At 36.4% G+C, this 144,179-nt stretch overlaps 1 protein-coding gene across 8 annotated transcripts; it reads right to left on the reverse strand.

Moving 5' to 3' along the window:
* Positions 1–10,077: 10,077 nt before the first annotated feature.
* Positions 10,078–106,346, reverse strand: LOC140156584 (homeobox protein OTX2-like). Of its 8 annotated transcripts, none has more exons than XM_072179930.1 (4): positions 106,123–106,346; positions 21,804–22,042; positions 15,117–15,268; positions 10,078–11,040 (listed from the first exon to the last, which is right to left on the reverse strand). In XM_072179930.1, exons 1-4 carry the CDS (start codon positions 106,329–106,331, stop codon positions 10,456–10,458), a joined length of 1,185 nt encoding a protein of 394 aa, XP_072036031.1. In that variant the 5' UTR covers positions 106,332–106,346; the 3' UTR covers positions 10,078–10,455. The 8 variants fall into 8 exon arrangements, with proteins under 8 accessions (XP_072036031.1, XP_072035877.1, XP_072035951.1 ...); XM_072179776.1 differs by having other exon boundaries at positions 15,117–15,322; XM_072179850.1 differs by having other exon boundaries at positions 21,792–22,042.
* Between the last annotated feature and the right edge of the window lie 37,833 nt (positions 106,347–144,179).

Here is a 144,179-nt window from a genome sequence, read left to right on the forward strand (position 1 = left end):
ATAGTTCATATTTTGCTGAAATAAACTCGTGTACCTCGTTGCCATACTTCGCAGTAAACTGAAACAGCTCCATTTGTCAATATGTTTTCAACGGCCATATTACAATTACCAATTTAAGTAAGTTTTTTGTTATTTTTGTCAAACGCAGCAACATGAACATCTGTGGGACATACGGGGTCGGTCGCCCACCATACTTCTGATATCAGATAATTTTTGATTTTTTTTAAATTTACGATATAGCCTAATACAAAATTGATGGCAATTATATTTTTGACATTTACCAGTCCTCGAAGTTAACTAGGTAAAAACATAGACTCTGTCTTCAGAGTCTATGGTAAAAATGAGGTCGTAATGTCAAAGTAGTGTCAGATTTGAAATCCTTGTGGTCTATAGTTATCCGAAAAACTGTCTTTCTTCTTCTTCCTATATACGTGCATTGAGTATTGTCGCACGGGCTTAACGTGCACAGTTTTTTACCTATGCACGATCCTGGAACCTAGGATTGATTGCAGATATCAGAACCGGGGATGGTCCCCCTTCTCTTTTCGAATAGCTCTGACACTTAACGTGCACAGGGTTTGACTCTTCCTGTACACGGGACCAACGGTTTTACGTGATTTCCGAATCACGAACGAAGAAAATACACTACCTATATATCTGCACGTGATAAGCAGTATGGGGGCGAGAAGAAATTCTTCATTTAAATTCTGAAATTAAATTTCTGAACTGAATTGAAGGATTCCTGACCATTGTACACGTTTTTAGGTGCTCTGGTTCAAAACTAAATTTTTCAAGATGACGCCGGCGGCCATCTTGGATTCCTGGGTGAAACTGACTCCGTAATGTCAAAATAATGGCAGAATCGGATTCCTTGTGATCGATTTTACCCGAAAAAGTGTCTTTGTTGTACATGATTATAGGTGCTCTGGTTCAAAACGTAATTTTTCAAAATGGCACCGGCGGTGCCCTCTTTGATTTTGGCTTCTAGAAAAAAAATGGCGGGATTTTTGCGAGGGACATTTATAACTAATTTATTCTAAAAGGTCCATAGAAGTCAAATCAATCGTCAAACCTTCCCAGCAAACACAAAACGTTTTCGACATCATTCGCAAAAGGTTATAAAAGGTTGTCAGAAAACGTTTAAATGTCGGGGTATATAAAGGGTATAAAAACGTTTTAATAACATTCCAAAAACATTTTTGAAAACTTGGTGCAAATCATTCTAAACAGAATGTTATTTTGGGGTTGAAAAAATATTTTGCAAAAAATGTTTGCTCAAAATATTGACACTAACGTTTTTAAAATGTTTTCATGACCTTTATATAGCCCGACATTTAAATGTTATTAAAACGTTTTGTAAAAAAACATTTTAAGAACATTTCTGTATTTGCCTGGTGCAAATATTTTAACATAATGTTATTTAAGTGTTGACAAAATATTTGGCCAAAAATGTTTGCAAAATAGTTTACAATGACATTTCAAAACATTTTAAAAATATTGTTGTAGTGTGTTTTAAAACGATTTCATGACCTTTATATAACCCGACATTTTGATGTTATTAAAACGTTTTTACCTAAACCAAAACCCAAAATATAACTTATTTAAAACGTGTTAAAAACGTTTTTGTGTTTGTTGGGTTACTAGCCAGAGAATGGTCACGAAAGTGAAATTTTGGACCCTATTATTAGCAAAGTGAACAAGATACTAGTATCTCATCAAAACGAGTAGTTCGGGAACAACAAAAATGAGTACATTGAGAAGAATGTATAGAGTGTATTAACAGGGGCGTGCCCAGAAACCAGAATTAAAAATTTGTTGAAAGTGAAAGCCCCAATGGAGCCATTTGGTGCAACATTTTTACAATTTTTTTTTTTGTAAGTTATTTTCGGAGCATATATTTTACCAGAATTCCAACTGAGCCGCAAATTTTAGTTTAATATGAACACACATGATCAATAACTCGCAATCAAAGACTCAATGAAGGCATTTATGGTCAAAGGACCACTGTACACTCCACACTCATGGGGGTGTCTGATGTTCCCCCCTCAGAATTAGAAAAAATTTGAAAGTAAAAGCCCCAATGGAGCCATTTGGTGCAACATTTTTACACATTTATGAGTTATTTTCGGAGCATGTCTATTTTATCAGATTTCCAACTGAGCCGCGAATTTTAGTTTTATCTGAACACGCATGCTCAATAACTCGCAATCAAAGCCTCAATGGAGGCATTTGGTGCAACATTTTTATATTATTATTGGTTATTTTGGAGCAGGCCTTTTATATACATCTATTTATAAGATTTTTGACCGAGAATTTGACCGAAAAGGTGACTATAAAATGCGTTCAAATTTCATTCAAAATGTGTGAAATAGGCCTATGGATCTACTTTTGGGTGCTTTTTTCTCCCCTTTTGATTTTAGGAGGTACTACATCCCCCTTCCCCCACTGGCTATGCCACTCTCACTCCCTCTCCCTTCTCTCTCTCTCTCTCTTTCTCCCTTTTTTTCCTTTCTTTTTTTAAGACCGGGGCTGCAGCCCCCAAAGCCCCCCCACGGGCACGCGCCTGTGTAACACCCTACTCTTCTCAAAATTGACTGCGAGCTACTACAGATATGGCTCTTCTGTACTTGTGACCGGTACCCCCGGAAGGACGGAATTCTTAACCAACTCTATAGCCTACCGTTGCATATTCTTCCCGCTTACCGGTGAGTCGATACTGAAGCAGAATTACGAGATCATATTCATATTCGTAACTCGTTTGACAAATTCCAACAATGTGTGAGAACAACGTTACTGCCTAATGGACAAAATGGAGGAACTATAAATATATCTGAATCGTTCCATTGAATTCCAAGTATTCCGAATTATCCTGGCCAAACAGGTAAACCCATTGGTGATCAAAAACCAAAAACTCAACAAGCCTAAATAAATCAAGAACGCTTCTTGAAGTGACGGTCTTGAAATTGTGGAAGACATAATGAACTCCAACGCGCTGGGCCTGCGGTGTAAAGATTTCTCGCAAAATAACCGTCACCTGGAGCTGCACATTACCATCAGTGTTTTGGGGGTGTCTTCTTATCTTACCCGCATGTCAAGGCCTGTTATTTATATTTGTCTTATATTATACTATATTGAAACATATATACAACACGTAATACAATTACTGTGATCAAAGTGCGCTTTCCATTACCTGCAACGCCGCGTACTCTTCAGTGACAATCAGGGTAACGACGATTAGAGACCTATCATAGCGCCCTCTGTCGTAGTTGTAATAATGCTTGTGGCTTTGAATAAACTTATTTCAGATACATGTACAATTTTTTCATACAGGTAATAACGTAGGTAGGTTCGTCGTGGATAATTTCAATCACAGAATAAATGGTCAGGTGAGAATATACTCGGGAAGAAAATGATTGGTTGGGCAAAATAGGAAACTGGTCTTTGGTTGAAACAAAATCTCGGTAGAACTTTCCTAAAAGACCATGAATATAACATTCCAACCATTAAGTACTACCTTGATTATGTTTACCCCTATATAAAAAAAAGTTTTGAAAAGCAATTCAAGGAGCTTAGCCCCTGCATGTGCACCCCGCCAAGGGCCTTAACGGCCTATTTACATGAGGACTTTACTCTTGCCTACATAATAACCATAAATTTGATTTTGATGGATGACTTGCCCTGGCCATGCAATTTACATGGGGACATTTGTTTCCAGCAATATGATCTGAATCAACTATATCTGTGCCCCCCCCCCCTATGTGACCTATAAAACCATAACCAGGTACATACATAACAAAAGTGTGCAAAAGCCATCAACATTCGGGTTCCAGAGAAACTCTCTGGAGAGTCTCTGTCTTGAAAAAATAGCTATTTTGAGGAAACTATGAAAGGTCAGAGGTCCAGGGGTATTGCCTGGCAAAATTACCAATATACACGGGGACTTTCCCTTGCTGGAAATAAATTTCCAGCAATAGAGTCCTCATGTAAACTGTGCATAAGGGACTTCAAGTTCATATGCCACATATTACTTTTATTGCTTGGTTATATATAGGGCAGTTTGGGGGGATGCGACATATTACCTCAGTCATGAAAGAATGCTCACGCCACTGGGATCAAATTTGATGTTTCATATTTTCTATAGACGTATCATCACTGTCATCCCTGTAGTAACATTTTCGGCATCACCATAGAGAGTGGAATATTGGAAGTGAAATTGGGGTCGGAACATTATTAATTGGGCGATTCACTTGACCCCAATAGTCTTAAATAGGACGAAGTTAGTCAAAAATAGTGGTCTTTCTGTGTTTTTTGTCCTGACTGGGGTAAAGAAAAAGTAGGGGGAATGCCCTCCCAGGGTGCCGTCACTGACTGTAGAACTATTTACCATTCGTGTTCGGCTGATCTTTGTCATAAAAGTCAAGTTAAAGAGAAATAAGGATTATGATGCAAAAGCACAATGTTTTAAAGTAATAAAGACATAAACTGGAATGACTCATCTCAGGGACTCATAAATATAGCCTGTAGATAATGACAATGATACGTTTGATAAATCTCGTGAAATAACACACACATGACCACCTCCCACCAAATCCCGGGATAAAATGTGTATGGGAACAACAAAAAAGTGTAAAACATCAGGCCTGCAAAAATGTATAATTCACCCCCTCATCGGTGAAATGATGCCAATGGCAAAAACGACAAAAGTTTCATCTGAACCGGCCTTTTTGGGACCTTCGGACTTTTGTGTACAAATTCGTCAGATTATACGTCAAAATAGTTATACGTCGCATCGTGGTCGATTGGTTTCGTCATCTGCACAATGCCGTTACTGGTTACGGCGTTTTTATATACATCACTCCACTCCGGGCCTTCCTCATTATCGATGCCTATCCAGTAGCGACATCAGATTTTTTTTATCTGGGGGCATGTCATGGGGAGGGGCTAAAATATTGCCTCAAATGGTGATATTTCCAATTTTTTTAAATATTTTTTTTTTGGGGGAACAATAGGGAGTATGAGGGACTCTGTTCCGCCCCATGACACTGTTACGCAGTGGTGTATCTAACGGGAAGCCCCCACCCCCGTGAGAAGTTCTGCCACCCCTCCCCTCCCGGCGGGATACTGGCCGCCCGGATATCTAAGATTTGGAGTCATTTTTGTACTTTTAAGCCAATTTTTGACCAATGTAATCAAAGTTTTCCCATTAAAAGTTCTCAGTCTTACCTGAATAACCTGCAATCAATGCTTATACAGGGCCTGTCCCTTGTTCAAATATCCCCTATCCATTATGTTTGATGGAATGCATACTATCCATTTTATTCTTCGACCCTCTCCCGAAGACGAGCCCCTGGACCCCACTAAAGCACTCGCCACCTCCCCCCTTATGAAATCACGCACATGCCACTGCTGCCCCTGAGCTGTGCCCAGAATGGTTATACGCCCTCTTACGTCAACAATTTGCTATGCATTTAACATGTTTTGGCCCTGAAAGAAAATTTTTGAGGCAATAATTTTACTCTATTTCGATGTCAAAGTCTACAAGGGGGTAGTAATTGGGTTTTAGTGGGTATGCTCCCCGGAATTCTGAGGTGGTGGGTCTTTGGGAGCCGACGGCGTACCGATAAAAGGGGGTCTTTTGGAGTTGCAAGCAAGTAAAATGGGGACTTTTGGAGCTGCGAACAGTCCAAAACAAGAGTCTTTCTTGGCTATCTGGTTGAAAATTGCCTGAATAAAACCTTTCAGGGCTGAAATTATCAAAATCAAGGGTCTTTCGGAGCTCTATTTTGGTCAAATATAGAGGGTCTTTTCGGAGCTGCGAAATCCAAAAAGGGGGTCTCCGGGGGAGCATACCCGTATGGTCATGTGTGTTGAGTGCCCCCCCCGGTGCCGAACAATACCCAGTGGCTCCGGAACCGGGGAGTACCCCAATAACTTGGGTGCTCATGTGCAAGTACCATATAAACTCTTCCGGAGCCTCTGATACCTTTATCAAAATTTGTGCTACTTATATTTATAAAATGTCTATACATTTTCAAGTGCAGCATAAAATCATGAGGTGTCAAATTTGCAAAAGGGGCATATAAATGTACCTCAATATAACTTGTAAGACGAACAGCCCCTCAGGAGTGTACTTCAAAATGGCTTATACGGGTTCTTTATTTAAAAAAAAAAAAAAAGGGGGGTGCGAGGTGCGGACCCTGCTCCAGGCGGCCGTATGCAATTCAATACACTCCGCATACTGCTAATTAGCCCCGCTTTCAACTTTTGCCGATTTGGGGCAGATTTTTCCTCTTTCTTACAATTTCGCATTTCGTTTGGCCTTCTCTTCTTCTTTACATTGGCCTTTAGTTATAGGGTGAGAGTCAAGAAATTGGAATAGGCCTAGTTATAAATGGGGATATATGAATGCATGTATGGTGATATTGAGGGTGGTCTTAACCCTGGAATTATGGAAACTTTTGGACCTCATAACTGCTTAAGGGATGAAATCAAAACTCGACCGGCGGTTGACCACCGGTTCCGTCCGGTTCCGCCCGGTTTCAATTGTTTAGAACAATAACAACCGGACGGAACCGCCCGGAACCGGCGGCTGACCGCCGGTCGAGTTTTGATTTCGTCCCTAAATGTATTTGGGCGAAAATCATGTGTGTTTTTTTATGATTTGGGGGCATTTTTACCAAATTTTGACATCACAGATGAATTCACCAAGTCTTTGTCTTCCAAACATTTATACCCTTATATACTTTAGACCAACAATTAAGCAGTTATGACGAGGCCCAAAAGTTTCCATAATTCCAGGGTTAAGACCAACTTTAATGTTGAAGTATCTCAACTTGGATCATATTAAATAATTCTTCCCCCCGAGATATAGGACATTTTTAGAAAGTCTTAATAGTGAACTATTGAATCACTTGAATGCATGTTCCCCTATCATTATATATAGTTGAAAAATATGTACAATTTATCATGTGCGAGGGGAGGGGGGTCATAAGATTTTTGTTGCCAAAATAGGGGAGTGGGTTGCTATTTTATTGACGTCGGCTTTTGGAAAATTCGGGACCCCCTTCCGAAGACAATGATAGCCCCTTAAGACGTATGTTTTTGACAATTATTGCCTTCCAACAGAGGTATGACATCATTATACTTAGTAGTTCACTAATATTAAGACCCATGAGCTCCTGGCCCCAAAGATGGCTACTGGTGCTATAGTTTGTAGTGTAAAATATTGGACACACCAGGAGCCAAAGCTTGGTAACCATGGGGTAAACAAGCACAGCTTCTGCTTAATGTAGGCCTTGCTTATCAAATATAATATTGTATGCTTCTTTTTTTTTTAATATCCGCTTGAAACAAGTGTCAGCTGAGTTATATTTGGGATACCTGCCTTTTATAAATAATGGTGCAACAACTTGCCGCTTGTCGCTACTTAATCAGTCCATAAACTGATTTTCTCATCCGAATAGTAAGTTAAGTTAGTGAGGTGTCGTTCTTCCCGACGATGGATATAAACCACAGGGCCTACTATTATTAACATAACAAAAATTAAACACATGACTCCTTAAATGTGTTCTTTATGGGTTTCATAGTTTATTTTTTGTTTATAAATAAACAAGGCAAAAATACAATATTTACAAACTTGTGGGATGACATTTCATCAACAAATATTAGATCAACAATAAACATTATAAAGGTTAAAAAGCCACCTTATGCTCGCATTGGTAGGACCCTATACTGCCAAGCGATGGTGAAGTACAATCATACATAATAATATTCTTGGAATTGGTATTTACGTGCATGCCGGATTTGGCATTCATATTACAGACCTGACCTACATGAAGCCATGCGTACTACTGAGGCTCCATGAGATCAAAATACTGATGTAAACGATCGAAAAACCCGGGTACCCGATACGTCGAAATATCGGTCAACCCTAGTATTTTCATTCAAAACAACATTGCGCGTACACTGAGGGAATTCATAAACAACATAAATGTTGATCTTTGATTTTTGTAGTAGGGCCTATAATACTAAATGAGAAAAAATAAATCTTCAAGTAAAACAATGAAATTCTAGTACCATTAAATTGTGATTTTACTTATTCAGTGCACTTGCTGTTTTAAAAAGATGCAAATGACCAAGACCGATAAAAAAAAAAAGACTAGTTTGCGTCTGACGTCAGGGCAAAGGCGCGGCGTGATTGGCTGCTGACCTGCACAGTACAGCATTTTTGGTTTGGTTGACTGAACGTCATACGCAAGCTAGTCTCTTTATTTCGGTCTCTCTCGCGTCGAATACGTGGACTACTTGCTCTTTTTGGCTAAAGAAAAAAATATTTCTGTTGTAAAAATATGAAATTTTCTGAATAGTTCTTGACTTAACCAAACATGAGAATAATGACTGTGAATCTTAATTGAGTACATTTTGGATCGGGAAAAAATCACTTGAGTACTCATTGAGCCTCATATTCAAAACCAAAATGATAATTCGGCTATAGTATGTAAATGTTAAAATTTCATGATATTTGTCCAAATTTGAAAAACAAACTGACATGACAAAAAAATTAAATGCCTGAATCAGAATTTTTTACCAATTACCCTGTTACCTTATCATGAAAGTACAAGATTGTTAACAATAAATAAACTAAAAAAGAATAAAATAATAATGAACAATTTTGCCAGTCAATATTTCACACTTCCATTTTAGGCAGAAAAAATACTAGAGAGTTACATAATAATAGAGTTGGCATTGTGCTTGAACCCTCCTGACAATAAATGAATGTCAATAGTGCTTATAATTCTTTTATTTACACAAATTGTTTCAAATTAAATACACACAGAACTAAAACATAATGGATTTGTGAGTAAACATAAATGCACAAAGTTGTTATTTTGGACTTTTGAGGTATTTTTTTAAAAAAGAAAAGAAAAAAGCAAAAGTTATTAACTAAAATAATTTTTAAGCTACTAAAAAGTAGTCCATCCATCGTGAAGTTCCAATGACAGTATCGCACCAAGCTTGTAGCACTAAACCCCCAGTCGTTGGACCTTCAGGGTGGACTACTAAAATGTGATTTTGATTAGAATTGAAATTAATCAAATGGACAAAGAAAAGGGCAACAGAATTAGCCAAAATAGGCATAAATATGATCATACTTTAATCTTTGGGTGACAATGTTTAGCACTTGCCACAAGATAAAGAATTAATGGGTCGCATGGAGAACTTATTCGCAACTAAACGGGTGTTAAATGAACCTATTACTCCTTAGTTATGCGATCTATGCCAAAATGATGCAATTTTTTCATAAGCATTTTAACATGTTAATTTGTAACAATTGCTTTAACAAAATGCAAATGCCCTTCTTTTAACAGAGTGCAGAATGCACACATGTTAAGGGTGATACATTGCAGAATAGAAACCATGAAGTGGGGAAATTTACAATATCATAGTAAACTAAGTACATCAACTGTCCATTTTCAGTTAGCAAAGCCCAACATAGCATAATAAGGCTGAAAAAGTTTATAATTTAGTCGCTATCAACAAGCGATTGCCGTTTGACCAAGTTGTTGCCTATTAAGCAACAACAAACCATGCATGTCATTGGTCAGATTGTATAATCACTCACTATTGGCGACTTATAAATTCAGACGAAGATGAAGTTGCACCATATTGTAAGATCTCCCCAATAACTTAGTTCACCACTGGTTGACATATCTATGACATTATTTTTTTGCCAAAGTCACCATTTTAGATTTAAAGCATAAATACAACAAAGTAAATCTTTGGTAGAACAAAATTAAATAAAGTGTCCTATTATTCATTAAAGACACAACATTCACTAGTTTGTAACAGACTGGTATGAAGACTACATATAAAAGCACAGCCAGAATCCTTCTTTCATGTGTATACTCTAAGAATGGGCTACCACATTGGTACACCTCTTGATATCACTTGGACAATGGTGCCTATGTAGTTACTCACTGGTACCTACACATACACCATCAAATAGTTTACTGATGTAGACCACAAATACACAGGGGTACTACACAAGTATCCTAAGGTACACAAACGCTGTGTGGACCCTGCTTAGAGTAATACATGGAGAGGGAATCTGGCCCTGTATCAGAAGTAACTTTGTGTGTGTGGCATGAGATGTTGAATACTGCCCTCTATTGGCAGGGATTGAATGATGAGTGGTTTTGTGATTTGGTCTTTTAATACATCCTAATAATTTCAGGTTTCAAAATCTTTACCAGTTGACCATTTGTTGACAGCATGAATAAATAACACATTTCTTTCCTTGGAATCCATCAAACATCTAATTATGTAGGTTCAAAGTTCAGAGTTCATAAAAAAGTCTTCGTTGAGTGCCACTTATGGAGGAAATTTATCAATTCCAACAAAAAGTTTGTGACATATAAAAGTACTTTAACAGACTCTTCAACAGTTGCAGAGGGGTTACAATACTTGGAATTTCCATGATGAGGTGTCTTTACTTTCTACACAGTCTGATGAGTTAGGTAAAGAGGTGGGTGTCATATGGGGCATGGCTGCTGAGCCCATGGATGCCATGCTGGCGTGGTGCGACGGATGGGATGGAATTTGTGAGGGCGCTGATCCCATGTGATGATTGCCATTCATAGGGGGCGGTGTCATCTGCGAGAATTGCGGTACAGGAGGGAGGTAATCCAGGTTGGAAAAATATGATGATTGGTAGCTTTGTGGGTAGCCTGCTGTCTGTGCGTTGTGCATTGGGTACGCTGACGTGTGTTGCATACAGCTACTGTTAGTCATGTTATTCAGTGACTCGCTCATGGTAGGTGGCGCTATTGCAGCAGGACTCCAGATTGTATTGTTGTTGGGCATAGTTGTTGGCGTAGGAGGTGATTTGCTGTTGTAGTTTGGTTCACTAGTTGGTGTTGTGGGCGAGTCCCTTGGAGGGGATTTCCTAGGTTTGACAGGCTTAGGTTTGGAGGGAGTGCCGCCATTTTGTTGTTGCTGCGCTTGCTGTCTACATTTTGCTCTTCTGTTCTTGAACCACACCTGAAATGACACATAAAAATGAAGAGAGAATGTCAAACATTTGTATACAAAAACATCCAAATACATACGGTATACAACCCACAACCCTACTCACCCTACTCCCCCCTCCCTCAACTCAAATCAACAAGTCTCCAACACACATACTACAAAGCCTATCCTATCAACATTATTCTTTTCCTACCACAAATTACAAGTGAACCTATCTTTTCTGTGCATAAGCTCTTGTCATTTCAGAATTTGAATCCCAATTTTTATCACAATACAGTTATCATGGTTATGTCTAAATTTTAAAAAGACTACAAGACTGGTGACGATTCTAGATATTTTTGAACCATTGGAAGTAACTTTATGCCTTCAAACAAGTACGAATTAGTTAATATATGTCAAATAATACGGCATGACCCTTCGAAATGATAATTGCTGTTTTGGTTTTTTTTACTATCAGAGATTCGTGTTGTGTACGGGGTTGTGTATTACCCAAGATAAATCGCGTGATGAAGCGATCTCGTCTGTCAGTAAACGGGCGAAAGACTGCAAATAATTTCCAATACCTTACAACGCTAGCCTATATAGTAAAATTTCAGAAACTAGCGTACAAAATGTTCTGTCATTGAGGTCCGTTTTGGTGCTCTTATAAAACCCAGACCGAGGGAGGCGTGCAAACACTGCAAAGCTAACAATCGTTGTGCAATAGCAAATTCAACGTGGAAAAGAGGAAATAGAGGGGAGTCAAAAACTGAATAATGCTGTGATGACATTGGCAGTGTGTGTTTGTGTAAATATGAACCCAGAGTAAACCAACTTGTTGAAAAAAAAGAGTTGCCCAATGTTGGCATTGTTCAAATGTTGAACCAAGATCGAAATCATGGTGGTTATCTCAACGTTGTTATGTAATTGTAAGTTTAATGATTTGAAGAGAAAATATTTGTGACAAAAAAAGTTGGGTGTATATCGCGTTTGGATAAGGTTCACATGGTTCATGAGAAGTTTGTATTGTATAATGTGTATATCAGAGTAAAGGTCAAAGTACTCCTCGAAATATGAATTTCTTGTATTTAGGTGACAAAATCTCATAAATATTGGTCCCTGCATTTATACCTAAATAATTAATAAAGCATCAATTCAAATTTATTGAAATAACTAAAATAGTAACTGATTCTAAGGTATAGGGTATACATTGATACATTTATGGCCTACATTATTGGCTACTTCTTGAGATGCGGCTTATATCCCGGAATTTACGGTAGTATATGCATTAATGTTATCGTTGGGTCACGCAGCAACGATGACACTTGACGTGAACAACTTGATGATCAAAATCATTCCATTACATGAATATTTATTAAGTTACCAAATTAACATAAAGGTATGAATATGTATGGTTAATTATAGCCAGGTGTGTAGGTAAAAGTCCAATAATATTATGACACTTGAAGTTGAAGGAGCGCTGAAAACGGCTAGTGTTATAAATATGTAGACCCAACATTCTATTTGCAGTTAGAGTCTGAAGCAGCCGAATTGAATTTGATAATTACTAAAACAACACTCATTAATTAGAAAACCAATTAGTGCTTTGGACATCTCAATTTAAGAAGCACGGCAATACTGAAATGGCTATCCAGATTCCAGCATGATATACATTGTATGGCTGCCGGAACTCGACTTGCTCATATTTTTCGTTTCTCTCTTTCTGTATCTTAATGCACGGGTACTTGAACATGCAATTAAAGCACTGCACTTGAGTCGCCATTATTATATTATAAATATTCTTTTTTTTAAAAAGGCATTTGTTTTCATATTAATATGTAAAGCAAGCTACTTATTAGTTATAACAAAATAAATTAGATTGAAACGATAAAACATGCTATAGTGTATTTCGCTTATTTTAAATCAAAGATCTTTGTTTAATGAATCTCGAGAAATTAAGAAATGCACTACAATGTCTAACACATTTACTGATGTAATGAAATTTTTCAATTTTGCTCTCGATTCTGTTTTGATCTTCCAAGCGATGTGCATGCATTTTTCAATTTTAAAAGATCGACACCAACCAAGGTGTCAGTTCGTGTCACACGCGAGAACTCTCCAACGAATGACACCACTCAGAGCACCACTCGTAAAAACTTTTTTCGCCACAAGCAGGACAAAACGTCCAACTCATTGAAGTCACTAGAAACATTCAAAAGGCCCCAAAACACTAAAACAACACGAATTACCATTGCAGTGCGGTGTTTCAGCCCACGGTATCAACCAGAAAAAGTTGGGTCTATAACTGTAAGCCTTGTTTATGATCACTTTATTACCGGGTTTCTTTTGAAAACTTTTCTATAGTACTGTGCACCTGAACGCTCTCGGCGTTTGCCTAACTTCACTTCGCCGAGGTTTGTCCCTAATTTTGCGGTCACTACCCAAGCTCTATCCCATGCACTCCCTTTTAAAAACATCCTCCAAATCAAAATACAATTTACCCGGGTGTACTGATGGAACAATATTCAGTAACAAAAGGGCACAAAAGAATATGACCAAAAGTCATAATTAATGGGCCAATTATTTAGCACATGAGTATAACAATAAATGAATGGCAATAGCAAGAACAAACCAATTTTAGCGTGTATTATACAATAATAACGTCTAATTAATGATTAATGCTGAGAAACTTGAACATTAATATCACCATACATGCCTTACACGCATTCATACATCCCCATTTATAACTATTCCAATTTCTTGAATCTCACCCTAAAGGCCAATGCAAAGAAAAAGAGAAGGCCAAACGAAATGCGAAATTGTAAGAAAGAGGAAAAAATCTGCCCCAAATCGGCAAAAGTTAAAAGCGGGGCTAATTAGCAGTATGCGGAGTGTATTGAATCGCGTACGGCCGCCTGGAGCAGAGTCCGCACCTCGGCTTACACCCCCTTTTATAGAAACCGTAACAGGGCCATTTTTGTTCCGAAGTACACTCCCGAGGGGTTATTCCTCTTACAAACCCAAAAATGAAGGCCTATTATTACTTTTGGGTACCGGTACATTATATGCCCTTTTTAACACCCCAAATACAAGGAGTGATGATCAAACTTCATGTCGCGGTTGCGTTCAAAATTTCTTAAGTGTTAAAACTGCGGTGCAATTAAATTTGTCACGAGTTTAAAACTTTGATTTCATGCCTTTTTTATTCGTCAGATTTGTTGAATGAGAAACTACGTATAATGGTAAAAAATATCTGACATGAAATTGGAATGAATCGATGCCTATTGCTGGCTGGAATATTATGTTATTTTATTTATAGTCCATTTTTAAGATCAAGAGTATATGATCGAATATGATTCGGGATTAAAAGTATTTTGTCAATATCAGTAGGATAGAGTCGAGATCAAAAGAGTTTATAGAGCGAATAAGAATCGCGATTATTTGATCTATTCCAGCTCGAGTGACACCTCATTAATTTCCACGGACCTTTGAATAAAATATTAGTCATTTAGTGCTTTCTTAGAAATATCAATACAACAGGGCTGTTCATGCTTCTCTAGTGAACATAAGCCTTTACCAATGTGCATGAGATGTCACTGGAGTTGCAACAGGTAAGAGCAGGACCTATTTCAAATGATATGGAATGATCAATGGTATGAAAGAATATGGACCTTTGAATATATTGAAATATTAGTCATTCATATCTCGAATGTGCTTTTGAAGTTTTGACTCTGATAAATGTTTGTTTGCTCTTTTAAACGGTCGTTCGGCGCCGAAACATCTTGAGTCCTGATATGGTCAACATCAGTTTATGTTACTTTCCTTGGAAATGCAATTTGACCCATATCAATGCATTCAGTCGTAATTTTGGCATGTCATTTTCTAGAAACAAGTACAAGTTAAACTCGGGCAAAATTCTTTCTTTTCAAAGAAAATCAATTTCTGATACGTAGATTTATAGTTCTAAAAGTGACCTGCCAAAGTTAGCACTGCATGCATGCCAAAGTTACCACATTTAACGGTACAAGCAGACATACAGACATAGACTAAAGATACTCAAAACATTATTGAGTATCTTTGGTCAGACAAAAATCTTCAGCCAAACTCACCTGTACTCTTGACTCTGGCAGGTTGATTTTCAGTGCTACCTCTTCTCTCATGAAGATATCTGGATATCTGGTCTTGCCAAACAGCGCCTCCAAGACATCGAGTTGAGCCCTCGTGAATGTGGTTCTCTCCCGTCTCTGCTTCCTTGGCGGATCTGCGTATGGATTATATGAAAGACCAGCATAGGTCAGATCACGAGGACCTAAGCCTATCCATGTCAAAAATGGACAGGGGGAGGCAAAAGAGAAAGAACTTGGTCGATACCTTGTGCGGATATATACATGTGACTCAATTTTGTGTACTGGGTGAGGACGCTGCATGAATGAATTTGGGCAGGGGGGGTCGGAGGGGACTTTATAATTATGTAAGAGAGCACTTATTGGGAAGCTTTTAAAATAATTATATAGGCCCTGAAGTGTGTGTATATGATTTGTAGGCCTTACTTGTCAAAATGTGTCAGAGAAGATGAGATACATGTGTACATCAGTCTTAAACTATACATTGTATCGGGTTTCAATGTAAAAACGATGTACATATTTACAGTTTTGAGAAACTGGCCCGGGAAACTGAATGCTAACATACAACTTACCCGAGAAGTCTAGCTTCGAATTTGCTCACCGATAGCTTCGCATTCGTAACAAAATTCGTGTGTAAATTCGAAGCCAGGCTACTATAGTATCATAAAACTAGATTGAACTTCCATAAGTAATAATTTATTCTATATAATAATAATTACTACTTGCAATAAAGCCTACATTACATATAACAGAGAACATTTTATGAGCAGTAGACATATTGTTTGAAAAATATACATGCGTGGAAAGAAGAACGATATTTTCTTATTTAAACTTGTTAGAAAGTCGGAACATATGAATTCAGTTTAATTGATCACATGATGATGTATGAATATGTATACAAAGTTTAAGAAACAAAAATAATATGCAAATTGAACAGTGGTTGATAAATCATTATAGCATAATATGCTATAACTCCAACAAACCTAAAACATCACAAAACAAGCCACTAAAAGCAATAACCATCAAAAACCTCACAATAATCATGTAAAACGATGAACAAAATGAACCTCCTCAAGAAACATAATCAGAACCTTACCTCCAAGCTGATGTGAATGTGGATGGGGTCCGGGATGGGGCGCATGATAATGTGGCATCCGAGATGGGACCTGCATCCCCGGGACCTGCATAGGCCCGCGAGGACCGTGATGGGCTTCCATCGGCGGCAAAGCATGCGGGTACTGGAATCCTTGTATGTGATGGTAAAATGGATGAGGAAATGCACCCGCACCACCTCCACCCATCGCTGCCAAAACATCCTGGTGCTGCGATGATGTCACTGGACCGGGGGAAGGCAAAGACTGTGGTGGCACTGTCATCATTGGGCTACCCGGTACGGATGAAGTCGGCGTAGGCGGTAGTTGATGCTGTAAGTCCGTGCAGGGATCCGTGGGTGATTGCAGGGGACTCTCCGGTTCAAGTTTGGTCACAGTTATCGGATGAGGTGGGTCTGATTTTACAAGATTAACAGGATGAGGAGCAGATTCATCTCCATGTCCGTGTTCCATGTTTCCATTAGTAGTAGGGTGATTATCCATAGGGTTCGACACTGTTTCCACAATCGCCGCCATTTTGATCCAAATCACACAACAACTCGCAGTGCTTACGACACAACAACTACAGGAGAACTAAGCTGACACATCAACACGGTAGACTGACTAGTTCAAATATGCCAACGAAATCCAGTTTACAAAAGCCTATAGAAAGCAAACTCAAGTGCTATGACAGTCAAGAGTATCGTCATACCTCATTCACAAGTTTGAAGTGATAATGAGGTTTTACAACTTGGTCAACGCCTATTGTTTTGCTACCCCTCCCGCAGTGCCATTATGTCCACAGGTTCCTTTTGAGGGCTACCGCACCATCACGCTAACAACTTCAACGAAAACCAAGGCGCTAATTGAAATGTATTGTTATGAGACTAGATAGCAAAGACGCTTATCAACGTGACTAAAGAAGCATGACGGTATCCTCTTGTCATGCATCATGTAAATAGCTTCACTCGTCAAGCTTGGGCTAAGCCTCTAAATCGGCCTATTATTGGGCCATAATCGTCCAATCAGGAGTGAGCGATTCACTGATCGGAGCTTGAGGTCACCTACGCCTATTCACTGATGAAAAGGATGGCAATATCATCTGTGATTAAGATTAGGGGCCATGTATTTAATAACTTCACAATTGAACTAGCAAAGTAGATTTTTATAGGCCAAAATTTTTGTTTAAATCAATGATGTAGATTTTAAGATGGGATAAAGAAATCGGGGATTATTCCAAAGAAAATCATGCAAAATTTAAATTATTGACTTTTTAATGAGGCCTATAAACACTGAAGAAGATCGTTGATTTTATTATTTCTTTATTCATTGCATTTGAAACTAGATGGTGCATTTCTGATCCCAGGTAAATTAAATTATAGTTTTGACATATATATGTATTTCAACTTACTATATCAATGTGAAATTTGGGATTTTATTCGACATAAACGATTCAATGAATTTAATTATCTATACACTGCAAAAATGTTGGTCAAAAAAATGACCAACAGTTTGGTCTATATACAACACATGAAACAGTTGGTCAAAATACGTATTTCTACCGCGGTTTCAAATAATTGTATAGTCAACTATACAGCTACCGTTCTATTGCACCAAACTTTTGTGTTGTATACAAATCGTCATTTTAAACTATACTTAAACAATTAAATCCTATAAACCTTTAACAAAACAGTTTGTATGTTTCGGAAGTGGAATTAATAATGCTCCAATCTTTGTTGATCATGTTGATCTAAAGACTAATACCAGCTAAATAACAGAACATCCAAGGACCATTCAACTTTAAACAATCTGCACCATATCATAAGATCTTCCGATTGAAAAAATAAATATATCAGACTATACAATGTATTACTCGTAATGCTGATGATAAACTTGTTGGAATACGTTAAACAAGCACAACAATTTACGCGTTTTAAAGTGGAATTAATACAGATGAAATCGTTGTTGTACTTTAGATATAAAAGATGTGTGCGATGTTCTAAAATCCACCAAGTTAAACTTAAGGATTATACCACTGTTAACTCGTCAACAGTGGTCAAGGTACCATCGCGCTATAAGTATATTTGATACCTAGATCCCGATTTACTTTTCATTTGGAAGTGGAATTAACGAACACTGACGAACAACAATTCAAATCCTATCTCATAAAATCCCATGCATGCAGCTTTATAATACATGTCCTAAACGTTGTTTGGCTAAATTGACGGATAAAACTGTCTTAATATGATTACGGATTTATAAGTTTACAACACAATGTCCTCAGCAATCATTGGCAATGTCAGGGGATTCCCACTCTATACTATTGTGATGATTGTAAATATTGGGAAAACCCCTGGATTATGCCATATCGGATATATTGGATTTAAAAACGCAATCACAGGATTGTATTATAAAATAATCCGGCCACTCGATTCACAAATAAATACAGCCTTACTCTGATAATAATCAGCCTTCAGTTGGACTTTTACAAGATCATGATATTTGACTTGAACCATGTTATATTACGTAAATGCGCATGAACTTGGACCACCCTTAAAGGACGATTTTATCAAACGATTTTTAGACGAATTCCTCAAAAACCGACATTTGTAATGCAAAGACCAAAGCAAGAAATATTGACCAACTACCTCTCGTAGGAAATAACCACATTGAATTTACAATAGCAAAGAAAGAAATCGACAAAAGATGTAATTTCGATCGAGAGAAGTTCCGCTCGATTTTTTCGATTCGGGCGTCATGAATCGGAACTTTGTAACCAGATTTTTTGTTGCTGCCAGTCTGAATCAATACCACATTGCGTATCATTACACTGCTTTTGTAAAGTGCCCCCACTCCTGCACATTCTGTGATGATACATATATTTTGTTTATTTCGTTTTTCCTATGGAGTACTGACTAAACAAGTTTACCGAGGACAATAACTGGTTCCTCCGGGCCCGGATCTAATCGATACATTATCGTCTCTGATTATTGATTAGGCTGTGGTGTCTTTGTGCTCGTATTCACTTTGGTAGAAATGAGAGGTCCCCTACCTCAACATTAAATTAAGCGAGAACAAAGCTTAGAACATATTCACTTGGTTGACATTTTTTTGCCACGTCCAAAACAAGATAACAAGGAAAAATGATTCCAAATCTTGAAGACAAAAATGATAAAATTAGCCAAATATATAGAAGTATCTGTATAGGTGATAGATTGTGGAAATATCTTTTTGGATCTGCAATTCGCTATAAAGTTACACTCAGTCACAAACTTCAAATTAGTTATCATTATAATTACAAATATATATATGTGCCAGAATTGTGACAGAAAGTTCGTTAAAAGTACAATCATGGTACATAATGTGGAGAAACCCCCGCAAAAAAAGCAGATATAGGTGTTAGATTGTCAAGTGATTGTGTTAAAACTTAGGATTGTTTGGGTTTCTTCAGTTTTGATAAAGTGTTCATGCATCCATGAATAAATTGGAATGTATTTTGCGACTTTTGCGTTGACTGCATGCCTGTGTATATATGCCTTAAGAAGTTACCGGTATAAATTGAGCAAATGAAATAACAAGTGGGCCTACATATATACAGGCATGTGATTTTACAATGATTTATAATAATATAGGTGGTAGGCCCGACATCAAGACAAAATTACCGGGACAAATCACCGGAGAGCGTTATCAAGACCAAGTTTCAACTTCAAGTCCGCAATATTATTTAGTAATTTCAACATGCGACCGAGTTTAACGAATGATATCACCTTTTCAACAACTTTTTGAACAAAGTTCCAAGTTGAAAGGCAAGAAATACCAGGCGAAATAAGCCTCATGAACTCCAACATTCAATTATGATTGTGTGATATGCCATGACGCTCTTCAATGAACACATATACCAGTAAGATACAGTCCTTACAATGATAATTATAATTAAATATCATATACTTTCTTAACCCATAGCCGTGCACCTGTCAAAACCAGTTATTAAATATACTTTTGAAATTATTCCAGAAATTCCTGTCACAAAAATTATACCAGTACAAATTCCAGTCACTGCAATACCAGGCCCTAGCTCTATACCACAAAGCCCGTTGCAAAGCTAGGCAAGCAGAATTATACATACATATATTTTTGTATCATATGTATAATTTCATTTATAGTACTGCACCTGCGAATGCTATCTACTATTTCCATGTATATACAAATAGTATGTCATGCTCTGTAACGGTGTGTCATTTTTTTTCGAATTACATGACCAATGTATGTGGATCAAACGTCGTGCACCTTTGGTAATATTTTGGTTAAAATCATTAAGAAATGATACCACCAGTTGGCATGGTTTGTATCACAGTTTTAGAATGTACGTTTTCACATTATATTAGAACATGAATGTCTACTGCTCATTGTGTTCTCTGTTCAATTAACTTAACGATAATGATGAAAATAATTTTATGAAATTTTACAATTTAGTACTATAAAATATAAGTCTACAGGATATGGTGAATGGTGTACCCTATACAGTGGAGAATATATAGTAAATATAACTATATGGGGTGTCAGACATCGGGTACAACATGGGTATTTTGAAGTCGGTCAACACCATTAACATGCAAACACGATGCTATTTCTATTGGCTTGTAAAATGTATGGTGACGATGAGGATGTTTAAACAGTGGACGCCGGTTAATGAAGGGGGATCACAGCTAATCGTCATGTTGACAAGATCAGTAGCATAATCCCCACTTATAGGAATGATTAGAGGAAATAGGATTAAGCAGTGAGGATTAATGTTATCTATATTTTGATCAGATGTTAGTTGAGAGGTACTTGAAGTTGACAACCACAGACAGATCCACCGAGAGCGCAATCAAGACGCATGCTCGTTTTCTAATTGGATGAAATAAATTTTGAATTTGGGCATATATATCTTCCCAGTTTAAAGTTACCGACAGACAAAGTAAAGATGTTGAGAGCACGATTGGTGTAGTCAATTTTAATGCATAGGCATGTATAATAATTTATGTTTTAGCTTCAATTTCAAACACTTTGTAACTTTATAGCATGAGCTCAACAACAAATACGACGGTTTACAACTTCAAAAGAGTTGTTTAAAATGATCCGATATACATTTTTGCTCGTGTTATGTAGGCATATTTTAAAACTTTTAAACGGTTATGAACTGTCGCGGCATGATCATAGACAGTTTAATGGTTATATACTTGCAAGAGAAAGAGGCGAAAAGTTTGATAACGCGCCATTGAAATTGGGTGAAACTTCGTGAAGTTTGCGCTAACTTGAGCCTTGTGATAGAAGCTTACAAAATGTTTAAACAAACTTAATTTCTCAGCATTTTTCAAATAGGCCTACATATGCAATTAAATTAAACGCGAAACTATTTACACACTCTGCCAAACGTTATGTTGCATAACGAGACGAACTGTCAAGTTCAAGCACCACCATCTAAACATGAAACTACGGTTAACTTTAGAACTTTTCTAAACTACCTTAAACTTTTTTAAAAAATGTACAAAAAAAGAGAAAATGTAAGAAATGGGTGGATACATACATGCATACTTACTGGAGTAGTTCATCGCCGGATGAATAGAGTCTACATTAGGAGATGCTAAGCTTATTCCGTTAACAGAGTATGGAGGGCCCCCTTTTGGCCCGGCATGAACCTGGGGAGGTAGAGTGTAGGCCATGACTGCTGCTGTGGCTGTGGCGGTGACGGCTGGGTGACGGTACGGGGCGACTCTTTCGTTGAAGTGATGCTGATGGGCTGGCCAAATTGAAGCGGTGCTTGTATTGCTGGTAAAACTGGATTGAAACATAAAAAAGTAGATCACACTATAATTTCTCTCATGTGATACCACTGGTATAAATCCAAGGTTGATCCAAAAATGGTTAAATTTCGGACTTATGAGTTGTTTATATGGCGATAATTTTTTAGCCGCTCGTGTGTGTGTGCTCGTATGGGCTAGCAATGCCGTAAGTGACTGCCGTATTTGTTGCAACGAATTAAAGTAGCATTCATGCCTGTGTACAAGCAATATACAAGGGCCTGACAAATATTATACCAGTGAATAGAGTCCCATAAAGAAACCACCGCTAAACGCCTGCAGTGCCACCAGCGGTTGACACCATCCAGTCAAGTGATTTCGGGAGTTCATAGTTCGCCTCCATTCAATCACCGGACTTCTATCATATACCAGTTTGTGCTTCGAATCACGTGAGGTACTAAGCAAGCCAATCATTGACGAGTATTTTATGCTATCATTGATATTTTCACGTGATTTTTTATAGATATATATTGAGGTTAAGGTAATACCAATGTGTGTATATTTCTTCTGTGTTGACGTAATTCTTTTTCTTAATGTAATTCAAAGTTTGCTCTGTGTATTCTTGTTATATTATATACTTTAGTTACATGTCGTCCTATTCAAAAAATCCTTTTGTGAGACTGAAACCAGGATTGTGATCATCAGACTGGAAGTTTTAAAGCCCTGCATTGCATCAGTTGTTACGTTTTATTTTCATTTTTTTTTCATATTTTTAAAAGTACTTTTGGGCACAAAAGAAAATCGGTTACTTTGAGTCGATGATCCCGAGGTGACATGCGTATGTTTGAGAAATTGTTTTGAAGAAGGAAAAAGGAAGAGTGTGTTTTGAAATCAAACATAACGTGCAAATAAAATACATAAAATTCATTTCATATTCTGTGCAAAAAAGGAAATAAAAAGTTATGACAAAATAACATTTAATGCTAAGACGTAATGGTATCATAAGCAGACTTTTTCGATGACATGAAGTCATCACAATGCTATAGATCTATCATTATTTATGTCATGTCTTTGAACATTTGGGCATATTTATGTGATGATATTGAAGTTTGAACAAGCATGTAGACATGTATATACTTTCTCAACTTTCATGTATAGATGAAAGTTAATAATGTGCATAATATACCTGCATAATTTAAATGAACTTAAAATATAAGGCACATAGCTGTACAAGTTGGTGGACTATAAAGAAAGACACAAGTTGGAAATCTGGAAATGTACGTGCAATAAGCCTTACATAACAAGTTCGAGTTGGGCCTCAACTTTTCCCGTAACTTTATGGTAATTTGTTATTTGATAGGTTATGTCAGTTTTAACCACTGTGAAATCAAAATTGTTAAAATTGCATTTCTACTGCGGCAGCATCTTGACTTTGCTGCTGCAAATAATAAAGATAATGTGAGATGTATAGACAAAATGTTGGTATACTATACACCAATCTTATTTCCCCCTTTTTTCTTTCCTAACATTTCCAATAATTTTCAGTCACTGCTTTTTACATCAAATGCTTATTTTAAGATTCACAATATTGAAACAAACAGCTTATAAATGATACAAACATGGTTTTAAATGAAACTATTACCGAAAGACGATTTAAAGTCGGTGATGTTTATCTCATCTTTAGAGAGGCAAAAATCCCGCGCTATAAGCACTATATCAAGTTGTGAATAGTTTAGTGCATGCGTCAAAATGCATTTATATATGACTGCGGCTGCATTATAAACTCTTTTAAATGCTAAACAATTTCAAAATTATAAACTGGAACAACTAGTACTAAGGAAATGTAGTACTTCTTTGAATGTAGTGTAGATTTGTTCATAGACATTTTAAAGTAGTAATTTTGGATATAGGTCTATTTCAATGATATATCTAAATTGACAATTTTTCGCACAGTTATTTTCCCTTCGAATGTCGCTAAACAGATATCATGTCGAACATGGCGTGTGACAACGCAATTTCTTAAATCTCTTATCTTAACTCAAGATCTTTCTTGTTGAGTTCCTTCCTACTTTTTTCCCTCTTTCCTCTCTCTGTCGTGGGAACTCAGGCATATGTTGCTATCGGTGATACGGGGTGTTTCCTCATGCACAGATCACGGCGTAAAGTTACTTACTTAGCCGCGGTTCATCAAATTGCACTCGCGTCAAAATGTCATACAAAAATCATTTCACTGCCTTGTAGTTGTACATGCACGAGTTGTTTACTTTTTTCAGATTTTTTTACACAAATTACTTAAAATTCAAAGGATAATCTAAAAAACATGGGATAAATTCTAGAACCTTTTTTTCATTCGAATACATCGTTACAAAAATAGTAAGCCAGAAAACTATATTTTAAAGCAAACAATTTATTTTTTTGCTAGGCACTCCGCATGATGGAGGTTTATAATGGCAATTTCTTTTCTTTGCAGCATTATAACCACTGCCTCGCGCGTATAATACCACAATTCTCATTGTCCCTAAATGTTAATTAATTAAATTCTCAATAGGCGCTAATTGAGGCGCGCAAAATATTTTTAGTTTAAATACCACGGTACTTACATGGGTTTTTAATTAATTTGATACACGGGTAAGCAAGCAGACCATTATTTCTTCTTAGGGCTACCTATATGACTTGAAGGCAAAAATCAAAAGATATCATTTCACGGGCTGTTAAAATCTGGCGCGGCGTACAACTGACGTGTGATCAGATGATGATGCTCCTAAAGGCTCTTTCGATGTTTTTTCTCATGTTTTTGTTTCCGCTCGTATTGTGTTCAGATTGATTGGTTAAATTGTTATCAAATTCATGACTGTTATTGCAGGAATGATACAAAATATAAACAAACGAAAACCCTATGCAATTTTTAACATTCGTATAATGTTAAAAAATAAAAATAAAATAAATAACGCTGATTATTAGACACTTTTGCACCTACCGTCAGGAAAACTACTTTCGATAGGAGTACAGTCTAGCAATATCGTTTTTAATAGTAATATTCGCTTAAATTGCCCGATTGAATATTCAATCAAATATATTGAATTTTCAATCTTTTGCCGTCCAGAATTAGGGACAAATCGTTTTCGACCGTATATTCAGTGGGATGATTCTCAATCTTTTTAACGATTTAATAAAGTTAAGGACAAATATTTGTCGATTGAATTTTTAATAGAAAAGGTTCATTTTCATTGTTTTTCAATCTTTTGCCGAATCCTTTCCAGTATAGCAAATATATTTAGGCAAACATCATGTCTTGGAATAGATCGACGTACATTGGTGTCGTCATTCATTAGATAACAGATGGACGGTGATATTGGCCTATCTACGATTATAGCAGAGTGCTGCACGGCTATCTTCGTTAGACATGCAGCTTCATTATAATTCAGTTGATAACAAATGCACATGCAATGCATAGCATCTTCAGCATGTTCAGTAGATAGTTAACAGGATGCTGCCTGCATACTACTATCTCCACTACTGATAGCTTCAGAAATTTTCAGTAGACGGCAAGTAATATGTAGCTATCTTCAGTAGACAGCACTAGCAGGTGAGGTGCAGAAGGTTTGCATCTACATACATTAGGTTTGCATTCAGTCATCAGTAGATAGCAGATGTAGCAGTAGCTATCTTCATTATAGGCAACATGTGTAGCTATACGAGATGTATCTCGTAGATGGCAGATACAGCTAGCAGATTGGACCCGACTGAGAGTAGCAGGTTAGCAATCTCCTGTAGTAGATAGCAAATATATCTATACAGATATCCCCCTGTGTACATGTACATATCTATGCAGATATCTTCAGTAGTCGGTGCACGTGCATAGCCATACAGCTATCTTGACTTACATAGCTATGCAGCTATTTTCAGTAGATAGCAGATGTACTTACTAATAAGCTATACAGCTATCTCATAGCAGATGTGTTTACTAAAATAAGCTCATGGTGGAGCTATCTTCAGTAGATAGCAGATGCACTTATACTGAGCTATGCAGCTATCTCCAGTGTAGTAGATAGAAGATGCACTTACAAAGCTATGCAGCTATCTTCAGTAGATAGCAGATGCACTTTCTGTGCTATGCAGTTATCTACAGTATATGTAGTATATGCATTTATCGAGATATTCAGCTAATTTTAGCAGATATCAGTTGCACTTACTGAGCAATGCAGCTATCTTCAGTAGATATCAGATGCACTAATCAATACGGAGCTATGCAGCTATCTTCAGTAGATAGCAGATGCACTTATTGAGCTATGCATCTATCTTCAGTAGATAGCAGATGTACTTACTGAGCTATGCAGCTATCTTCAGTAGATAGCAGATGTACTTATTGAGCTATGCAGCTATCTTCAGTAGATAGCAGATATACTTATTGAGCTATGCAGCTATCTTCAGCAGATAACAGATGTATTTATTGAGCTATGCAGCTATCTTCAGTAGATAGCAGATGTACTTATTGAGCTATGCAGCTATCTTCAGTAGATAGCAGATATACTTATTGAGCTATGCAGCTGTCTTCAGTAGATAATAAGATGTACTTATTGAGCTATGCAGCTATCTTTAGTAGATAACAGATGTATTTATTGAGCTATGCAGCTATCTTCAGTAGATAGCAGATGTACTTATTGAGCTATGCACTCTTCAGTAGATAGCAGATGTACTTATTGAGCTATGCAGCTATCTTCAGTAGATAGCAGATGCACTTATTGAGCTATGCAGCTATCTTCAGTAGATAACAGATGAATTTATTGAGCTATGCAGCTATCTGCAGTAGATATAAGATGCCCTTATTGAGCTATGCAACTATCTTCAGTAGATAGCAGATGTACTTATTGAGCTATGCAGCTATCTTCAGTAGATAGCAGATGTACTTATTGAGCTATGCAGCTATCTTCAGTAGATAGCATTTGTACTTATTGAGCTATGCAGCTATCTTCAGTAGATAGCAGATGTACTTATTGAGCTATGCAGCTGTCTTCAGTAGATAGCAGATGTACTTATTGAGCTATGCAGCTATCTTCAGTAGATAGCAGATGTACTTATTGAGCTATGCAGCTATCTTCAGTAGATAGCAGATGTACTTATTGAGCTATGCAGCTATCTTCAGTAGATAGCAGATGTACTTATTGAGCTATGCAGCTATCTTCAGTAGATAGCAGATGTACTTATTGAGCTATGCAGCTATCTTCAGTAGATAGCAGATGTATACTTATTGAGCTATGCAGCTATCTTCAGTAGATATAAGATGCACTTATTGAGCTATGCAACTATCTTTAGTAGATAGCAGCTGCACTTGCAAAGCGATGCGGCTATCTTCAGTAGATAGCAGATGCACTAATTAATACTGAGCTGAGCATTTAGACATGCTTTGACGCCGATTCTAATATCTTCAGTATATGATAATCGTATGCCGCGGGCATATGATGGCCAGCTATCTTCATTAGATAGCAAATTATCAAGTCACACCCATTATACAAAGCAAAAGGATTTCGAATACACAAACAATGACGACAACGATGCTGATGCTGTTGCTGCTAGCTGCTGCTGCTGCTGCTGCTGATGATGATGATAAAGACGATGGTGATGGTGTTGATGATTGCCAATGACCGGTAACTATAACCATAGTATAACTTTGACTGCTTTGATCAGAGTCACTTTTATTGATCTGTGCTAATCCATCAGACATTTGAGCATAATGATTAAGTTTTAAAATGTATCCATGACTATATAGGCTAACCATCAACTTTGCGGCGGCCTTTAAAAACTGCAAATGATACATTTGAAATCATCCATGTATAAATACTAGGCTTCTATTTGCTTCATTTCATCAATTCTAATAAACCTGACTATTACTTCTGCCACTGTTTCGGCTTGTTAGTTTTGAAGTTGCAAGTGTACATGATAATTTCACCTTATAGTCATTCCATGAAGACTATGTGGCCCGAGGGATTATGGTCACTTAGCGCGGATATGTATAGGGTAGGATGGGGGTTTTATCGTCGTACAAAAGGTGACCGAGTCTGATGAAATGTGGTTTATAACTTGATTTTAAAACTACTGAACCGTTAAAGGGCATTCACAGATTTTGAGTTTTAAATTTTATCCACAAATTGATGACCCTTTATACTTTAAAAGGGCATTTCGTGATCCACAGCCTCATCCCCCCACTTTTCTTAAGTTGAGATTTTTATATCACTGGAAACCTCTGGCTACATAATGTTTATATACAAAAAAAATTCTTGCAGATGAATTCGTTTAGCAAAGATATCGTGAAATTTTAATTTCGTTCTGGGCCAGAACGAATTTACAACACATTGTCTATGGAGCAGTGTAATACACATAATCAGACATTACTCGCAAACACAAAATCGGAATCAACTGCAATTTTGGGAATACGCTTTTTTTGAGGATATCTACTGGAAAATGTCATAAAAAGAGGATGCTAGGATCACGAAATACTCCTTTAAACAAGTAAAGTTAGAGGAAATATCGTTGTTGGCATGTTGTATGTATCATGTATCAAATTGCATTCATACCCCCTGTTGGGAATACAACAGTAATTATATAGGCCTATACTTTGTTGGAGTTGTACGCTTATTTATCTATAATACTATATAATAATAGCACCAGTATGACTGAGTTTCCAACAACACAGTGTCATCGCCCCGATATCTTCATGGCAGAAATCGCCATGGTAGGTTGAATCCACCGCCACGCATGGCCATTTTGTATCGACCTGTTTAATAGTTTTGAGTCGCATAATGGGCCGACATCTGACTAAGGCTACTGACAATACCCCCGATTAGGCCGGTGATTGACCTCGCTGTGTGTGAGTCAAGCATTGTACGCCATAGGTCATATATGCTTTTAGACTACCTCCACGATTGGCCTATACACTGCGCTATATAATTCGGCACATATAAATCAGAATTATTGTCAGTTTTTGACTCAAGACGCAAGCTTCTTTCTCAAGACGCAAGCTAACGACTATCATATCTGTTCAAAATATATATTCAAGTGCAAGGAGCCATATCTGGTTTCTTTATACGAAATCATTTACGGGAGATATTCATCATTTCTACCCCGGTATCCAAAGATTTTCGTCTCATATCAAACTCGTGCATAGTACATTCACGTGTATCGATCCCGGGTATTGATTTTAGTATCTCTGCTGACAAAGTAATTATTAGCCAGGCGATGTCGGTGTGCAACACAGTGTTCACACAGAATAGCATAAAGTACAGAACTATACCTACAGGTTAGAGAAGTGCACGTGTAAAATTTGTATGTGTTCAACCAAGATGGTAAAACAACATTAATCTTCATATTTTACGTATTCATATAATGTACGAAATGAGGCAACGGGCATATTTCCTTACACCTGTAAAAAGCTTTACTTTTGAATGACAGTTACCAAAACTACATATTTTTCGCACCTAAGTATTTTACATAATTTGCATAGGTGTGATGTATATCGATACATTACACCAATCATTTTATTTTTATAATCTGTGTTTTTAACGTTGCAAACCAAAAAGCGTCATAATTTTCTCACCTATGTAAACATATTTGAAATCTATTATTGGCACTTTCACATTCATCAAAAGTGTCAATTTGTACCACTTATTTAATCGACTTTATTGACAATTTTGCGTGTGTGTAGCTTGTTTTTCCAAACTTAACATTGAAATAATAAAAATTCCTTCAAAAAAGGAATGGGGCGCCCAATGTGAGTTTGGTCGGACTCAACAGTTTGCACCACAAATCACGCCGTCGCCTGACAGCGAGGATAGTCCGCCTAACAGGACTATATCTCACCAACATTCCTAGGTGTTTAATAAATTATCAATCGATACTTTCACTGTATTATGTTTCGAAATTGCTTTGTTTTTGAACAGTTTACAATAAGCATTATCGGAATTATAAAATTTTCTGTCCTTTGGATTATGAGTTTAAAATAATCAGGTCAAATTAGGTTGTTTATATCGATTTTTTGTTGCACAAATAATTGATTTGTTTTGTTTTTAATGTGTGAAAGGGGAAGGACAAGTTATATTCATGCACAATACACTACCGGTATAGCTTAAACAAAATATTAAAGAAAAAACAACAAATCAAATGGCATGCTATCTTCAGTAGATAGCAAGCATAGAGAATGCTAAGTATACGCATCTTCAGTGTCACATAACATCCTGGACGCAGAGCAGAGACATTCTGTGCTGGTAATATACTGTAGTTTGGGAAGTAGCCATGTAAGGTGTTAAACTCAATGCTTAACTCCTTCAAAAGTAAATAACATCTTCAATTAAACAATATTTTATTCCAATATTTACGTCATGCAGTTCTGAGAATAAAAAAAAATAAACAAATCATCTGGTGATCATAGCATTAAAAATTACCTCCCTTTGTTAACTATTTGATTTCTAAAGCCGCAAAAAGGATTACGACAATTTCAAAATTGCTATAATTATTGTGAATCTCTTCCTAAGATCTGTGTGCTTGCTTTAGCAGTCACGTCTCTACACTGTCAAGGCGTTTCAAGAGATAACCATCATTTTTACTCCTCTCCATCTCGATCCCTCACTCCTTCTCAGTCTGGTACGACGATTCAATGGTACGTTTTGCAACAGCACGATCTGAGATGCACTCCAGTCCATGTAGTTCAGTCGGGCATATACGGTAAAGATGTTATCACAACCCGCCTCGGTCAAGAAACTGCAGGGTCAACTTTTACGATAAGTTGAGACTAGAAAATGAAATTGCATGAACGTCGGGTACTTATAAGCTGAAAAAAGTAGCTAAATAATGACATGGATATTTTGTATTAGAAACAAATCTTGTTTGGGTTGAATAATATAGTCATCAAACGGGATGATGCCGAAGTGGGGTATTTTTTAAATCTTGTTGCACGGATTTAAACGGTGGAGTGTTTGGGTTTTGAGTAGCTCGATTAGGAAAATACCCCCAATTTAAATTTGGCTGGTGGTGTTGATGATAGTCAATGGTAAGAAATAAAATATTGGACGTAGTGGTATAGTGGACATAGCTTATGTTTAAATAGACAATTTGTGAGTTATGTGACAGTTGATTTATTTATTGACGTTTGTCAATTCATTTAAGGGATCTGGAATGAGCGTTTCGACAGTATTTTTTGTGGGACACGAGAGCACATCAGACATATCGAATTGCATTCTGAATACGAAGTATGTCTTTCTGATATCAAATAATTTTCATTTTTTGAAATTCCGGATATAATACAAATTTTATGACAAATTATTAAAATTTGATATTTTTCACATTTCAACAGTCCTCGAAGTATATTTTTTATAAATATAATGTCATATTCTTAAGTTAAAGTGTATGTAGCTGGGAGGAAAAGTCGACTATCAATTGAAAATTTTGACCTTTCATATTGAAGATATGGATTTTTCCCAAAAAGACCTAATTTTGTTGTTGTTTTGGGAAAAAAATCCATATCTTCAATACGAAAGGTCAAAATTTTCAATTGATCGTCGGCTTTTCATTCCACCTACATACACTTTAAGTATAAATCATCAGATTTATAAAGTTTACTTCGAATACTGTTAAATATAAAAAATATAATTAATCATTTGCCATAAAATGTGTATTACATTGCGAATTTCAAAAATCAAAATTATTTGATATCAGAAGGACATTCTTCGTATTCAGAATGCAATTCGATATGTCTGATGTGCTCTAATGTCCCACAATAAATACTGTCCAAACGTTCATACCCCACCCCTTAATTGTCATTAAATTCATTGATGTACGTTTGTCAATTTATATAATGTCAATTGTTTTAAGGACAAGATAATGTCCATGCATGATGGGTACGACAAGAATGACAATTATAATATTTATCACAACTGATATTTTCATTACAGAGCTAACAGTGGAAAGAAAGACGTTGATATCTTCAGTAGACAGCAACGGATAAACCACGTGGACAACAGCACATGTGCAAAACACGTTGCTTTATAAAGACATGGTCAAAAATATGTCAAATTGCTATCTTCAGTGAGGTATACAGCGTCGATCACGTTCATGACATTGCGGTCATGCCGCTGTTATATTCAGTAGATAGCAAATACCACACACATTGCTATCTTCAGAAGATAGCATGGGTCACAGGCGCAATATGTATCTGCATTGGGATGTAAATAATCCATGTAAACAAAAACACATAAACGCGTTGCTATTCACAGTAAATGGGTGTGCATTTAAACGCACTTTCATGCTTTGCTATCTTCAGTATATATAGCATGAACATATGATATAGATTCGGTGAATAGTACAAAGCTGTTATTAGAGCCATACGTTTTCCGTGATACGGACGAAATTCACAAAATCGGAGGTAGAAAACGGATATACCATGCAGAATTTCATGTAGTTGGAAAAAATAATATTGAAATAATTGAAAAAAAAGTGAATAAAATACAAAGAAAACTAAAAAAACAACTGTTGTTGTTTTCAATAAAATACACGTGTAAAAAGTGCGTTAAAGTTTGTATTATATCTTTATTAAATTTCTTGTAAATGGGACAAAACGTGGTAAAGCAGACAAAACAAGGAAGCCACAAGAAAACGAAAAACAAAACCCACAGAAAGTGACATTTTGATAAAAGTGACGGAATTTCAAAAGTAGAACACGGAAAACTCTATGTTAATTATTGTTTTTGTGATATAAGATACATAGTATAAGGCTTCAAATACGAGGCAAAACAGACACACGGGGAAAATGTATTTTTTAAACATACACGTCTTCAGTGGAATACTTTCTGCCAAAACCATGCATACAACGCTAAAATAAACTAAGATAAAATGTCACAGGCATCATGGACATTGAAATAGTGCAAATCAATAATGTCTATAACCATAATAACCAACATCTGTTTTAGTAGGACAATAAAATATTACAATAAATGTTTCATAAACTTGTATAATTGTAAAGAAAGATTATGATACCAAACTCCCGCGAACTGTTGCCAAGATTAAATCAAAGACGCTCTTAGTTCAAACCACGGTGCATTTAATGTCGCTTTTAACCATTCTTTTCCCATTTTTAAGTTCTTAATTTCATCATATAGGGCTCGTTTAATTGTGAGTTAAGTTACCAATCAGACACTAAAATGCTAAACGGGTGAAGTTTTTATTGTTACATATCATGTACCTCAGGCCCATGTGAAGAATAGGATTTTGAACAACACCATCGGGTGATTCGGGGATGGAAATGAAAAGGGGTAATATCCCACAATGCCCGTGTACAACGTGCCTGTTATATATTTTTGTATCACGTGACAAGTCAACATAAAATATTTTTCGACATTATATTTTCCTCCAATTTACACACTTATATTTCTTTTAAAAATTCCCTTCCCGTTAAACATGTGACAATGCAGAGTAATATTATAGACGCAGTGTATATACATGCTATATAGGTATTGTTGGCCTATATCTATAATATCGCTAAGAACTATGGGATTGTGAAATCTTGTATCACCATCGTCTGCTTCCGTTTCGCACTCTTTTCTCCGCCATGTTTTCTCAGAGATTGGACTATGAGATACTGTTTCTAAGCTCCAAGGCAAATTCTTGTTTACATGCTATTTTATACTGCTATGGTAGAAATAAAATAAGAGAATCGAGACCATATCAAAGGTTTCTAGTATACACTTCCGCTGGTAAAATTGACAGGCAATGTGACCCAAAGCTGCACTTTTTCCAATTTTTTTTGTTATATATTGTTCACTTTTTGTTAATTAGCATAGACTTGATGATATACAGCAAAACTATCACCAAAGTATAATAGTAAAACACGTCGACTCCTTATAACCATTTAAAAAACATCCCAACAACTTCATATTGAACATTTCCCCAAAAATGTATGCCTACGCTGTAAATCCAAGTGTTTAGGGCTTCTGTAACACTTTTTAAACATTGCAAGGTGTTTAATTTTTCACTTACACAGTAAAGGTATAGGACACCTAAACACCAAAGTAAACACATAAACACAAAGAGTATTAAAGATATGAGAGTATTTAGATTCTAAACATTCAACATGTTTACTTACAAAATCTTTTTAAAAATTCACAATCTGTTAATTTTCCTTTAACCTTGTTAAATAAATTTTTTTGAATATCAATCCAACTTTTTTCTTCTGGTATAACTACAACCCTCAGATATTTGTTCAAAAATTTGTAAAATATAATAATACATAATGATATAAAAATCTATTAAAGTGTTGACCTAATTTTTTTTAACATCCCCGGCCAGACACGAATGATGGGTATTTCCCTTTTCACCATGCATGTTCACAGGTGTAATGTTTACCATGTTTGGGCGGCAACACGATCACAGCTTCCAGGCGATGGATAATCGATTACTTATTGAGAATATCGATTGATAATCAGCACGGTTTGTTTCAAGTGTGCTAAAATCGTGGCAATTTAACTGTGCCGGGTCATTACTATGTATTGATTAGCTGCGCTGTATAACTGAAATAATCCGTTTAATCACTGAATAATGATGGGATTATCTGGTGTTTTAAAAGAAATCCTATTATAAAGTTAAAATATCACTTAATAACATTTAAAAATGATCATGATGAGAAAAGTCAACAGATATGGTGAATCTAATGTACTTTATTTATACGCTTAATGGTTATAAATAAAGTACATTAAGGTTAATAATTATTTTAAACTGTTGTGATTTGGTAGTTCACAGCATCTTATGAATGGTAGTGAGCTTTGGCAAAAACCTGAGACGAATATCGTAAAACCTCGTCTACAAGCATATATAGGGTTTTTGATGAACGCTTAATTAATAAGAACCAGGCGTAAATATACAAATACAATAGATTGGTCTTACAATAATACTTGTATATGTTTGAATCTGTAATTTATTTGCTCAAACTCCACAATGGCCCCTGAAATAATTTAGCTTTCATCAGAAGCACTCTATATGCTTGTAGACGAGGTTTTACGGTATACCTATATTCGTCTCAGGCAAAAACTGCATTGCTCAATTCATAGCGAGCGTGTAGAAGAATTAAAATATCACAGATACACTTTTATAGGTGCTGCGGTTTTTGAGTTACGTTGTAAAGAGGGCTGAAACAACAACACTTTTGTAAAACGTACATAACTGATCATTAACAACAATAAATTAAGCAAGTTTGCAAAGTATATGATTTGTAGAATGAACTTTTGCAAAACATCAAGGCGTTAATTTTCAATAATATATTGATATAGATAATGAAAATCGATTTTTAGGTTGCTTCGACCAACAATACCTCGTCTACCCTTAAGATTGTGAAATTGCCATACCACACTGCATGTGTACATAGATTTCCCAATTATCATGAATATACTAGTTGTGGTTTTTTTAATGTATTTACTTATTAATGTATATTGTAAACGTCTCAAAGCACTGATACTTTTATAATTTAGAACTCGTCTGGCCGTGAAACCAATCAGTAATCAAGACAACCAGGCTATTCTGTATCAATAACCATATTTACTTGTTTATTTTTCATTTCCGTAAAGCCAGACCATAACACAAAGCTTAAATTGCCCCATATCTGTCAGTTCGTGGTTTTTGCTTCTTTTGCCATCTATTGTTCTCCAACAATAGACACGGTCAAACTGTACATATTACTCCAATACAATACGATACAAAACAATACAAAATACAAACACCAAAAGGTAACTAAACTCATGTATAGGGGACGGACATACTCAAACTGTTACTCATCAAAAAGTGCGGAAATTAGTTTTTCTTTTCAAAATTTTGTTTTTTTATACAACATATAAATTATTCAGTAATTATGTGGTAGCCTAGTCATCCTCATGGTCTAGTCGTGGTCAGCGTTGACGAAACACTTTCAAAAGTGTTTTGATGTTAACCTAAATTTATACAAAACAAAATGAAAGTGGCTGGAGACACCAAAATTTATATCTTAATTTGAACTCTAGTTTGTACTATTCAAACGCTATTATTGCGCAACAAATGCGCGATAGACAATTGGGTATAAAAGTTGGTATTGTGTGATCGCAGAGTAAAAACAGGAAGCGGGATTAACAATTTTAAAACCGAAAAAAGGATAGTATTATTTCATTTGTGTTATGCTTTTTATTGGCCCTAATTGATTTTATGTATTTTGTGTTCTTTATGAACTCAACATGGCTTTCTATAACCGCACTAAAATCGTGACCCTACTTAGGCTCCGTACTCGCTATGCCCTATTGTATAATTAGCTGAAGTTGTGCGCTTTTTTCGTTAATAGGAAATGTGAATGAGACTTATTATTTCCATATTTTTGCCAATTTAACATACATGAGGATTTCAATGAACTGCTCAGTCTGTTCAAAATACAACTTTTCCATGTTTGTATAAATAAATGCCATGAATTTCAAGCGGTCACGAGCAATCAATTTCTTTGTGTTGTTCCCTATTATATCAATCCATGAAAATTTGTCAGTTACTTTTGGCACAAATTGATAAATATGACACGTGACATAAAGGAAATGTATTTGTTGTGTCTGTGTATGGGATTATCTTATTAAATGTCAAAATAAGTGAATATCTTGTTTATTTTGTACAGCACATGTCACCGATAATTTTTAAAAATAGAGTCATTGAAAGGAAATAAATCATAGGCCTAATTTGATATTTCAACAGCTATACTGGTAGTATACAATACATACATCAGTAGCAAAAATACTCAACACACTGTATATCAATGTTATTACATGTTGATAAGCCGATTTATATTATTCAATACATTTTTATATGCATAAGGGATTCCCCAGTCCATATTTTTAGATTTATTTATTTTAAATCCGGAGATACAACGGTGCTCTGTTAAGAGTCACTGAGTAGTAATAATGTACAGTGTAGATGAACTTGACAGAATGAGGTGTAGATAATCCGTTTGATTTTCAATGCACTAATGCTTTAGACAAATCAAAATTTATACCTTAGAGAATTGAATTCGAAACTTCTATGTGGTACCAGCCGAATGTACATGGCATGTGTGTTGCAACTCGATGTATGTACCTATGACCAGTGCCCATGGTACCTATGCATGGTGCCAGAAAGAGTCGACATATTCTGCAAAATATTATTTCAGTTCCGAGTTTCGTCAGTTACCGAATTGATATTGTTGGGTACCAAAATCGAGTAGGAGGACGATACGTAGTACCATTAATTTTCAGAAGTTGTTTGGTCTTGTCATTGGTAATTTTGTTTTGTACAAATGAAACTCCATCCCTTGTTTCCACATTGACCAAAGACAGCATGCATGGGGTATATTTTAAAAGAACTTTCGGGATGTGTGCTATCTACTAAAGATAGCCAAATCCTATATTTATAAGTGGTGCTATCTACTAAAGATAGCAAAATCCTATATTTGTAAGTAGTGCTATCTATTAAAGATAGCAAAATCATGTATTTTATGTAGTGCTGTCTACCGAAGATATAGCGAAGTTCTATGTTTGTATATGTGGTGCTATCTACTGATGATGATAGCAAAATCCTATGTGATGCTATCTACTGAAGCTAGCAAAATCCCATATTTGTCTGTGGTGCAATCTATGGCTCATGGGATAAAGAACTAGCTCAGAAGAAGTTTAAAAAAAACCCAAATCATTCACATAAATATCAGGGCTTTCTAATGCTTAATGTCCTTTTTTGGAAAACTATCTGCATTTGGTCATCATCTGGACAAACTGTGTCAACAGGTTGCCCTTTTTTAATTATAGTAAATCGATTAATTACCGTGTTTGAGTTCCGATTGCCGCGATGCGGCTAGTGGTCAAGCTCAAAAAGAGATGAGAAAATCAACACCGTGGACAACTAAAACTTGTGATGGTCAGATGTGACCAATCAATAATAGTACCAATCACATGGTCATCTTATTTATATTTTTTATCAGAAAAACGGGGTCATTTCAAAAAATCGAAAGATCGGATAACACAGTTTGTACAGTATTTTTTTTTAAATTGGCGATATAAAACACATTTTATGGCAAATTGATATTTTTTTATTTTTCATATTTAACAGTCCTCGAAGTAAAACTTATAAATCTACTGATAGTGTATGCAGCTGGGAGGAAAAGCCAACGATCATTTTGAAAATTGACATTTGTATTGAAGATATATGAAAAGTCAAAATTTTCAAATGATCGACGGCTTTATACACTTACAGTAAATATCATTAGATTTATAAAATTTCAAAATATCTAAATTATTTTGATATCAGAAGGACATTCTTTGTATTTATAGAATGCAATTCGATATCTGATGTTCTCTCATGTCTCACAAAAATAATGTGCAAAAAATAAAGGTGGGTGACGAAGCCCTAAACTATACTAGAACACTTTTATCAAATAACTGGTACATTTTGATGGCAAATTAGGCCACTTGAAGTTTATTTTGGTTCTCGTTCAGAGGATTTTCATGTAATGATGTGAGAGGGAGATGCTGTTGTTGTTTTTTCCCTGTGTAAAATTAGCATTGTTAGGAATCAAATCAAAACTCGACCGTTGACCACCGGTTCCGGGCGGTTGGTGCCGGTTTCTATTGTAACGCGACTTAACCGTCGGTAACCACCGGTCAACTGGCGGTCGAGTTTTGATTTCTTCCCATAGTAGTTTTCGGTCTTTTCCGTCACTTGCCCGAGCCCCGAGGTAAAGGAGGAGACCCATTTTCTTTTTTCCTTTTTTTTCAAGTGTGAGATTCTGCGGGATATTAAAAGAGAAGAAGACCTTGTTCTCCAATAAACTTATTAATTTGTATGAAGTTTTTCTAAATCTAATTAAGACTATTAATAAGTTTTCCAAAATCTAAGACTATCGTTCAAAACAAACATATAAACATGCCTTGCCAAAGACAACCACCCTTGCACCATTCAGCATGTTAGTACGTGCGCATCATGCTTGCTATCTACCGTAGATAGCAGATGATTATTGGCCCGGTTTTTACCAAACCAGGCAGGCCATCGTACTTTTTCAGTGCGTATGTCAAGTATAATAGTATTAATAAATACGGCAAATGATTACATTAAGGCTAATTTGTCTGCCGATCTTTTAAGAAGTCGTCATATTATAACTTGACTATCACTTCATATCCAAAATTTTGCCCTCAAATTATTTACTCCCTGCATATGATATCAAGTTCGGTTTTAGTCGCGCTCATGCAGAAGAATTTCTTGACAAACCTAGCAGAGGAATGTAACAGAAATAAGTGCACAATGTTGGTATCGCCATGCAGCAATACTTGCTACGGGTAACATCAGGAGATATCATTTTTTTATTTTCTGTTTCGTTTTATTTTCCCGTCAGCGATTGAGCTGGGAAATGCAATCAGTATCAGTGGCACTCACCGAAGCAGAAGACGGAAGAAATACCGTCCCGGCATGCATTGCAGTGGGTAGTTATTATGTAAGCATGGTAAGTGACATCGTACGTCTTCGTTGACTGAGGAAGGGGCATATTACTGGGTCAAAAATATTCAACATTTATCATTTTTAGCTTCTTAGATTCCTATTAGGGAGTCATGCTTAATTAAATTAATTTATTGGCCAATTTGTAAGAAAAGAATCGTGCAATTCCGCGCCATATCGCCATCGTGTATCGTATTTATTGGTGCCATTTTGAAATTGTGCTCTTCTTTGAATGTTGGTTCTCGTGTTCATGGTCTTCATAAACGAGAATTAACGATAAATCAGGAAAGAGTCTCCAGAGTAAAAACGACACTAACAATTATATTGTCCTTTTATTTTACAGTAAAACAAATAGTATCGAAGTATAAACGATTTTAAACCGTTACCGTGAAATGGGGTAACTTCGGTCAGCGGGGTAACTTTGGTCGGTCAATGTTAAATGGTCATATTTTCATACAGCAATATTGTTTTTAGTCATATTTGGTGTCAATTTGTTAAGAAATATATTTGGAAAAAATAATAGTCGCTCATGTCCAATTTCCTCGAAATTTACGAAAAAATCAGGAATTTTGACCAAAAATAAGCATTTTTTACATTTTTGTCAGAAAAAAATAAAAACGATATTTATGAGCATGGATGTGTGCTGGATTAATTTCGCAAGGGGTCAAATGTCACAAAAAATAACAACTTGCCCATATACAGCGAAGATCAATTTTTTTGATTTTTTTCCTTTGGGATGTAATACTCTGACCAAAGTTGCCCCAAATGCGGGGTAACTTTGGTCAGGCTATTTTTAACCCCTAGGGCACCCTTACAAAATTATTTTAAAATCTTTTTCAACTTCAAGGTGTAGAAGGGAACCCTAATGTCATAAAAAAGATATAATTAGAAATAGAAGTGGTTTTGTTTGGAAGCAGTGGTTTAAAAACTCTGAAAAGTGCCCAAAGTTACCCCATTTTACGGTAGCTTGTCAAAACGACGCCAATCAGTTACTATGGTTACGCAAATCAACACAGTGACCTGGATTCTGCCTCTAAATAAAATAATGACAAACCAGACCAAGAAACCAAGAAATAAACAAAACACAACATAAAACAAACAAACAAATAACAAAACGTCAGGTTGTTCACAAACCGACATTTTCCATGTCGCAATGCATCATGGGGCGGCGCCAATTTGAGCTCTGATCAGCATCACTCATCGGAGCAGAAGGGGGAAGAAAATTCACTTACTTAAAAGGGATTTTAATACATCTCCGTGTCGTTCAAGTTATACGCTCCAATGACAATCAAATTTATTTGATCTAGGGTTTTTATATTACGCAGCTTGAGCTCTAAATTGGGTGCGATTTTGTCACTCAGTTATGAAATCAGAAGGAAAAAAATGATGAGGACTTTTTAAGTCTCGGGGTTGAGGGAAAACCACCGCATGTTACGATTCTGACTTGCAATTCTCCACATGAAGGCAGACGAGAGCCAATATATCTTAACGGTACAATAAAATTGTAAACTTTCTAAATAACTTGTGTGAAGATCAGAATATTAAAATGAGGCCAAATATGCCTGCTATAAGCATAAGTATTTTATGACATTCATAGAATAATAACTTTATTAATAAGTTTAAATTTATCAAAAATATCCTATCATTAAAGCTCATTAAAGAAACGCGAAATGGAAACTTTTTCTCCTGCCATAAACACCAACTACGGTACTCTTACTATTAATAATAAGCATGGGTAAAAAGCAGAAAAGGCAAAAAGACAGAACAATTTGGAGTGATGAATTGAAGAGTTGACAGAAGTTATAGGGGTTAATGTGTTTGCTGCTTCAGTGCGCATGTTCTCATCATTGATGGTTTGGTGGACTGTCATGTAACATGGATGTAAGCGTGATCCTAAAAATGCCTTTCAAGGTGACCCAAACTAATTACAAGACCTCTTCTACATTGAGACTGGCTGTCCCTTTTAAAGGGAATTTTTATTTCGGATGAGCCAATCATCCTAGAAATATGCAACCATTGCATTGACTCTTTTGTTCCATATATATGATTAGAGGATGAATTTGAGGTATTGCATAGCTTGATCAGACCATTTTTTATTATAATATAACTAGGCCGCCATCTTGGATTTCTCCCTTAACCCCACCCGAAAAAATTACAGAATGGTTCATTTGATTCATTGGTCTGTGTAGATTAGATTTCAGTTCAAAAACCAAAATGAAAATGCAAGTACGGGGGGCGATTTTGTGACGTAAGGCCCTGGACGATTAACAGCAAAATAGAAAATAGTGTTATCTTGCCACATCTTGGTACACCAGGTAATATTAATTACACAATTCCGCGTGCATTGTTTTGTGATGATGATGATGATGATGATGATGATGATGATGATGATGATGATGATGATGATGATGGCAACATGGCAACGACGACGATGACGACAACTGCTGCTGCAGTTGATGACGACTAATGATGATGATGATGAGCATCATAACATAATTACGATGACTATGATGATGATGATGATGATGATGGCGACGACGACGACGACTACGACGGTAACGATGACAAAGATGTCGATAATGATGATAACAAGGAGAACAGTAGTGGGACGAGGTGGAGCTATTGACAAAATGAAAGATAATGATGATAACAAAAAAGGAAACTTTTACTGCATGGTATCATCAGGGTCACCTTTCCCCATTGCGTCACCTTTTCCCATTGTAAACACGTCTCCTTTTACTGATTTTTATGAAGAAAAAAAAAGATTCCACGATAAATTTTGTTTTGAATAAAATAAAGTGTATGACTCGGGTAGGTCATATAAATGTGGGTAGGGGTGGTTATACTCATGATATGACCAAATTATTCAATCGTATCTGTATTTTGAACTGTCGAAGGCGGTTTCGTGTATACAAATGCGGTAAAAATTTGATTTTACGACAAAATAATCTGTATAAAGACTAGTACTCATATCGGCTTTACAATCAAATTGCGCTACCGGTTGAAATCAGATGGCGTTTGGTATCGGGTACATGTAAACAAAATGCTAAAAGTTAAAAGTTCAAAAAATTGAAGTTCTAGTTAAAATGCCAATTTTAAAACATTTTAAAATTTTGAGTTAAAGTGAACGTGTTGCTATTAGGTGCCGGGTGTTTGCAAAAATGTTGAGGCCTAACAATAATCATGAGTCTGGATGTATAATATGTTGAATCTGTTTAAGTGATCATAGTTTATTTAAGCAGTCCCCAATCGTGACTTCTCTCTAGTCCGAAGGGTCGCTAGTCCGAAGGTTCTCTAGTCCGAAGGGTCGCTAGTCCGAAAACCAAATTAAGTTCGCTAATCCGAATGTTCTCTGTAGTCCGAATATAAAATAAGGGTTAGTGTTAGGGTTTAGGTTATGGTTTAGGGTTAGGGTTTAGGGTTATACGGTTAGCGAGCCTTGTTCTATATTCGGCATGTTCGGACTATAGCGAACCTTATTTATTATTCGGACTAGCGAAGCCTCGGATTAGTGAGAACCCGATATTCGGACTGGCGAACCTTTTTCAGAATTTAGACTAGCGAATGGTAAATTACGTGTTCGGACTAGCGAACCATCGGACTAAGGAGCCTTCGGACTTCGGCTCAGGACTAGAGAATTGCCACCGTCACCAATAATATAATTGAAAACACGTCCAGATTTTAAATATATGTTTATAGAAAGAATATTCAGTTAGTAAATTTGTGCTTTAACTTTATTTTATTCATATCATATAGCACATAAGTTTTCTCAAAAGGTATTAAATGTTATATTGGTGCGTACAGATACCACAGCAGTGAGTTTAGCAATGCCATAGTGTTTCAAAGGTAGACGAGGCATTGTTGGTCGATTTTTATTATCTAAATTAATATATTATTGAAAAATAATGCTTTGATGTTTTGCGAAAGTTCATTCTACAAATCATATACTTTGAAAACTTGCTTGATTTATTGTTGTTAATGAGTTGTGTACGTTTTACAAAAGTGTTGTTGTTTCAGGCCTCTTTACAACAACTCAAGAACCACACGACATACAAAAGTATATCTGTGATATTTAAATTCTTCTACACACTTGATATGAAATGATCAATGCAATTTTTGCCAAAGCTCACTACTATTGGCAAGATGCTGTGAACTATACCAAATCACAACAGTTCAAAATAGTTGCTACCCTTAAATATAACATTAAATTAGTTAAAATATCGGAGACATCTTCGTGTTGGAAAAAGTCTACAACATTAATCAATTTCATGAGTTTTTATATGGAACTAGCGGCATCACCAAATTGCTTCTCAAAGCAACACACGCACCTCAGCTGCAATAGCCATCAGCATAGCATGCCACTGTTAACTATATAATAATAGTAAAACATGAATAAGATCGTCACTGAAGCTCAAGTTCATGAACCACGGAATCGATACAATATCAGGCATGTTTGTACCAGCTGGAATATATTTTCATGCTAAGTCTATATCTACATCCTTTTGTTGTATGTAATTTGCCCCCCCCCCCCTCCCCCTCAAAATTACCCGGTTGCGCGCCTCACTCCACCGCCGCATCTAGAAGGTTAAGGAGCAATGCTATGAGGGCTGTATCCTAATTGCACTAGTAGCTTGTAGTGTCAAAACAAAATGAAAATGAAAACCAATCGGCTTGATTAGTCCGGAACCGAGTACTACCAAAACCAAGCAATATTTTCTTACATGCTTGAATCGTACTGGTATATCATACAGCATACATGTAGCTATGCGAAAAACTAATGCAATGCCAAAACTATGACAAGAGTTGTTCAGCTCGTTCGGTCGGTCGCCCGGGTCGCCGTTTTGTACGTGCCTTTCACAGTTTGTGTTTTGTGATTGAAATGCGACAATGCCTGATGCCAATGACAGACAAACAAAATACTGCCCCTTCTATATAACTCGGCATTACTTTGTTCTGCGCAATTTGGCCTACGGGCCTCAACACCTGCATTTGGCGAAGTTAATTCTTTGCGCGCTGTTCAAAACTTTAAGCGCCATACGAATATTACATTATTGATCTAAAAAGCCATCAAGACCTGTAATAAGAACCACTGACCCGATACGGGGCCTGTTTGTACCGGTCTGGATTCATACATCATATAAACATCAGATATGCTCGTGAAAATTGTTTATTTCTTAAAATATTTTTGCCTGTGAAAATGTCTGCCCAAATTCGGCACTCGCATCCGTGCACAATAAGGGTTAAAATTAAAAACTAAAATAGCTCGGCTGAAGGTGTGCATATACGTCAAACCCGGGTAACAACCCGACTCAAAAGTGCTGTAAGTTAAAGGTAAAGAAATTATACACAAAAAAATGGAAATGAATTGAATGAAATAGCGAAATGTATACACTGGTGCTTCGGTCATCACTAGTTGGAATAGATTGACTGAGAGGTAGAGCTTTATAAGATGCGGTGAAATCGCGGAGAAACTTTTTTTTTAGTTTGTGCGGGACAATTCAAAAGCTGTGGAAACAGAATAGGTCATGCATTCGAAAATGAGACAGAACAATGTATTCCTTTTACTATTCTATTATAAAGGGTACACCTACACTTACTCGAGTAGTTCTGCCTAAGGGATCGAGGTATTTTTACTCATTTTTCTAGCCAAAAACTTTGGTTCACCGCTATATATTACTTCGAATTGAGGTACACGCTTAAGAAGTCAGATCAAGTAACGGAATGAAAGAATTATTTTATAATCTGATGCCGCTACAACTTATCTCCTTGTGTTTTACATTGTAAAAATGTAAATTAGGGGATATCTCTAAATATGTTAGACATAGTTTGGGAAGTTAATGCAAAACAGCTCTTGGGGGATTTTTGGCGAGGGGTCTGATGTCGTCGTATATACCGACGGCGTTATGGCAAATGGGCTCTGTAATAATGCTAAATTGGTTCCGGATATATCATAATCAGAACAGATACAAGTGGTCTCTTCGCTGGAGTTGGCTCAATCACATGAGCCCGTCACCCGGCCCGCCACCTTTGTTTTGGGTACAACCTTAAAACAATGAAATAGCAGATTATTTTCAGTTTTGAGGATGCCGTATGCATACAGAGTCCACATTTACATCCATTTGCACCAATCATATTCAAAATTCAAAATATATATCGACTGCTCAGTGCCCGAAGTGGGTAAGTGCACTAACTGAACATTTACACAGCAGCTACTACATATGGCCGCTATTGCACTTACCCACTTCTGGTACTGAGCAGTCAATATGAGCAAGACAATGATTTTATTGTAATTTCGAAAAATATCTATTGAAATCAACTTATAACCATTACAATGAGTTTTCAATTATAGGTCCTATGTTCCCTTCCCGTTAACAGAGGCCTTAACATTTGTTTTCTCTGTTCATATAATAAGGTCGATAGTTGATCAAGTTGATAAGCGAGAGCCTTATAGTCGATGAGGCACGGACTCGTCTTCAGTAGACAGCAGTAGTTTGAGTATATAATCAGCATAATATACCGGAACACGTGCGGTACGCGGTCGATCCTCAGCGCTGCTTCAGCATGCATAATGCTATCTTCAGTAGACAGCACTGAGTAATAATGAAACTGCAGTCTACAGTATAACGCAATAATCATGCAGAATATACAGACAACTATCCATGAACTGATCTTCAGTAAGACAGCACAAAAAATTGAATAGCAGTTTCATGGGACCGTCTTCAGGCAATAGAAAAAAATAGTTTTTGCAGTAACAGTAAATCAGTCTCAATATTGAAAAAAAAACCCGACTGACTGTCTTCAGTAGACAGATAAAGTGGTAATATATGCTGCAATATAAAATAATTAAGTTAGCTAGCTGAAAGCTACTAGCGTTGATCTGACTTTCTTCAGTAGATAGCATTGTTGTCTTCAGTAGAACATTAAAAAGCACATAGAGTCTACAGTTTGAACACATTGCATGCTCTTTAAATTTGAAACATATGTCCGTGGACAGCAGTATTACTACATGATATCTTCGGTAGACAGTAGACATTTTAAATACTGTCTCCAGTACACAGCAGTACATCAGTACTTCAACAATATCAAGATATGTTATCGTCAGTGGAGTATAAAGACACATGTGTAGAGTGAACGTGCAAGAAATTATGGCTATGCAAAACTAGTGACTGGCACGAAACGTCCTTCGGCTATTTCGTCACTCCAATTTATGTAAAAAAAGAGAGTGAAAAAAAAAGACAATCGTTGGTTAAAATCCAAATTAAATGTTCACCGGAACGCATACATTGTCGAGATTTGACCATACACATACAGTTCTATATCTATATATTCTTAACGACACATGTGTATGTTTATTTTTGTCTTTCACAAATTGAATATTTTGACTACCCGGCCTTGGTTTGATTTGTAGTACTGGTTTACATAAATGCTACAAACCTGTGCTTAAATCATATCTAAACACATATCAAGGAAAAAAGTCGAATGGTAAATATAACGAATTGGAATTATCCGATTATCATGTCGGTCATGCAGGAACATATGGATTTATATAGTGTAACGGGGTGTGTATACATAACAGTTACTCGCCACGTTTAATATACATTAGGAAAGGTTTTAATTTCTACTTATGTACCGGGCATCAAACAGTGAAATCTATTACTACATCTCTAAAACCGACTTAACGGGTTTACTCGCGAGTATCTTATCCTATAAACCAGATTTAGTAGTAGTCATGGTAGTTGTAAGTTGCAATGTACACATGTTCTCTCTGTATTCAGATGGTATTTTGATATGATATGGTTATAACAGATTTATCAATCCGCAGGGCCACTTTTTTCTACCGGATTTTGTCAAAATTTGCTTATGATGTCATACTAGTCTAGTCAGGACTGTAAATCCCTGTCATGCCATGCTTGGGGCCATGTAAACAAAAGAGAACAACATATATGGATGTGGTTGAGAGTGCAAAGTTGAATAGACCCAAATCCGTAAGATGCCCTAAAAATGACACCCACAACGTCAAATAACGTTATCACAACGTCGTAAACTTGAAACAACGTTGCTACAACGTTGTACATAGGGTCATGTCGTGAATAAGAGGATTTAACCAAGAAGTGATTTCATAATCAGATTAACTACCATAGCAATAGATGAATACAATTGCACTCACCACCTGTATATGTATGCAATCATAGATTGAATACAACACCGCTCTTTTCAAAGATACTAATTATCTTACAGGTGCGAGTGATCAACATGATATGGTTCAATGCATAAGTAACACGTGAACGTTGTAGTGCAGGATGATGTAGTCAAAAATTGTATTCATCTATTGCTAGCCTTACGTCACTTCTGCCACGAATAGAGCTGCTTGCAATCAAATATCCGAAAGGATCTGTGTTGCAATGGGGTTCTACCAGACTGGTCCTTCCCTCTCAGCCTTTGGCAATGTTGTTAATTTGCTATCAGATGAAGTGCATTACCAAAACATTTTTAAAGGAAAATTTTGTTGAAATTTTAAAATAAATTGTGCAACGTGTATGATCTTTAGTACCAAGTGAAGATTCGCTCATGATATAATTCAAGACCGAATTAAAACGACTAGTTTGCGTATGACGTCCTGTCAACTACATTGAAAATGCCGTACTGCGCAGGTCAGTAACCAATCACGTCGCGCCTTTGCTCTGACGTCAGACGCAAACTAGTCTTTTTAATTCGGTCTTAGCCGTTATCCTCATCTTACTCAAACTGTTTTTGCGCGACACTTGAAATGAACAAACACTTAACAAGTCAATCCAACTAACCACGTCCGAAAGTCATTTTCTGTTGCCCTCAATAGTTGTTTTGACTAACAATTCACTTTTTCCGTCCACTCTTTCTTTTCACAAATATATCGGGGTCTATGTACTTTTCTTTTCATTGGTATATAGCCATTCAACTCAGGGGGTTGAACCCTATTTTGAAATAGTAATGATAAATAATAGCGCATTGCCTCAACGCTATTATTATTGTGGTTGGCTAGTATTTTTATGGGGAAATGACATGGGATGTTTTCCGAGTAATTTGCCAAATTGCTTCATGTATGGGGCATACCACTATGAATGACTTTTGGTTACACATATAATTTGAAATTGGGAGCAGAATCGTACGAGAACATGCAACGGCTCGGTGATCACGAGGATGACAACAGCGTCAGAATAGACGACGATAATGAAGAGGGTCGGATTTACCATGCATAGGGGCCAGATGGGCCCGGACCCAGGGCTCCAAAATATTTTGGGCCCCAAAAACTGCCTTGTGCATCTTCCTTTTAAACCCGAAAAACACCATGTTTTGGGCCAAAAATAGAGTAAAGTGCACATTTTGGCGCGCTTCGCGCGCACTGTCCCATTGTATAGTAAAGTTCATATCCACTTTCGGCTAAAGTAGTTTGAAATTGAAAATTTTCACGCACTTCGTGCGCAAATACCCCAGTAAACTCTTGCACCTAAACAAAAAAACATAGCCACTTGAATACACATGCCTTCCTCACGGTTTGTTTGGGCCTCCAATTTTGGCCTGGCCCAGGGCCCCCCACTTAAAGATAAATCCGACCCTGAATGACGACGACGACGACTCCGATGGTGATGATGATGATGATGATGATGATGATGATGGTGATGATGGTGATGATGACGACAACAACGGGCGGTGACGATGATGATGACAACGATGACGACAGCGGCAAGGACGAAGACGACGATGACGATGATGATGATGACGACTACAGCGGTGAGGACGAAGACGAAGACGATGATGATCAATCACTGATGATTTGTTCAGCGTTATTGTTGTTTTATATTTATGTTCAGTGTATTTTGAACCATTATTTACTATTGTTTACTATATAGTCTCAGATTGTGAGTTAAGGCTTTCTGGTTCCCAACCCTCAACTTGTTGTTTTAACAGTTGTTGTTATTGTTGTTGATGATGGCGTATCTTTGATATCTTGTTTTGGGTCCATGCGATCGATATATAATCTGTACACATATTGCAAGAAGTGGTAAAATAACGTTCTTCTATAATGTTGCTCCGCGTACAGTGCCCGCGATTACGAGCACTATATCGAGGTCCAATGCGTGTATAATCGAGCGCATAAAAACGAATTAAATTATTTGAAACCTCTTTTTTGCACTGAAGTAATCGACCAAACCTTTTATTTTCAAGTAATAAATCATTGTAATTCGTCCCAGTCCAATTTTATTTGAATAGAAAACCAATTACAATCACTATTAATTTCCCACAAATAAATACGAGAAATTATCCCATCAAAGGCTGCAATACGTATGCAAATTTCGAAAGAGACATCAATTTAAGGAGTGATATACGGTTATTTAATAGCAATAATCATTTATTCTGAGATTTTTAGCGACAGATGTGTGAAATTATACCACCGTCATCATTTCTTGAATAGCGCATAGGATGTTGGGGGCGGACGGGTGAATACTGGTAACGTACGTCGGTTGCCTAGCGCCTGGACGGTCTTCTCACGCGCTTGACGATATGCAATGATTGAATGGATCTTTTACCCTAAGTCCCTAAACGAAGTTTATCTTCCACGCCCAATATAGTAACTGCTTCTGACCATTTACCAAATATAAATGCAATATATCGTAGTGAGAACCACTTGCGTAATTTTGTCATTTTGGACACCAGATTGTCCTCGCACCAACTCCTTAAGGAGTCGCGTGTGAACGGCTTGTGTGAATGGAGGTGTAACGCATTTGTTCCCGTCTGATCTGGACATCTAGAAGTTGATATTTGATTTTGCCTTAAATTAAATATGAGGGCAGGTCAGGATATATGGGGCAAACTTTAAATGGTTATCAATAATAAGAATTGCTTCTATAGAATATCAATTTCACAGAACTTTCATTTAAAAAAACGGGATAAAATTGAGAACTATAATATAGGGGAACATTGGTTATTGTAACTTTTATATTATGTATTGCATTACTTATGATCCTTGGCACTGAAGTCGACCATCTTTATCTATTTCAGTCAACATCGAATCAAATACAGAACATTTTTTCAAATGTAACCCGCAGTATCCGTACAACAAAATATGAAATTAAAAAACTATTTTTGTAATCTATAAGTTTGTAACACATTTTCATAAAACTACTGGAAATAAAGTAACTTGAAGAAAAATATATTTCTTTTATAACTCAGTTTGGGCACAGCAACATACGTTAAGGTGTCCCCCGGGTTCCAATCCTGATTGGTCAGAATTGTTTGACTTGTTATAATATTTGTTTATGTTGTATAATGATGTTGGATCAATGTCTCGTCACGTCAACCGTTAACATTGGGCTATTCCATTCGAAGTTCGCATTCCCCTGTGGAAGATTTAAGAAAAGTCTTCAACAGAGGGTGTATGTTTTTCAAATTGAATTGCAAAGAAATATTATTTTGAAATTCATACTCCCTCTGTATGATGGCTTTACCTGTCTTCCGCAACTGGAGTGAGTCCAAATTTAATGATCTATTCTACTTGAAACCCATACTCCCTCTGTGGAAGACTTTTCTTAAATCTTTCACAGGGGGTGTGGATTTCAAGTGGAATAGCCCATTCATAGCATCAAACGTGACGTATCTAATGCCGAATATTGTTTGATTGGAATTAAATTATCCTGATTGCAGAAAACAATTCCCTCCCGACTAGACTACTAATCCATCAAATCACCGTTAATTTCTCCATGGTATTCATATTCAATTAATTGTCAATGAGCACCCTAATGTTTATCATCAAATAACGTATTGATGGTGATTAATTCATTTAGGCTACAAAGCATAGCAAAAATCCCCTCAGTCGATCCGAGTATGAAAATTTTGATAACGTCACCTAACATACGTGGTTTATAACCCCGGGTTTATAACACGACGTCAAATGCCGAAAAGATTGAACAACATTTGAATTTAAACATGCACATCAAAATATTCTAGCAGAAACAGTGGCACAGCCAAGACCTTTTCAGAGGGGGCAAGGAGGATGGGCAAGGAGGTTGGGCAAGGAAACTCTCGAGGGGGAACATTTTACACTTCAAACTATATACGCTGCAGAACAGTGGCATGTAACCAGGATCTTTTCAGAGGGGGCAAGGGCAAGAGGTTGGGCAAGGCAACTCTTGAGATAGTCAACTTGGCTAAAAAGCATAAAAAGCATACAAATCTTAAATATTACGCCGGCGGGTGGGGGAAAGAAGATGTTCTTCTTCTCCTTCTCTTCCCGTCTTTCGTCCCCTTCTCTCTCTATCCCTCTCCCTCTCTTTCTTTCCCTCCCCATCCATCAATCGCATATCTCTCTCTTTAGTGCCCCTCAGTTTGCAGAGAAGATGAGCGATTAGCTTGATATGTGACACTTTTCCTTCAGGAGGAAGAAAGACATGTCCAAGGAAAGAGAGACAAGTTTTTCTTGGGACAAGGTACCTACCTTTTGACAAAATATAGTCTTGTCACCAAACATGAACGAGCCGGGGAACGAGCGCGCCTTTTTAACAAAATAACGCCATGTGGCAGACTTAAACAATCGTTATTTTCTCAAATCAGGTCAAATTAAATGAAAACTATGACAAAGATCTTATTTCCTTGATTAAACAGCCAAAATAATAATTTTGAAACATCATTTCTGATGCAATTGAATTAGAAATTGAAAGAATGACCACAGAAAGGACAATGTTGGCAATCTTCACATGAATGTGGTGGTCGGACACACGCGCCACATGAACATGGTGACTACGGTGGAATTATGGTCCCGATTGAAAATATGCACATGCATGAATTTATAGTAAAAAGAATTAATGTTGTTTTAACTTCTGAAAGAACATTTCGTCAAGTGAGTTTAATGTGTATGCATATGTCCACATTTAAAAATGTGAATACACATTTCGTTGACTTTTGTGGCTTTTACTGAACTTTTATCATCAGAACATCGGAAATGTTATTTTTAGTGCATTGTGATAATTTCTTGACAGTGTACCGTGATTAATTCGAATGAATCTAATCATGATAATGTTACTAGCTTCGTTATACATTCAGTCAATTGAAATATAACTTGATTTGAAAATTAAGTGTGAAGAAAAATATGTGATGTTGATTTTATTTATCAAGTTTGTCTATTAAAAACGACGAATATTTTCTAAAAACGAGCACCTTCACTTGAATTTGTAGTAGAGTTAATTTTCCCGCTAAAGTCACAGCGTTCGATTTGTTAAACCCGGAGGCAATATTCTTGATAGCAAAATGCATCTCTATATCATATCATACTCATCCTTTTAATGCCTTGCAGTTATTTACAAGTTGAGTTAGGCAGACGATGTCATCAAAAGTAGCGGGAAAATTGCCCGCCATCCAGGGCGTCAAGCTTTGCCTAGTTTTTCTACCGCCGTGTTGGTTGCTCGTTCCGTGTCACCTTTTTACTGCACTAACTATACACTATTGAAAATGTTATGTAAAATAATCAAGTTATATTAAGTAAAATGTTTGAATGTTTCAAAAATTTTCTCAATAAAATGATAAAGCTGACACGTAATTTTTGTAGAATACGTGAAATAAATGAGATTGAAATATTACTGTAAAAAAAGCTTCAAATTTTTATGATTTAACGCAGTCAAATTCCGTGCATAAATCCAATTTTTTAACCAAAACAAGAACTCTCTTTAAAAAAGACAACGTCACGAATGAAGATCGTGGTTTCATATTTAACTTTCGGGAATTTACTTTAAAAATGTGTTATAAATATAATACATGTAAATGATCAGAATTGTAACAAAAAGGTGAGACCAACGTTTACTCACAAAATCTAGTTTACGACAAATCAATAATTGGCAACTATATTTTGTAGCCTGGCTCTGTCTGATCAATTTTGACTCGGCATTTTAAGAGTGTATCTATGATGAATTTTGTAGTTATATAGCCTATCGGAGTAGCCAGATTTAATCCAATCAATTAAAAAATTGCTATGTCCTATTCAATCGCCGATGAATTTTACCTAAGCACGGTTTTGATAGCATAAACCATTTCGCTACTATACACCACCGTCCGTCGCCGAAAGACTTCGTTTTTTAGATCCGCCTAAATCATGTAAATAGGGCATATCCCAGCAAACACAAAACGTTTTAAACTGGTTACATTTTGGGTTTGGGTTTTGGTAAAAACCTTTTAATAACATTAAATGTCGGACTATATAATGGTCATAGAAAACGTTTTGTATGAAAACACACTACAACAACATTTTGATCATTTTTTTTTCAATTTGCAAAACATTTCGTCAACACTAAAATGTTATTTAAAAATAACATGTTGTTGAATAGTTTACAATGTCATGAAAACGTTTTATACCCTTCACAGACCCTTTATATAACCCGGCGTTTTAACATTTTCTGGTGATATTTTCCAACATTTTGCGTTTGCTGGGATATTCTTATGACAATTTTGCAAAAAATACATGCATACAAAAATATAAGCAAACAAACAATGGCACACTGTTAAAAAAACCACAATTTTCCTTTATAGTTCTTTAAATTATGAAGATTGGTAGATTTAAATGCGACTTGAAACGTATAAAAGAAAATGTATTTATCTGTCAAATATATCACTTTATTATTATCATCATCATGCTAGATGCCTTGAGTGAGCATGTGATAAAAACATATAAAACTGCAATATCATAACAGAAATTTAACAAAACCGGGTATACGGGCTTCACATTTAAGCCAAAACATATACTTTAGTATACGTCCCGATACATTTTGTAGTAGCCCATACAAATCAAAATAATTATTTAACTAAATGAGTAGTCAATACAATAAAGGCTTAAACCGTGATATAATTAATTCGTATTGTCTTCGATAATATCGAAATCATACGGAGCTTGGCAAGTGCACGACACTCCGCATTCTTATTAATTTACATTTCGGATTAAGCTCTCCGATTCCCATGTCCACATTTTGCTAATAATTGATCACATTATCATCAAGTGGTACATTCAAATGTGTACTTAGGCTATTTACATTTCAGTACATATTACGCAAACATTTTGCATAGTGTGTGTACATAGCATTCTGGTATAGTTTGCCTATCTTTTTGTCAGTTTACAGAGGGAACGGGGTCCGTGCATGTGTAAATGATGAAGCGTTTTGATAAGATGGGTTTGGTTCAAGATTCTGAAAACAAAAATGACCTCTGGACAGCTATACTGACCTTGACTACGATGGCTATATGTTTCCAATCCAGGCTTTGGTCAGTGTTTAATAAATGACATCAGGGTCCCCTCTCCCCCACCAACCCAGCCGTCAGACCTATCCCACGCAAAAACAAGGAAAGCGATGGATTAGGGCGACTAGAAGAAAGTCATACCCTAACCCTAATCCTAACCATGCATAACCCTAACCATGACCTCCTCTAACCCTATAATATCCTAATCATAACCTCCTTCTAATCACCCTGATCCAGCGTTTACCCAAAAACAAAGGGGATGTTGGCATCCCGAATTTAAGTTCTCAACATAATAATATACCGTAAAGATTCGCCTAATGGCGCGCATGAGTTCCTTTTTCTTGGGTAAATTTCATGTGCAAAATTAATAGAGAGTTACCTCCTCTGAAATCACAACTGGAATTAAGGTTATGTTCCCTTATTTACTGGTGGAATATTACGGGAGGGCCCTTTTAGGTTGTGCCCCGGATTGTGCCTAAAATTCCACTTATAATAGCGCCATTAAGCGAACCTTTACGGTATATTGTTTGGCCTAAATTCATAGAGATATTAACCATTTTGGTTTTCATTTCTTTGTTTATCTTGATATAGGCTAACTACAACAAAAGCTGTAGATATACAGGACAATGTGCAGGTTCTAATTAACACAAAATTAAAGCAACACAAATGAAACAAACGCCAAAATCAATTAGTTTGTTTAGTATATTTTCAAATGGTCTACTTGAAGTCCTTAATAAAGACCAGTCCAGCTACGTTAGTTTTTAAAATGAGTACGAAAATTTCATAATTAATGATACATCTACATAATTGAAAATTTAAAGGGCATACGGAATATGTAGCAAATTGGTGCTTGAAACAACTTGAAGTCCTATAATTGTTTTATGTGTGTGTGAGAAACAATTATCGAGTCTATGTAGCTAGGCTCCACCATAATGGTTCAACAAGTACACGAAACGGTGATAATGAGCTGGCAATCATGAACTCAAGTACTGATAACACCGGTTGCCTAATTAACGACTTTCAATATCATGTTTGTTCAGTAATCAGTGACGTTTTCTTTCCTATTCCTTTATTTTCTTATTGAAGACTGCAATGTTTGTTCATTATGAGGTGGGAGGAATATAATCTGTATCTTATAATTCATTTGGTAAAGCTCCCACAATGCACTGCGCTACACGCCGTTGCTAGTATTGTGATTATGGAGCGATCATGCCGCGGCAGCATGGAAGAAGAGATGTCTCTTTCTTCCATGGGCTATAATAGTTAACTCTCTTAAATTCAAATACTTCAATCTTTTAACGATTGATGATAGGAATCAATCTAGATTATTGTGGGGTTTTTTTTTGGGGGGTGAATCTTTCTCTTTTGTAGACTGATTTCACTATCCAATCATGGGTTACTCCTAATGTACTGTCAAAAGACATGTGTTGCATATGTTTGGACTGAGATTTCAAACTTTTTAAGAGTGAATATTTTCAACTGGAAAGGATTTATCCCTAATTCCAACCTTCAAAAGATTGAAAACAATGAAAATCAGCCGTTTCTACTGAAAATTCAATCGAAAAAGATTTGCTACTGACTTTGATCGCTAAACGATTGAGAATCACTCCTTTTGCTTGAAAAAAAAAAGATTGAATGTTATAAGGAATACAAGTCTCAGATGTGTATGGGATGGGTTTTCCCCAAGACGTAAATGCATGACATCGACAGTGCAGTGCTCGTGGTGCTTGGCCTGTATGCTGGCGTTTATTTCAATAACGAAATGCATCATGGGATCAGTTTCATCCACAGTCAATACCGTATTTAAGTTTGCTGCAAACACAAAATGGTCGCCACCTTTAGTTTGTATTCGACTCATTTATCATGGCCAAGAACACGATGCTTGGATGATAGCAGTCCGTGATGGGAGCCGATGATATAATGATGGTGATAACGAAAAGATAATAGACACCATTATGCAGCTGACAAGATTCCAGCTTAAGGTGGTTGTGGCTCAACTTTGTTGCTTTTCCATGACAACAAAACAATGGAAAGGAATGGAAGATGAAAACATTGGACGTTACATTGGACATTAAATTGGGGTTTGGCCTTAACGTACTAACTAAATAGCACGCCAATAGCTTAACAAACCAAAGTAGGCTAAAAACAAGTATTATTTATGTACAAAATCTAATTTTGGCTAAAATTGTGTTCTTTTATCGTGATGAAAGAAAGCTCAAAAGAACACAAATTGCATATATGCCCTGATAAACGTTGATGTCATTGTTTGATGGATTGCCAATTTGATTACCCTATCGATTCGAACATAAATCGATCAGGATTCAGCAATTTAACAGGATCAATCGCTGGCCGAATTCTTTATGCCCGGTCTTTATGCGCAATTCGTGTAGCTTTTCTTAAATTGCATGGTATTGTATATTTCAAGTGTTGAAATTGATGAATATAACCAAATTACAGGTTCGATGTAATTGCACTCACATCACAGCATGCAGATTCAAATTCAAAGACATAATTTGGATGGCATGCAATTATTTTATACCTTATTGTAGCCGATGTATCAGTACACAAAAGAGTTTAGGAAAATTGAAGTGTTCAAACCAAAATCAAACTCGTGTGAAAATTATTAAAGAGGTGTTTTAAAGATGCAATTATACTTTAAAATTTTGAGGTAATAATAATCTTTTTATCGTGATCATAAAAACATCAAAATTGCATGGTCAAACTCAACATTGCAGTAAGTTTTTGAAATCGCAATTATCGTCGTTCAAAACATACTTGATGGCCTATTACGCAATCATTTGTATTATATTTCTGAATCGACCAAACCATAATTGGACGAGGTTTGGAATCGTTAAAGAATTTACTACATTCCGGGTTTTGGAACTCTGATATTTTGTCACACTGTTTGGTTGATCATTTGGCATGTTTGGAAAAACTTAGTAAACTTTTGAGTATTACTATTATAGTATTATAGTTAGTTGTTCCATCTTCTCCATATGAGACCCATACACATTTTTCGAGAGGTTATTACTATTAGTATTCCGGTGGACGTGTTAGGCCTCTAACATTTTGTTTCCACGATTAAGAACAATTTCTGTATAAAATTTGTAGGTGTGAATATAAATTGTAGACATGGTAGACGACGGGGGTATGTATAGTATAGTAGGCCTATATAATATAATTAATAGTAGTATTTCAACACATAATAAGATCAAGAACGTTGCTGGATTGGTTTCTCACCTTTTCTGGTCCGAAACAGTGGTGTAGCCACCGTAGCAAGACCATCGGGGCCTATGGACAGGGAGCAGTGCAGGGCCCTTTTAACATCTCATTTATCAGCCCTAATTTCATTTTCGCTTTTGCTCGGGACCTCTGAACCCGGGCCCATGGACTTCTTCCACCCTGCCCACCTGCTTGCTACGCGTAAAGTACGCCCCTGGTAGCCACAACAACTTTTTCAGAGGATGGGGTGAAAATTTCATGCAAAGGGGTACGAAAATGATCAGAAATGGGCATAATGTACACAAAAATGCATTACAATTTTACACATCAGGGTGGCCATCATCCCAAAGGGGTTTAAAGGGGTTAAGGGGGAGCGGGAATTCGGCAAGTCGCGCAGAAGAGGTTAGCATGATAAGAAACACTCATCTCTGTTAAGGGTTGTGGCGTAATCGCATCAAGAGGTGTGTGACAGACAATAACAGGTACCTGTAGCACACTCGTCTGGCAGGCGCCACTGATATCGATGCGCTCACCACTAACCATTATCCGTCCCATCAATGTCAATGTTATGATAATGATATACCCCTAATCCCTAGATTGTATTGCGTTGAACCTCTTCAGTAAATGGTTTGTTGAAAAAAGTTTGAAAAGACGCGAAGAGGGTTTTGACTTTTGAAGATGAGATTTAGAATGACAATTTAGTTTACATATAATTTAATTCGCAGCATGGTGCCAAGTGGTATCCTCAAAGCATACCCAAAGAAAAGTGAAGTGTTGTAACAAAAAGTTAGAAAATTACACCTTTCGACCCAAAAAAAATCAATCCAATTATTTTCGAAGAGTATTGAATTTGAATTGTGGTCAAACTTCGTAACGCCCAGTTAAGTTTAGCCTCCTATTCTCACATGTTCAAACTTGAAGATTTATTCTAACTCTATGCCAAGTCGTGTAATGCCAAGTAAATTTAAAATAAAAATTCCTTTAAAAAAGGAATGTGGCGCCCAATGTGAACTTGGACGTGATATGGTGAATTCCATGGTGTGTAGATTTGGTATTATAATGATTTTTCTAGGGAAGAGTAGAAGATGATCAAATGCAAGAGAAATGTGTTTGATTGGGGAAGGTGTTCTGACAATCCAAATATAAACTTAGTCCACCTCAAATGACCTGTAACAATTTGTGATTGACATTACTTATTTTCACCTCGGATGACTTTGATCTGACACTCAACATTTTCGCGCTTACACCAATCATATCCATAACAATTTAACTCAATTACAACTTCCTGTCAACTCTCTAATTTAAAACTCTAAATTTCTGTCTGTTTGCCTTTTCTGTCTTGTACCATTTAGTACACTACAGTTTGTTACAATTATTAAGATAAGCAAACATTGCTGGGTAGATAACAGGATTAACGTCAATTTTGGTCTTCAGTGTTTTAAAATACAACAATGTAGAACATGTATAATTAATATGCCGTGTTGTTTGCACACAGTTTGCCGCCCAATTGTGCCACCATATTGCAACTTTGGCAATAACCGCTATATAGATTCTATGGTAATTAGCAAACAAAAACCATCAGTTTAAGAGGCCTCGTTAATTGATCTTATCACTATGGACCACAAGAGTCTCATCCCAATGGCATAGTCAAATAACCTCAATTACATAATCGTAGTGCAAAATTTGACATCAAGTTGCAGAGTATGAGTTTGTGTACCCAAATTGTCAAAGGATGACGGTACAAATGTATTACGGTTTAAGAACTGTTCCCATGATAGATGAGCATGTTGTGGATCCTAGTGTATGGTCAAATGTCACCGTCTATCGGGTTCTAAGGCACACGGTAAACTGGTTGAACGCATACAAAGGTCAGGATTTATTTGGTGTTTTTATAAATCCTAATTTTGTATTTTAAACAAAGAATATACGCTCACCATTTTATCCCGTGCATATCAGAAAACAATAATAAAATAAAATCCAAGCAAATTGTGGTTTTATTTCTGAGCTGGGCATAATTTTAGCAAAACAATTGCGAAGTCAATCTAGCAAGAGTGAAATTAGAAGCTTTTCACAAAATCATGCCTATAGTGTGGCGCCTCCGTAGAGGGCGCCACAAAAACATGTTTCTCGTCCGGGTTTCCGAAAGAGGAAGTTTTTTATTTTTTATCGCAAAATCAGTGTAAATAGTAAATATCCATATTTGGAGCTGTTTTAGTGTATATAGAATAATGCCTGGAAAAAGGATGAGGTCTTTTTTTATTTAGTAGTTCTGCGAGGCAGGTCCCCTTACAAAACCTGTCAATAGTGTTAGGCTATAGAATGCATTTCAACTTCCTACACATATTTTTTGAAAAGTTATAACTGAATTTCAACAAATAAAAAACAAAAAGAAACCTCAAAAAATGAAGCTGGAGGGGATGTGAAACATAATTTTTTTTTATTTGGCCTAATCTAATAAAGAAAAGACCCAAATTTTCCTCCAAATTCTGTTTTTAATGTAGTTTTGAGCTAAAATATCACCGTCCAGGAAAAATAAATAATTTACTTTTCTTTCATGGCTAAAAATGAAAATCGACTATGGAAATTACTAACTATAATATTTATCATTTTGTCAGAAATCTTATATTATTAGTTATATATTCGAATATGCGTTTCTTGTATTGGTTCAGTGTTTCTTGAGATTTGAGAAGGGTTATTGGTTTAATTTTTTTTTTCGTATGATGAAATCTTTCATGTCTCGGCTTGCTAAGTAAACGTAAAGTGAGCAGTGATCTTAGGAATCGCCTAATCCGTCAAGGAAAGGCTTAATCCGCTGTGTAAATGCAAACCCCCTATTACTATGTGTGTTAACCGTTTACATACTGGATTTACGGCATATGATTAAGCTGTATAGTTTGATTAATTAAGGAGTTGGAAGTGATAATAATCATTTAAAGAGCATTTAATTTAATTGTATCGCAATAATATAGGCATTATGATACATGAAAAACATGCATGCAATAACTAAAGCAAAATTGTACGACGGACTGTTAGTTGACATCACCGAGCTATATGCAGCTTGATGATCATAGGAGCATTCCGATTGGCCATTTGGCACCTATAAAATAGGGCCTTTTACGTTTTCTCTGCTGTACACAATGATATAAGAATGCGAAATCTTATCCCTGGATTTAGCTTCATAGGACCAGATTTTTACCTGGATTTAGCTTCATTTAGGACCAAGTTTTTAATCACCTTCGTCTCAATTCACAAAATAATGATAATTGATATGAACAGCGTTCTACAAAATTCTACCATGCAAAACATTGGCGCTGGCTTATGTTATTCTATCAAAGATTTTATAAAAAATAAAATAAAAAAACATATTACATCATCATGAATGACCAATTTTAGCAATTCTTTTTGATACAATCATGGCTTGTTCTTAATGGGCCAGACCTTGAGGAAAAAGTACAGTTAACTTTAATATAAGTATACACCTAGAAATGGTTCACTGCATGGCCGATGGATGAATATCATAATGTTCGACATGCCGGGTCGACATAGGCCTATTAGGCTGTAGAAAACTGAAACATTATGTGATGAAACTGCAAACCAGTCAATATTTAGATGCAATTCAACAGTTTCAACCGAAACAGAATCAAAATCCATGAGTATGATAATCGCGGATTGTTTAATTATAATAATAGTTTTCAGTTGTCACTTACCTATATCACTCACCAGAAAATAAACAAATACAAAATTACAAAATACGGACATAATGATGATTACCCCGGACACCCTGTGTAGTTACGATTCTGAACAGTTTTAAGAACTTTTTAAAATTGTATGTACGACGTTTGGAAGAAATCAAGCAATAACATACAACACTACACATGGTATACCATACAGCCATGATAGCCCGCGCCAGGTGACGTTCATAGCCAACTGTCTCCAACGTATTGTTTTCATCGTTGAACTGCAAGGCGCGTCAAACTACGTCTTCAGTAGATAGCATAATCGGTGTTAAAGCAATTACTCGTTTCAACATTTTCTTAATTATTTCATTATTGTTACTTACCTCTCCCCTTTTAGTCTAGACTTAACATATCTGGGGCAGTTCACAGATCTAGTGAGCTCGAAGTTTGCAGTCTTTATTCGTATTTTACAGTATATTATTATTGAGTTTGTACAACAGTGTGTGCCTATTGCAAATGTATGCACGTCAATGTTTGCAGTGTATTTGTGATTGACTGGGTGAGTGACATAATCGAAGAAAAAGCTAAAAATAATGTTCATTTGAAAAAGAACGAGTAAGCTATATTATGTTAGTTTCTCATTATTTCTAGAGGATGATTTAAGCACTTCCCACCACGCCACTGTGTTGACTTGCGGTTAGCACAGCTGTGTGAGTGAACATGACACCACTGCACGCACATTGCATTGACGGGCATGGTTAAAATTTGAATTTGGACTGATATATTTACAATAAAAACGCATTCACAATGCTGGTCGATTTCACATTTTATGTTACCTACAGAAGGTGTGAATTATCCTTCATGCATACATCACTTTAGATCTGAAATCGACCAAGTAATAATGACACACGCACAATTCTTAAACAACATCTTTTGCACAGAATTCAATGGGATTTGAAAAGTAAAGTGGCAGTTGAAACTCTGGTGATAACACGTTTGCAGTGCATGATGGGGCTTCCTTAAATCATCCTCTGCATTATTTCGTAGTAAGTTTCTTAGTGTTGCCATTGTGCTATTTTGGTGCCATTATTAAGATTTAGAAACAAAATGGTCAATTGGTTATCGTCCGATGGAATGATGTTTCAAATTTGATAGATTCAGGATTCTTCCACAGGGGGAGTATTAATTTCAAATGGAATGGCTACATTAGGCAGCTTCATTTGAATTTCATACACCCTCTGCGAAAGATTCAACCTGAATCTTCTATTGAGGGAGGATGAGTTTCAAATAGAGCTGATAATGTGTTCATTCCATTTGAAATTCATACTCCCCCTGTGTTAGATATTTCCAAAATCTTCCACAGGGGGAGTGTGGATTTTAAATGGAAGGGCCCATTATTAGTTAACATGGTTAAAGGTATATTGGTCGTGGAAATGCGAAAATACTTGTCAAACATTATCATTAATCACATGCATGGCTTGATTTTCCATTTCACAAGAGAGGCGCATTTTGCTATAACATGTGTAATATACACTGGTGGTATATGGAAGTCTGTCAAGTTTGGCGCCATTTTGGTGGATTTAACAGTTGATTTTTCTCACCTTTGTAATGTTGCTGCACTATCGATATTGTCACAAAATATGTATATTATTGTTAAGTAAATACAGTAATTTACAACGACAGACGTCGTCATGTTCACATATCAGAAAAGCTAAAAACACTTGACACTTCTGATGTGTAACTTGCAACAAGTTGGGGTCAAAGACCAGTTCGTATAACTAGATCACTATATATTTTTTTGTATTTTTATTCAAGTGTGTCATAAGTCGCACGGCTGCTGTCAGTCAAGCAACATCCAATTCAACATGTTTCACTGCAATTATTCAAAGTGACACATATTTGGTTTTCCATTGTTGGAAAGGTTCTAAAAAGTTGAAGTAGGCCTAGTTGTGAAATTTTTAAAACTTTAGAACTCTAGAATACTTTGCTTCAATCACGGGTCCGAGGCTTACCATGATATTCAACACTGAACTTATTAGCGAGTAGCAGGATATAGCCAGTGAGGAGATATGTAACCAGTGGCGGCGCCAGGATTTTTTTTCGGGCGGTGGGATTGGGGGACAAATAACGAATTTCAGTGGGGGGGGGGTTGGCGGAATCTACAAATTTTGTGCAAAATTGCCGCAAAAAGTGGGAATTTTTATTGGGGGAAACAGGGACCAGACAGAGTTCTGGCTGAGGGCATTTCCCCCATGCCACCCCCGTGTCGCCGCCACTGTATTTTGTATGGACCTCTTGGTGGAGGGGTATCATTGGCCATAAGAGGCAAAATTGAGCTAGTTAAGACTCTTACGGCCAACGAGAGGGTGCGTCGCACCCCGCACCCCCTGGCTCATGGGCCTGTCAATAAACCGGGAACAAAATCATATTTCTGAGACACTCAAATTTCCATTATGTACATCATGTACACTTTTCTGTGTCTTCATTCCATACTATACACAACCTCGTTATAAAACGCCTCATAATGGGCGTGCCTGAATCGGAAGTAATGGTTTTCTATTCTGGTTTGTTTCTATAAGTCAACTTTCCTTCAAGCATCAGTAGGGAAATGCAAATGGATATGGTGCCTATAATATTGAAATAGTTATGCAATCTCTGTTTCACCGCATACAATGGTGGCTTTGTTTTGTGTGTTGTACTAGTGCCCTTAAAGCAACTTCAAACATCTACAAATGAGGGAATACATACAATGTCACTTCATGACCGCAGGTGCTGGGGTTATAAAATGGACAGAACATGGCACTATTTTGGTTTTTGGGGAAGGTAATGGTATAATCCAAACATCTTAAAAATCTACGATGATAATCTAGTCAACCGCATCTTTAATCATCATGATCACTCAGATCACCAGCCTGCTGCCCACACACACCTGACAAGTCCTCCTCTATCCTCCATCAGTATCATCATCATCATAATTATCGTCACGTCATCATCATCACCACCATCATCATTTAGCCTATCATCATCATCGTCACCATCATCATTATCATCAACATCATCATTGTCGGTATCATCCATCATCAATATCGTCATCATCATAATCCTCGTCGTCGTCGTCGTCGCCATCATCATCATCATCGTCGTCGTCGTTGTCATCATCATCATCGTCATCATCATCATCATCAGTATGATCATTGTCATCGTCATCATCAACATTGTCGTCGTCATCATTATCGTCATCGTCGTCATCATCATCATAGCTATCATCATTATCATCATCATCATCGTCAGCATCATCATCATCATCGTCATCATCATATTCATCATCATCATCATCCATCATCATTATCGTCATCGTCCAACAACGCAACATTATCATTGTCATCATCACTATCATTCACCTTTTCTATGCTATACAAAAATGTGTGCACACGTATTATAGTATCACTATGGCGTGCCAAGATGTGGAAAGACAACACTATTTATTGCTGACTGCATGGTGCAGGTTACCAAATTTTAACCATATATGGTTAAAATTTGGTGAAAGGTTAGGTGATCAAGGTTAGGGTAAAGTATACTTTAGTATAAAGAAATGATATTTAGCATGTATGTTACACCTTGGTTCAAACCAGAGCCAGTGCAAGGTATTTTGGTTAGATAAAAAAAGAAGAAATATCTCGGTATCGCGGTTATAGCTCAACTGAAAAAGCACCCGAAAAAGCGTAGCCACACTCTATACTGACAAATTATCTCAGTCATTGTTATTTTATAGGGCTAGACCTACAGGCTTGGTAGATTTTTGATGCGGTCAGACAATCCTCTTCATTCGAATCGACATTGCTAATTAAGAAAAGTGCAGAAAACCACCTGCATGCACAATGATTTGAGGCGTTTCCATAGTACCACTCAAAACAACAAATCTCTAATTTTCGAAAATATTTCTACTGTCCATGGAATAACAGAAAGAAAAAGAACAGTGCCTTTACCATACCAACTATTTACTTCACATTCCTTTAATTTTATTATGTTTACGCCATTCCGACAGAGTATCATCCGAACCTGTACCTTGTTTTGAAACTCTGGTCCGAAGTGTAAAATTTTCCGCTATTTCTCCACGGGTTATCACTGCCACCTGACACCTTTTGTGTCAAAAATACCAAAAATTACTCTCTGCAAAATTGCCTTATTATTCAACACCGCTTTGTGTTGTTATGACTTTACAATTCAACGTTGAAAAGTTCAAAATAGTCTATCGAATTGTTGTTGAACTTCCAGTGACAAATTATAGAAGGAAGAAAAGTACCGACTATTAGCACACTTATTATTATTTTGTCAAAACGATTTTACACTTGATGAGGCATGGTTTTGGCAGCGAATATTTTTGATTTGTTGACAACAAGAAAGAAATATGCGTGCAAACAAAACATTGTCTGGTTAACCCGAGAGAGTACAAATATTAAAGTTGATATCATAATATGTTTTAATAAATTTGTTAATGGTAGGAACATTTTTATCCTATTATAGCTTTATACTATCTGTCGAACATGGTTGTTGACGTGTAATAGGTGTAAAGCCTTAATAAAATACGGTACTGGCTTAGCTTATAGTCTATGTGTCGGATCATTGAAAATAGTAATTCTATGACCATTTGACACATACACAGAGCTTATCAAGCATCAATCGCAATACGAGGTAGAAGCATGAATATTTTACATATTGTACCATCATGTACCTAACCGGCTAAATGTGGCTAAATATGTTTCACGAACTGCGATGCGTTCGCAGAAATTTACATTTATCATGTAAAAGTGCTACGCCGTGAGATACCTTGCAATTGCGTCCCCTCTTGCCCCCTGGGATGCTGGCCGCCGCGATATTTCAGATTTCTTTTTCAGCCCATATACCCACCTGAAAGTTTCCTTGCCCCCGTTTCACACCCCCTCTGAAAAAAAATTCTGGCTACACTTATACTGCAACGACAAAAAGAACACATCATCCTATCTTCTTCTTCTGTCTTATTAGTCGGGTATCTACCAGGCTTTAATGTGCATCCCCCCAGGACTCTACCAAACCAACTTTTTAGCTTCCTTTTATGGTCCTATAACACATTCAAGATGTTAACAAAAAATATTTACCGGCACTCCGGCCATATTCAAGGTTAAAGGTCAACACAGGGGTCAAATTTCAAAGTTGCTCAAATCTGGTTAACAAGCACACCAAATTATTTCTCTCAATGCAAGGATTCAGAAAAAGTATAGTTTGACCTACCTGCGACATACCGTTCTTGAGTTATAAGCAAAAAGGTCAAATTTTGGGCGGTGGTCAGTTTTTTTGGCCACACAGGGGTCAAAAATTAAAAATGCTCCGATTTCAACGCAAATGGTCTCAAATTGCTCGTCATGCAAAAGCAAGCCAAAAAAGGAATTGTTTGCACTGTCTAAAATGCTTTGTTATTGACAAAATTGGCCATAAAGGTTAATCCCCCATTACAGCCTATATTGACCACAACCTATGTTGTGACGTTTCCTAGGTAACGAAACATCCTACATGGTTACAACTATTCCTTATGTGACTTATTTTTACATAACAAGCAATTTGAGACCAATTTCGTTCAAATTGGAGCATTTTTAATTTTTGGCCCCTGTGTGGCCAAAAAAACTGACCACCGCCCAACATTTCTTTTTTGCTTATAACTCAAGAACGGTATGTCGCAGGTAGGTCAAACTATACTTTTTCTAAATCCTTGCAATGAGAGGAATAATTTGGTGTGCTTGTTAACCAGATTTGAGCAACTTTAAAAGGAAGCTAAAAAAGTTGGTTTGGTAGAGTCCTGGGGGGGATGTACATTAAAGCCTGGTAGATACCCGACTATATCCTTAAACTAAACTCTGTTCACTCACACATCTCTGGGTCGTGATTGAGCCCATTTATTGGTCGAGCTATGAGTTTTAAATTATTAAACGAGACGTACTCGTATAGCGAGACCAATAAGTATTAGGCGTAAAGCATCCAATTTTATCATTATATTTTGATGAATCCAAGTGTGTAAAAATAAAAAATATTGAAGAAAGTCTACAGTGTTAATTACATTAATGCTTAACCTGAGACCATAATGTGCATAACTTATATCTACTGAAATTTAACAAAACAGACAATCTGCCTGATTTGCATTTAAGTTCAGTTTTGATATAAGGATGATGGGTTATAATTCCAAAAAATTACAGACATGCGCATGAGCAGATCGACATTTAAGGTATGAATCTGCGTCACTTCAATTTTTTTTGCATCAGCTTCACTGCTTCAATAACATGGCGGAAGTTTTATCCAGCTTTAAACGATATATACTGGTTTCAAGACAAATTATGGACCAATTTCCCCTCTCTATCTCCCAAGGACCGGTATCTCCACTGTAACCGTCGGAAGGTGGAAAGAAAAATAAATAGTTTAAATGAATACGCTCCAAGGCAAATTATACATGTAAGGAGGCAACGGTTTATCAGCGATGGAACAAAATTGGATTTGTCGTAAATTGTCGGTGACTTTCAATGAAAATAAGAGAAGAGCGTCTTTTAGCGGGTGTTTAAAGTACTGTTTGTAAAGGTTATTTTAAAACGGTCAATTTTGTTATCTTAAGATTATTTAAGATTTAAAATTATGGTATAATTTTGTAACTTAAGGATCTACTTTTAACAGTACTTTTAAAAAACACATCTCATGGTTCTAAATGTATATCATTTCACACAGACGTGGATATGAAAAACAACCTGAAATAGCAGTTTCTCAATACCAATTATATGCTATCCCGAGAAGGGCGCTATATTTTTGAAGAAAAGAAAGAAAACCTTCTATCACATGGGATGCACTCTCTCAAGAAAAGATCTTTAAAAACAAAATATTATTATTATAGTTATTCCCTCACACTGTTGAAAGTCAATGAATCTTTTCTTTTTAAAGAATATCTTTTTTTTTCTGGAATAACCCATAATTTCTGATTTTTAAAACTCACGTCTGTATCAACTTGAATTAGGATTGTTTTTCCACCAAATGATGACCAAAAACGGCAATATTTGATGATATGAAATTATTCATGATAATCATTGCCATGGCATGATGGTATAACTAAATGATTCCTCGACGAAAAAAACACTATAAAATATTCAGTATTTTGATTTGAAGGGCAATACTTAAATCCAATTGATGATACAATCAACATACCATCTTCAGTAGATAGCACAATAAAAGAGCTATCTCACCATGTCCATACGTACAGCATAAGTCACGGTTGACAACAACATGATAAATGTAGCCTTCAAAGAAACAATTAAAAATGAAACGGACCAAGACAAATAATACCAACATTTCTCCTTGATACAAACTATAAACACCCATGACAAATGGAGACATATTGTTTTTGTTTGTCCGTTCTGGCATACTTAAACAAATTAATGCAACAATGACTATTTGTTGCGGCGGAAGGTCATTTTAGACATTTTCATTTTCGAGGTTAATTACAGTGCTTCGGTCATGGTTCGCGATTTTGTATTAAATAACTAATTCTGGCATATTATTTTATATTGCGCACTTAAGTAAAGTAATCATGTCAAAGATTTTAAAAAATCTTTTAAAATTCTATAATTTGACATTTGATTGTATCTTAGAATCTATATCATATCAAAAGGGCATTCAAATGCGTAAAAAATCCCTAAAATAGTTCGAAATTTCTTCCTTTAATTTAATGCTGAATCTAGTCAAACTTTGCAGGCTTACACCCCAGTACGTAAGCGTTAAAACGGTTAAGGGTTGTGTACTTTGTTTAGAACTGGTATTTCAATCAAACTTTGGTTAATAAAGCGTAACTAAACATGTTTTCATAGTAATATGACATGACACACAAGAATGTTAATTACAGGCCTATTTTGTTAATAATCCATCACTTTTGGGTGATTTTTTATTTTTATCAATAACAATCTAAGTTAACCTAGTTTTTATACACACCGGCGCGCGCACCACATACATTTTTACCATAACAAAAAAATGTTTTCTTAATTTAAGTTGTGAGACTTTGTATAAATTATTTTAACAGGGCTAGGTTATGTAATGTTCATTCAAGAATCACTATTATGCGGTCCAACCGTACTTGCAAATTAGCCCCTGAATTCAGTGCACCTGCTATATCTGATGTGGTGTACAGTATAAGCACTCCATCCTTTCCCCTAGTAACATTTTATGTTTGAAAAATATCACTAGAATATATGTAACATTTTTATAGCTACAAAAATATATATCAGCCTAAAATATATACCATCTTCTTTAAGTTGTATTGTGTATTTAGAAAGTTACTGAACACAAGTGTCACGTGCATGGTCCTTAATCCCGTAAAATTCCATTTTTGGGCTCCTCCGGCCCCGAAGTTTTAGCAAATGCGGTCGTCTTCAAAATGCGGTTCAGCCCCCAATCATGCTAATCACAATATATTCGCTGTCGCGGAGCGCACAACATAACCACGACCAACATTACAATAATCCTCAACCTTATCTGTTTCAGAATCGTACAAAAAATGTTATATCTCTAAAAGCTACTGGGCATTACAAGCTTAGCACCCCACTAGTAGTTCCGTAATTGCCTATTTATACCAGATCTCTAACACAGTCGATAAGCAATACTTTAATCATACTAATAATATATTAAACTGTTAAAAGGATAATAGCTATGTTTAAACTTAAACACAACCGGCACGCGTCTTGGCTTATTAAACCAAAAACACCTATAATAAACTTTTCTTTATCTAAATACTTAAATACACGATTAAGCAACTAATCCTCATTACACTCCAAACAACAATTCCATTCAGTAATTGTTGTTCTTTTATATTCCACAAGACCATTTAAAGATATTTGTTATCCGGCTTTTAAGCTATGATCGCGTTATTATCCTATATAACACTAACTTAACAGATTATTATAGAAAACAAGCTTAACTTTCTACCACCCAAGTAATATACCAGTAGTTGTGAAATCAAAAAAAGCAAAATCAAAACAATTCACTCAATAAGTCATTTACTGTATGCATATATGCACCAGGGACAAAGCTCTCGAAATGCCTTTCAAACTGGCAGACTGTTCAACCGGATTTCGATTTACTTAAAATCATCACTTTGCATACGGTACAGATGCAAAATAGATCCCACAAATTCTAATCCTACATTATATTGCAAGAACAACTACAGAACCAATACTAGGCCTATTTGTACTCATTTGAATGCAATTTGCATATCCCCTAATGTGGTCATGATCAAATTTGTTTATTTAGATCATTTTTTTGTTTATATATAAAATTTTAAAAAGTGAATTCGTTATATACTCGACATCGCAGAGAAAGGGTTTACATACTGAATATTGACAATTCAAAATTCTCAAATGAGTTCCACCAACTTGTTTACGCACAGACCCGTTGATGGGAATATTTTAATAGCCCTTTGCTAGACATTTTTGATTACCGTATTTGAATAATGATCAGAAACTGACCGCTTCATGCACAAATTGACCCATCAACACAAGGTTAGAACTCTTAAATGAAATACTAGGCCTATTTTGGCCCAATAGCACATTTTATTGTTATAAACTATCTTTTTGTTCATGTCATGAGTGCGGATACAAATTATGTACGGTACAAATTTGCATGTATTGAATATTATAAATGTCTCTCAAATGAAATAAAATGATTGAAATGAAAGAGTCATGCACCTACAGGGGCATTTTTTTTTAAATCTCAAAGTAGTTTCTTGGTGAGCTTTTGGCAATAGTGGCTTGCATACACGTCGTCTATCATTGGCCATACGAGTCATAACTACCGCAATTTCTCCTTGGAGAAATTCAATTTCTCCTATAGGAGCTGTGATTGGCTATTTAAGTTGCCTAGGAGAAATTAAGATTAAACGAGCACTATTATAGGCGGGAATTTCTCCTATGCGAAATAATTGTGGTAGTTATGACTCGTATGGCCAATGATAGTCGTCACCAATACACGTCTTCACCTGAAGATCAACATACTGTGACAGACTGTCTCATACAAGAAGACAATTGAAGATACACATCCCATGTTCAATGTCACACGTGTTCAATTCAGACATTATATCTTGCTCTCTAACCAGAAGACATGTAATCTAGATGTGACCCGAAACTGTTTTCAAATAAGTCCTACATTTTGGAAGTGTCTTACATGTAGACAAGACTTTGTTGGACATGTCTTACATATAACGACATGACTGGATGGAGTCGTGACGCGCGTGTCTTCTGTAGTCGTGTCACAAATCCGGCTTCAGATTTTGTCTTTAGACTTTAGGCACTTGTTTGTATTTCTTATGTTTTATATTATTGAAAGCACGTCTAAAAATATGCAGGACAATATTGTTACAACTATTGCCTAGGAATGATATATGTTTTTTGGTTGATGTCATTTGCATGAGAGGTCTATTTTTGAAAACCAACCTTAACTCTATAATTAAATTAATTTGAACTTTACATGAATTAGTTTGTCTGTTATAGCTTTAATAATCAAAATGCTACACTCTAAATTACAAGGATCTAAAAATATATATATATCTAAACTTCATTGTGTTATCTTCAGTAGATAGCTCTAATTCATTGTGTTATCTTCAGTAGATATCTGTATTTTCATTGTGCTATCTTCAGTAGATAGCTCTAATTCATTGTGTTATCTTCAGTAGATATCTGTATTTTCATTGTGCTATCTTCAGTAGATAGCTCTACTTCATTGTGTTATCTTCAGTAGATATCTATATTTTCATTGTGCTATCTTCAGTAGATAGCTCTACTTCGTTGTGTTATCTTCAGTAGATATCTGTATTTTCATTGTCCTATCTTCAGTAGATAGCTCTACTTCATCGTGTTATCTTCAGTAGATATCTGTATTTTCATTGTGCTATCTTCAGTAGATAGCTCTACTTCGTTGTGTTATCTTCAGTAGATATCTGTATTTTCATTGTGCTATCTTCAGTAGATAGCTCTAGTTCATTGTGTTATCTTCAGTAGCCTGTATTTTCATTGTGCTATCTTCAGTAGATAGCTCTAATTCATTGTGTTATCTTCAGTAGATATCTGTATTTTCATTGTGCTATCTTCAGTAGATAGCTCTAATTCATTGTGTTATCTTCAGTAGATATCTGTATTTTCATTGTGCTATCTTCAGTAGATAGCTCTACTTCATTGTGTTATCTTCAGTAGATATCTATATTTTCATTGTGCTATCTTCAGTAGATAGCTCTACTTCATTGTGTTATCTTCAGTAGATATCTGTATTTTCATTGTGCTATCTTCAGTAGATAGCTCTACTTCATTGTGTTATCTTCAGTAGATATCTATATTTTCATTGTGCTATCTTCAGTAGATAGCTCTACTTCATTGTGTTATCTTCAGTAGATATCTGTATTTTCATTGTGCTATCTTCAGTAGATAGCTCTAATTCATTGTGTTATCTTCAGTAGATATCTGTATTTTCATTGTGCTATCTTCAGTAGATAGCTCTACTTCATTGTGTTATCTTCAGTAGATATCTGTATTTTCATTGTGCTATCTTCAGTAGATAGCTCTACTTCATTGTGTTATCTTCAGTAGATATCTATATTTTCATTGTGCTATCTTCAGTAGATAGCTCTACTTCATCGTGTTATCTTCAGTAGATATCTATATTTTCATTGTGCTATCTTCAGTAGATATAGGATTGTGTAATTAGGGACCAATCAATTTTAGGTTTAAAATATTATTAATCTTATAGATTTGAATTTTGAATCTTAAAGATTTCATTTTAAATCTGTAAGATTTAATTTTAAATCTAATACTTGATTGGTCCCTAATCACAATCCCTCGGGATTTAAATTCTTGAAATATAAGTGTAGGTCATATAAAGAATCCATTATATTTTGACAACATGCATTATTTTAAATCATAACATTAATGTTGCTTATTATGTTAATCAAAAATTGGACCGTTGAAAGTGAAAAAATAAAATGTTTAAAACCTATGTGTGCTCTACTTTGTGCCCGAAAACAAATCTGACCGTTTTGTTCAAAAGTTCCTTTCATTTTTAAACATAAAAAAAGATTAAAACTTTATACCGCAACCACTTTCTTTATATTAATACCATTATCATTATAATTATTATTCTATAAATGCGGACCACAACATTATAACATAATTCACACTTTAGCATTTATAAAAGCAATATGTTGCTTCTATTTGAACCATGCAACACCACCTGTATATAGCTACAGCCGGCCACAGGGTCCAAACAATAATAAACCAGCTGTCAAAAACACTTTTGTATATACATATATATTTATTTCCGAGACACATATCAGAACTAAACATTGTCTGAAACTTTTCGTTTTCTTCTTTCACCCCCAAAAAACTCATTTGTTAAAAGGCGTGTTCATTGTGATTCGTTCGGTACAAGGCTTGCCGCCGCGCCACAGTTCAGTTTTGTCTCAGGTAAAACTAACGGCGAAGGGGACCCGGGGACTTGTCGTAAACTTCGCTCTGTAAAATGCCCATGGCACTGCACGTGTGCTACCGTTGTACTCACTATAGAATAAAAATTGCCGTAAACATCGTGGAAAATCAAGTTATTCATATTCTTGACCGTTTTTGTGTGAATTTCAAAAGACGAAAAGGAACCGATTTGAAATAGAGTTGAGTACGCGCAGGAAGCGGGCGGAGGAAGAGTAAAGAATTGTGAATAGCGCTAAGTTTGCTCGCTACTGGTTTTGCCCCCAAACCAAAACTGGAGAACAAAACCCGTCAAAAATAGAAAGAGAAAAATCTAATTCAACCCTATATACATATATAGTGTGGTGTATACCCCCCTGCCTTAGAGGGCATACACTAGAAATTAACCAAAAAGACAAATCACCACTTAAAGTCATTTTGATAAGAGCAATTCACAATCAAAATAAAATATGTGCAATGAATATTTTTAGTTAAACGTCATTTGAACAAAAATATGACATATTTTATTGGGTCATAGTTTGTGCTTTCTATATATAGCAATAATAGCATATTTTAATAAATAGCTCAAAATATGAATTGAGACTTCAATTTAAGTACCTCATTTGTTAACCGCTATCAAACCAATTTAAGGTACCTTTTTTAGAAACCAATTCTGTTTGAATATATGGGGTCTATTTCATTTTATCCGTATATTCAAACAACTCTTATACGACGTAAAGTGTACCATTTGACTATTATAGAAATATAGAGGAGTAGCCTTTACGCTAGGTCCCTTCTCTTGGGATCAACAAGTTCACAATAATGACGTTTTGTGTACGCGAGCTTGCCATTCTACTCATTTTTACTCAAACTATCAACTCTTAACTCAAGAACCACTGGACCATGTCATATACAACACACGTTTGAACTCATTTGATTGTTTATTTCACAAATGGTTTAGGTAAAAAAAAGTTAAATTCCCCAAACTTAGATTGTTTTTCAATTTGGGACCTGTTGACAGCACACAGCAGAGAAGGGATAATAATATATATATATAATTTCTACTATAACTTGGTTTCTATTCTGTGGAAGAAATCTATTGTTCCGGAAAGTGCAATGCCGTCAACCCAGCTGGTTTCTCGAGTTTGCGCACTAACTGCTAAACTAGCATGAAGTGTCAAATATGTCATATGCAGTGAAAAGACCGACTGAACTTGAAAGGTCTCCAGAAATGTGCAAAAAAGTTGGTGAACAGTAAATAGCTATATACTTGAAGCATAATACATGCGTAGTCTTTGGTCATGGTTTCTCCCTTCTGTTTAAACCAAAACAAAAGCGGCGTTTCATCTGTTTGGGAACATTTCAATAATGCTCATTAAGCTTCGGTTTCACGTTGAAATATGACTCAAATATCTTTCCCAGTGGCAAAAAGTTGGGGTTATACTTAGACATAGACATGAGCTAGTGAAAGAGACTGTGTGTGTAGATTATAGCGATAGGCATTTGGTTGAAATTTAAGGTGACCGTCGACATAAAATCCTATGTATCAATATCCACTCATTAATTACCAAACACGAAAACATTAAACTTGAACATTCTATCCAAACATGGCCCGTATACACTATACCAAAACATGCACCCCACATCCACCATGTCAACCTCACGAACACACCACTGCCTTGAAAAGTTATATAAAATACCGTACCGTTTATAATTATGTGTTATGAGTTCTCAAATTGATCACTAATGTTATCTTTCCAGACCCCGGATGCCCACTGTGAAGGTATTTTCACTGCTAAGTGGTAAAAGCACATGCAGTATCTGACATGGCAAGGTTTCCGAATTCTGCACTTAAGTGTCGCTGCTTACGCTAACTAAGCGTCCGAGCACAGAGGGCCAAGAAGTAACTTAATCTGCTGGTTCAACCGTGTCAACCGCCTTAAACGAACCCAAAAGTGGACACAACAATTATCCGTGTTTTACACAAAACAAAATGTGGGTTACAGCAAAGGTGACGTTTGCATGGCCGAATTTATAACATTTCGGCCAAACTCAAAGAACCCGACTGGTCATTTTATATTGATACTACACAAATAGAACGGAAAATGATCTAAATGGCCGCGATTATTGCTTACAACTATGACGTTGTTGCTTTCAATGTGTGAGCAGGTTATTGGCCCTACTTTTAATTGTGAAGAATACGAAATTGCACCCTCTGGGCTCACCTACTTTCAAAAAAATAATCATTACTTTCATAGTTTACATGTCATCGATCATAATCATATGTCAGACATAAGTTAACGCTATACGATGGTAATTTCTCCGAATTTAGGGCATGCCAAAAAATCTTAAGGCATTTCATCTGTCCCAAGAACAACTGAACACAAAATTGGAATGTTTGTAGTTGTTTTAAAGAACTTTGATCGTGGGTTTTGAATATATGGTTATGACAATTTTGAAAAAAAAAATGTAAATTTTAATTGTGTTTTAATATTTTCACGCACTTGGTATATTCGCGTTGAAATGGTTGATGGTTGTAGAAAACAATGGTGCATAGCTATTGGCTATTGTTGAATACTGTGAGTTCCATATGATACTTTTATGGTCATGATGAAGAAATGAAAGAAAGATAGATGCATGGTGGGTCATAGATGATCAAATAATTTGTCAAGATAATTATCATTTTGATGAATAGCATATTCTAATAACATCCTCATTAAAGAGATTTACCTTTATCCACCACATATAAACAATGCGTCTATTAATATATAAATAGCAGCGTGTCGATTTTGTATGGGTTTTTATACCACTCTTAGAAAAAAAGGGGTTATCTTTAATGGTTCTTCAAAAAATGTTTCCCAAAGGATTTCCAAAGTGGTCTTTTGAGCCCGTATTGACTATTGAATCTATAAGGAACCTTTTCGGGTTTTTACACATAAAGAGCCCTTGGACATGTTGGAGAACCCTTTTCCCAAGGGTGTTCCCTGCGGGACAAAACTGGTTCTAAGTTGCACCTTTTTTCTCAGATATTGCACATGCAATTACACTATAAAAGGCTACAAGTTCTTACAAATCATCACTTTGTATACAGTATACATGACACCACAGATCAGGGAAAGAAACAGTGTGAACATAAGTATACGCATCATATTCTAAAACTACACATGTTCGCCAACCAGGACAGGACCTGAAACCAATTTAAAAACCATGGAGTAAAATAAAACGTTTGGAGATAATTGGACCGAATAAAGAAAGCAAGCAATAAACATGATAAAAAAACACACAAATACACAAAATCAACTCTACACTGACAAGGTATGCCAAATGATATCATACATCTTTTTGCTCTCAAAAATGTTTTCGAGTCCGGTAAATTTGGAAATTATATACGACCACAAGTTTGCCATGAAGCATTAAGGAAAAATATATCTGCTTTAAAGTACATACCGTAAAAACTCGAACTAAAAATACATAATAATTAAAGGCACATTTCAAATGATTATAATAAAAGCATATGTTTACCTGTCTATGAAACCATGAGCCCGAAACATGAAACGTAGTAGCTGGGGTCACGAACTTCAACCTCTGGATGACCCTATGTCACCTGAACAGTATGCAAATCGTCATAACACTTTCAAACTTCGCCGATTTCGGCATGCAACAGAAAAGTATATGCCATTTTCGTCATATATGTGTGCCTTTAAAATGAATAGCACATTTTACGATATATTCTTTACTTTCCGTGTAACAGCTTAGTGGCCTGATGACCACGCAAGAGCCTTTGAAAATGTTTCATCTTCCTCTTCATTTCGGAAACGATTGACCAAGATCATTATTTTTTTACCCTGCGCAGAGAAAAAAATCAACCGCGTTAAATCGTGACATAAATATATTATACATCACAAGCCAAATTTCTTTCACTATATATGATTCACTGTGTCTTCAACACAAATTAATTCTAATGCACTCGTTGCATAAAAGTGTTATTTTTGCCATAGTGTTTTCCATGAAGGCAATCGCATTAAATATCCACAGCCGTTGCTTGCTCGCGGTCGTATAAGCATACCGCAGACGGGATATCTTCGGCTAGATCTTGCTGAGGAAGGCTGAAGTAGTTGGGCAAATGAAGCAAAAACATCATCCGACGTATATAGCCTGCCTGTAAATGTATACTCTGGCATTTAGATAACAAATTTTTAGATGTCATATTTTCTTCCTCGCGTTTCTTTGTTCTCTTGAAAGTGAAATTTAATGACCAATATAAAATTATAGTAAGACATAGGCACGAACTGTTGATTTGCACAATAACTGTCTACGTTTTTGCCAAAAAAGTCGTTTTAGCTAAAAACAAAAGCAATTTCAGACACTCTGGGGCGAAGAAATAACTGTACCCTCGTCACCATTTCCAAGATTAGGGACAGCGGGCAAATCGAAAACAAAACACATTCGGCATGTAAACATGGTAAAAGATGTTTTGAAGTCACATTTCTGACCAGCAAAAGCAAACTTGGATTACATCATAATTCAGACATTTTTTACCAGAAATGCACTGGTGTGCTTTCATGCGTGACGATTCGAGTTCTAGTATAGCTGTCATACTGCTTGTTGCTGTTCACCCGAACAACTCTCCGCCTTATTAGTATCCTGGGTGCGACTGTTCATTGAAGTATGTTGCCGTGGTCAGCAAATTTTGAAATGTGATGCTCTAAGCTTTAAACATAAATCCACAGCTTTTAAGTGCGATGTTTAGCATGAAGTCAGCATAATAACACAAATCATCAGCAAGTATATTCATGATTATCAGAAGAATCGTGTAGTGGCTTCGTCCGCCGCTATCTATCGACGGGACTACTGGTTTAAACCACGGCTTTAAAACCATATATCAACCTCCCCGTCAATATGTCACAACTGTAAAATTCCTCCAAAAACCGCTTGACATTTCTATTAAGATATCACTTCACTTCAGCTCTTGTCGTGTCTAAAGCCTTTCCAACACGACTTAGTTTTAAATATGTTGCTAAAATCCCCGTTTCTACGTGTCTTAATATGTATATAAAAACATAGGCCGTCCGATAACAGTTAAGTCTTCTGACACGCACACCACACCATGGAACACCAGAAAAACCGCTTAGCAGATTAACCGATTTGAAATGAAAATCTTGCATTTACATTGATAAGTATAGACCCTAAATACGCTTAACCAACTCAAAAAGGGGTTTCCTTAAACCCTTGTGCATGTCTATGTGTATATATTTACCATGTTTACTATCTTGTTGTATTATACGGGACCCGGTCATGGGCAAATTCTTAACTTCACGGATAATCCTGAAATAATCTGGAATTTTACTGTAACGAATATAGGTTTACTATATTATAATCGTATCAATGCTAATTCTTCTTACGTTATAATGATATTATCCGTCAATTTGATTTGCTGCTATAGATTTGACTTATTTTATAATCAAACACTGCTATTAATATTATTATGGACGTTTATAATGTAGGTGGCTTTCCTGAAATTAGTATATTGAGCATGTAAACACACAGTCTTTTCGCATGCTAAAGGTGTGCCGATGTATGGCCGGTTTGCCGGATTTGTCTCAAGACAAACTTCCGTGCTTCTGAGAGTGGATCTTGTATAGATCTCGTATAATTACTGAGAATTACTGAGATAAGCTTTGTATTTCCATGTCTTGCAATTTCAGCATTCAACATAAGTTCGAGGTGTAAGTGAAACCTCGATGCAAAACGACCAGATGCCTTCTCTAGGTGTAACGGCAACGCCCGGCGCAACGCAAGCGGAGAGGTTTTTCCAACAAAAAATGATAAAGTTTGAATAAAGTTATTAGCCAAAACGAACAATACGAACTCCCGGAGATTCTGGGACTTAATATGGGTCCTGGGAAACTTTCAAGTTCGAGCTAAACAAAAACAGTGGTTAAATATGTCTTTTTTCTATCCACTTCCAGAAGTGAATAATCCTTCAAGAAGGACCTATAGGCAGAAGGACCTACAGGCAGCAATAGCGAATGCCTATAGCCTTAACCTCGTCTGAGAGTCTTCTGCAGTTCTTAATGGACTACTAGTCTATACTACAAGTGTGGAACAAGTTCCTGAAGAAACAACTCAAGAACCCGTGTCACGCGACCTCTTATAAAATAAGACCAATGAGTTTCTTGTCACACGTAGGAAGTGTGAAAAAAAGTCCAATAAACTTCCGAAATGACCATTTTTGCATAAGTTCGCCCACAACAAATACGTTCAGATATTTTACCATGATATCGGCATGTATGGACATCAAATGCAACGCGGCATGCACATATACAAAATGTGATGTATCAGTCATGACATCGTGTTTATTTGGCACATTGTTTGCTCATTTATGCGGAAAATTGTTATTTTTTCTAATCAAAAGTTGAAAGCTATTGTTACTTGGTATGGAAGGTGTTGCCAAGTTCACACCAAGGTCGCATATTGGGTATATTAATCATGCATTCATCGTACTTTGGTTCACATTTAACATTTTGAAGTAAAATAGAAAACCATTACCCAAGGTTGTGCACGGTGCTGTGACATTTGCAGTAATACCATAGGGGAATAAAATATGAAAGATTTGGTCGCGATGCTGCTTTATACTACTATGCATATTTTAATATTTAACAATGATCTGAAGTATGTCAATTTGCTGCTATCTTCAGTAGATAGCACAACCGGGACTAGATACCATATTATGTTAGCTTATATAAACAAAGTAAACGAACCAAAAAAAATGTTTTTCATGAGTGGAGATTAGGTTTGGTTATATAATAAAAACAAAACACCCTGCCTGCAATCAATGACTTTGTTAAACAGGACCGCCAATCAATTGCCCGCCAAGAATATTTTGAATGCAAAGAATTTGTTTTGCCTGTCGTGCCAAGATGTGGAAAGATAACAATAGTTTATACTTTATACTTTACGGCTCGCGTATCATCATCATCATCATCATCATCATCATCATCATCATCGTCATCATCGTCATCATCATCATCGTCATCATCATCACCACCACCATCATCATCGTCATCATCATCATCATCGTCATCATCATCATCAAAAGCATGCATGCATCATCATCATAAAAGTAGTCATCGTCGACTTACGGATATAGATTGTTTGGCGTTCAAACTGATGAACTCCTCTGAAAACAGATTGCAGTTTGACAACAACAATTATGAATTGCTTTGTAAAGTTATTGATATACAATGCATCTTCAATTGTTTAAGTTATTTCTAAACATATTTCCCAAAACATTACAACAGTGATTGGTTAGAAGCATGAGCATACCTATCCTTTTTGGCTAGGTAAACAAAAATGACAGCAGTGTCATTTTACCACATCTCGACACGTGAAGTGCAAAGTGATACGTTTTGAAGCACACACTCGAGTTCAAATACGACATATTTACTCCCAACTATCACTCCAAAGTGCCTTTAATGCGATGATTCCTTCATTCTTAACTATACCATGAATAAAACAACACACGAAGGAGGAAAAAAACGTCGCTCGTGACAATTTGACCATGCTGATAGGGGCTGTATCGTGCATTTGTAAATTCATCCGACTCTCACAAGTACGACAGGTTTTTTGTGGCGTGTACCTCGAGCCTCTGTGCACAGATAAAATCAGTGCTCGAATACGTTGGGGACACGGGATGCGAGGAATCCTCGTTGCATGGCTGATCGTGTCTTCGACATTTTATGACAAAAAGGCGTATGTTGCATGGAGTCAATCTGATCCAAATTTTTGAACATATATATTTATTTAATAGCAATATAACACCTACTGAAATCTTTTTAAGAGCGCAATTTTATCAAGCTAGTGCAATGAACATCGTACGCTTTTAACACGCCTAATATCAAGCAGCTAACCGTGCCTGAAAAAGTTCAGTGCAATGATTGTTTAAATAAGAAAGGAAGATAAGAAGAAAGTTTTCATTATCTTTAAAGGTATATAACATCATTTTATTGATAAGAGTATACGTTTCATTTTGACAAGTATAACCATACTGCAATGTCACCCCTTTCGAACAAAATTCACTCGATATGTATGGATTTGTCCGGTGGTTTTATGGGGTTTTATGCAGTGGCAGTGTAGATGTCGAAGGTGCACATTCGCCACATTGTATCAACAATAATACTCATTGTTCTGAAGATATCACTGTAATCAGCGCAGTGCTGTCTACTGAAGATAGCACTAGCACTGTGGAACCAGCATAGTGCTGTCTACTGAAGATAGCACTGTAACATGCATAGTGCTGTCTACTGAAGATAGCACTGTAACAAGCATAGTGCTGTCTACTGAAGATAGCACTGTAACAAGCATTAGTGCTGTCTACTGAAGATATCACTGTAACCAGCATAGTGCTGTCTACTGAAGATAGCACTGTAACCAGCATAGTGCTGTCTACTGAAGATAGCACTGTAACCAGCATAGTGCTGTCTACTGGAGATAGCACTGTAACCGGCATAGTGCTGTCTACTGAAGATAGCACTGCAATCAGCATAGTGCTGTCTACTGAAGATAGCACTGTAACAAGCATAGTGCTGTCTACTGAAGATAGCACTGTAACCAGCATAGTGCTGTCTACTGAAGATAGCACTGTAACCAGCATAGTGCTGTCTACTGAAGATAGCACTGTAACCAGCATAGTGCTGTCTAGTGAAGATAGCACTGTAACCAGCAAGTGAATGAATGTTGATGGGCGAGACCCGCTACGTCTTGGTCCACAAAACTGAAAAAAGGTCACACTTATTTGTATTATTGCATGATTGATATATAGCTCTCCACACAAAAAGCCCGGCAAAAAAAATCTACAACTGCATGTATGGGCACGCCAAAATGACCAAAATTTGTCGGGGGACAATCGCCTCCCTCTCCCACTAACCCCGGCAATATACGCCACTGGTTTTAAGGACAGTCCCTATACGTTATATTTATTTTTTAATTTTGCATTGATTTATCATTACGAGCATTTGCATCACAATATAGCAAGTATATAACGTGGGTAATCTTGAAGAAACCAAATTAATTATACAAATAATCCGTATCTACACTAAATATTACTCAAATCAAGAGAGTTTTTCTTTTGTCAAAACCAATTTGAAGAAAACTTACTAGTTTTTTTTTTGACAGTTTCGTCAGTGAGCCACTGACTTTATTAAAGCTTGGTGTTGTTGCGATGATCCAACAGCTGATGACTGGCAGGAAGTTATTTCACTTCCGGTAGCGATGTTAGTCTTGCTAGCAGTCTTCAGAAGTGGATCGTACACGAGGGGGTCTACAATCTACAATCACATGTCCGATCCACTTCTGAAGACTGCTAGCAAGACTAACATCGCTACCGGAAGTGACATAACTTCCCGCCAGTCATCAGCTGCTGGATCATCACAACAACACCAAGCTTTGATAAAGTCAGTGGCTCACTGACGAAACTGTCAGCAAGAAAAACTAGTAAGTTTTCTTCAAATTGGTTTTGACAAAAGAAAAACTCTCTTGATTCGTTAATTACCAAACCTGATGAATTTGTTTCAAAAAATATTACTGTATTATGGAACGTAGAAGTTAGAAGTACACTTTTCTTCCAAACATCATGTCAACATCATCATTACTCTCTTTTGGCAAAGTTATTCCTCACACCTTTCTATAATTTTATACATTGAAAAACTATTATGCCTAGATACAGATTCAAAAGAAATACTGCCTTTTAGTAATGTATACACGCAACTTACCCAAGTGTCTGACCAGAGCAAAAGAGGCTATGATGTAACACATACGCAAAAGATACATTTATTCTGCATGAATGTGAAGGATGTGAAAAGGGGAGATCGTACACCAAATCAAAAGAGCGCAAGGAGCTGATGATTGAAACAACAGAATACATCCTTTTGTATCGTAGGATGCGTCCTGAAATATTCATCACCAGTCAGACTCTATCTATCTCTTTTAATATACAGAGACACAACCACAGAGAGCACGTGGATTTTACAGCAGGTCACAAGGGAACATCCATCTCGCGTAGTGAACACAGATAGGACGAGATGTTAGATATCCAATATGGCCGGCCCGAGAAAGTCAAGACTGACCTAGGGGCGATACGAGGTGGGGAATATGCATGTTTTTCACTATCTTTAACAATTTCTACTTGTGCTATCAACAGTAAGGAAAAGAACGCCTTGGGAGAGTGATGGTGATCAAAACCCCCAGTGAGTTACGGTGAAAAAGATACAACAAGCAACTTCGCTTTTACCATCATCTATTTTTTGCGCGCTCGCTTCTGCTGCATGATATAACTTCGCTCCGTATCATCATAGCAAGTCAGGCTTTTACCCCCATATAGATGCCAGATTTTACTAAAATGTACCCCCGGGCAGGATTTCTTTTCCTTTCTTATTATTACCTATATGTTTTGCCATTAGCCTTGTCGACTACTGAGAAGTGAGATGAAAATAAAGAGTAGTTTACACGAGTATTGATGCGAAAAGAAAGGAGAGGGAAAAATCGTCGTGTTTCTTTGGTCGTATAAATTTTCGCTTGATTTGACGCTTTACGGAAGAAGTAAAATATACATGTAGCTCAGTTATACGGTATATCATGGATAGCGAGTTAATAGGCAAGGCGTTTTAACCCTTTGTGTGCGAATGGCGGTATGTTCCCCAAGTGTAATTAAAAATGTATATTGCAATTTTATATAATTTTGATATCAGGGTACATATTTGAGATTTATCACAAAAATGCTAATGAACAGGAACAAAAGTTTGCAAATGGTTTAGCGTTTTTTTGACACGACAATCAGCGAATATAATAGTTTTGCGGAGTAAAAATTACTTTATATGTTTTGTACATACTGCTAAGCTAAAAAGGCATAGCGAAGAGCATATCATCCATACAGATCGCTATAGACTGATTTGAAGGCTACTTGGGGGAGACTCGGAAGCATAAGAAATCGGTTCCTCTTTTCTGATATGTTATTGTATAACGTCCATTAGCACGTATTGAGGTTATCTCTTGGGAGCTCACTACATTAATTCAATACGCATGAGACAAGGTTTACAGAAAAGTAAAAAAATCCCGGTAGTAATGTGTGCCTCATTGTCTACGACTCGTTGAACTTAGATCTGGCCCCTTCAGGGGGTATGTAATGCGAAATTTATGGCCGCAGTATTTGGGTGTATTCAATGCCATGGATGCCGTATGAAACGGAGAGTAGAAAATGACAATTTTATTGCCAATGAATTTGTGTGTTATTATTGCTTAGTGTAGTGAACGTGTCGGCTTCTCGTGCATGAGTAGATGTACCAAATCAGGGTTGAAATGTGCGGTGATAAAGTTAACTATCATGCGCATGATATTGGTGCAATAAATGGAGAAAACCAAGGCTTTGTGGCTAATGCTTAAATCAATTGGCGTAATTAGGGAGGGGGATGATCGTGACCTTTTACCCCTGTTTCTTTTAAACGAGCCGGCCATTCAAAGCGGTCTTTGGATACGGTTACAGTTATAATATGTTCCCCTATCACGTTCGGTTGATCTGTGTCACATCACTGCTAACCTATAAGTTTACGACATACCTTTTAGGCTGAGGCCCTACACGTTTTAGAAGCTAAACATAAATTTCAATAAGTGCTATCTACTGAAGATAGCAAAATGCTGCTTTGGTTAGTCCTAAATACCGTAAAATGGGGTAACTTCGGTCAGTCGAATATATTTGTTTAAACGGTCATATTTTTATTGTTTTTAGTCATATTTGGTGTCAATTTGTTAAGAAATATATTTGGAAGAAATAATACTCACTCATGTCCAATTTTTAGCATTTTTTTCAGAAAAAATAAAAATCGATATTTGTGAGCAAGGATGTGTGCTTGATTAATTTTGCAAGGGGTCAAATGTCACAAAAAACAACAACTTGCCCATATACAGCCAAGATCAATTTTTTTAATTTTTTTCCTTCATACGCTGTCCAAAGTTGCCCCAAATGCGGGGTAACTTTGGTCAGGCTATTTTTTAACCCCTAGGACACCCTTAAAAAATTATTACAATTTTTTTTCAACTTCAAGAAGAAGAAGGGAGCCCTAATGTCACAAAAAAGAGATAATTAGAAAAACAATTGGTTTTGTTTGGAAGCAGTGGTTTAAAAACTCTCAAAAGTGCCCAAAGTTACCCCATTTTACGGTACTGGAGATAAAAACAATATTAAATGATGCTATCTACTGAAGATAGCACTGTGGCATACCAGGCTGAAGATGCAACACCTATACATGATCTATAACACACTGTATCCACAAAAATGCTATTTACTGAAGATAACACTGTAACAATCAGAGTGCTGTCTACTGAAGATAGCACTGTAACCAACAGAGTGTCGTCTAATGATGAAGATAACAATATAACCAGCAGAGTACATACATGCTGTCTAATGAAGATAACAATGTAATTAGCAGAATTCTACTGAAAATCGCACCGTGACCGGCATAATGCTGTCTACTGAAGATAGCACTGTAACCGGCATAGTGCTGTCTACTGAAGATAGCACTCTAACCACTTTTTACAAGGACGAACGTTTTCTCCTAATTCTATATAACTTTCACAATGATTACTGGCACTGTGAGTGGATGGTAGATGTTATATATCATAATGATTAATAGCATGATTAATTAGTCGCTAGGTTTTGAATGCTTCCATAAATCAGAACTAATTATTGATAGAATCGCCAAAAACTGGACTTGACACGACCTTGTTTTTCAACAACAACATGATGATAATTCCCCACATCATGTTCACAAAGAGACCGTTTACCGCTAAATAAACGCTCTGCACGTGCTTGTATCAACCATGTTAATAAAGGCTTTCCTGAAGTCACCGAAATATTATGACCGTCAATGAAGAACCAACAAACCAATAAAAGGTGCGTTTTAATCACTTGGACGCACAGTGGTGCAGTGTCATAGGGACACGGGGCACGTATCCCGCCAATCGATTTGAACATAGTTTGTGCCCCCAATCAGACCCGGCCCACCCCGTCATCCCCCCCTCCCCAGGATGACTCACGCTACTCCACTGTGGACGCATACATTATTATTGGAAAAAATGAAAATTATTGCACGAAAACTTTGGTGAACTGTCAACCACTGTCAATGCACTTGACATTATGTGGTGTGGATATTGATATCGTACCGCACCGGAACACCTGGGAGGAAGTCATGGACTTTTGCCCTCAATACACCGGACCCGACATACATGGTTGAGCGTGTAATTGGCTAATAAAAATATAAATGTATCATACAAATCATATTCGTACGCTCTGTATATCATAAGTTATTGTATACGTGGCTCTATTGTAACCAAAAAAGTTCAACTATCAGTTATTGACTTTTCGCACGTGAGCTTGCAGCTTGAAATCAGGCTTGAAATAAGCCGCTCAATTTTAGCGGTGGTTTTTAACAAGCGCGGGGAAAAACTGAAAATTTTGTTTTAATGAGGTTGTAGCGGAAAAGAGAAGAAGAAGGGTAAAATAATAAAATGTGCCGTCAAATGGTAAAGATGAGATTAATTTAGATGAATTGGTATCATGTTTGTGTCGATGTTTCATCGATCTGAATTTCAAAACGATAATTCTGACTGAGGCGTTTGAATAGGTTGTGTATATATACAAGTATATTTATGATATAACTTGGCTTTTGAATCTTTGAGAGACCCCGTGCTGGGTTTGAGAAGCACTATTGAAGTCATGATTTTACGCGAATATGCTTCCATTAGCAGCTAAGAATGAAAACACGAAATATGCCAAAATCATTAAGTACGGTTTGGCAATTTCAATTGAGATTTCGCGCGCCTGTTGATTGTATGATGCAGCCTTTCATTGTTATATATTATTATTCAACATTAATTGCAACTCTATTATCTAGAACAAAGGGGACACTATTTTTATTACAGAGATAAACTATCACTTTATCTTTGTCTGCAGAGATAGTTGATTGTTGAATGGATATCTTCGCAATGGGATACTTCTAAGCAAGTCATGTTGCTATCTTCAGTAGATAGCATTAATCAACATGATCAAGTCAGCATATCTTCAGTAGATAGCATTAATCAAGACATATTGCTATCTTCAGTAGATAGCATTAATAAATGCATATTGCTATCTTCAGTAGACAGCATTAATCAAGGCATATTGCTATCTTCAGTAGATAGCATTAATTAAGTCATATTGCTATCTTCAGTAGATAGCATTAATCAAGTCATATTGCTATCTTCAGTAGACAGCATTAATCAAGGCATATTGCTATCTTCAGCAGACAGCATTAATCCAATCATATTGCTATCTTCAGTAGATAGCATTAATCAGCATGATCAAGTCAGCATATCTTCAGTAGATAGCATTAATCAGGGTATATTGCTATCTTCAGTAGATAGCATTAATCAAGTCATATTGCTATCTTCAGTAGACAGCATTAATCAAGACATATTGCTATCTTCAGTAGATAACTACAGTGTTATTGCTATCTTCAGTAGATAGCATTAATCAAGACATATTACTATCTTCAGTAGATAGCATTAATCAATGCATATTGCTATCTTCAGTAGATAGCATTAATCAAGTCATATTGCTATCTTCAGTAGATAGCATTAATCAAGTCATATTGCTATCTTCAGTAGATAACATTAATCAATGCATATTGCTATCTTCAGTAGACAGCATTATTCAAGGCATATTTCTATCTTCAGTAGATAGCATTAATCAAGTCATATTGCTATCTTCAGTAGACAGCATTAATCAAGTCATATTGCTATCTTCAGTAGATAGCATTAATCAAGTCATAGGCCTATTGCTATCTTCAGTAGATAGCATTAATCAAGTCATATTATTCAGGCAAAGTACAAGAACTGCATTTTAAAATTCAGTCAGGTTCATTGATTTAAAATTGATACAAATGTTTGAAGGAAGCTTATTCCATGCAACTGACGAACGATCTAATCAAGGCATAGTGCTATCTTCAGTAGATAGCATAAGCATATTCATATCTTATAGCACTTATCAAGGCATATTTCTATCTCCAGTAGATAGTATTAATCAAGTCCAATTTATCTTTTTCGAAAACTCAATCATTGAGACACGAAAAGCAGTGGCGGACACGGGGGCGACCGCCCACTGACGAAACTTTGGCAGTTGTGCCCCACCCTGCTTGTACTGTAGTTGTAAAGCTGTTTTTTGTGAATTTTGCGTCTAAAAACTAGGTGTAACTTTTGTTTCTGCTCGTCGGTTTTGGGAAATAAGTTAGCTCTTCGCCTCCAATATGGACTTGCCCCCCTGATAAAATATCCCAGCTACTCCACTGACGGAAAAAAACGCACGTGACGTAGACCGAGCAAATATCTTCAGCTTCTACTCGACTACGACAACTATCTTTTGTAGACAGCAAAACCAATACAGCCATCTTTCCATCATGTTTATATTTTGTAGCTATAGACATTATTGCTTTTTGTTTCTTTGACATTTTAGGATGCAATTGATTCACTTCATCGTTCTCATAAGTCCCAAGGGCGACCCTTCCCTTCCATCTTCCATTGTTTCTTAAATGCATGAGAAAGAAAACAAAATTCGAGCCGAGTCGACTGATTTCTATTACACGTTTCCCCAGCCAATTCAACTATATACGTGTGTATATAAAAGCTCTTATTAAATCAAGGATTCTTATGTATAGATATTGTTTAATGAAACCAATTTCTTTTCTTTTTTGTGGTAATTCAATTTATTCAAAGTTCATAAATAAGGACTGGTATGTAAACTACTAAAAAAAAGCCCCCTGCTGAAGAAATATTACATGGATAGTTACTTGCATACAATCCCAACTCATGCTGGTATTGTTGTCTTTTTAATTTTGACCATTCTAGCCATTGACCGACGTCCAAAACCTCAAATCTCAACCAAAATCTCGTGCAATCTGTTCTTTCTGATCACCAACCGGAAATAAATATTGTACCCAAAATGTGTTAAATCAATCTGGAAAATTAAACCTTTTCTAATATGCTTAATCCTTTCTCTGCGAAAGTTGCACGAAGGAGGTCGAAATCTTCAAGAAATGTTATAACCAAATCTTCATGACCACAAATCTATATAATGTTACTAGGCCTACATGTAAATGTACATGCGATCGCGAAGTATTGGGCGTTGTGGCTCTCAAAATTGACCTTTAAATGCTTAGAAAAACAGTTGTATGTCATTTGTAAGATCTTGAAAACTATATACCCACACGCGTGTATAAACCACAACGTGATGTGTGAGAAAAAACTAACCGTGGAAAACCCCCTTAATCCCAAGACTTCTCTGCCAAAAATGTGTTATGATATTATATCCATAAACGATTTCACGCACGAATTGATTCTGACTTACTGACCGCCTTAAAAATCACGATTTTATCTGTCAGCATTTATGCAAGTTTGAGTGGAGTTATTTCAACATTTTAAGCATTTTAAATAAGAAATATTTAAAGAAACGTTGACGAACAACAACACAATCATTCGACTGAAATATCTAAATCAAATCATTTCTTAATACAAATTTGAATACATTATAGTCATGGTCTTAATTTTGTTGAAATATTAAAGTTCTATGTCTTTGTCACCAAATATGATTTCCGTAATGCCTCAGGACCTACTTCCACTCCGTTGCATCCTCGTATTCAAACCTAATACATCTTGAAAAGAAGATTTTTAATCTCATAAATACCGGTCAAAGTAGGAATATTTCATTAATTAATAATTAGAACGCACGCGCCGCTCGCGTCTTGCGCACGCCCGAGTTTATATTAGACGGGTAAGTCTCCCACGGTATTTTGACAACCTGGCGGTTTTCACACAAATACAGACACTTTGGCATGCGGACTGTGGGTTTCACACCCGTAATAAATTTCTGATACTGCCCACAATTATTTGAAAACATGTCCTATAACTAATACTAAACCAATACCAGTCAGTCATATTGTCTTAATTTCAATTCTTTTTTCAAGTTTTATTTCTTCTCGTAAAGTTTTACACTAAGGATAGGCCTATTATGTACTAAAAAAGCGCAGTGATTTATAGTGCGCTACGCACAGGCACAACGCCTAGACGTTGATCCACAAGCCTCAGCACACTTTACAGGTTGTCGCTGACCACTACGGCCCCACATCATTCCACAAACTATTAAACAACAATTCAGGGACTTTGCTGCTTCAAGAGCGCACACCCTAGACATTGCACAAAAAACCATCGCAACCAGGATCGGCTCCACGAGTTTCGTACGGGTTACAACGAGACAAATTAGCAGCGAGTTCCTTGTCCAGGGGAATTTCAAGCTAACTCAATTTTTCCACGTGAGCGTACTAGGCACCGCCAGGTTTCGAACCCGCAACCTCTCGCACCAGAGTCGAACACCTTATCGATTGAGCTAACTTATACTCTTAAGGGTGAACCAAAAGAGTGAGATCTATATGCACTCCAAAAGAGTAAAATTTCACCCAAAGAGTGAAATCTACTCTTGAAGGTATGATATAGGCCTAAGGGGTAACTTTTTGGAGTGGTCCTTAAGGTAGTACTACACCCCTTGATAAATTTGCGACTATTTTTGCATTTTTCTCAAAAAATAATAACACACTGGTAACAAAGGTTATGTATATTATAGGGGCAAGGAATCCAGTTACTACACTGGAATTTCAGTGACTCACGACAAGCGGTACGTTATTTATGATAAGAAAAGATGTACCGCTAGAATGTACCTCATTTCTTAATATAATGAACCACTTGTTCCTTGCCCCTATAATATACATAACTTTTGTAACCAGTGTGCAGTTATTTTGGAGGGGATGTGGTACCACCTTAAAGAATGAAAATTGCACTCTTTTGGAGTGATTTTCACTCTTTTTGGAGTGCACAAATACTCACTATTTTGGCTCACTCTTTTACATGAAAAGAGTTGCCGTTTTCACGGCACAGATTTTTACGTTAGGGTGCAATAATGACGGTGATATAAAACAGGTTATTTGATAGATGAACGGTAACTGTATACGGGTATCAGAAGCTTATGCGAGTGAAAATAATGACGTATAAATGATTAAGTAATAGAGTGTCTAAACGCCTGGTAAGGGATCTCAATCTGTTTTGATATGATCATAATGCGTATAAATTACCATACCACTATAAACTATATCATTTCACAATGGTCTATCGATAGGTTTTTGTTGGCAATTGTTTCAATTGTGAGCATTGAAACGAACCATTTTGAATCTGTAATTTGTGTTTTGAACCTCAAAAAGGTGTTGGTGAGGAATTTTTTTAATGTATTTATTATAAAATTTTGCACTTCACTCTATGACATTTATAGGCCTAAAAATTGTTATAGTAAAAAATCGCACAGACAAATACAAGAAAATTTAACGTATAAAAGCAACAGAAATAATTTAACTCACCGCAGCATGTTGGCATGACAGGCCGTTATAAGAAATGTAAATCATAAAGGCTTACTCCCGGAATTGATATCATTGTTGTGATACCATTTGCATCATTCATCTGGCATAAATGCATTTGCGGATGTAGCCTATACATTTTTGCAATTGCTGATGACTTTAATAGTTGTTATAGCACGACAAAACAATCGGTAATCCACAGAGATATAATGCCGTTTTATAGACTGAATTCAACGATCTGTCTGCTTTTCTCTTTTGATACAACATACTAGCTCTTTTGATTATGGAGGCTTTTAGGCCATTAGGCTGAGTTCACATAGAAGTATACGGTATACGGTATTCGCTATACGAAATACGCTCATTCGATCAGGCTGAGTTCATATAGGAGTATACTATGTGAACTCAGCCTGATCGAATGAGCGTATTTCGTATAGCGAATAGCGAGTATGTCAGTTTACCCATTTTCTTCGTCTTATCAAATGCTTGTAACTTTACTTCTTGAGGTCACATTGCATTCAATGAGGTGTCATAATGTGCAGAATTAGATAGTGCATCTATATTTAAAAAAATGAATTTGCCCACATATGGTTTAGGTTTTTAAAATTTGGACGGTATACGCTGCACTAAAATCGAACACGCGCGATTCCCACTATACTATACTATACCATACGCAGGTATACGGCCTTTTCGAATAGCTCTTATGTGACCCGGTACTATGAAATTACCTTGCTCGATTTAATCTATACGCGTGCACCTGCAAAACGTGCATCGTATACCCGAATAGTATACTTCTATGTGATCGTAGCCTTATGTGACCCGGTACTATGAAATTGCCTTGCTCGATTGAACTATATACGCGTGCACCTGTAAAACGTGCACCGTATACCCGAATAGTATACTTCTATGTGAACGCAGCCTTAAGGACCGGTTTCTCGAAGCATGGTTAGTGGTCAGGCTTCCTAACCCATCAGGTCTAGCTCAATTAGTCCTATACCATTGCTTACAATTTCACATCAAGTAGAAAGATAAATCAATAAAATGAATCCACATTGGCAGGGCTAGCCTTTTGGAGTCGGAAGCCTGATCACCAGCCAAGCTTCGAGAAATCGGACCCAAGTGTCTTCCCGACTGTGCTATCTACTGAAGATAGCGCAGAAGCCCGCACGTATATATACGAGCACCCGTGTAGGGGTACCGGGTATATTCTTAAAAAAATAAGTTATTGTGGACTTTTTTTTTGTGGTACTTTGTAGCACCATTTAAGATTGTACATATATATGGCAACTTAAAAGAGAGTGTATACATGCAGCGTCCACAATTGATAGACCAACATTTGTGATGCGATCAAGTAAAATCAGTCGGAACTCGTATATTAAATTTTCAATTTCTTTGTTTGGCTATATCTCAAAATCAATATTTCCGAGTTCCGACTGATTTTGCTTGATCAAATCACATTTATAGTAGTCTTACATGGACTCAATAAACTGAGGGTTATAATCATGGAAAGGGCGTTAGTATTTGATATTGGATTTTTATACCGAGATTTATGCACACAGGTACACACGACTTCACAAAAAGTAACTAGTTTAAGTTTAAAGTTTCTTTAAGAAAAAAAAACCCAAATTTTAAAATTGCAGTACAGACAGCATTTTGTATTCAGCGCGAAGAAAGTGGCGGGTCATGCTACAATGTTTGCGTTCAATAACCATGGATCGGATTGTTGATTTTTTAAAAATCCTGCTGTGTTAAGGTGGTACTACACCCCTGGCAAATTTGGAGCCCATTTTTGCATTTTTCTCAAAAATTATTGCGTATTGGTGACAAGTAAGATATGTTTATTATAGGGGCAAGGACGACAACTATTGCACTGGAAATTTTATTTCAGCACAGACAACAGTTGTGGAGTTACAGTCAAAAATGAGGGAAAACCAATATTTGATCAATAAATCAATAACTTACTTGCCTTGAATTGCTGAATTTCCAGTGCAGTAGTTGTAATCCTTGCCCCTATAATATACATATCTTACTTGTCACCAACGCGCTATAAGTTTTGAGAAAAATGCAAAAATAAGCACAAAATTTGCCAGGGGTGTAGTACCACCTTAAAGTTGATATTGAACGGAATTGGGCAAATGAGGTGTCAAAATGCGCGTACATAAACCACCCTTCCTTCTATGGTATGAATACGATTACGGTAATAGTTCCGAAGCTGTAGCCAAATTTGTAACAGCTTCGTTACGGTACCTTTTGTGAAGACTTTAGATCACTTACACCCCCTACACGCCCACCCCTGCACCCCACACCATCACACATCCCATCACACCCTCGCCCATACCCGTACTCCATCACCACAGCCATGCACCTGCGAATGCGCATCATAAAATAAAATTATCTGCTCTGAACAATGATTTTAAAAATAAGCCGATTTAAGGGATTCCAGTCAAAAAATCCAACTAACTCGCGAAGTCAAAATATTTCAAACAAATAAGCCTTTGTTGTTAGTACTTGTAAGCCTTTATCTCATATAATTACACTAATAGTCGGACTTTTTCATACTTTTTTCGAATCTTTGGTCGAATAACAGACGGTGTGGTTCACATCAAACCGAGCGGGATTAATTCGAGACAAATCAGTTCAATTAAATTATCATTCAACTCGAATTGTATGGACCTATTATGATAACCCATTCAACGCGTGCCGTGTATACGCCAAGGAAAATGTTTGAAAAAAGTCAACAAGAAATAAATGTTTGTGGAATTTGATGATCATATTCAAAGATTAGGCCTTTAAAATGAGTATATGGTCGAATCCAACCAAAAGTGTCCACGGGCCAAAAATTTAAGTCCGAAATAAAAATGTCTCCACAATTTTTTCCTTTTGCCCATTGATTGATGACATATTGGCCTTATAGGAACCAAAAGTGCCATTACTAATCTTGAAAAATAAATCCAGGACGTGTGATAGTAAATGTGATATCAAAACCCAATGTTACCTACGAATACCACTAGGATGCTTTCACTATCGCAATACTAATCAACCTAAAACAAATGGAATATTCCCATTAACGCTTTTTTCGTGTAATGCAGACCACAGGGTGTCAGGAAAATGCTAACTCAACCAGAAAATATTTGTTTTTATTTTTATAACGCGATCAATATGATCTTAGTCAATTTATGCTAGTTTATTTTTGAAAATGAAGTTTAGGTCAGTTTCTGTATTTTATTTATCAAATGAGTATGAATCAATTTACACATTGTATAAGAACGAGTATGATATATGTTTTCAAGAATATTAGGAATTATACGCATACACCTAACGCTTTATACAATGAAAAGGTGAAGAAACCCGGGTATTCGAAGGTAACATGAGCGATTTAACAATATCTATATTGAGTTTATATGTTTAAATTTTGCTATTATGGTAATGAATTAATAAAATGGTAGTTTTTAGATCCCTTTCAGATGGTACATCCAAATGAATAAATGCTATTACCTTAGATCAAACATTTTTTGATTCTTTTAGCAAGATTTTGACCACTTCATTTTGATATACAAGTAGTTAATCAGCAATTTTACATAATAAATAATTGTTGAATGAATCCGTATATGGGTAATAATAGTGTCCTGGGGTACCGCTTAAAGTTTTTGACAATTAATTTCCATTGGTAGGGACACTTCATTACACATGTCATGTATTATGCTGTATTCGTAAGTAACATTTCAGTATTTGTAGGTAAGAATTAGACTTTTGGTGGATATCGCAATCAAAACTTCATTTTATAAAGCACTTTGAATGTATTATTTTCTTTATGTGCGTTTATCGATACTTTAGACCCTATCATGTATTAATAATGTCGGTTCACAACGGTTGAAAGAGGATTAAAGTAAGAAACAAAGGCACTAAAGTGACTTTAATTTGCTTAATTGCACACAAATCGCTTAAAACCGTTATTGCAGACTTGTGAAGTCCATCTTGGAGTCAGTTACGTCTTGTGGCCTTTCGTTTGAGGGCAACTACAATTAGCTTTATACCAGGGTCCATCAATGTGTTGTCTAGATCATGAGACAATGAGAACAGTCGTTTTTCCATGGTATTCGTAGGTAACCTTAGCGAAAACGTCAAAAGTTACCTTCGAATAAATCAATTTGGACACAAATTACTAAGAAACCAGAAGGTCGGTAAACATTTAAAATGAAGCACACATGACAGTTGACAAATCCAAGTATTTATCCCCTTCTAATCTTCTTTGAATCTGATTTTTCTTTCAAATGAGCAGACCGTCGTCTATTTCAGTACATATTTTTCACCAATTAAGCCGTATTCAGTTTTGCATGGTGGGCATGTATGTGAATTCGCAACTTTCATTGACATATGATTTGATAGCAAACATACAGGCCTTCGTTATGTACCAATATGGGCATTGGCATGAATGGCGGTGTTTTCACAATACTGTCATGATGTAAAAAGTGTATTCGTAGGTAACATTCGGTTACCGAAATTTACCTACGAATACTTGCTTTTATTGTTGACATCTCAGAAATATTTAAACGCAGGTTATTGAAACTTGGTAGAAATAAAGAGTGTATTACCCTGCACCTATTGCTTAACTATTGTTTACTATTCTCTCACTTTGTGGAAATGGCACAGCTTTTAACATGTATTCGGAGGTAATGCATATTTTTTACCAAACCTACCTTTGTGCCATTTAGAATTTCTGGCAGCTCAACCCACTAATAAAGATGTCCGCATGCAATGCATTTCAGTATTGGACACATCAAAGCTTGTATCAATTGCGCATTTATTAGTGATTTCCATTTTTTAAAGATATATCTGGTGCTATGAAAAATTGTATTCGTAGGTAATGTAAAAAAATACCACTCAAAAAATTATCACAAAAAATTCATAATTATGTACAAATATGTGAAAAATTGAACAGGCAATCTTTGAATACACACCTTTCAGGAAATCAATTTAGATTCAATCCAATGACTTCTTTTCATAACTGATTTAGATGTTTTTAAAAATACTTTAAGAAATATTTTGAAAAAATGGGTAAAAATAGCATGTTTTGGGGTCTCTGTGTCTAAGTTTTTCACAGAAGGGGTCTTATTATATATGGCGCGAAGCGTATGATCAAGGCGAATAAACACAATACAAAAACGAATGCCAATTGATTAATACTTTGAAGTTATGGCCCTGAACATGCCGTGTACACTTTTCGTTGGATTCGACCATATACATGCCTAGTAATAATTCAATCTTTCTGGATATCAGAGTTTTTGATATTTAACATCCTTGATGATGCACATACATATAAACATGGTAATGAGCATAATGTTTTATTACATCAAAAAGAAATATCACAGCGCTTGTCAAAATGAAAATGATGCTCACTGCAAAACAGAAAACCATAAAAATGCGAGTAATAATCATGATAAACAAACGAATCAATCATTAATAGTCCTTTATTAAAAGCACCATGCATGGCTTTTTGTATTGGTGGTCTACTCATTCCTGTAAGCATACTATGGCTTGTACTTTTGGTCAGAAAAAAAAATGCCCAAGTTAAATATTGGCTGTCATATAATTATGTTCTCGTGGTATCAGAATCACAAAGGCATGAATAAATTAATTCTTTCATACAGAAAATACTCACCTCTCCCCAACAAACAAACAAACAAACAAACACGGGTATTTTAAAACATATTTATCGCCGTAAAAGTGCGATTTTTAATACTTTTCGTGTACAAGAAAACGTTATCAACGGGATGCGTGAAATTCTCCCATACATGACGAGTTCACTCAAAATGAAAATATACACAAGCAGATATACAAATAAGACTGAAATGACATTGCGGTCTTAATTGGATCACAATATTATGAACATACTTTTGATAAAACATTTGTAAGGACATCTCACATGTTTGAAGGCCTGGCCGATGGCTAATGTTTACAGAATCAATTCAGCCCGATTCTTACGAAAACATCGGATGAAAACATGGACACAAGGTGCCGAAATGAACACGGTTTAGGTCGGGGATTTTGTCCCGTATGTCAAGTTGCTATATATGACACCTTCAAAATAATGCTAAACAATGTATTCTTTTGTAGCTTTGATAAACCGTCGGCAACTTATTTGATGGGAAAACAAATCTCAATACATTGCAAGAAGTAATGTTGATAATTATGCACTGATATCAAGTAATTGGCGTGTTTGTACTAAAAAGTAAATTTTCATATGGCCATTCATATTACATTTGTACATTTTTAGCATTCGATTTCTGGAATCTTGGTATTTTACGAATAAAATAGTGCTTTGGGTCATGTTGTAGGAAGTTACTTATGGTATATATGAAAGCATTAACTAAAAATGCTTTGTCACTAGTTGTTATTATAAACATATAATAATTATTCTTAACAATTTGTCATTTTTATTATGTTATACGAGATTTTATTACAATTCCGCACCAAACTTTAAACCACATTTCCGCTCCAAACTTTACATTGCACCGTTGCCATGGCAACGGAGACACACCCTTCAACCAACATTTTTGCCTCTAACTGCACTTACAATAGCTCATTGTCATGTATGTTGATTTTATAAACAGTGCAGAGCAAGATCTATTTAATGCAGTGGTTTTACAATTTATACAAGTTACGATCGCCATATTTACACTTTTAGTTTGATTATTTGGAGTGTAAATGAAAACCCACTATTAGATTCAAAAGTAAATTACTTCAAATGCATTTTGCACTGCTCCGCATGGAGTCGCGTAGATTCATTCTTGCAAAACTTTTCAGTTGAAATGACGAGATAAAAACCGGATAAGAAAACGCTATCTTCAGTAGATAGCATTATACAGGATGGATTCGTTTTAAGCACATTGTTTATTTAGAAATAAGAATTTAATGAAAACCCACCATAACAATCAAAAGTATATAACTTAAAGGATGATTTCTTGATCCTTGCATCCTCTTTTTATGACATTTTTCAGTAGATATCTACGAAAAAAGCTTATTCCCAAAATTTCATTTGATTCCGATTTTGCCTTTGCGAGTTATACATGATTATGTGTATTACACTGCTCCATAGGCCACTGTTGTAATTTCGTTCTGGTATACCAGAACGAAATTCAAATTTGACGATATTTTGCGAATCAATCTGCAAGAAATTTTGGTGCATAAACATTATGTAGCCAGAGGTTTCCAGCGGTATAAAAATATCAACTTTTTTTTAATTGTGAAACGTAGGGGGTGAGGCTGTTGATCACGAAATGCCCTTTTAAAAAGTGCTTTTTGCATCGCTCCGTTTGGATGTCGCATCTCATATATTAGTTCAAGTGACGAAACAAAAAGTGCTATCTTCAGTAGATAACACGTATGCCGTCAGCCGAATAACTTATGTACGGTATATAAACTTGGCAGTGATGTATGTGCTTTATAGATTCCAATATTTCATGCTCCATTGGATTTTGTTTTTCATTTCAAGTTTGTGTCCCTTCAAATTGGTCCAGTGGCTCTTGAGTCTCAGAATCTATCATTTTTGTTTTTCCACATAGGCCTAGGTAATACACTACTTTAACCGATACAAAATTAATAGTGTTTTTGGAAGATGTGTGTCATGATAAATAGACCAAGTGTCAAACTTGACAGGCGGAAACACTAATTATGTTTAGCTGTCTTGATCACTGCCGTGCGAAACAATTAGTCGGGCTCTCCCGAGAAACGAAACAAACAGTGAAAATCTGCGCGTAACGCTAAGTCAAGTTACGAGTGCTGGATCTCTAACCTGAAGGGAGATTTAATGTCGGCTTAAAGATCCCTCATTGCACTAGGGGCACCGCCTTGTTGACTTAAGGCCCGGAAATTAGAACTTGATAAAATAAGAATTTCAGTGAGTTTAATTTGATCTCGAATCGCCGAGTAGCTATCGTGATAGATCTGGTATGTGTATTGTGCTATTCCACTTAAAATTCACACTACCCACTGTGGAAGATTATGGAAATATCTGCTACAGGGGGAGTATGAATTTCAAATGGAATGAACACAGTAGCAGCTCTATTTTAAACTCACTCTCCCTTAGAGGGTGCATGAAATTCAAATGGAGCTGCCTAATGTGCTCATTCCATTTTAAATTCATACTCCCCTGTGGAAGATATTTCCAAAATCTTCCACATGGGTAGTGTGGATTTTAAATGGAATAGCCCATTTGGAATGTAACATGATGATCATGAAGAAATTCACTGTATACAACATTCCAAAGTAAAATGTGTGAAAATATTGATTGGAGCAATCTTAATGAGAGCAAACTCGCACAATTATCTACAAATCATCATTGAATCGTGAATTTTGTTTAGTGAAGGCAAGATTGATATGACAAATTAAGAGTCTTGTCTTATTTTTCTTTCTCCTTATGCACACCGGATCTATTTGTGCACTCATCAGCGCAGTGTAGCGAGTTTGCGAAGCGTAGAGCCATCATGCTAGTAAGGCGGTTCCCGGTTCGCGCGCTAATCCCGCAAGGGACCCGCACTGCGTCACGGTTCCAACGGAAATCAAATCTCGCTTTAAAGTGTGATTGATTGGGTCTGATATCATTTTGTTTAGATTAAATTTGTGACGGCCCAAAGCTTCACATATATTCCACTTAACTATGCTATCATGGCAAATGCTAGGTCCCTATGATGATGTGATGATCATGATGATTGTGGCGTGGCATTCGGGTATAAACCGTGGGCGGCATCGCAAGAGAGACGCGCCGCATCATGACGATGACGACGCGGGGGGAACAAGAAGGGTGGATTCGTGATGCGAGGGTTTCTTTTTCATCAGTAATGATTACACAAACAGGGTGAGCAACCCAACCAACCGTGATAAGATATCGCCAATTGCAATTTGAAAAATTAAACTATATTCCAATTGAAATTATATACACAAGTGCCAATTTGATGCGCGGGGAATGATAGGGTAGCAATTATGAGTCTGTTGCGCGGCGGGGTATGGGGATACATGTCAAGCTTTTTCTGTACGCAGGCATGATTACAGCAGACAGTCACGAAATTCCATATTTTCTTTTGAAAATGTCAGCGCTCATCTCGAATACCGCCAAACCAACACAGATTTGTCTTTCATGCTAAAACGCATTTGTATGCTGATTTAATTAATTCAAGTTCGGGTAAAATTTAGAACATTTTAATAAAATGTTATCGAGTGCAGCATGCAGCACTGTGAGGTTTAAAATGTTGAGGCTGTTCAGTGTGTCTAGCGGTGGTGTGCGGCACCTATTACCGCGACTACATATTTAGTTCAACCAATTTCCTATTTGCTCGAAGTCAAAAGATACCGTTTTTGATTAGAGCTCATTTGAGTGATTATATAAATTAATTGGAATAATATAAATCCTTATTTCCTGGCATGATTTGATGATATGTAGGTGGTAAATTATAAAGTTCTTACACTCTGCTATCTACCGTAGATAGCATAACAGAAAATAGCATTTTTACTATTTATCAAAGATATCAAACAGGCTACCATTATATTCCAAATTGTATTATCCGTTATATTACATCGGATAACACTTTTCTCAAGAAATAAATAGCAATTATTCAACTATTTATTTCATTATTAGTATTATTAATGCTATCTACTGAAGATAACAATGCGAAGTCTGCAGAATATATGCCAATCTCTATGTTACAAAGTGTACTATTCGTTTATATTACATCTGATATAGCGCTTTTTGGAAAAAGATACAGTTATACCAATTATTCAACCGTAAAATCACTGCTATCTACTGGAGATAGCAATTGCAGCTATTATCTAAATTATCTCTATTATCTAAAAAGATAGTATTTTGAAATGTTATTGAAAAGTTTTTTACACTTTATACAACCCGACATTTAAACGTTTTATGTAAACCCTTTCTAACATTTTGCAAATTACGTTTTCGAAAACGATTTGTGTTTGCTTGGCAGCTACTGCTTTCTACAAAGGACATCAATTATACTGCAATCAAGATAGCAAATATTTCTATCTACAAAAGATAGCAATAATTACTGTTATCTTCAGAAGATAGCAATAGAGGCTGTCTTCAGAATCTACAGAAGAACATACTGCTATCTGAAAACAATAAATGATCATCTTAACCTCTTATTTTTCCTCTTTATATTGTTTTTGTATTTTGGTTAAGTCAACACCAAAAGACTAAACTGGAATGACTTATTTCAGATGGTAGCAACCATTCACTGCATTATCTACAGAAGATAGCAATAACTACTATCTACAGAAGATAGCAGTGACTGCTGTCTACAGAAGATAGCAATGCCTGTGATCTACAGAAGATAGCAGTGACTGCTATCTACAAAAGATAGCAATAATTGATATCTACGGAAGATAGCTATAACTGATATCTGCCAAAGATAGCAATAACTTCTATCTACAAAAATATCAATAACTGCTATCTACAAAAGATAACTGATATCTACAGAAGATAACAATAACTGCTATCTACAGAATAAATATAGCAATAACTGCTATCTACAGAATATAGCAAAGACTGTTATCTACAGAAGATAGCAATAACTGCTATCTACAGAAGCTAACAATAACTGCTATCTACAGAAGATAGCAATAATGCTACATACAGAAGATAGCAATAGCTGTTATCTACAGAAGATAGCAATGACTGTTATCTACAGAAGATAACAATAACTGCTATCTACAGAAGATAGAAATAACTGCTATCTACCGAAGATAGCAATAACTGCTATCTACAGATACAGAAGATAGCAATAACTGCTTTCTACAGAATATAGCAATAACTGCTATCTACAGAAGATATCAATGACAACTATCTACAGAAGATAACAATAACTGCTATCTACGGAAGATATCAATGACTGCTATCTACAGAAGATAACAATAACTGATAACTGCAGAAGATAGCAATAACTGCTATCAACCGAAGATAGCAATAACTTATATCTGCAGAACATAGCAATGACTGCTATCTACAGAAGATAACAATAACTGCTATCTACAGAAGATAACAATAACTGCTATCTACAGAAGATATCAATGACTGCTATCTACAGAAGATAACAATAACTGATAACTGCAGAAGATAGCAATAACTGCTATCAACAGAAGATAGCAATAACTTATATCTGCAGAACATAGCAATGACTGCCATCTACAGACGATAACAACAACTGATATCTACAGAAGATATCAATGACTGACATCTACAGAAGATAACAATAACTGCTATCTACAGAAGATAGCAATAACTGCTATCTACAGAAGCTAACAATAACTGCTATCTACAGAAGATAGCAATAATGCTATATACAGAACATAGCAATAGCTGCTATATACAGACGATAGCAATGACTGCTATCTACAGAAGATAACAATAACTTCTATCTACAGAAGATATCAATGACTGCTATCTACAGAAGATAACAATAACTGCTATCTACAGAAGATAGCAATAACTGCTATCTACAGAAGCTAACAATAACTGCTATCTACAGAAGATAGCAATAGCTGCTATCTACAGACGATAGCAATGACTGCTATCTACAGAAGATAACAATAACTTCTATCTACTGAAGATAACAATAACTGCAGAATATAGCAATGACTACTATCTACAAAAAAGGCAATGACTGATATCTACAGAAGATAGCAATAACTGATATTTCATACGGAAAAAGTACAAAAGATAACAATAACTGCTATCTACAATAAATAGCAGTCATTGCTATCTACAAAAGATAGCAATAACTGCTATCTGCAGAATATAGCAATAACTGCTATCTACAGAATATAGCAATAACTGCTATCTACAGAATATAGCAATAACTGCTATCTACAGAAGATAGCAATAACTGCTATCTGCAGAATATAGCAATAACTGCTATCTACAGAAGATAGCAATAACTGATATCTACAGAATATAGCAATAACTGGTATCTGCAGAAGATAACAATAACTGTTATCTACAGAAGATAGCAATAAATGCTATCTACAGAAGATAATAATAACTGCTATCTACAGAATATAGCAATTACCGCGATCTACAGAAGATAGCAAAGACTGCTATCTACATAAGATAGCAATAACTGCATGCAAAAGATAGTAATAACTGCTATCTACGGAAGATAACAATAACTGCTATCTTCAGAAGATAGCAATTTCTGTCTAATACAATGATAAATTGGATACAAGTGACTGAGAAGCCGACTACTGCTACCTATACCATATACATACAGAAGATATCAATTTCTGCTCTCACGAGCAGATAACAATTATTGTTATCAACAGAAGAAATAAATAACATTGAATGACCTTTGACCCGGGCCTTTGACTTTTAACTACAAACGTGTAAACTTTCAGGAAGCAATGTTTATTTTTGAACTAGGCGAATCAAATTTCTTTGGAGCTTCTTTTTATTTTTAAATGTTCAATATTGTGTTTATATTGTACAATATATTTGTTTGTCTTTTGGTTTGTCATTGTATTTGTATCCGGATTTGTATTAGGTTAATTAAGGCGATGACCGTTTCTGGCCTCCCTGGCTTCTTGGTCATCACCTTCATGTATTAAATAATCTATGTCCGTAATGTTTTATTTGATACGGTAACTTATTATAATGTTATTATTTGGTGATTTCAGTAATTACGTCTCTCTTTTGTAACTTTATAAATCTCTATACACGATAGGCATATACGGACATTTTGTTGTAGATTATTTATAGATATTTCGCGAGCAATATCTTTTTAATTTATTTGTTATTTTGATCTCTCTTCCTTTCTTTCATTTTTCTAGTATTCTTCCTCTCCCTATGTATTCCATATCTCATTTGTTTGTTTATACATTTCATTTGGGATTTATTGTTAATTCATCATCGGGGTTGATTTTGGTTGTTAATAATTTCAATTTGATTTATTCAATGATATTTTATGTAAATAATGTGTATTTTGCTTCTTTTCTCATCTTTCCTAATAAAGTTTTTCCAGCGCAGGAGATGAGGATATTTTACACTTTTAAACATACCAGTCTTTTATAATTTATCAGAAATAGTTCTTGACTAAGTACATACATATTTATGCGGCATGTTGCCGATAGTATAACCATGATAACTGGAACCACTGGGAGGGTTACCCAGTACAAATGACTATACGGGAATGTGCCACAAACACTGGGCTGCATTTTCTGCCTTTTGGTATAGCCTATTAATTAATTACGTTTTCTAGCCCAAATTTGGTATAGGCCTATTGATGGATAATTTTTGTCGGAAAATAACCAAATTTGGCCTCACTGTAGCCAAAATTTCCAAAATGTTTCCAACAATTTGGGGGAAAATTCTTGACTATTTGAGCAAAAATTTTATTTCGACTTTGATATATCGATTCAAATTTAGATGAATAATTCAAATTCAGAAAAAAAATAAAAATAATTTAAACAGAACCTCAAACTTACCTTTGTATTCTAAAAGCGCTGTTATCATAGATTTCAGCATGCTCGGCAGGCCCAGGCGACAGCGGAGACGGCGCAGCAGAACTCGACACAGAAAAAACAGGGGATGATGATGACGACTCCACGGTTCCTTGCTCCAAATCTACCGATGAAGTCCCGGGTAAAATTGGTGCAGAATCGGGCCTGGAATCGGGGCACTTGTCCTCATTCATATTGCTCCACTTACGCAATTAATCTCTTAGCTATGTATCAACTGGATAAGTTGGATTAATTTCCAGGATTACTCAAGATTATCTCAGCAACTTAAACTATTATATAGCTATTACTGCCTTGCTTGTTCACACTTCTTCGTGTATGGCAATGGCGTGATTAGAACGCAGCCACTGTACCAAAACACACGTGCACGATATAATTGTTACGTAATACCTTTTGTTTGTTATTTGAATGTTTTTCTTTCTGTAGTAGACACACCTGGAGATCGGAGCCGGGTTCTATTCAATTAAATCATGTACAAACATTTACAATGTGTGTATACAAAGGGTCCAAAAGTACACGACCTTTATTTTAAAAACTCTAAAATAAAAATGAATAAAATTATTCAGAGCTTGACTTTGATAATTTATAACCCCTTGATATGCAAGTTTGCCCGTATTGTGACTTTTGCTATAAAAAAAAACACCAAAAAAAAACCAACCGATTTTTATTTATTTTTTTTTTTGTTAGAGAATTTCCAAGAATTGCAAAAATGTCATAAGTAAAAACATCTTTTGGTTTATTCAACTTAATCATTAATCATTTGTCATAATAATGATAGAGAAAACATACTGATAAACGTAAGATCCTGCTGAAATATTAATGGGAAGTTTAAATTTCTATACAAAATGTCAATAATTGTGCATAAATTAATATACTAATTTTTACGAAAATGTTGCGATTTGGGAAATACAAGCAAACAAACAATAAACACAAAATCGAGCCTTTTTTTGTTGATCTTAAGTTTATGCATATTTTATTTGGTCACTCAATAATTGTTAAATAGAAAATGCGTAAATAAAATTTTGATAATTTGTATTATTTTGGCATTTTGAAATGTTATGCGCGTTTTGAAATAGTGCAATATATAGCCCCCTAATGGGTAAGACGTATGTTTCAGAGTAAAATATTTGAAAATAGAAAATGCGTTCAAAATAACATTTTTGATAATTTTTGATTTGTTTTGGCATTTGAAAAAAAAAAAAAATATTATACGCGTCTTGAAACAGTGCAATATAAAAAACGTAAGACGTAAGTTTCAGAATTATTTTTTTTTAATGTAAGTAGGTACAGGGCCTATATAAAATGCTTGTGAGTTTGGCATGCGTATTTCCCATAAATCACAATTTTAAACCACCCTAATTAATAGCGGAGAGGTAAATGGCCGCACTCAACGATGCTCAAGTCCATCTCGGTGCGACGTGGTTGCGTTATTCCATGATGGATCTATCGGGCTCAGATGGTCGAAGAGATAATAATCCATGGATGATTTTAAGAACCGTCTTTTAAGATACGGGTTGAAGTAAAAATGCATTAAGCTTTATCAAAATCATATCATCATCAAAATAACGGATTGGCCAAATATCGTTATAATGAATCCCGTTATTATTGACTAACCTTTTATTCGCATGGCTGTGGCACTTTGCTAAAAATAACCAAATATAGATATTTTCTTTTTCATAAAATAATACAGCAAATGCGTTTTAAATAGCCTGGGTACACATTATATTTAGCAAAATGAATAGGCTATATACGTAACAGTATAGGCCCTAAAACAATAAGGTTCTTCTGTTATTGTATTATTATTCGTTGAGGTTATCTTGGTAACTTTCAGTATAAAGCATGAAGTTGAGCGAAAAACAAGCTATCAACAACAGCGACGACGACGACAACAACAACAATGACGACGACAACAACAGCAACAGCGACAACAACAACGACGACAACAACGGCAACGACAACAAAAACAATGACAACAACGGCAACGAAAACAACGACGGCAACGACAACAACAGCGATGACGAAGACAACATCAACAATGACGACGACAACAACAGCAACAGCGACAACAACAACGACGACAACAACGGAAACGACAACAAAGACAATGACAACAGCGACGACGAAGACAACAACAACAATGACGACGACAACAACAGCGACAGCGACAACAACAACGACGACTACAACGACCGGGAAACGACAACAAAAACAATGATAACAACGGCAACGAAAACAACGACGGCAACGACAACAACAGCGACGACAAAGACAACAACAACGACGACGACAACTGTAACGACGACGGTATTTTTGTTGTTGTTTGTTTGTTTTTTGTTTTGTTTGTTTTATGGTGTGGTGGCAGGCTGGAAGGGGGTAAGTAAAAAATTGTTGAACCATAGTTTGTAAACTTCAATCCTCATCATGCTTATGCTATCTACTGAAGATAGCAGTTTAATCTCAGTAGTGGAATGCCAGGAATCCGACAAGGTTGTTGGGTGGGTGGGTTTGTGGGGCAAAGATACAACAGGTATCAATATGGTATATCTTCTGAAGATATTCCTTAAACGTTTTTGTGGGGGTGTGTATGTTTATGTGTGTGTGTTGGGTTTTGGGTGGGGGTGGTGGGGGGGGCAAGCCTGTATGGGGCGGGGCCCAAACTAGGGGGGCGGGGGCCCAAATAGACAATTTTGCCACGCTTGATAATAATCGTATGGTATTGCATATCGTATGGATTCCAATATCTCTCTTTCCCTCGTCTCCCTCTCTTCTCCTCTCTCTTTTTCCTCTCTCTCCCTCCTTTTTCCCTAGCACTAGGGGGCGGGGGCCCAAATAGGCAATTTTTGCCAGGGGGGGCAGGCGATCGCCCCCCCCCCGGCAGCTACGCCACTGGGTGGAGGTGAGAGAAAAAAGACTGCAAGAAGGGTGTATATCTGCGGTGTTCTTACAGGGGTGTATATTAGGTGTGTAGGTGGTTGTTGAGAGAAGGATGTATGGTGTTGGGGTTTTTTGGGTGGTTGTTTGGTGTGGCTGATGAAATTAGTTGTAACTTATATGGGTGTATGTTAGGTGGGTAGGTGGTTGTTGAGAAAAAGATGTATATCATGATGTGTTAACTGCCGGTGTTTGGGTGGTTGTTTGGTGTGGATGTGTTGACATTGGTTGTAACTTTACTTTCATGTTATCGGCTGAAGGAAAGAACTGACCTCATTCTTAAATGCTATCTTTAACGAGTGTTTAATAAGTAAAGGCAAGAATATGTTTAGAAACGTTATGTTAAGAATATTTATGTCAGATGTTTTTAAATTGAACACCATCACTGACCAATGTTCAGAAATTTAACACATGATGTTTAGCTTCTAAACGTTTTTACAAAGTGAAGGCAAAATTGTGTTTAGAAAAGTGTTTAATTTCTAAACACTGTTTTTGCAGTTAATGTGTCCAATTGGATTACTTTGATTTTCATACAGGTTGTTGACCTAAATCCGATATTGTTATAAGCTTAATATCAATTATCGAATTCATGACGGTTCACTGCTCTCTCAGATCATGTCTTATTTTTCTACATTGTTCTTTTTTTTGGTTCAAAACATTTTGCAAGATTAAAGATTATAGCTTCGTTAATAACAAACAGATAATAAAATCACATCTCCTATTATCACTAATCATAAATCTTGCATTCTTCGTGAACAAAAATGCGGATGCGCTGCGCGTATGATCATTGTATTATATTTTTTAAGACGGACACGATTTGACATATTTTATTACACATCATGTATAACATATTGTTGTAACTTCCGTCTTATAATAATATTAATTTGCATCTCAGTAAGACTGCGTAGAACTTTAAACGGTTTAAGTCACTAAATCAGATTATTGTCCCCAAAATTCACTGGCTCAAGAACCGTAGAACCAGAAAGAAATATGCTTGTGTTATTTGCATTACATTTTCATATTAATATTCACCGCAGCGTTAATAAATTCCACGATGAAAAATTTTTCAATCATCAACATAACATCCGCATATTTACTTTCACAATAACCAAGTAAGAAAATATTGCCAATCTGATAAGAGGGTATAATCATATTCTCTTAGGAATGTAGTCAAGTTGATCATTTTTGTTTAATTGAAAAGAGCCCGTCATTATAAAGCAAAAGAATCGCGTCTTGATGCCCCGCTTTATGCCAACAGAGCGCCAAGGGATGGATAGACATAGAGGATGATATAAGCGTTAATGGTCATGGTCATCAGTTTTTCCTGCTAATGTTATTATTGCTTAATTTAGTGCTTGATTTAAGAAACACAATCAATCAATCAATCAATCAATCAATCAATCAATCAATCAATCAATCAATCAATCAATCAATCAACCAATCAATCAATCAACCAATCAATCAATCAATCAACATTGGTTAGAGTACCGGCTTCAGACAGTATTTATCAGGCTGGCCAGCTAGATACAAGTAGAAAGTGGACCAAAAGTCAACAGTAAGTGCAGTGTGCATTTTTTGGCCCATTTAACACTAAAATTCACACTTTACTATGGCCCAATTTTTCGCGCGATGAATATCCCAGTAGAGTTATTTCTAGAGCAGATCAGATAAGAGTCAAGATATTTCTTATACAGTTCCTCTAAATATTGCCCTACAATGTACTTATAATATAGGCCTATATGCCACTGAACATAGGACCAGATATTATAAAATCATGAACAATAATGCGACCATCTTCAGCCGACAGCACATCTCCAGTATAGATATCACATCTAAGATAACACATCTAAGATAGCATATCTTCTGTAGATAGCACATTTAAGATAGAACATATTCAGTAGATAGCACATCTAAGATAGCACATCTTCAGTAGATAGCACATTTAAGATAGAACATATTCAGTAGATAGCACATCTAAGATAGCACATCTTCAGTAAATAGCACATCTAAGATAGCATATCCTCTGTATAGATACCACATTTAAGATATAACATATTCAGTAGATAGCACATCTAAGATAGCACATCTTCAGTAGATAGCACATCTAAGATAGCATATCTTCTGTATAGATACCACATTTAAGATAGAACATATTCAGTAGATAGCACATCTTCAGTAGGTAGCACATCTAAGATAACACATCTTCAGCACAATATAGAATAAAATCATGTTTATATAATATCAGCATTATGATATGACACAATAAAACTGCAAAAGGCTATTCTGCCTAGACATGCTAGACGAAATCCAAATATGTTATCTCTGCAAAGCACAATTTAGACATTTCCTGGAGTTGGCGATTACAATGCGAATAACAGTAAACATGCTTTATTATGTTCACCAGCATAGGACCGACTATCTTCAGTAGATAGCACGAGGGGAGTTACTATAATGCCTATACCTTCCGCAGAACCGATAGCAACATAAAATCTCTTGGCCTATATTTACTTATTTTCATAAAATGGCACCAAAACATTTCCCTCACTCATTTACTCCTGCAAGTACTCCCAATATGTGCTCCCCAAGGTGCTCCCACGTTTGAAATACCCATGATACCATTCAATCTACACCAGCAAGAGCACTGAAATTCACCATAGCAAGCAACGGATATCACCCGGGGCAAGAACAGAACAGAATACGGCGATGAGCCCCGGATACAATAGCATCCTGCAAGTGATGATGGGGATTAAAGAGGATTTGCGGAGTGTTCTTTGGGATCTAAGTCGCGCATCACGCTACTAAAGCACGAAGGCTTAACTGGGGACGCAAAGATCTTGAAAAATGATCCTTAAAATCACTGCCTTAAGGCATGCTTGACGTTTAAGTGGCCCATCACATGGGTTGATGTAAATGATGCACACGGTGTATACGTGAAATGGGGCAAACTATACAAAACTAAGAATGAACTCAATATATCATGAAACATTAGGTACTAATGAGCTCATTGTATTCAGATTTCAATTGTGTGGACATGAATATTTATCACTGTCAAATGTTCTGTGAAAAACATGTGCCAGGTTTACGACCAATTTCGGTGGATAACAGATGATGCGGCTATCTTCATAGATAGCATCAATGTGATGCTATAAGTATGTATCTTCAGTAGATAGCAGTTATTTGCAGTATAATTTGCAGATATAGCTATCTTCAGTAGATAGCAAATGCAGTATTGCATATATAGCTATCTTCAGAAGATAGCAATTGCAGTATTGCAGATATAGCTATCTCAAGAAGATATAGCAGATGCAATAATTCAGATGAAGTAGAACTACCTCTGATAGCACTGTGGACGAAGTAGAACTACCTCTGATAACACTGTGGATGAAGTAAAACTACCCCTGATAATATTGTGGATGAAGTAAAACTACCCCTGATAGCACTATGGATGAAGTAAAACTACCCCTGATAGCACTGTGGATGAAGTAAAACTACCCCTGAAGTAGAACTACCTCTGATAACACTGTGGACGAAGTAAAACTACCTGGATAGTAGTAGCACTATTGATGAAGTAAAACTACCCCTGACATGCCTGATAGTATTGTGGATGAAGTAAATCTACCCCTGATAGCACTATGGATGAAATAAAACTACCCCTGATAGCACTATGGATGAAGTAAAACTACCCTTGAAGTAGAACTACCTCTGATAACACTGTGGATGAAGTAAAACTACCTGGATAGTAGCACTGTTGATGAGGTAAAACTACCCCTGATAGTATTGTGGATGAAGTAAAACTACCCCTGATAGCACTATGGATGAAGTAAAACTACCCCTGATAGCACCGTGGATGAAGTAAAACTACCCCTGATAGCACTGTGAATGAAGTAAACCTACCACTGATAGCACTGTGAATGAAGTAAAACTACCCCTGATAGCATTGTGAATGAAGTAAAACTACCCCTGATAGCACTGTGGATGAAGTAAAACTACCCCTGAGAGCACTGTGGATGAACCCGTGATAGCACTGTTGATGAAGTAAAACTACCCCTGATAGTATTGTGAATGAAGTATATCTACCCCTGATAACACTGTGGATGAAGCAAAACTACCCCTGATAGCACTGTGAATGAAGTAAAACTACCCCTGATAGCATTGTGGATGAAGTAAAACTACCCCTGATAGCACTGTGGATGAAGTAAAACTACCCCTGATAGCACTGTGGATGAAGTAAAAAACACCCCTGATAGCACTGTGAATGAAGCAAAACTACCCCTGATAGCATTGTGGATGAAGTAAAACTACCCCTGATAGCACTGTAGATGAATTAAAACTACCCTTGAAGTAGAACTACCTCTGATAACACTGTGGATGAAGTAAAACTACCTGGATAGTAGCACTGTTGATGAGGTAAAACTACCCCTGATAGTATTGTGGATGAAGTAAAACTACCCCTGATAGCACTATGGATGAAGTAAAACTACCCCTGATAGCACTGTGGATGAAGTAAAACTACCCCTGATAGCACTGTGAATGAAGTAAATATACCCCTGATAGTATTGTGAATGAAGTATATCTACCCCTGATAACACTGTGGATGAAGCAAAACTACCCCTGATAGCACTGTGAATGAAGTAAAACTACCCCTGATAGCATTGTGGATGAAGTAAAACTAACCCTGATAGCACTGTGGATGAAGTAAAACTACCCCTGATAGCACTGTGGATGAAGTAAAAATACCCCTGATAGCACTGTGAATGAAGCAAAACTACCCCTGATAGCATTGTGGATGAAGTAAAACTACCCCTGATAGCACTGTAGATGAAGTAAAACTACCCTTGAAGTAGAACTACCTCTGATAACACTGTGGATGAAGTAAAACTACCTGGATAGTAGCACTGTTGATGAAGTAAAACAACCCCTGATAGTATTGTGGATGAAGTAAAACTACCCCTGATAGCACTATGGATGAAGTAAAACTACCCCTGATAGCACTGTGGATGAAGTAAAACTACCCCTGATAGCACTGTGGATGAAGTAAAACTACACCTGATAGCACTGGATGAAGTAAAACTACCCCTGATAGCACGGTGGATGAAGTAAAAATACCCCTGATAGCACTGTGAATGAAGCAAAACTACCCCTGATAGCATTGTGGATGAAGTAAAACTACCCCTGATAGCACTGTGAATGAAGCAAAACTACCCCTGATAGCATTGTGGATGAAGTAAAACTACCCCTGATAGCACTGTGGATGAAGTAAAACTACCCCTGATAGCACTGTGGATGAAGTAAAACTACACCTGATAGCACTGGATGAAGTAAAACTACCCCTGATAGCACGGTGGATGAAGTAAAAAATACCCCTGATAGCACTGTGAATGAAGCAAAACTACCCCTGATAGCATTGTGGATGAAGTAAAACTACCCCTGATAGCACTGTGAATGAAGCAAAACTACCCCTGAAGTAGAACTACCTCTGATAACACTGTGGATGAAGTAAAACTACCTGGATAGTAGCACTGTTGATGAAGTAAAACAACCCCTGATAGTATTGTGGATGAAGTAAAACTACCCCTGATAGCACTGTGGATGAAGTAAAACTACCCCTGATAGCACAGTGATGAAGTAAAACTACCCCTGATAGCACTGTGGATGAAGTAAAACTACACCTGATAGCACTGTGGATGAAGTAAAACTACCCCTGTTAGTACTGTGAATGAAGTAATCTACCCCTGATAACACTGTGGATGAAGCAAAACTACCCCTGATAGCACTGTGAATGAAGTAAAACTACACCTGATAGCATTGTGGATGAAGTAAAACTAGCCTTGATAGCACTGTGGATGAAGTAAAACTATTCCTGATAGCACTCTGGATGAAGTAAAACTACTCCTATAGTGTTATCACTGTGGATGAAGTAAAACTACCCCTGATAGCACTGTGAATAAAGTAAAACTACCCCTGATAGCATTGTGAATGAAGTAAAACTACCCCTGATAGCGTTGTGGATGAAGTAAAACTACCCCTGTTAGCACTGTGAATGAAGTAAAACTACCCCTGTTAGCATTGTGGATGAAGTAAAACTACCCCTGATAACACTGTGAATAAAGAAAAACTAACCCTGGTAGCATTGTGGATGAAGTAAAACTACGCCTGATAGCACTATGGATGAAGTAAAACTACCCCTGTGTGATAGCACTGTGTATGAAGTAAAACTACCCCTGATAGCACTGTGAATGAAGTAAAACTACCCCTGATAGCATTGTGGATGAAGTAAAACTACCCCTGTTAGCATTGTGGATGAAGTAAAACTACCCCTGATAACACTGTGAATAAAGAAAACCTAACCCTGGTAGCATTGTGGATGAAGTAAAACTACGCCTGATATCACTGTGAATGAAGTAAAACTACCCCTGTGTGATAGCACTGTGTATGAAGTAAAACTACCCCCGATAGCACTGTAGATGAAGTAAAACTACCCTTCAAGTAGAACTACCTCTGATAACACTGTGGATGAAGTAAAACTACCTGGAGAGTAGCACTGTTGATGAAGTAAAACTACCCCTGATAGTATTGTGGATGAAGTAAAACTACCCCTGATAGCACTATGGATGAAGTAAAACTACCCATGATAGCACTGTGAATGAAGTAAAACTACCCCTGTTAGCACTGTGGATGAAGTAAAACTATCCCTAATAGCACTGTTAATGAAGTAAAACTACCCCTGATAGCATTGTGGATGAAGTAAAACTACCCCTGAAAGCACTGTGGATGAAGTAAAACTACCCCTGATAGCATTGTGGATGAAGTAAAACTATCCCTAATAGCACTGTTAATGAAGTAAAACTACCCCTGATAGCATTGTGGATGAAGTAAAACTACCCCTGTTAGCACTGTGGATGAAGTAAAACTACCCCTGATAGCACTGTGAATAAAGTAAAACTACCCCTGATAGCATTGTGGATAAAACTACCCCTGATAGCACTATGGATGAAGCAAAACTACCCCTGATAGCACTGTAGATGAAGTAAAACTACCCCTGATAGCACTGTGAATGAAGTAAAACTACCCCTGATAGCACTGTGGATGAAGTAAAACAACCCCTGTTAGCACTGTAAATGAAGTAAATCTACCCCTGATAACACTGTGGATGAAGCAAAACTACCCCTGATAGCACTGTGAATGAAGTAAAACTACCCCTAATAGCATTGTGGATGAAGTAAAACTACACCTCGGATAGCACTGTGGATGAAGTAAAACTACACCTGATAGCACTGTAGATGAAGTAAAACTACCCCTGATAGCACTGTGAATGAAGTAAAACTACCCCTGATAGCACTGTGAATGAAGTAAAACTACCCCTAATAGCATTGTGGATGAAGTAAAACTACCCCTGATAGCACTGTAGATGAAGTAAAACTACCCCTGATAGCACTGTGAATGAAGTAAAACTACCCCTGATAGCACTGTGAATGAAGTAAAACAACCCCTGTTAGCACTGTAAATGAAGTAAATCTACCCCTGATAACACTGTGGATGAAGCAAAACAAACTACCCCTGATAGCACTGTGAATGAAGTAAAACTACCCCTAATAGCATTGTGGATGAAGTAAAACTACACCTGATAGCATTGTGGATGAAGTAAAACTACACCTGATAGCACTGTGGATGAAGTAAAACTACACCTGATAGCATTGTGGATGAAGTAAAACTACACCTGATAGCACTGTGGATGAAGTAAAACTACCCCTGATAACACTGTGAATAAAGTAAAACTAACCCTGGTAGCATTGTGGATGAAGTAAAACTACCCCTGATAGCACTGTGAATGAAGTAAAACTACCCCTGTTAGCACTGTGGATGAAGTAAAACTACCCCTGATAGCTCTGTGGATGAAGTAAAACTACCCCTGATAGCACTGTGGATGAAGTAAAACTACCCCTGGTAGCACTGTTAATGAAGTAAAACTACCCCTGATAGCATTGTGGATGAAGTAAAACTACCCCTGATAGCACTGTGGATGAAGTAAAACTACACCTGATAGCATTGTGGATGAAGTAAAACTATTCCTGGTAGCACCCCAGCAAACACAAAACGTTTTCGACATCATTCGCAAAAGGTTAGAAAAGGTTGTCAGAAAACGCTTAAATGTCGGGTTATATAAAGGGTATATTAAGAGTATAAAACGTTTTCATAACCTTAAAAAAACATTTTTTGATAGTCTACTGCTCAGCAAACAAAAAGCAAAACAGAAAACGTTTAAATGTCGGGTTATATAAAGGGTATAAAAACGTTTTAATAACATTCCAAAAACATTCTTGAAAACTTGATACAAAACATTCTAAACAAAATGTTATTTTGGGGTTGAAAAAATATTTTGCGAAAAATGTTTGCCCAAAATATTTTCAATAACGTTTTATAAACGTTTTCATGACCTTTATATAACCCGACATTTAAATGTTATTAAAAGATTTTGAAAAAAACATTTTAAGAACATTTCTGTGTTTGCTGGGTTAAAATATTTTAACATAATGTTATTTAAATATTGACACAATATTTGGCAAAAATGTTTGCAAAAATAGTTTACAATAACATTTTTTGAAAACATTTAAAAATATTGTTGTAGTGTGTTTTCATACAAAACGTTTTAAAACGTTATCGATATCATGACCTTTATATAACCCGACATTTTAATGTTATTAAAACGTTTTTACTTAAACCAAAAGCCAAAATATAGCTTATTTAAAACGTTTTAAAAACGTTTTTGTGTTTGCTGGGACTCTGGATGAAGTAAAACAACTACCCCTGTTAGCACTGTGGATGAAGTAAAACTACCCCTGTTATCACTGTGAATGAAGTACATCTACCCCTGATAACACTGTGGATGAAGCAAAACTACCCCTGATAGCACTGTGAATGAAGTAAACCTACCCCTGATAGCATTGTGGATGAAGTAAAACTACCCCTGATAGCACTGTGGATGAAGTAAAACTACCCCTGATAGCACTCTGGATGAAGTAAAACTACCTCTGATAGCACTGTGGATGAAGTAAAACTACCCCTGATAGCACTCTGGATAAAGTAAACCTACCCCTGTTAGCACTGTGGATGAAGTAAAACTACCCCTGATAACACTGTGAATAAAGTAAAACTAACCCTGGTAGCATTGTGGATGAAGTAAAACTACCCCTGATAGCACTATGGATGAAGTAAAACTACCCCTGTGTGATAGCACTGTGTATGAAGTTAAACTACCCCCGATAGCACTGTGAATGAAGTAAAACTACCACTGATAGCATTGTGGATGACGTAAAACTACCCCTGATAGCACTGTAGATGAAGTAAAACTACCCTTGAAGTAGAACTACCTCTGATAACACTGTGGATGAAGTAAAACTACCTGGATAGTAGCACTGTTGATGAAGTAAAACTACCCCTGATAGTATTGTGGATGAAGTAAAACTACCCCTGATAGCACTATGGATGAAGTAAAACTACTCCTATAGTGTTAGCACTGTGGATGAAGTAAAACTACCCCTGATAGCACTGTGAATGAAGTAAAACTACCCCTGTTAGCACTGTGGATGAAGTAAAACTACCCCTGATAGCTCTGTGGATGAAGTAAAACTACCCCTGATAGCACTGTGGATGAAGTAAAACTACCCCTGATAGCACTGTTAATGAAGTAAAACTACCCCTGATAGCATTGTGGATGAAGTAAAACTACCCCTGATAGCACTGTGGATGAAGTAAAACTACCCCTGATAGCACTGTGAATAAAGTAAAACTACCCCTGATAGCATTGTGGATGAAGTAAAACTACCCCTGATAGCACTATGGATGAAGCAAAACTACCCCTGATAGCACTGTGGATGAAGTAAAAACTACATTATAGTAGAGATTGAAGTAAAACTACCCCTGATAGAACTGTGGATGAAGTAAAACTACCCCTGATATCACTGTGGATGAAGTAAAACTACCCCTGATAGCACTGTGAATAAAGTAAAACTACCCCTGAAAGCACCGTGGATGACGTAAAACTACCCGTGATAGCACTGTGGATAAAGTAAAACTACCTCTGATAGCACTGTGAATGAAGTAAATCTACCCCTGATAACACTGTGGATGAAGTAAAACTACCCCTGAAAGCACTGTGGATATGAAGTAAAACTACTCGTGATAGCACTGTGAATGAAGTAAATCTACCCCTGAAAACACTGTGGATGAAGCAAAACTACCCCTGATAGCACAAAAATACCCCTAATAAACAACACGAAACGGAATATTAACGGCACCAGAAATTAACTTTACCCAATCGTTGGAAGCACCAACTCGTCGACGTTTCTGAGGCAGAAGAGAAGTTTGGTGGTAAGAAAACTTCTTTCGTTTCAGAGTACCCAAAGAGCGATTCTTCACGATCCGTCGACAATCACTCACTGTGTTGACTCGTTGACTGCTTGGAGACGAAGATCCATCACTGCTACCCGAATCGGAAGACAAATTCTTCTGGGGATGAACGTTGCAATCAATCCACTCATCCTGGAATCGAACCGGAGACTTATGCTGATCGAACAAAATCTCACTTCGAACGGGTGCCGGTGATGTAGAACGAACACTTTCAAACTCATCGGAGTCCGAGACGGAATTATCCTTATCAGTCCAAGGAAGACTTTTCAAAGTCATCTTAGGCCAATTCAGGATGCAAACGTAGTCAGGATACCCAAAAGGGTATCTACGATCGATAGCTGGTCGCTGCATGGCGTCTGATACACAAAACATCTATCAAAATCAAGATATCAAAGTGAAATAATGGCACAAGAGCCTACCTTCGACAAACCTGAGGAAAGCCGCAACAAGGTATGGGTGAATTTCGCGCCTGTTTTGTTTACTGAATCCATGGATACCTGTGGATGAAGTAAAACTACCCCTGATAGCACTCTGGATGAAGTAAAACTACCTCTGATAGCACTGTGGATGAAGTAAAACTACCCCTGATAGCACTCTGGATAAAGTAAACCTACCCCTGTTAGCACTGTGGATGAAGTAAAACTACCCCTGATAACACTGTGAATAAAGTAAAACTAACCCTGGTAGCATTGTGGATGAAGTAAAACTACCCCTGATAGCACTATGGATGAAGTAAAACTACCCCTGTGTGATAGCACTGTGTATGAAGTTAAACTACCCCCGATAGCACTGTGAATGAAGTAAAACTACCACTGATAGCATTGTGGATGACGTAAAACTACCCCTGATAGCACTGTAGATGAAGTAAAACTACCCTTGAAGTAGAACTACCTCTGATAACACTGTGGATGAAGTAAAACTACCTGGATAGTAGCACTGTTGATGAAGTAAAACTACCCCTGATAGTATTGTGGATGAAGTAAAACTACCCCTGATAGCACTATGGATGAAGTAAAACTACTCCTATAGTGTTAGCAGCAAAAACACCCCTGATAGCACTGTGAATGAAGTAAAACTACCCCTGTTAGCACTGTGGATGAAGTAAAACTACCCCTGATAGCTCTGTGGATGAAGTAAAACTACCCCTGATAGCACTGTGGATGAAGTAAAACTACCCCTGATAGCACTGTTAATGAAGTAAAACTACCCCTGATAGCATTGTGGATGAAGTAAAACTACCCCTGATAGCACTGTGGATGAAGTAAAACTACCCCTGATAGCACTGTGAATAAAGTAAAACTACCCCTGATAGCATTGTGGATGAAGTAAAACTACCCCTGATAGCACTATGGATGAAGCAAAACTACCCCTGATAGCACTGTGGATGAAGTAAAACTACCCCTGATAGCACTGTGATTGAAGTAAAACTACCCCTGATAGAACTGTGGATGAAGTAAAACTACCCCTGATATCACTGTGGATGAAGTAAAACTACCCCTGATAGCACTGTGAATAAAGTAAAACTACCCCTGAAAGCACCGTGGATGACGTAAAACTACCCGTGATAGCACTGTGGATAAAGTAAAACTACCTCTGATAGCACTGTGAATGAAGTAAATCTACCCCTGATAACACTGTGGATGAAGTAAAACTACCCCTGAAAGCACTGTGGATATGAAGTAAAACTACTCGTGATAGCACTGTGAATGAAGTAAATCTACCCCTGAAAACACTGTGGATGAAGCAAAACTACCCCTGATAGCACAAAAATACCCCTAATAAACAACACGAAACGGAATATTAACGGCACCAGAAATTAACTTTACCCAATCGTTGGAAGCACCAACTCGTCGACGTTTCTGAGGCAGAAGAGAAGTTTGGTGGTAAGAAAACTTCTTTCGTTTCAGAGTACCCAAAGAGCGATTCTTCACGATCCGTCGACAATCACTCACTGTGTTGACTCGTTGACTGCTTGGAGACGAAGATCCATCACTGCTACCCGAATCGGAAGACAAATTCTTCTGGGGATGAACGTTGCAATCAATCCACTCATCCTGGAATCGAACCGGAGACTTATGCTGATCGAACAAAATCTCACTTCGAACGGGTGCCGGTGATGTAGAACGAACACTTTCAAACTCATCGGAGTCCGAGACGGAATTATCCTTATCAGTCCAAGGAAGACTTTTCAAAGTCATCTTAGGCCAATTCAGGATGCAAACGTAGTCAGGATACCCAAAAGGGTATCTACGATCGATAGCTGGTCGCTGCATGGCGTCTGATACACAAAACATCTATCAAAATCAAGATATCAAAGTGAAATAATGGCACAAGAGCCTACCTTCGACAAACCTGAGGAAAGCCGCAACAAGGTATGGGTGAATTTCGCGCCTGTTTTGTTTACTGAATCCATGGATACCTGTCGCATACAAGCCATTAAAGCGCGACGCGCGCGTATATACGCGACGCTTTAACTGTTACGTCACAATTATTACAAGATTCGTGCTGCAGGGAAAGTCGTTAAAATTATTGGATGATCTGCTTTGATGCGAGTCGGCTCATGTAACCTACCTATACTTTGCTTTAATTGCAGTATTGTAGATATAGCTATTTTTAGTGTCATTGTCATCAATAGCTCATGTTGTTAGCAAGGTTTCTCCTATTTTCATTTATAAGGAATAGTGAATCCTCTGACTATGGCATGCAGAACAAAACACCAAACACTACAGCTACAGCTTCTTAATTTAAGTCCAATATAATTATAATGATAAAGACAGTTAAAATATTTTAAAATTTGATAATAAAAAGTCTGATAGCCGAAAGTTCGCTAAAAAAATGGGATGTGAAATTATATAAATATATTTTGAGATATTTTATCACAAAAATGAACATGATTGGGACTTCTTGAAAAGACATCTCTGCACTTTCGTATGAGCGAAGGAGGCCTGGAATGTGATTGCAAGTATGCAGCAATATCATCGCATGCATACAGTTTCTACCGCAAAAATAACTTCATCTATGCAGCTACTGTGAGATGAGCGTTCTGGGCCGGCCGATTAATCAACAAAGACGGGACAATTTAATTTTCTCGGCTAGTAGAAACAGACGAAGATTGGTTTTAGGTGCCCCAGAATGCCTTGCGCATATCAGATGTGTTTAAAAAAACCCAATTTCAGTTTGTAATTCAGAACCATACCATAGAAAAATAAGCGTGCCGTTGATCATGATGAACCTGATTGCATACTGACACTTCACTGCACTAATTATAACCTTAAAATTGTAACATGCCTGCTTATACATAAATAAACTAATCAACAACATCAGAAAATAACATCACGAAAACCAACATCAACCAGCGGCCAACCAACCGCCATCCTGACCAACCAACCTAAACCAAAAGCCACATAACTTCGAACGATCCAGGCTTACTGATAATAGATTGAGAAGTTGTAATTTTAATATGAATGGCATAATTAAATGGAATGGCATAATTAAAAATATACAATGTGCTGTTCATTTTAATACATTGATCTTATAGAAAATGAGTCAAGGAAGCCAATAATCGCATTTCCACAGGTCGAGCGTTGGCATTTCCTTTATAGAACCATACCATTCCTCTTGTGTGTCCGCTTTATTTGCCTCACTATTCGAATGCAAACACCATTAGGTCATGCTCTCCTCCGACCCGCTTTAAATCATCTATATGTTGCTTTCTCGATGAAATTCCATATTTAAAAGGGTAAAAAGGAGTTAAATTTACACTTCAAAGAGTTAACTTGTAGGAATTACAAATGCATTATACAGTTCATGTACAAAATCTTGGCAACACATTTGGATAAGACGCAAAGTATGATGGGAAGGCTGTGAATCATTCTCCAAGCAACAACAATTTTCCTCCTCGATTGACTCCGGGTCACATAGGACATGGCTTTTACTGATTGCTTGCATGACACAATTAGAAAATATTGCAAATTAAAAACTAGCTGTATATGCCCTAACTCAAAATTTGACGACAGAGAAGTTTATCATACGGGCTGCATAGACACGCAGAAACTGTTTGAAAATCAGAGTGATGAGACTTTAAGGCGACGAAGACCACGGAATTTTCCTTTCTGAAATAAATTAATAAATATTTTTACATGTATACAGTTGTAAAATCGACATTCTTCGAATATGGTTAAACCCAGGACCTTTTAATCTCTAGGCCGGTGCACTAAATGCAACGGGTAGACATGCATCGTGATAAAATGTGATAAATTATTCCAGAAGCTGGTGTTTTTCTTCGTCAGCGCCACGGGAAAGGAGGGAGATGGGTGGCAGTGTGGTGTTTCAAAACGAAAATAATTGAACTTTCCACTATTTACTCCCATGCTCCCGAAAAAAATTATCGTGCTAATAATGCAAGAACTACCTTAATCTGAAGAGGAAAAGAGGGAGGAGAAGATGTGAAGATTAGGAAAGATGTGGAAGTATATATGACGAGGGATGCTAACTCAATTCCTTGCCATGCCATGGTGATGCCGTTAGTTTCCCTAAGGTTTCATTTTACTCCTCCGTTTTAGTCCGTCGCGCGTTGACTTCAAAGATCACTTTTAATATCCCCTGAGCAGAATTTCATTTTCAGTTTGCATCATTTCTCACTTCCCTAAGGTATAAACTATACCGCTCATTTCATACAGTAGCGTAGCCAGGATTTGACCTAAATTTTTGTCCCATTTTTAGTCATTTTAAGGACACTTTACCATGTTTACTCTTTGCCTTCCCCATTTTATCCCTTTACTTCCCCATTTTCTGCAGGGAGCAGTTTGACCTCCGCTCCCCGCTACGCCACTGATTTCATAGCACTAGCTGAACTGTCTCAATATAGAACCGATCCCATATATACACAAGCATCATTTTCACTTCTCGTGGGGTTGAATGTTTGAACATTCAAGTCCATTAGGGGTGAAAATGGTGCTCGCGGGAAAAATAAATTTATGCTCCTCGAGTAAGCTGTGGTGGCAATATTTGGCCTTGATTGTTGTGTTTTATTAATTACTTTAATTGAGCCAGAACTCATTAAGATGATCACCGATAAAGACAGCTAGTAATTAAATTTAACGTTCTATGCTTCAGGGAATGAACTATAACAAAATCAAAGTTGCGTAATTATTCAGTATGCGTCCAAGGAATTGAACCTCAGAATTGAACCCCTTGTACTGTGACTGCTCTTTCACATGCATGTGTGGTGCGACTGAGTGATGACTTGAACTTCTGATCTTTCCCTTGTTCAGGCCAGTACCTTTCCATTTTTAGATCTTTTTAGGTCATTAGGCCATATGCTCTTCCACAGTGCGCCGAGTGGAATTGAACCTGGGGCCTTCCTTGCTATTACCTCAGCTATATACCAACACAGCTATATCAGGAGGAATTGAACCTCTTGCTGTGCGTATTCATGCTCTAGCCTTTAAACAACAGAAGCATATGTGTCCGAATTCAAGCCCGAGTGAGGTGTATGCTTTACTACCTGAGATACTATACCAGGTATACGTGTCTCAAGAATGGAAATAAAACACATCTGTTTTTCACCAGAGCTACAAACAAAGGTGTTCAGATTCTATGTGAACATGGTCAAAATGTATATCTGGTGAGTGTAAGAAATAACAATTTTAATTTTAATTTTAATTTTATTCATTTGGCAACAAACATCAAAAATAGAAAATAACATAAAGGAGGCCTCCTGAGCTGCCAGGGAGCACTGAAAAGCACAGGAAAGCACTGTCGCCAAAAGGCGCAGTGCCCCCAACTCAGCAAACCTCAAAATAAGTTTACACAAAAGTTATATACAATTTAACACAAGAGACAAGAAAAAATGGCTACGATGATGGAAAAAATTGAAGTTGAAGCTATGAGCTGTTGTTTAGAAAAGCCCTGAGTTGTTTTTTAAATGTGGTAAAGGTGCACGTGACAAGTGAATTCCTGATATCATTATTTATATTTGACCATATGGCTGGAAAAGAAACAAGCAATGTGTTTTTAAATGCATCTGTTTTGGCTGTGATTTCCTGTTAAAAAATGAGATTTCCATGCCGTTCATTTACACTCCACCTACAAAAATAAAAGACATGAGTACTAATTAGACATGAACATGCAAAACATATTGATATATAAGTCCTTCTGTGATTGAGTTTGATGAGTTCTAAAGTACAGAGTCTTTCCTCGTATGACTGTTCCCCCCTCCGTCCCTGCCTTATTATGTAAGTCTCTGCCTTAGTATGTAAGTCTCCACCTGAGGTAGAATGGTATGGGTCTGTTGACTAAGGAATTGAACAGCACACTTTCCCCTTGTTGTGTGAGTACCTTCTATCTGAGGTAGCCAGGTATCTCCCTAGTAAGAAATAGTATAATGAACTAGAAAATAAGTGCTCTCCCACGAGTACAAAGAATTGAGCTTCCAATATTTCCTGCCTGATGTAACAAGGAATTGAACCCTGAACTTTGTTGGTATGTGAATATTTTCCACATGAGGTACCACGGTCTGATCAGGAAGGAATAGAACACCTGATCTCTACTAGTTATAGGGTACAATATCTTCCATCTGAGGTGGCAATATATATGTCTGATAAAGTATGAGGAACTTCTTGATGTGCATGATGTGACTAAACTTCCACCTGAGGTAGCAAGGAATGTGTCCGATGAGTAAAAATTTGAACCCCTGACCTCTCCTTTGTTGAGTAAAAATTTGAACCTGTGAACTCTCCTTTGTTATGCGAGTAATCTCCCACCAGAAGTAGCAGGGTATCACTGATTATGAGTAAAAACCAGTCTTCTCTCATGTAATGGGAGTAGCCCACTTGATCATACAGATGGGTATGGGGACTTTGATAAACCCTGACCACTCCATTCTTTGGCAAGTAACCTCCTACAACATATACCAAGGTATGCGTGTGATAAAGAGTTGGACCCCAAATGAGTAAGGAATTGAACCCATGAGCTTTAGCTGTACAAGTGTTCAAATAATGGTAACCACAGTGACATCTTTAGGCATGTGAAACAATAGTGATGTATTACTGTGTGGATGATAGGTGTGTTGCAAATCTTGGAGTTTTGAGTCTCATTTTTCGAATTTTGAGTCTTGAGTTTTGAGTCTTGAGTTTTGAATCTCGAATTTCAAATTTGACTCTCAAGTTTCGAGTCTCGAGTTTCAAATTTCGAGTCTTGAGTTTCAAATTTTGAGTCTAGAGTTTGAAATTTTGAGTCTTGAGTTTTGAGTCTCGAGTTTTGAATCAAGTTTCAAATTTCGAGTATCAAGTTTTGAGTCTCGAGTTTCAAATATCGAGTCTTGAGTTTCAAATTTCGAGTCTTGAGTTTCAAATTTTGAGTCTTGAGTTTTGAATCTTGAGTTTCAAATTTCGAGTATCAAGTTTTGAGTCTCGAGTTTCAAATATCGAGTCTTGAGTTTCAAATTTTGAGTTTCAAATGTTGAGTCTTGAGTTTCGAGTCTTGAATCTCGAGTTTCAAATTTCAAGTATCAAGTTTTGAGTCTCGAGTTTCAAATATCGAGTCTCGAGTTTCAAATTTTGAGTCTTGAGTTTCCAAATTTGAAACTCAAGACTAGAAATTTGAAACTCGAGACTCAAAACGCCAGACTCAAACTGGAGTCTCGAAATTCAAGACTCAAAACTCTAAAAATGAGACTCGAAACTCAAAGATTAGTAACACACGGATGATACTACAACTGGATCGGTGACTCTTGATGTTTTCAACCTAACACATACTTACCTACATACACATTGACCTATCATTAAATTGAAGCTATTTAAGCTATAGGCATTTCCGTATTATAACAACACATAATAAGATACATAAAAGCAGTTTTCTGTCCATTTGAAACCAATCAAACTCTAATCATGTCCTTCCACATCAGAACATTGTGAATACACACTTTTAAGGTCATTAGGAACATCTACCAAAGATGTTACTTGAAATGTTCATGTCTTGATGCTAATATGTAAAATATTGTTAAGGGCAAGCAAAAATCTTCTGTATGGCCTTAAAAAAGCTCAATAACCCCAAATTTTTTGATTGATAGATAATGACAACACACTTACACAATATAGCCCACAACTATGTTGTTACATGCACTATACTTGTTAACTTATCACAATGAACTTTTCTAATCGGACAAAGTTTACAGTGATTGCAGCCACTGGGTGTTGGTTGGAGGGACTGACAGTGAACAACAGCCCTGGGGTAGGGGCTGTTGGTTTGAGACATGAAGCAACAGCCCAAGGGAGGGGCTGTTGGTTAGAGGCATGGAGCAACAGCCCAGGGGAGGGGCTGGAGGATGGACGACTAGGTGGTTCCTGTAAATTACTATTGTAGATGATCGGTGTGTGCCTTCAGGTGGTGGGGACTGCTTCAGTATAGTTTGTTAAGTTACATGAGGCATTTTGCTGTTTAAAAGTGCATTGGTTACCTGGTAACTAAATGTCAATTACAGAAAGCTTACTACATAGGCCTATATATATCCAAAATTGCAATTCATTCATATGTTGCATAACTTGTGTCCTTATGTTCAGACATATGTATGAATCTCACCAAGCTGCCAATGGTAACATGCAATAAAAGTGTATGCCTGAAATTGGTGAAAATTGGTAATAGTACATTAATTTGCAGGCATGCCATATGAGAATGATCATCCATGAAAAAACCTGAAAAAGCACTGAAACTAGGCTAAAAAGGCCCAACTTAACGGGCTAAATTAAAAGAAAGTGCTGAAATTTGGACCAAATTTGAATTCAGGCTTTAGCCTGAAAATCCTCCTGCCTGAATTTGTGCTGTTCACTTTACAAGAGCCTCCATTCAGGCTAAAAAAAACCTGAAAGTGGCATCATATCTTATTCAATTATCCAAATTGCAAAAAGCACAGTTGATATTATGCAAAATTATCATCATCGTGAACATTTTGAACTTGTTGTAAACATTCTGTACAATTTTACTTTGATAAAATCTGGTACAATCATGCCAAGGTTGTGTCAAAAAGGTTTCACAGCAAATATAGTATGCAAAGTTGAGCAGAGGTATCTGAAAAGGGGTGGCCACAAGCACTTGTAGCAATCAACTCAATTAAAATCAAAATGCTACTAACATTCAAAAATCTGTTTGCTTGTTGTATTATGCCTATAGGCTTCACGTGACCTTATGGGCATTAACCCTTAGCATATGAAGGGCGAACACAAGACATGGTAAAATTTATCATTTATAAGCCAAAAAAATATGTAAAATTGTATGAAATCAGAACACTATTGGTAGAATGAATCTGATAGTAGTTGAAGTGTAGATTCAAATAAGTTCATATTTATTTATTGTATAAATGTGAAATATTAGATAGCAGCAGTATAGTTGAACAAGACCAAATTAACATGGACCAAAAAGGTGAACTATTGTTCCTTTTGATTTAGCCCCCAGTTATTACTCTTTTTCCCTGTTTTTACCTTTTTCAACAGGAACAAAATCTTGGTCAGCGAGTCGATAACCTCCAGGGTTTAATCACAGACCTCTAGTGTATTACCGGCAGTGTTAATTAAACAGCCACTCTGGCACACTGCTTGGCTTTTAGTTTAATTTCCCCTTATTTAGTGCTTATTTGCTACTATAGTATCGAGCTGACTTCCGTAGCCTTGAATCACGACCGTGCATGACCAGTTGCATGGGTCTACGGCTTATCTGTTCTTTATGTCTGCCGTTGGTTGCTCGATGTGATCACATGTCGTTTGTTTTATTCAAGTTCACAATGTAACTTTGATTTGATTTTTTTGTTTGTGACTTACAGAACATGCAATTGTTACTATTGGTAGCCAAGCTTGCAGTATAGGTTAAAGCTTTTTACTTTATTGTTCTTTTTTATATGCGACACATTGCAATGATTACTATATTGGTTGTTTACAATGCCACCGGTTAAAACTCAAGTTTGATGGATAAATAGGCTACCAATTGATGTTACCATGGTAACTTATTTTTTTCTCCCCTTTTCATGCAATTCATACAAGTTTAAGCTAGTAGTTCTACACAAAAAGCATCTGTTTCTTGTGAAAGTTTGTTTGACTTATAGTAGGCGAAAAACTGAGACTCATAACATTGTGTATTGATGTAAAATGACATGAACGTAGTTGGGGGCAGCACTTACACTAGTTGCGCATTGCGTGACTGGCGCATGCTTATGTCAATTTACGCGAGCATACGTTGGGACTTTATTAACGTGTGCAGTAACAAAAACCAAAGTATTTTCTTGCTATACCACATTGAAAAAGATGATAACAGACAAAAGTACCATTATTTTTACAGTGACATTTTCAGTATAATTTTATTGACTGTAGTATACAACCAAGTAATTCATTTCATACATACACCAGGCAGGGCCTCTTTGGCCTATATCATCACATGCACACAATTTAGTATCAGTGGTGTAGCCAGAAAGGGAGGGAGGGGAGGGGTATAGTGGGGGGGGGGGGGGCTTGAATTGTGAGCTAATGGGCTATTCAGTTGAAATCCATACACCCCTATTGAAGACATGACCATAATCTCCCACACAGGGGGTGTAGATTACAAATGGAGTCACCCATTCAGGTAACCCCATTTAAAATTCACACTCCCTGTGTGGAAGATTATGGTTATGTCTTCCATAAGGGTGTATGGATTTAAACTGGAATAGCCCAATTTAGCTATTGGTTCATGAAACAGGCAGGGTAGAGTGTATTGACCCCTATCATTTATGTCCTCCTCATTGAAGTTTATACAGGATATCTGTGGAGAACATTACATCTTCCCCTGGCCCTGCCCCCTCCCCTGGCTTCTGACACAAGAATGTCACTTGCTCCCCACCCCCAATCACATATCTGGCTACACCACTGACATTTCACAATAATAATATGCAATTTGAGCAAAATAATATGCTTTCCTACATGCCAAATATATTTAGACTATAGTATGCAAATCACCTGATTTGTGTAATTTATGCAAATCACCTTGTGTGAATTTGCATAATTATTAAATGTCCATTTATACGGTGGCTATACCAATAATAAACATAAATAAATATTTGGTTTCTTAAAATAAATTTTAATTTTTGTTACCATCAACCTTTCAACCATCACACAAGTGAACAAACATAAAATTGAAAATGGTAATATCATCCCTTTTTGTGATGAAGGTCCACTAATAATAGATTCCCTAAAAGTAAACATTTTAATCAAGAAACTTTCAACATGAGTTTTATAAGTTACTTTCATACACCTGTATGCTGAAATTTAACGACTTAAAGTCCATTTTTATAAGTGAGTTGTTTGACATCAAATACAAATGTACAATGTTTTTATATGAACAGAAAATAAACAAAATAACATATTATACCATATTTTTTTTCGTGGTGTTCTATCGCCATTCCATTTACCGGCGTTTTGTACATATTACTACGGCAAATTCCTGCTTCATAAGTACAAGTACCTTCGTCCTAAGAACACACACATATTCCATGGATTTAGTCCATTTGGGCAAATTCTGCAAGTTTGCAAACTACATAATATGATAAGTAATGATTCCAGCAATCCCATTTGCTTTTACCCAGAATGCATTGCACTCATATATAAACAAAAACAACAAAAATCATCCCTATAGACTGAACCGCAGAGAAATGTTTACAATTCTTTTGTTACACCTGTGTCAGGGTGATTGATTTAAAACACAATATATTAATTTCAAATTTGATATATTTTATTTATGTATCAGCATTAATTTATTTCAGGTACATTGTAAAGAAAGTGTTGAAGAGAGCGAAAAAAATATAGCAGATATTCCAATTTGGTTACCAAGCTGATGATTTCACCAAGTGCCCTTTGTCATCATTAAGCTATCATCTGATGCCCTTTTAAGCATAAACTAAACATAATGTCGAAAATGGCACATGATTCCACCAGGAAAAATACAGCACTAGCTTTCTGGTACACACTCTTAGAAAAAAAGTTCCACAAAGAACTTAAAAAAGTTCTTAAGCTGTCCGGCATGTAGAGCCTTAAATAGTTCTACAAAGAACTACAGGTTCTACGACGGCCAAAGAGAACAATTTTAGACCTGAAAAGGTTTTGTAAGGGTCAGAAAGAACCGTTTTGGGGTTCATGCAATTTCCTAGACTGAACCTTAGCTGTCCTGTATGCAAAATCCCCAGAACCTTTTTTCTACGAGTGCAGCATATAAACTTCAAAATAATTGAGATTTCTCATGTTTTCCAAACATTGCCCTCATATTGAAATTAAACTTTCTTCCCCACAACTTAAGCACTGTAATTTCTGACATATGGAGCAAATTTCCTTTTATAACAAAATTTAAAGCAATCAGTTCAAAATATCAAAATATCTCGACCCTCACACGCTCTTGTTATGCTGAAATAAAACTAAATGCGGCAACAAACAGTGTGCTAGATCTATGTTACTGTACAACACATGTGATATAGCATTATCTACAGTATCTATGACAGGTGACCGTTCACATCTCTAAGTTAACATTTTTTTATCTCGAGCTCCACAAGACTAACAATTATTACATAACAATTTATCAGCATGAATGATATTTTTTTACCAAAATACAGATAACTCGGCTCTTGTCGTCTTATTTGTTAAGCTTTAATCAGATACGGGTACGACAAATTGAAAGAAAATATTTCAGGCCAAAATTGTAAGGCGTTTGGTTTCTTGTTGTTCATCATGTGGTAAATGTAGCCTGGCTGATTAAATGTATATAATCCAGACCTGCCAACCCCTGAAAGTCCAAATGCGGGACACTAAAAAATCTTCCAAAATTCCAACGAAATTACGACGAACCTTCCGAATTCGGAAACATTGACACAGTGAAAAGCTGAAAATAACCTCTTCACCAATCCGAAAAAGATACGCAATTCATCGGTTATACAATGTTGCATCAATGAACCATGCACCGAGCGATGAGGCGAAAATAATAGCCTCCTTTTAATGGCAACGTTCATACATATCCAATGTATTACAATGGGCAACGTGAATTTAACACGCAAGCACGTGCTAATCAGGCTTTTAATAGCGCCACCACATTTTCAATGCATTTAAATAGGTATAGCGCCGCCGCAATTCTTTCGTGCCAGACGATATCGGACAATTTGTTGGTTTTTTTTAATGATTTTTTTTCAATGGACGGAAATGCGAGAATGCGGGACGTCCCGCATTTTCGGGGTTTTAAACTTCGGAATGCGGGACTGTCCCGCAAAATGCGGGACAGTTGGCAGGTCTGATAATCCACTCTTGCATTGGTTTCTTGTATCTATGCTAACGATGTAGATACAATCCCCACTGATAAAATAATTTTGATTTTCAGAGTGATCATTATGCAATTTGTATACATACAATGTTGATTTTGCAAAACTTAGAATCTGCTTTAAAAATGTTTTGCTAAAGGTTGTATGCACAAAAAACTTAACTGTTCATATGATAAGGCTAAAATAAATTATTATCATTTTCAGAGAATCTCTACAGTTTATCCTCCAGAATCAGTTGAATTTTATTTCAATGGCGTTTAAAACAAAAATTTATCCAGATTGTTGGAAAGAAGTTAATCTATATATTCATAAATGTGTGCTAATTATGAATATCATGATCACATTGCTACACTTATATAAATAATGCCAACAACAAAAAAGCAAAAAAAAATCACAACAAGAAACGTATCGTCTTTCAACTTTGGCCGTACTGAAAGGCACATGGATAACAAAGTTCAGAATATCACCACAGAAGTGGCTATTTTTACATCATTTATTTTTCACACCTTTGTAATGTCAAATATTTTGGCTTGATGAAAAATGTTTTACACAGTTGCCTCCTGCTTACCTATACTCTTATATACTACATAAATTAGACGGGTAAAATGTTACAAAAGAAAATTGACATAATTAATAATTATGTAGAAAGAATTGCCCACCATCTTACGTATATTAGGCCATTGCAGTTGAAATCTTCCCCCTATGGAAGTCACAACTTTAATCTCTCACGCAGGGAGTGTAATTTTCAAATGGGGTTACCTGAATGGGTGACTCCATTTGAAATCCACACCCCCTGTGTGAGAGATTAAGGTCATGTCATCCATAGGGGGTGTAGGGATTTCAATTGGAAAAGTCCATTATCATTGTCTGCAACATTAATTTAAAAAAATGTTCATCAAATTTTGGTGAAACTTTCAGCATATTCTAGCCAGTTCGGACCAAAATAAATAATTATGTAACACGTTGGATGGGTTCAACCCTGTTCTTTTTGTTGTTCCGAAATATAAAGTAAAGTGAAAAAGTAATTTATATCACACAGAAATTGACCCACTTTGGCTTGAATGTTACATAACTAGTGTCCACAATTTAAATTTTCATGCCAGCTTAGAAGCATACAAAAGGGTGAAAATTAAAGGACGTCAAAAAAATAACCACATCTACTGTAATCTTCGTGGATGACACACACATACACTTATTAATCATATTCCCACGCAAACAAACACAACTTTATCTGCGATGTGCATTAACTATCTTAACATCACATGGTGAGTTCACATAAACAACAGGTACTTAAAAGGTTTTTTTCAAAAGTTTTTGTGTCCAATTTCATTGGGTACTAGGGGCTCAGTGAATACATAAAGCTTGCCGTGATTTTCAAGAAAAATATTGACAAACAACTGTAGATATACGCAACATAAGAAGGAACAACTTCTAAAAATAATTTTTTGGAAGAAATCAATATAATGGTTTTTCCAAATATAACCTTTGTGGGACCAAGAAATTCATAATAAGATCTTTAATATATACACAGTTGTGTAGCCTATTTCTGAGAAATCTTTAACCTTGGTAACATTTGATACAAAATTTAAAGGTCGTACAACCAAATTACTTCCGACTTGTAACTGGAATTTTTTACAATTGTACACTTTAAATGATACAATCATAATAAATTGCAAAAATCCCCCAAACATTAACTTAAATAATAAGAACTTTTAATTTTTTTTGCCAACAGAATGATATCATGGAATCGATGATCAAGCAATTGATCAACCAATCAGTTAATCATCTATCAATAAAACAATAAATTAACATTCAATCAATAATTCATTCATTTATAAATAGGTCCAAGTTTTGATATATCAATTGATTGATCAACCATATCAGTAAATAAATTTGGACATTAGGCGATGAAATAAAACAAACCTGTTCTACATGTCCGCAGTGGGGGGCGCCAGTAATTTTTTCGGGGGCATGGGGAAAAGTGGATTTTTTTTGGGAGGCAAAATCAACAAATTTTGTGCAAAATTGCTGCAAAAAGTGGGAATTTTCATTATTTTGGTTTTTACTGGGGGATTTTTTTTCCGATTTTTTCGGCCATTTAGCTTCTTTAAAAGTCCACCCACCATAGAACATGATTGTTTTATTTGTTGCCTTACATGGACTCCCAATATTTCAGAGGCAAACATGCTCTATAAACAAATATCCACCTCTTTGAGTTCTTAATCCACATAATATTCAAGCAATATTTTAAGTTATATAAAATAATATATACACACATGTAATTCTCTCATTATTAAACACTTCATAAGATTCATATATACCACATCTTTTATATACAACATCATTTTAAAGACATCCGCTAGTGTTTTTAGATGACTTTTTTCAAAGCATTTCTTGTTGGACTTTGCACAAATTTCATTATGCATTAAGTCAATAGAATGCAACATTTCTTTTAACCACCTCTAACATCATCCTGCTTTACTGGTTTTTTAATATAGAACAATTGAGGAAACACAAATTAGCATTGCAAAAGGTTTTGAAAAAAATCTATGAATCAAACTTGCTTCATTTTCTATTTATTTCCTTTAAATGAATACATAAGACAATGAGGAGTTTAGATAATCATCTACACAGCACACCACAGGGCTTTGGAGTTTCTCCTTCACTTTAGGCATCATCTTCACCCTTATAAGATACAGAAGGTGTGCTCAGATAACCATAGAATTCTCAAGGATTTGCGTACTTGAGAATTGTGATTCCCAAGTCAATCCTAAACTGCAAGTTGTGCGATAGCATTCACGGTTCACTCCGGGAATTTCAAAATGCCCCTAAATTTCTTGGGGATATATTTGAGAACAACTTGTGGATTGGAATCCTCAAAACAGTTAACACAGCGGATTTGCTTGAGAACCGTTTGCTTAAGCAAAAAGCCATACGTGTGAACGTGCATAGAGATGTATCATTTTGTATCAGAAACAAAATGCATTAAAAATTGAAATCTTAGTGACAAGATATCGTTGATTCCGTAAATCGCAAAAAGAAACCACACCAATTCCCTTGAGGTCTGGGGTAGAATTTCGATAACAATGGAAACAAAGAAGTAGCCATTGCCAATATACCTCAAAGACAATACAAAAAAAGCATGTCCGTAAATGTACCGACTTGCATCCGCTTCATAACAAATAAAAATCAATTTGTTTTTAGTTTAAAATCTTCACAAAATTAACCTAAAGAATACTATTAGTTCCGTTTTTTGTTCATTTTTATTCCTTGAAATATCATCATAAAGCCGCATCAATTTACTCCCATTTTATGACACATTTTGGTAATTTCCCGCTAGGCCAATCGACTCATAATGCTCTGCCTGCTAGACATACAGGCTTCAACATAAAAAGTCCCAAGCTTTGCAATATTTTCTCTAAATATCAAGAGTTATCTTAAGAACCACCGAACCAACACTAGGTTTGTTTGTACTCATTTTAATGCATTTTTCATACCGATTCCAAATATGGTCATGAAAATGTACAATTCTGAAATTTTTGGAAAAAAAAAATTGAAACCTGTCATCTGCAGTTGATACCGGTGGAGGGAGTTAATATCTATACTTTCATTCTTTCAATGGACATTCCATATTCCTTTCTGTACTACTCTTTAAATTGATACAGCATTGAAATTGGCTATTAAGGAGATAAAACAATGGATAAAACAAACAACAGGGACTGGTATTTGCGTGGATGAAAATATTTAAGAACAAAACAAGAAAATATCTATTGTTGCTTGGAGTTGTAAAAATGCCAGTGTCAATTGACGTGAGCTACTGAAGGAAAATAACATCATGGTTGAATAGTTTTATAGATGTCATCTTTGGTATATTTTTCAGATACAAAATTGACAAAATAAAAAGAGGACCTCAATTATGTTATTCATTTTGCATCCAATGACAAAAAACAATATGAGGACCTTAAACTCTTCAGTTTGCAATTTGAGATATGTCTGCTATTGCTGTATGCTAATTTAAAAGAAAAATAATGGGAGAAAACAATGTAAATTGCTTGTTTTATTACTGTAATGTTAGCATATTTTTTGTATGACGTTTAACATGATGATAATACTCATCACTAATCAATTTCATGAGGAAAGCTCATAACTCTTCCATTCCAGGAGTGAGGGGAGGGAGAGGGAAACATCATTTTTTGGGTAGTATGTTCCCTGTGGAACTGGGAATGGTGGGTCTTTGAGAATGAGCAATTTGGCATTCTTTTAGAGTTGAAATAAAGTGCTATTGTTTGAGAAAAATTCAGGAATCTTTTGGTCTGCATGGTCAAAAAAACAGGGGTCTTTCTGGGGGAACATACCCTAATGATAATTTGAGTTAAGTGCCCCCAAGCCCTTTTGTAGAGCAGCACAGCATGCCAGTCCTATTGTGGAAGGGGCCTTTTTATGTAATACAACGCACACAGACAAAAACAAATAAATAAAGGTATGGTTGCCCCAAAAATCATGACATACTAGGCCTGAAATGAGTGGACAGTGGCTAGAGTACTTTGGTTCATATATACAGGCATCTGTGCAAGACCAAATTTGGTCACTTCATCTATGCTACAGGACTTCCCTATCAATTTCTATTCCAGTTCTCATAAACCAGCACAATTTCACAAGGAACCCAATTCAATGGGTATCACATGCTGAGAGTCCATTTCTTACTCATTCAATTGCTATATCATCGCTTCCACTCCAATGGTTAATGAGCCACTTACGCAGCCACTTCAAAAAAACGCTTGACTTCGCTACCGACTCTCCCGGAGAAACAATATTGGATTCATAAGTGCCTCGTGTCTGTCACCAAATGGAATTGGAACAATATCAGCTGACCTTGCCGTGTATGGTCTTTTGGCTATCGATTGATATGCTATGCTTTGATGATTTGCAACTATTTATTTATTTAATTTCATATTTTTCAGTTGTTAAGAGTGCATGCAGCCTTGATATCATGACATAATTATTTCACAAGTTGTATTAATTTGTAAAATAAATGGCAAGGCTCTTTTATAGAGGAAATAAAATATGCATGTTTCTTTTGCACACATTTGTGTACATGCACAGATTGTGATATCAAAAGGACCACAATGAACCAATACTAAGCATATTTGTACTTGAGATCAACTTTAAAAAGTCAACAATTAAATATCCCAGAGTTTGAGACCTTAAAATGTCTATTTCAGAACCATAGAACAAATTCAAGATGGCTATTTGTTTTAACTTTCTATGCTTCTTTTATATAGGTTTCATAGGCTATGGCACGCTGATGTCAAGGAGGTTTACGGTTAAGAAAAATGTACCAAAGAATCTTTTGAATAAATCATTACCTATTTCAACTTGCTGCATTTGTAATTTCTAGGTTTTTGCTCATATTTCTTTATGTAAATTTAAAGAGCAGCATTGGAATTTTCCTAGAACTTCTATGCTGGTACATCTTGAATCAAACCATAGGCAGCTTACACTGAAAATAATCTGACATGAACAGTAAATTAAATAATTTCCAATGAAAGAATTTTGACCAAATGCCTAACACCAACAGAACATAATATTACAGACAAAAAGCTCTTTCCAAGCAATAAACTACTAATTTTTAAAGATTTATTAAAAGAATAGTTAAAAAAAGTTTGTTTGTTTTCAATGATGTTTTCATATCACCTATTTCAATCCATCCAGCTCTTGCGGTAGGTATCATGATGATGTGGAAAAAAATATTTGTCATCCTGCCATATATCATTGATAAATTAATAACCAATAGCCACATGCTTACCAGCGATGTGCTTGTTTACTATACCAAGAGACGACTCAAATCTGACAGTTATGAGTAAATCTCTTACAAACAAGCCCCTGCTCGCCCATATTACGATGACGACACTACGGACGGAGAGTGCTTTTGCATTGCTGGTCGCTCGCTCACTCTCGCTCCATCCATCTACTCAATGCCGCTAATCCGGTAAAATACGGAGGGGAAATGACCCGTGTGGCAGACGGCTTATGGCCATTTGTGGAGTCCTATGTTTTTCTCTTTCTTTAATAGATACTGTAAAGATATGATATTTGTAAACTAAAGGGATGCATCTTAGATTTGAATTTGATGTTATTGTACCTTCCTTTGCTATGGTACATGATGTCTTCGTCCCTATGCCGTCTAAGGTTGATATGTACCAATGATAGAGCATAATAAAATAAATAATAAACTAATAAGTTGAAAGAGGTGTAACAAACAAGGCAATGCACATTCTGGTGCCAATTCTGAATGAAAACTGAAAACCAAAGACTATATTGAAATTCTTCAAGGGGGGGTATAACTCAAGTTTTTAGTTTGCATAGGTTGTGTCGCTGAGAATTTGAAAGCGGACCCATCCATATACCAATTTCCAAAAGTCTTAATTTTTGGCAAATTTAATCCAAATTGCCATGGTTTTATAACTTTTCCCAATATTTTTGGCTACAGTTAGGCAAAATTGGGTCTTTTTATTTTTTTTGGGGGGGGGGGATGATATTTTTTAAATGAACTATCCATATACCAAAATTGGCCTCAGAACTCATTAAAGTAGGCCTACCAAATGGCTGGAAATGTGACCTATGTTTGCGGCACATCCCCATATAGTCTTTTGTACCTAGTCCCCCTGGGTTATCTTTACTGAATCACCAAATTTCTCAATTTTGAAAGTCAAGAACATACTTGAAAGAGCACAACAATAATTCCCAAGTACAGCATTCTAGTATTGGGTTAGTGGTTCTTATTGGAATGCATACTGATAGCTACCGATCTTTACAACATAACATCAGTGTTTGAATAGGCATAGTAATCATATCTTTTCATTCTCTTCATTGAATATTAGTAACACATTTTGAGATTTTCATTTATGAAGAAATGTAGGTACATCTTTCTGTCATGTATGTGTCATCCACGCTCAGTGACCAAGGCAGTCAAATCTTAATGACCAGATCAAGATATACCTCATCTGTTCATCCATGCGGAGATATTTTTTACGCAACTGCTTTTTATGTCACCGATTCCCATTCAGTTAATGTCCATTAAAAGGAATAAAGAAGTTTTGACCTTGCTCGGTCATTTTATTAGCATTTTGTTTCATAATGACATGGTATAAAGAAGCAAAAATTGAAACAAATTTGATGTAAATTGCTCTTGTACAAAAGAAATTGACAAAGGCTTTAAAAACATCAGGTCTTTAGGGTTTTGGTCAGATATAATTGATTTTAAGATGCAGTTGACTTAAACATGATATCCGACGTATTGACTGATATGAAATAAGAAAGACAATTGAAGCAATTTTTGATCTAAATTGCAAAGATGTTTTAAAAGCATCAGTTATTTTTAAGTCCGTCTTTTGGGTTTTGAGTCAATTAATTTTGTGCTGTGGTCAATACTAATATTTATGAAATAAAATACAACCATTACTACAAAAAGAAATAATAAGAATATGAAGCAAGTTTGTTAAATTAGATTATTGTTACATATAAAATCTAAACAAGCTTTACCACTATTAATATTTTACCTCTTTGTTTTTAGCTGAGAGTCATTTTTGAGTTGCGACTCAATTCTCTTTTTTGAACAAAAAAATTGAGAAGTCAAGTCATTAGACCCCAAAGTAAGAAAGTTGTTGCAGTCTTATGGCCTAAGGCTTACATAGTACTTGTTGACATGGAGTAGGCAGGCCATTTGGCCCTATGTTAGAAAGTTTGCAAGGCCTGACATGATTTCTGCAGGCTTTCATAGGCCTCCAGGGTCCACTTAGATGCTTGGAGAAATCTTCCACAGGTCATTTGGGACTGCCATAAATGAGACCGGCAGTGAGCCTGGTACAATTTTCCGCCTCGGGGACCACCTTATTATCGTATCATGACAGATTAAAACTTGTCTAAACCTTTCCATTTTGAAAGGAAAAAAAAAGTGAAAATTTGAATAACGAGAATGAAATGAATATTTAAATAACCCGCAGCACATGTGCCAACAGGTTTTGCCCCCCTCCCCATCTTCAGACTTGCACTACAAAAAGTTACAGATGGCTGAGTATGGTGCCTCCTGGTGCATCCGATACCCAGGAGACATATCAAATCTGTTCTCTAACCTCCCCCTACTATGGTGAACAAAGTAGTGTCTCAGAAACTGGAGTGAGATAAACACAAATATGACGGGTACTCCTCTCTACCCGCCACTCAGTCAACTTAAGAATCTTGGACTACATGTAGTGTGACATATTTATCTTGTATCATAACCTTTGCTACTCATCTGGTGTGTGAATGGAGGTAGAGGGGTTGATGTACCAAACCCCCATCTCTAAACCCCTGGGGTAGTTGTGTTATCCACGATAAAGCATATCACAATTTATAGAAATACATGGAGCAGGAGGCACAAATTGATCATTTTTGTGGTTTAGCGGTTCTTAATATATAGCGGATTTGGATGTCCAACTTCTGTTGATGAGCAGACACACTGGAGGTGTAAAGAGTTCCATGTGGTTCTTACTGAATGCAGCATTTCTCATCTTTGCTTCCCATGCTTTTGTTTTTTCGTCTCTGCAATACATTGTCCAAGTATTCTTGTTCTTCCTCAGCTCTGTAATGAGACAAAGACAAAGAAGAGAAAACATAATTAATCAAACTGCACCAAAAAATTATATCTGTAAATATATGGGAAAATCAGAAGATAGAACTTGCAACCTGCATCATCACTGTAAGAGAGGGTAAGAGACAAAAAACACACAGAGACAAAGACAGACATACAACAAAGACAATATTTCAACATTTTAGGCCAAAAATGCAACTAGGCAAATTTTCAGACAGACATATCAAGAAATAAGTTAAGCCAGAGTTAGCAAATTTGACGGAATCATAGACAGACACAGATTACCTGCTATTTTATAGGCGCTGTTAGTGTGTGAGGGGGAATTCCCCCCACAATCTTAGATTTTGATCCATTAGGAATCAGAAAAATTTAAACTTTATTGTCTTTAAAAAGATTTTTTGCATCCTCTAATTAAAAATTCCTGAAGCCGCCACCGGTCGTAAGGTCTCGAAAGCCCTATAAAAGAGAAAGTGAAGAGAAAAGAAGAAAGAGAGAAAACTTATCTAGCAGTACACCTCATCCGTAAAAAACGGATAAAAAATTAAATCAAACCGACGGCATACATCATTCTAAAGTGATTAATGACAGACAGTTGCCTGGAGGCCATCAATTGTGCGTTGTGTGTGTGGGACGGTCAACCCCTGGTACCTTAGCTCCTCATCGACATGTTGTCTGTTGTGCTGTTGTTGTGTTACCGGACTGTATCATTGTTCCCTGTGTTTTGTTCCACCCGTATTTGACATTAATAATACATGGCTCAAGTGGATGGCTTTCATGTCAAGGAGACATGTAGTACAAAATGGGAAAGGAAAAAAAAGTATAATAGTGAAAAGAAAGAGCTTTAGGTTTGCCTTTATCAATGAAATATGACCCCAGAGGATTAAAGCTCTCTCGGTCTCTACTCTAAGGCTGTAGCGACAACTTCCGGATGAACTTCACATTTCTCTCTTTTTATTCCCCTTTCTTCCTCTCTCTACTTTGTAAATCTCGGCACTCGTACTCGGCGGCAACATGTGGTTTTGTAAACTTTTATCCTACCCACTAACTTCCCAATAATGTACAAAGTTAGGGACGGTCTTTTGGAACTTGCAGGAGAGCATGAAATAGCTCTTCTGGAGCCTTTAAGGAGAGCTGTTTAGAGCATTTACAACAGAATTGTAAGGAGAGAATGGTCAACTAAGGAGAGCTAAAAGTCACTCCTATATTGCTCTCGCTCTCCTCAAAAAGGCAATCCCTGCTGAATCTATGCTGTTTTGAAACTTGAGCTATTTATCACATAATATTAAACATTCTACATGTGACTAGAGTACAATTATGTGGCAAATAAATTGGATCCGTCCTTTTTATTGGAAATTTTTGAAAACTTGTTTAGCTGTTTTATCATAGAAATATATAAATTGTATAAATTGTACACTGAACATAGAATAAGATATTGTTCATGTTTTATTCTATGGAAGAATGGTTGGTATATGGTATGGTACAGTATAATAATGCAACACACAAATTTTATGTTTTTCTTAATTGGGAAAAAATTAAACTTGTTGAGCTGTTTTATCACAGAAAATTTAACATTTCTAAAAAAGTTCTACATAGAATGTGACATTATTTATTCATTTTTCTATTCTACAGAACAATATGGTCAGCACGGTACGATACCATATTGCACAGCACAGTACAGTACAGTTTAGTACATTAAAGCAATACAATATAAGCTTAACCCCCATGACGCCGCTATCAAAACCCAATCTTGTGTTTTGTTTCACTCACAACTAGTGCTGCTTCCTCTCCTTCTTTTTCCTTAAGTCTTGTTTTTCTATCAATCAGTTCGAGAGAGTTTCACTTCATTTTCTCTTATTAATATTTATTGGTACTTCAATTTTCAGCCAAATATTATTAACAATTCCATTTTTTTTTGTAATTAATAAAAAATATAATCTCATTGTTTACTTTATTTTAAGTAAATATCAAAGAGTCATCCTCAGATGTCACAACCTGCTATGAAACACTTATTCTTTGGTAATTTACTGCTATAATTAATAGTCATATCATCAAATCATCGTTAGTAAGATCTATTCCAATTAAGGTCTTAACGAGGCGTGGCGTTATCATTGACAAACTCATCTCTTATTAAACAACGCTGGTGTCGAGTTGTGTGTGAAACCACACCACTAAACACAAAATTAATGACCCATATCCAGTTCCCGATTTCATCCTCATGTGAATGAACTTGTGCTAAAGGATTATAATACAACAATGAGTTCTTTCTGTGTTTATCTAAAATCGACAGGAGTAAGATAGGATGACAAATGATGGTACAGTAAGTCCACGACATATGGTGTTACGCTGAAGACCTCGTATCACAGCTAATGTATCCTGCACGAAACCTTGCTGACAACACGCATCAGTTTAAGTGAAAAATACTTTTACAAAATACATTATTTACCGAGCTATCAGTGTGATGTCTCGCGCAACACACTAAACAGCTTTCATTTCTTGCCCCCTAACAATATTGTCCAAGCAAACAGTGGCCCGGTGGTAGCACAATGAATAGGGTGATCAAATATTCATACCAGTGGTGACAAAAAGGGGGGACAGATACTGATGATAAAATGAAAAGAATGCGGCGTGAAATCGTTGGTGGGCCTTAACAAACCCTAGACAGATGTGAGGTTGACATTAAGAAGGCGGATGATGAAGAGGAGCGACGACGTCTCGCTAAACAGGAAGTCACTTATGGCT

The sequence above is a fragment of the Amphiura filiformis genome, chromosome 1, assembly GCF_039555335.1.
Source record: "Amphiura filiformis chromosome 1, Afil_fr2py, whole genome shotgun sequence".
Lineage (NCBI taxonomy): Eukaryota > Metazoa > Echinodermata > Ophiuroidea > Amphilepidida > Amphiuridae > Amphiura > Amphiura filiformis.

Coding starts and splice junctions, on each gene's coding strand:
- LOC140156584 (XM_072179551.1), bottom strand. CDS start 16,759: ATGGCGGCGATTGTGGAAACAGTGTCGAACCCTATGGATAATCACCCT. Junction 15,323..16,227: donor ACATTCACATCAGCTTGGAG/GTAAGGTTCTGA, acceptor TGACATGGATAG/GCTTAGGTCCTCGTGATCTG. Junction 11,041..15,116: donor TGCCAGAGTCAAGAGTACAG/GTGAGTTTGGCT, acceptor GTGTCATTTCAG/GTGTGGTTCAAGAACAGAAG.